The sequence below is a fragment of the Taudactylus pleione genome, unplaced genomic scaffold (genome assembly GCF_031769625.1).
Source record: "Taudactylus pleione unplaced genomic scaffold, aTauple2 ptg000886l, whole genome shotgun sequence".
NCBI lineage: Eukaryota > Metazoa > Chordata > Amphibia > Anura > Myobatrachidae > Taudactylus > Taudactylus pleione.
Window position 1 is genome coordinate 1,454,564 of NW_028285287.1, and position 144,179 is coordinate 1,598,742.

Consider the following 144,179-nt stretch of genomic DNA (forward strand, 5'->3'; position numbering starts at 1 on the left):
GAAAAGGAAGTCCAGGGGGGCTCTTGTGCAGGAGATGGGGGGTCTGATGGGCCTGGTGGAGTATAACACTTAGAACATAACCCATCTTGTATCAAATCCTCCTCACTGCCTGCAGCACATAATTTGCATGATAGCAGTATGGGTGCAGATGCTTGCTTGCTACTCTTGCTTTTGCTAGACATAGCTGTAGAGTAGTATAGGACACAATATGCAACTAATGCAACCACTGGGTATGTAGGATACAACTAGGAATGAAATATACTGATCCTGTCTTAGGCTTGGGCAAGCTGCAGGACCGCACAGCACAAATATGGCCCTGTGCAGTAACCAACTGTATGTGACAACCCTCACCAATACATTTATTGTAGAGATGTGAGTTACTGGGAAAAACCCTGAATACACCTGTATGTTAGGGCAAAGTCAGAAAAAGGGAAAGATATATACTGACAGTATAGAGAAATAAATAGACAGGCAGCACTAGCGTAAGTCCCATACAATGCAGAAATACAATATAACTGCAGAATGGCACTACAATCAACTACACAGATTCTGTGGTCAGTTACTCAACATCTGGTAGGCTATAGCGCTACATAACCTGACTCCAGGAAGTATGTAGGGGGACCGGACCGTACGTTTCCCTGAGAGAGCTGTGGCTGAGCCTGGAGAAAATGGCTGCTGGAGACATGAGGAGGCGTGGTCAGAGGAGAGCTGTTCAGGGAAGTGAGACCTCAGAGGAATGGCGCCCTGAGTTGAGGGGAGGGGCCGCTTTAATGCGGAAAGCTGACCTCCCCATGCTGATTTTTAACCACCGGGACGCTGGATTCCCACTCCATCTGTAACCTGGTGGTCTAGTGGATCATTTTGGACAAAGCCTGTGTTCACTCTCAGCGCCTCCGGTCTGTCCCCTGAGACCAGAGGTATGACTGCCATCCACGGGTCACCGCAAGCGATGACCCGCCTTACCTCTCCCCTTGCGTCCAGGCTGCAATCTGGGTCCTTCCGCGGGGCCGGCTAGCGAGGACTCCGGGATGCCCGCTGAAATCACCAGCCGAAGCTGGCATTGCGGCGCCCGGAGGGGTGATGGAGCAGCAGTGCAGACGTTGCTGCGTGCTCAGCAGGAAACAAAAAATATTAATAAATAAATAAAATCATAAAATAAAAGCTTTTTGGGCTGCCTAAGCAGCCCCCCTGCATAATGGTGACCCAAACTCCGCCCGGGCACAGACGTAACCGAGGCTCTGGCTCGGGGGTGGGGTATAGAGGGTTGGACCAGTGCATCCTGGGAGCTGAAAGCTTTAACTGTGTGGTGCCCTATCCTCAACCACCACCTACACCCCAAAGTCTCCCTGTGGAGCCCTATGGACCCTGAAGAAGAAAGATAACTTTCGCTTAGGCGCCTTAGTAACTATCGGTCTGCTTGCAACAGCTGACTGAGCCATACTCTGACTTGAGTGGGCATAAGCATCCATCCAGGATGGATGTATAGGAGGTGCAAACACAGCATGCTGTGGATACCCATACAAGTAGGCAGTATGGGAGTAACCATACAATCCACAAACTGCTTCATAACTTGAGACAAAGATGAAACCCAAGATGGCTCTTGTACAGGGACTGGTGAGGTGGTTCTTTATAACAAAATGCAACAAAAAGTCTTTGAGGTAGTCCACAAGCGCTGTCCTATTTAGGAGGCTAATCAATTCTCTCACTTCACACACTGTTCCGAAAGCAACTAACATAGGCCAAAGGAAGGACTGGTACTGGATGCATAATCGGAGTATATCGGATGTACTAGGAATTGGAGGAGAGGTGGATCCGGGTTTTCTAAGTTAAAAACGGACTTAAGCAATGTTATATTTATATACAGTATGTTTGGACCTTTTAGTATATACATGTTTTATTAGTAGGTTAAATATATGGATAATGTATTTAAGGTTAGGAGGATAGAAGACCCATGCATTATTTAGGATTTGAGATGAAGTATAAGAATTTATACCCTTACCCACAATCCCCAATTAAGGGAAAAAAAACATTTGAAAAAAGGGGTTGCTATTCAAATGAACCGTTCGCTCTTTGCGGTCTGTTCACACCTCTAGGTCTGAACGAGCGAACCAAACATGCGGTCGTTTTTTGGAAAACTACGCCCCCTGGCCGCTCGCATCCTACATCATGTCCGCTATTTATTAGATTAATCGAGTACATCGACCAGCGTATGAACTGCTCGCTATTCTTGTGGTTGGTTTTTCCTACCGCAATCTCGCGAGCAGTTCTGACTATAAAATAACCCAGTGACGTGGTCAATGACGCTGCTGTATTAATTATGCACACCCATAAAACGCCCGTTTTGACCTTTAAGCATGCCTGCGTTCGGATCTCCACTCCCCATTTTCAAGCACCTTCCCCTGTTACCACCCACATACGCCTCCTCCTGTCACTCATAATAGCAGGCATTTGCTATTTAGCGAACAAACGATTTTCGGCCGCACTGTTTCGCGCATGCGTATTACGATCCATACGCATGCACAGTTGTGCAAACATCGCTCGGCCCGAACGAGCGGCCGCTTACGAGCGGCTCTGAATCAGGTCCTAAGGATCTTGTTGCACTTGGAATAAAGAAACCTTTATGGGCACGAACCAAGAGGAGTATGTGGTGAGTACATGTCCACTTACCTGGTAGAAAAAGACTGGGAGAAATCTTCTGTGGCAGAACATAAGGATAGAGTTTAAAGAAACCTTTGAGGAAACCGTAGCTTCTGTTGCATGGTGAGTGCGAACCAGTCTGTATCTTACAGAGGGAGAATCAGGAGAAAAAGGATACTGACGGAAAAGTGTGCGGAGTGAAGGAATTGATTAGCCTCCTCAATAGGACAGCGCTTGTGGACTATCTCAAAGACTTTTTTGTTGCATTTGGTTAAAATATAGGAGTGGTGTTCCTAGAGGAACACCACTCCTATAGCCGCAGCCGGTGGCACAAGTCACAACCTAATATTTTTCTACTGTATCGTTCTTTATAACAGACAGCACACAAACGATCCTTTATAAATTCCTGAGAGGACAAGCCCGCCAAACAGGCTTTACATGAAACCAGCACAGTGGCCTCCCACTCTTGATTCCCTTTACTTTTTGACATATCATTTATAAAAATAACAATGCAATGTAATGTGACAGCCTTCACAAATAACAAATAAATGTGAAGTATAAAGAAAAACCCAACACACCTGCATACCTCCCAACATTTTGGATTCCTGGTCACGGACAGGCGCGCGCGTGCGTGCGTGGCAGAAAAAGGGGTGGGGCTTCTGTAAAAGGGAATGGAGCCTATGAAAAATGGGGCGGAGCCTCACGACTTTCCCTATGTACGTCACTTAGGGGGCGTGCCCAGCACTCTCCGAGATGCTGGTCACATAGGCAAATGTAGGGGGGGTTCTTCACAGTATCACAAATGAAATAATTAGCACCACCTGTGGATCTTTTAACATTATCAGTCAGTATTAAATAACCTGTGCACCAACTAGGAGATCTGGAAAACATGCACTGTTTGGGATGTGCTGCTATAGAGCCCACTCTGTACATACAGTATATGTGCAGGGCAGTGCTAAGTTATTCTGCTGCTCCCCCAGACTCCCGGACTTGCTCTAATACTCTGGAATGGTGCCCACATCTAAAATAAAACCAGCTCATGCAGGATGGCCATATTGCCGCATTGAATGGCTTACTTTGTATAACGCATATTAAAGCTGGTTAAGTCCTAATTCTACCCTCTTCATGGACTGGCACACTCACTCTAAAATCAAGAATTTGGAAACCCCCTTCTACAAATCCTGTGTTTACCACTGGGACAGCCCCCAGGCTCTCCGTACATAAGTGAACAGATGCCGTGCACATGCGCATGTGCATGGCATCTGTTCTCCTCCTGCACACCTGCGGCTCTGCTATGCAGAGCAGCGGTTTGTGCTCCCCCCAACTGGATGCTTGCACCTGCAACAGTGGGATGAGGAGAAAAAGTGTGTTTTTTATTTCTGACAGTCAAAAATAAAAGACAGTATTAACACAGCACGCTCAGCCAAGACCCACTGAAATCACCAGCCTTGTTACTGGTGTGAGGCCCGGTGGAGGTAGACTGTGTCACAGTACATGTGTCTTAATTCAGACGCTCATTACTACCAACCCAATAACATAGAAAATAAAATAAAACATAAAATAAAAGTGTCACGTCTGAAACTGGAGAAGAGGACGTGGTGGGCCTCAGTTGGGGAAAGAAACGGAGACGAGGGGCCTGGATGTACGTTCTCCTCATCCACAGGTCTTGAGTGTTGGCGAGACCTGGGCAAAGGTGCGGAGTCTAACCCACAGGATGGTGTTCGCCAGTGACCCCCCCAATTGGGATATCGGCTTAGCTGCACCCCGTGAGCAGGTCGCGGTCCTTTGACCAGGTACCCAAGCCCTGCAGGGATAGAGACACTACACCCGTGGCCCAGCGAAGATATGCCTGTTAGGCACAACACAGTCCCTGAAAATACTGTATAGACAACAACTTGACACGAGGATCAAAAACGTCAATAAGGCTTTCAAAGTGGGAAGCGACTCACGGTTACTTGAAACGTCACCAGAGGTAGAAGGCACACGGGTAGAGGTGGTAAATGTTGTAGCACGGATGTCCACGGAAGACGTGAGGCACACAGGTGGGGATGATCACACTGCTGCACGGGTATACACCAGAGACGTAAAGGCACACAGGTGAAGGTGGTAACACTGCTGCACGGGTATTTACCAGAGACGTAAAGGCACACAGGTAAAGGTAGTAACACTGCTGCACGGGTATTCAACAGAGATGTTAAGGCACACAGGTAAAGGTGGTATCACTGCTGCTGTATGATGAATAGGAACCTGGACCGGGAACTCACTAAGGCATCAGCTGGAAACGAGCCAATCAGGAGGAAGGATCCAGTCACATGGGCCGACTGTCATGGCGGCGCCCATGTCCGGATTTGAGATGCCGGACACCAGCCCTCCAGGAAGCCACAGCAAGCGGGGAGAATCCTCAGCTTCTCCCCCGCCGTCGCGCAGGCCGACCGACCACCCAGGAAGAAAGGGGAAGCCGGCGGTGCGGTAAGCGGGCGCCGATCCCCGGATGAGCCCTGACAGTACCCCCTCCTTTAAGGGTGGGCACTGAACACCCACCAGGCTTATCTGGGAATCGCCTATGAAAACTCTGGATTAGTCGCGGAGCGTGTACATCAGAGGCTCTGATCCAGGCCCTTTCCTCGGGGCCGTAGCCCTTCCAATCGATGAGATATTGAAGGGTGTGGAATCTGTGCCGGGAATCCAAGATCTTTTCCACCTCAAATTCAGTGCCTTGTAATGTCTTGACTTGAGGCAATTTAGGGGAACACTTCTGAAAACGATTGAGCACCAGGGGCCGTAAGAGAGAGATGTGAAAAATATTTGAAATCTTCATTTGAGGGGGAAGTTCCAATTTATAAGTTACTGGACTGATTATCTTAATGATACGATATGGACCGATAAAACGCAGAGCAAGTTTCATGGACGGGACTCTTAAGCGGATATTTTTGGAAGATAACCAGACCCTGTCCCCGATTCTCAACAGGGGAACCGCCAAACGTTTCCTGTCCGCAAATTTTTTTGTAATTCCTAGAAGATTGCTTTAGGGATAAGTGAATTTTATTCCATAGAACTGAGAAGGATTGAATCTCTTGATTCACAGCTGGAACATCTATAGATGGAAGCTTCTGGAAATCTGGAACTCGTGGATGTCTACCAAAAACCGTAAAAAAAGGAGTGGATTTAGAGGAAGAATGAAATTTAAAGTTATGAGAAAACTCTGCCCATGGCAGGAGGTCCACCCAATCATCCTGGGAAGACGACACAAAGAGCCTAATGAAGGTCTCCAGCTCTTGATTGACCCTTTTTGTTTGGCCATTCGACTGTGGGTGGTAGCCTGAGGAAAAGTTTAGTTTGATTCCACAGGTACTACACAGGGCTCTCCAGAATTTGGCTGTAAATTGAACACCTCGATCAGAGACTATTTCCCTGGGGAGACCGTGTAATCTGAAGATGTCTCGAATAAAAAATTTTGCCAATTGAGGAGCAGAAGGAAGGCCAACGAGCGGGATAAAATGTGCCATTTTAGAAAAGCGATCCACGACCACCCATACCGTGTTATGTCCCTTGCACCGAGGTAATTCGGAAATAAAATCCATTGAGATGTGGGTCCAAGGAGCAGCTGGGATAGACAAGGGACGAAGAGGACCAACCATCTGTCTACGCAGAGTTTTATGTTGGGCGCATTTGATACTGGAGCGGACAAACTCCGTGACATCCTTCTTCATGGTCGGCCACCAGTACGATCGAAGTAAAAACTGGTAGGTCTTGGTGATTCCAGTGTGACCTGCGAACAAGGATGCATGAGCCCAAACCAGCAATTTTTTCCGTAACTTAGGAGGTACAAAAATTTTCCCAGGTGGCAAGGACACTACTTGAGTAGAAGCAAATACAATTGGGTCAAAAATGGAACGAACTTGAGAACACTCCTCCTCCTCCAAATTAGTCATGAAGGAGCGAGATAATGCATCGGCCTTCTTGTTCAACACACCAGGACAAAACTGGAGTTTTAAATCAAACCTAGAAAAAAAAAAGTGACCATCGCGCCTGCCTGGCATTTAACCGGTGTGCAGTTTGTAGATAGATCAGATTCTTATGGTCTGTAATAATCGTGACAGGAAATTTGGCCCCTTCCAGAAGATACCGCCATTCCTCTAAGGCTAGGCGCATGGCTAGAAGTTCTTGGTCGCCAATAATATAATTTCTCTCAGCAGGGGAAAATTTACGGGAGAAAAATCCACAAGGATGCATCTTCCCATCTTCAGCAGACTGAGATAATACCGCGCCTACTCCAACGGAGGATGCGTCCACCTCCACAATGAATGGTTTGTCTATTTGAGGCCGACAGAGAATGGGAGCTCGAGAAAAGGCACCTTTTAGGTTTTGAAAGGCTTGTACTGCTGGAACAGACCATTTAGAAGGATTGGCTCCTTTCCTTGTGAGGGAGGTAATGGGTGCTACCAGTGGAGAATAGTGTGGAATAAACCTCCTGTAATAGTTTGCGAATCCTAGAAAACACTGAGTACCTTTTAATGACGTAGGCAGGGGCCATTCAGAGATTGCCTTTAGTTTATCAGGATCCATCTGGAGAGTCCCCCCGGAGATAATATGGCCTAAAAAAGGTACTGAAGTTTGGTGAAACATACATTTGGAAAGTTTCCCGAAGAGGTGATGAGTGCGAAGGCGGAACAATACCTCCCGTACATGAAGACGATGACTCTGTAAATCTCTGGAAAAGATTAAAATATCATTGAGATAAATCACAACAAATTTATGAAGAATATCCTGGAAGACCTCGTTGACGTAACCTTGAAAAATAGCTGGTGCATTACAAAGACCGAAGGGCATTACGAGGTACTCAAAGTGTCCGTCTCTGGTATTGAACGCGGTCTTCCACTCGTCCCCGGTCTTAATTCGAATCAGATTATATGCACCACGTAGATCCAGCTTCGTGAAAACCTGAGCCCCTTGAACCTTGTCAAACAGTTCTGAAATTAAAGGTAGCGGGTACCGATTTTTTATGGTGATTTGATTCAACCCTCGATAATCTATACAGGGCCGGAGTCCACCATCCTTCTTCCCTACAAAAAAGAAACCTGCCCCTGCAGGAGAAGAAGGAGGCCGAATGAATCCTTTAGCAAGGTTTTCCTTAATGTATTCCTCCATGGCCGCGGTCTCAGGTACGGACAAAGGGTAAACACGGCCACGTGGCGGACTTTTCCCAGCAAGCAAATCAATGGCACAATCCCAAGGTCGATGCGGAGGCAGTTTATCTGCGGCTTGTTCACAAAATACGTCAGCGAAGTCTTGATAAGCCTCGGGCAAGCCCGGCTGGGGGGGGTGTTTAGAAGACTCTGGTCGAAGGGACTTCTTAGCCGAGTTGGCAATCAACGCTTGGTTACATACTGGAACGACCTTGGTCAAACAATCTTGGAAACACTGTGAACCCCAGGATAGGATTTGCATAGCATCCCAGTTGAACCCAGGATTGTGTTTTCTCAACCAGGGCAGCCCTAATACCAGCTCATAGGAGGATTCGGGTAACACAAAAAATTCCAGCATTTCATGATGTAGGCACCCAATTTGGACAGACACCGGATGAGAGAGTGAAGAAATGGGTAACCCCACCAGAGTTTTACCATCTAGACCAGACAGTAACAATTTATTAGGTAGGGAAACGACTGGAATACCCAAGGTGTGAATCAGTCTCTCTGCAATAAAATTACCAGCAGCACCAGAATCAATTAAAGCGTGAACCTTTCTTGTCCTGGACTTATGGGAAAGCGACACTACTAAAAGACTTTCGGATAATTGGGATGGCTTGAGAATAACCCCCAACTGAATGCTCCCTACTTCAGTCAGGGTTTCGCATTTCCCGCAAGTAAAGGACAATTCCTCAGAATGTGGTCAGGTGCAGCGCAATAGATACACAATTTATTTTGGAAGCGTCTATTGCGCTCTGCCGGGGTGAGTTTGGCTCTGTTGACCTGCATTGGTTTGTCTTCACTAGCTAGGGTGGGTATAGGCGGACTAACAGCTGAAGAGCGGACTGGTAGACGTTCACCTCTCCCCCTACTAGCCCATCTTTCCCGATGGCGAAGGTCAATTTTGATACAGAGAGAGATAACGTCAGCGAAGGATTCTGGCAAATCTCTGGAGGCAAGCTCATCCTTCATCCTCTCAGAGAGTCCATGAAGGAAGGACGCTTTAAGAGCTTCCTCGTTCCATTTTAATTCAGATGCCAGGGTCTGAAATTGGACTACATACTGCCCCACGGACCGTGTGCCGTCGCACTCGGAGGAGGTCAGAGGATGCAGAAGCAGACCGGCCTGGCTCGTCAAAAATTCTCTTAAATGCGGAAACAAATTCCTCGTAGGTAGATACGATGGGGTCGGCCCGTTCCCATAAAGGGGAGACCCAGTCTAATGCTGCTCCTGTTAATAATGAAATCACATATGCTACTTTGGCCCGAGACGTGGGAAAGTTCTGGGGAAGGCATTCGAATTGGATTTCACATTGGTTGATGGGGTCGCCATCAAACCTTTCTGGAGTGGCAAGCTGTAGTCGGGGTTTGGGAGTAGGAACCACCGGTGGAGGACCTGATGGAGAAGGTACAGGAACCGCAGGCGGGGGAACCGGGAGAATAGAAGCCAACGTGGTTTGGATCGAAACCAGTTGCCTCGAGAGATCCTGTAAGTACTGAGCCACTTGTTGTTGTTGTTGCGCCTCCTGGTTGTCCATCCGAGAGATCAACTCTTGCAGAGACCCAGTACCTTGGGATCCTGCAGCCTCCATTGGGCCTGAACAAACTGTCACGTCTGAAACTGGAGAAGAGGACGTGGTGGGCCTCAGTTGGGGAAAGAAACTGAGACGAGGGGCCTGGATGTACGTTCTCCTCATCCACAGGTCTTGAGTGTTGGCGAGACCTGGGCAAAGGTGCGGAGTCTAACCCACAGGATGGTGTTCGCCAGTGACCCCCCCAATTGGGATATGGGCTTAGCTGCACCCCGTGAGCAGGTCGCGGTCCTTTGACCAGGTACCCAAGCCCTGCAGGGATAGAGACACTACACCCGTGGCCCAGCGAGGATATGCCTGTTAGGCACAACACAGTCCCTGAAAATACTGTATAGACAACAACTTGACACGAGGATCAAAAACGTCAATAAGGCTTTCAAAGTGGGAAGCGACTCATGGTTACTTGAGACGTCACCAGAGATAGAAGGCACACAGGTAGAGGTGGTAAATGTTGTAGCACGGATGTCCACGGAAGACGTGAGGCACACAGGTGGGGATGATCACACTGCTGCACGGGTGTACACCAGAGACGTAAAGGCACACAGGTGAAGGTGGTAACACTGCTGCACGGGTATTCACCAGAGACGTAAAGGCACACAGGTAAAGGTAGTACACTGCTGCACGGGTATTCACCAGAGATGTTAAGGCACACAGGTAAAGGTGGTATCACTGCTGCACGGGTATTCACCAGAGATGTAAAGGCACACAGGTAAAGGTAGTAACACTGCTGCACGGGTATTCAACAGAGATGTTAAGGCACACAGGTAAAGGTGGTATCACTGCTGCTGTACGATGAATAGGAACCTGGACCGGAAACTCACTAAGGCACGCTAGGAGACAACCGTTGTTCAGGCAATTTCCCATAACCTGTGGGACAGTTTTATACCCAGGGGAACCCTTAGACAGGTGCACAGCATCAGCTGGAAACGAGCCAATCAGGAGGAAGGATCCAGTCACATGGGCCGACTGTCATGGCGGCGCCCACGTGCGGATTTGAGATGCCGGACACCAGCCCTCCAGGAAGCCACAGCAAGCGGGGAGAATCCTCAGCTTCTCCCCCGCCGTCGCGCAGGCCGACCGACCACCCAGGAAGAAAGGGGAAGCCGGCGGTGCGGTAAGCGGGCGCCGATCCCCGGCTGAGCCCTGATAAAAAGCTTAGGACTGCCTGAGCAATCCCGTTACAAAGGTGCGTATGAATCCTGCCGCACCAAACAAACAACTGAAGGCCTATGGCTGGGGACGGGGAGGAAACAAGGCATCCTGGGAGCTGAAAGCTTTAACTGTTTGGTGCCTGGATCTCTCCAACCACATTACCCCCATGGTATCTCTGTGGACCCTGAAGAAGAAATAAATTCTACCGTCAGTGCGAATCATTTTGACTCACCCTCGTGTGTGTGTGTGTGTGTGTGTGTGTGTGTGTGTATGTATATATATATATATATATATATTTATTTATTTTTTCAACAAGAGGAGCACTCACCACATTCACCATATCAAAAAGACCCATCAGTGACGAGCGGTGAGGTCAATCGCTGGGGAGGTACACATGTACAAAAACAGTCTATATAAAAACTCTGGAGCGTGACAGGAGGTTTTGCCTACCCCGACTGCATGTCTCTGAGAAAAAAATAAATAAAATTATACATATATATATATATATTGCGAGAGAATAAGGCGCTAAGAATACAATTTTACTTATTTAACCTTTGATCTAAGGTCCTGTGCAAAAAAGCAAACAAAGCATACAATATGCAGAAAAAAAACACTACTCAGATCATGAGTGGCAGCTATCTACAGTAAAACGTGTATAGGTGAAACACATACCCATAGAATTCAGTAAATAAAGATAAAAGAGCACTCACTAGTGTAAAAACAATTATAAAGTGCCAATTAAAGTGCATGAGAATATAAGAGGATCCAGAGTCTTATCTTAAAAAAGGAATGATCTTCAGTCACCTGACCATTGAGTAAGCTCAGTACATATGTAAATATTTATATAAATGATGTATATAAAGTATTTTAATTGATACAAAAGTGAGTGTAGCTGTGAAAAGTGTCACTAACTACTCGTATCTAGGATGTGTCATATTAATAATAAATGTAGATCAAATAAATATTACTAAAAGTTAGTGTACTAAAGTGTCAGTGCAGTAGTGTAAAAAGGTTATTTAAAAAATAAATTTCTGTGCATGCACATAAGATGCATATTTTAGGATCAAACACAATCTAGATAATACTACCTTAATAGTATAATAGATCAGAAAGACAAATATTATATATACAAATATATACAAGTTTTATTGCTCTATTTTTAGGGCAGCACAGACGTTGTAATGGTTAGCATTACTGCCTCACAGCACTGAGGTCATGGATTCGATTCCCACCACGGCCCTACCCTGTGCTTGCATGGGTTTCCTCCCACACTACAAAAATATACTGGTAGGTTAATTGGCTCCAAACACAAATTAACCCTAGTGTGTATGTGTGTGCACATGTGATAGGGAATATAGATTGTAAGCTCCACTGGGGCAGGGACTAATGTGAATGGCCGAATATTCTCTGTAAAGCACTGCGGAATATGTGTGCGCTATATAAATCACTGGTAATATTCGCTAATGACAATGAATATTCTATAAATGTATAAAAAATTGTAAAATAGAGAGATTAAAACACATAAAACAAAGGATCTATATTTAAGAAAAGTATATCAGTTAATATCTCTATTGCAAGACGTAGAGAGCTAAGCACTTGGCACTTTGCCATTTATTTATCTCAGTTGTGTATCTTTAGGCAAGTTCAAGAAAGGCTGGTTCCTGGAGTACCCAACGCGTTTAGTCTGTCTCAGACTTCCTCAAGGGTAAATATAGATCCTGTGTATTATATGTGTGTTTATCTCTCTATTTTACAATGTTTTTTTATGCATTTATAGAATATTGTCATTAATAAAAATTTTGTATTATATATATATATATATATATATATATATATATATATATATACACACACATACAGAGACATTTTTCTTTTGTCTTTCTTATCCATTATACTATTAAGGTAGTATTATCTAGATTGTGTTTGAACCTAAAATACGCATCTTATGTGCATGCACAGAAATTGATGTTTTAAATAACCTCTTTGCACTACTGCACTGACACTATTTAACTTTTAGTAATATTTATTTCTTTGATCTACATTTATTATGACATGCTAGATACGAGTAGTTAGTGGCTCTTTTCACAGCTACACTCCTCACTTTTGTATCAATTAAAATACTTTATACACATCATTTATGGTTACATAAATTGCACTGACTTTTATTACACTACTTTATCTCCAAGGCCCCTTTTCCCATTTTTATTGATCTTATCATTTTCTATATTCCATTAGATGACTGCATACTTCTAGATTGATACCCATGATTGTATTATATTATTTCAATATTTTATTTACTTTCTACCTTATATATCTAAGCACTATTGTCACTGTACACAAAGTCCACTTTTAAAACTATTCCTGAGTATAACAGCAGACTACCACTGTTTTATTTTTCTTGAGATAGCGGACACCTATATCCAGATAGGAAAGTGCGATTATTATTATTATAGACATTATACATCATGTGTATTACTGTATAAAACAATATCCAGGTGGCACTTGTTTATCTTCCATCTCTCTCTCTCTCGTATTGCAGAAACAACATTTTTTATTGCTTACTTCTGTACATGCTTGTTTTCTACTTTCTTTTTCAGACTGTGTACTGACATATTTTGAGTTTTAGGTGCCTATTTATAAATTATTGGAAATTGATTCGGAAAATTGGAATTTCTTATGGTCACTTATGGCAAATTAAGAATCAACTAAATTTATTATTAATTACATCCAGGGACAGGGGCCTTGTTGAGTAAGTAAACTGCGATCACTTTACTCCCGGCTGCGCTACTGCGCGGTCATCAGACCACACGTATATAGTCTCATGCATATAAAATAAACAAAATGTTTTAGGATTAAATTAATATATTTCTTTATTTTTAGAAAATTCAGATACTTCACAATAAATGCACATGGAACCAAGAGTATTACCAAATAATATCAGTATAAAGAGGTGAATAAAAGGGATGCTGTGAAGTCAGATAATTTGTAGTGTATTTATACCAGTTATTCAGGTAACTTATTGTTGCTCCAACGGTCATCTCACGCTGAATTTTATAGTTACGTTTTTTTCTTCTGTTTCTTGTGTTTTAAAATACAGATATGTGGATACATCTTTCAAATGGTCTTAAAGAAAAATCTATACAAAGTATTATTTAAGACATGTTTTATAACAAATCTAACGCATTCTGTTTTTTGATGTTCTTTACTAATAGAAATTACTTTTAATTAACTTGTAATATGTGCAGTGTCTGCAGGTGAAATTAAAGCAGTAGAATATAAACCTAGGGGCCATTTAAGAGCCAAAACAAATTGATGTTGCCTGCATAGACTGCCACCTGCTGGTCAATGCCAAAGGCAAGCCACACAAGGTTGTTCACATAGCTAAAGAATATACCTGAAATACACTATGTAGACAAAAGTGATTGGACTCTGACAGCAAATAGATCAATGAGATTTTATTTACATCCAATCAGTACTATGTAGGTCCACCACGTACAGTGTTTACTGCAGACACCCTTCTTGGCAAACTGTCCACAAGTTCCCGGAAAACAGTAGGCAGTATATTTTGCTATTCTGCCTTAAGTACAGTGACGAACTGTGACACTGAAGGAGGTCGAGTCGGCTTAGAATGCACCAGACGCTCCAATTTTCTGTATACCAGTCCAGCATCGCCCTGGAAACATGACAGGTGACATTGTCGTCCTGATACAAACATTAATTGTTTCCGTAGAACTGCAAGTGCATGGGCCTCCCTACGAAGAGTTCCTGTTGAAACTGCCACAATAGTGGCCATTTAGAACTCGTGTGCAAATGGTATGCATTACGCTTGCGCAGGGGTGTCCAATCACTTGTCTACACAGTGTACATTGTGTTTCTACTACAGCTAAGGAAAGAAATAAGAGGCAGTACACATTTCTTAGGTGATCGGAGAATCCAAACCAATCATTTAGCTAACTGATGAAAATGCTCTGTATAATATTTAATGTTGTTGCATCAAAAACGGTCAAGTAATAAACTTCAGTAAAGATGAATTCGTTTCTAGCTGAAGCTCACAGATGGGTCAACTAAAATACAAAATCACAAAACATGCATTAAAACCCACCCGGAAAAGTCTAAAAGTATACATTGCAATCTTTACAAAATGAACAGATCTATTAAAGTCAAAAGGCAAAGTCACATAACCTAGTGTAATACACGCTTGATAAAGAAATTAGTTTTGATAGCCCTTTTGAACTTTAGTAGAGAGGTGGGGAGTCGGATAGAGAGAGAGGGAGAGAATTCCAGTAGTAGGGAGCAGCACGGCCAATACCTTGTAGGCGAGAGTGGGAGGAAGTAATCGGTTTTCCAGAGAGGCAATAGGCATTTGTGGAGTGAGGTGGGCATGCGGGAGTGTGTAAAGATAAGATCATAAATGTAAATAGTAGAGAATTGGGTGACGGCTTTGTAAGATTGTGAGAAACTTGAATTGAGTTCTGAATGAGAGCCAGTGTAGGGCTTGCAGGAGAGGGGAGGCAGATGCAGTGCATTGAGAGAGGAAGATGAGCCGGGCAGATGCATTGAGGACTGGAGAGGTGGGAGATAGAAAGGCCAGATAGGAGGAGAGTACAGTAGTCCAGTCTTGAGATGCCCCCAGTAGTTCCACCTTATACAGTTCCCCCTGTAGTGTCCAATATACAGTGCCCTATATACAGTGCCCCCAGTAGTAGTGCCTTTTACACATAAAACACGCAGACACACACAGACAAAATTATACTTACCAGAATATCCGTTCCTGCAGTTCGGCACTATGGTCTCTCCCTTCACCCAGTGCGGGAGCCAGAAGGCGGAGCTCATGAGAGCTCCAGCCCCGCTCCGGGTGCAGCAGCCAAATAGAGTCTGCTTGACTCTCATTGGCTGTTAAAAGAAACACACTGCCACCGGGTAGTACGAGTGTACTGCCTGGCACTGGTGGTGGTGTGTTTGTTTTATTGTATAGTGCGGACCGGACCCTGTGTGGTCCACACTAACCAATGACCTGGACGCCGGACAGAAGCGCCTCTCTCACCGCCGGTCCGACAGCGCCCTGGGCATATGCCCCCCCCTCCCCTTAGTTGCCCCACTGCTCCAGGGCCTTATCCTAGAAATATTTCTGAGACGGAAAAGGCAGTACTGCGAAAAGTACTAAAATGTGTGGTTTGAAGGAGATGGAAGGATTCAAGGATAACTCCAAGGACAGTGCAGTTGGGGGCTAGAGGAGATGGTTGTACTGCCAGTAGATAATGAAATTGTGGGAGGTGAAATTATGCAGGAGGGTGGGAAGATGATCAGCTGAGGCTTAAGCCACGTATCCACTAGACTATATATTGGACATTTTGAACGATAAGGATATAGTTATCGTTCATTGTCCACAATATCGTCCAGTGGATATGATGTCAACGACCAGCGATGCTTGCTCCCCTGGTCGTTGATTATGTTGCTCATCGCCCGTACCTGCTGTCCAACCTGACCATAGCGTCTGGTTGTGCAGATTTGGCGGATGAGGGAGGGTGCTGGCACTGAACGATATCGATATTACACCACCGCCGGGGACACACTAAATGATGTTGCTCATAGAGCGAATCGTTTAGTTGGTTACCCGCCTTTATACATGTTAAATTCAAGAAAGCGCTGGGACATCTATGAAGAAATCGCAGAGCAAATATTCTTAATCACGCTTCCTACAGTAATGGGGTAAAAAAAACTAGATGAAAATACCCACTTTCTCCACTCCATGGATTGTGGACTAGTCTTCAGTCTCTTGAAGTGTTAAATAAACTAATGAAGTGTTGAAGCATGTTTTTCAATGTATGTTAAAGTAGACCTGACATCTCCAACCAGTATTCAGGCCTCCACCATTTTTTTTGTTGTTAAGATAATCCAGGAACTGTTGTTGTTGCTAAACTAATCCAGGAACTGCTAGCACTCGATAGGACATACACTATCCACCCTAAATTATGGGGTCAAAGACAAGATAACACTAATAATCTAGCCCCCCCCCAGGGACATACACAGGAAACATACAATACCTCCCCCTGGCCCCAGTGACATAAATGCAATTGTTGGACGTCCTAAAAAAAAAAAAAAAACGATTTGGATATAGACTACATGACTTACTACAGTATCAAATCTTGATTTTTTAGGAAAGGTTATAGAGAAAGTGGTCACAACTCAAATATTATGGATTGAAAGATGGGTTTCAAGTTATGATCCATTCCAGTCATTATTCAGGAGACAACATAGCACTGAAATAGCCATGGTGTGTGCTTAAGGATTTTTGGAAGGTAACAGGTGTTTGTTCAATCTTAATTACTCTGACTCTCTGCAGCACTTAATACTGTGGATAATGGGCTTTCTAATTGAGCACCTGTGGGCTGGATAGAACAGTTCTTAGTGGTTTTATATAATTCCTCACCAGCAGGTTGCAGAGATCATCTTCAGGAGTATACTGTATATGGTGTTTCACAGGGTTCTCTCTCATCTCCCATGCTATTTGCAGTATACATGCTACCAATAGGTAAATAATCAGACCTCATTGCCTGGTGTATGACTGTTATGCAGATGATACTGAAATGTACTTGTCATTTGCATCAGTTACTGAGAACCCAATACCAAAGTAAAATGGCTGTCTAGCTGAGCTCCAGTTGACTGTCTAGCTTCAGCTTAAGTTGGCTGCGACTCAATCCTGATAAAAAAAGGTTCTTAGGATAGGATCTCACCGTCAAAGGACAATACTACAGCTTAGCCAACCAACTGGACTTACACTTGGGGGCACAGAGTTGGAATACATTGAGCATGTGCGGAATCTTGGTGTCGTCCTGGATTGTGGCTTGTCGCTTATACATCAGATGTCAGCCATGATCAAATCCTCATTCTTTCATCTAAGGAACATGGCCTGATTCAAGCACTTAATTCCCTCAGAATTTACTACTGTCAAACTGAATGGGAAATCATGACTACCGGGTTACTACATTGATGGGCCACCTTTTGCCCTTAATACGGTTTGAATTCTTCTTGGCAAAGATTCTACTGTCAGTATGTTTTGTGTGAAATATTAGCCCAAATGCAATGAACTGCATCTCCATAATGTTGCCTCCACCAACTTTTAGAGTTGTACCCAACCATTTGAACGGTGAATTGAGAAGGTGTTTTGTCAGACCACATGACCTGTTTCCAGTCATTTACTGTCCAAGTACTGTGTTCCTGAGCAAACTGGAGGAATTTCACCGTTTGCAGCAGATGGCAATTGCATACTTACAGCCCTTCTGCTTCTGTAGCCCATACAATGCAATATGTAGCATACTGTTCATGGCGAGGCCATCTGAATCGGTCCAGATTCAGATGATCTGTAATTTGATGCACAGTTTCCCGTCTGTGGGACTGAATAAGTGTGCCCACTCTCCATTCCGCTCAAGCATACAACCACAGGTCTTGTGCTCAGATCCAGTTTTTGTCTGCTGGTCCTCGCCCTGTGCACTTTAACAACTGCAGCCCTCAAACAATTCACCAGTGCAGCAGTTTTGCTAATGCTTGATTGGCTGCTGCCAGCGCCAATAATCATTTCTATGTTCAAAGTCCGTTAGATCTGATCATTTACCCATCATTTCACCAGTGATGCACTTCATTAGTCTCTGCATACCTTCACTTTTCTGTTATTATACAGATTTAGGCATCCTACGTCAGCATTACCTGTGCAATAGCTACTTTGCATAAAATCACCTGGTGGTCATAATGACCCAACTCACGCCTAATAGGATGGAGTGCGTAGTGTCTTAGAATTGTACTTAAATGATGCAGCTAAATAGAATATTTTTTTCCCCAAAAAGAAACAAACAATATCAGACTTTAAAGTAAGGCCAAGGCAAATACTTTCAGTTGCATGGGATTTTATTATATAGATATGAAATACCTGCAAAGTCACAACATGAACAATATAAAGTATCATGGTGTATGCTGTCTGCATACATTTCACATGCAGATAATGTGGATTCACATAACAGTCATTGAATATCAGCTTCCCTATTATACAAAGGGTAGTGTAGTTGACAGATCAGACTACCAAAAACCTTTCCCTGAGGTCACATGACAAATCTATCACTTCCTAGCCTGCAATCACATTTCTCCTTCAGCCTGAATATTACCCATATACTTATGTACATTGCCAAAGAGAATGGTGATGATAGTTGCAAGGACAGTACACCTTCCTGCAATGCTTGATTTTCCACCCAAAGAAATATACCATGGCACATTTATGAAAATTTATACAGAAATAAGTTTTACAAAATAAATGTAAAAAAAAAAAAAAAAAAGTGGTTTTATACTAAGCAACCAGTTTACTTGATTTCATTGTCTAAACTGCACTAGAAAGATTACAGAATTTGAAGCATTGTACTTTGCACCAATTTTCAGAAATGTCCCCCATTGTTAGGGTATGCAGAGATCTAAACATTATGGGATCATAAGCATTCAGACACATTTCACTGGCTCTAAATTGACAATGATTTGGCATAGTTTTATATATGGTTTTACCTTACTAAGGACTCACTGGCAGAGGACGTCTTGATCAAACTCCAGGTTATGTGATTCATAAATGAAGGGAATCCTACACATGGCTCACAGTTACAGAGTCATTACAAAACAAGATAACGGCTTGATGAGGCTAATAATTAGATCATTTAAACAGAGAACTGGACCAGAATAAGGAAATGCCAGGAGTTCAGGCACAAGCAACAAGTTTGGAATGAAAATGGGCCAGGTTACAAAAACAAACAATCTGATCTAAAATAAAAATCTATGCTTCAATAAAATCCAAAAGTATAATCTGTGTTAATTCCACACCAAGGATTGTAGTTAATTAAAAAAATAAACAATTAATTACATCTAGCCTTCTGTTCTGAAACACAATTTCTTTGCATGTAAACAAACCAGCATACTCTATGTTCTCACTGTTTACAGGAGAATATGGGGCATATGTATCAAAGCTTGATGTGAGATATACATCACCAACCAATCAGCTTCTAACTTACATTTTGCAGGCTGTGTTTAAGAAATGATAGATTGGAGCTGATTGGTTGGTGATATATATTTCACAATTTAACCCACATCAAGCTTTGATACATATGCCCCTAAGAATGCAAGCCTATGGAGTCACTCGAGACATCACTGAGACACGAGGCTGGAAGTGGAAGCAAACCTTTGTTTTTTCTGAACCAATATTTATAACTCCTTAACTAGTGAATGGATAACTTGCAACCTTCTGAAGTCTCCACTGGCTGTAGGCTATAGATACACTTGGGAGGATTGTTGTCAAAAATCATACATACAGTACAAATTTTATTAATTTGCACAAAGCATAGTAAGGGGTCAATCCTACTAGCCGCCATGATCTCGCCAGTGCGAGTCATCGCGGCAATGGCCGCACTTTACATCAGCCCGGATTCGCAGAAATTTGCTTGCAGCCCCACAGAGCTCCAAGCAAAATTCAGCAAATTTGGGCTCGGGGCGGGCTGCGAAGGATGTGAGGTGCCAGTACGTTGCCGGCGTTTTAACGCCGTTGCAACGGCAACTCGCACCCTTCGCACATAAAAGGATTGACCCCTACAAATTTATATAATAGTTCTTTAAATTTACATAATTCCAACAAAAATTATTTCAATAGCTCTACCATATTATTTGCATCTAATTAACATACGAATATATATTTGAATAGTGGGAAGAAACCGGGACACCTGGTATAAACTCAGAATCACAGGGAGAACATACAAACTCCTTACAGCTCGTCTGATTTAACCATATACAAAAGGCACAAGTATGTGAAACCTGTAACCCATCTTTCTTACCAAGTTCAACACATCTATTATCATTAGTAATTTAAAACAAAAAGTATACTATTTCCCCCCAGATATTTACAGATTTTGAAATGGATATTTTTATTAGGCACAAATTTTAGTGTAATTTATTAACAGAAATTTTTTTGGCATAAGGCTTCCAATTACCTGATATAATTAATCTAAATAAAACATTGTCAATGACTTTGAAGCATTGCTTAATTTCTAATATAACGTCTTTAGTGTGTATACAACTTGCACCTAAAAATACAGTTGACAAAAGAACTAGAAATCAGTGGCAGTGAGGCTATTTATTGTGTGTGCTGGACATCCATGAGAATGTAGCAAGGACTTCACTGTGCCAGCAAAGCATGAACCAAATGAATAATATCACAGATTTCTAATGAAATAATACTGCAAGTACAAAATGGCCACCACCACTGCGTACGTGCACTTTAATAATGCTTACTCCCTTTCCAGCAGGCTGGACATGGATGTTGTTCAAATAATGTTTTATGTGGAACATCTCTTATTTTCATAGTATTATATTTGTCAAATATTTAAAATTCACAGACAGCTGTACAGGTGCCCTATACATGAAAAATGACTATTATAACTTTGGGCTGGTCAAGGTCCGGTTCTACCCTAACAAAGCGCTTCACTGGGGGCAAGGACCAATGCAAATGAACAAATAACGTTACAGCGCTACTTAATATGTCACTATTAAGGGAAAATGATAAACCCCCACCTCATTTGCTACACTGTCCTTCTGTTGCCTCTGCCATCAACAGTAGATAATACAGTGTAAATCAAGGCAGCCTAACTACCATACTGAGGAACAGCTCTAGGCCATATGTATCCAGTCCTTTGAAGTATACAACATTCAAACAGAATATTTTCCATAATAAGTTACATTGTTACATTATTTATATATAATGTAACCAATCTTTTTTTTTTTCTTAAATGTTATAAGCCAATATGTGAAAACTTTTCTAAAAACAAGTGTGGTACATTTATTTTTAAATATTTCATGGTCTGTTTGGTAACAACCACTGCAAAATGTCAGTTGAAGTGTCATAGTTACTGTATAATGTGACAAAGTAACAAAGGTACTGTAGCTAAACGGTGCTTGCTGTGACGGCCATCAAGGTGTGAATATGAATAAATAAACACTTCTCTATGTATTGATAGATGTCAAATGCTCTTCTCCAAGAGATATATGTGGAAAGAAAATTGCGTAATACGCAAGAGAACCCAATATGTACAAAAGGCTTCCAACGATTTAAAACATGCATCAGATGCCTCCAAATCCACTTGTCACATTTAATAACACTACTATTAAAATAAAAGGATTTCCTCACCCGTCACTCCACTAATGTGGTATATTTGATAGAATGTGATTGCAGATGGTCATACATCGGAACGGGGATACGGTCATAATCTCGCCCGCAGGGATTCCAGAGCTGGAATCCTGACCACTGGAATCCCAAAGGTAAGTAGCAGGGTTTGGGGGAGGGGAAGATTAGGTTCAGGCACCGGAGAGGGAGGGTTAGGGTAGAGAGGTTAGGATACCGCCCGACAGGTGTCGGTATCCTAACCCTGTCGGGATTCTGACCGCCGGGATCCTGAGCGCTTGCATCCCCGTACCCACCCCATCGGAAGAACCACTAGGTCACTTAAAACCTGCATTGCTGAACATTTGTGAAATATAAAGAGAGGACTTCTTTCACATCACTTTAGGCTTCAACAAAAGAGCTGGTCAGAACACGAGGAGATGTGGGAATACAGAACATAAAAACAACAAGGACAGAAATATTGAAAAACATCTGGCCCATCCAGAGATTAAATGGATTATAAACGAAGAACTTTGTCAAAAGCAGGACTAAATCAGGATTTTAGAATTAAAACGGTTTGAAATTATCCTTAATTCAAAACCATTTACTCCCTTCCTTTCATGCCCCTCTTCATTTTATATATTGTGAAAGTTTATATTCGGATGGATCAATGCAAATACTGAAAAACCTTTTTTTGGATTGTAGATCTTTTGTTATGCCAATTTAAATTTTATGAACCCAATAATAAATAGTTATTATTGATATCAGTCTGTCAGCAGCAGAATATTTATGGATAAGTTTAAAAAAAACAAAAACAAAACAATCCGGTCGCCATTTGTAAATGCAGTTCTGTTCTCCTAGCAACCGCGGCTCTTCCAGATTAAAAAATAGATGTGACGTATCTGAAAGTTCAGGTCCAAGTGCGTGTAGTGAATAATTGGAGCTTACACAAACTAGAACAAAAAAAATACACCACCACTAAGATATTTCTTCTGAACTGGACTATCTACCTACAATCAAGCCATTAATAACGCCGGAATCACCACTTCCGGTTTTTGAGGGACCAGTACCGGAAGTCACGCACTGCAGCACTATTAAAGGTGGACCCTTTTCAGACCTCCTCCGTGCCTTGATAAAAGGAACCAGACGTCCTGTAATGCTTTGGCTAAGGAAAGATTATCCTGGCTTTGGCCTGATCAGTATTCAGTGCATGTGCAGGACTTGAGGTTACGGACACCTACCATTTATATCATCGCCTACAATTGCCATTTAATTATTAATCTAAATTTAGATAAGTACGGTTTTGAACATATTACACTATGCCCTCAATTTTCTTTCCACCCATCTCTCTTAGAGAAGAGCATTTTGACATCTATCAATATATAAAGAGAAGTGTTTTTATATCTTTGTAGCCATCCCAGGAAGCATCATTTAGCTACAATAACTTTGTTACTTGTTTTTGGTTTTATGGGATAATCCTAAATGTATCATTTAGCTTCCCCTGTTAGTTTGAAGTGCTTTTGTTTCCTCCCTATATCTTTACTGTATAATGTGATCACAAATGATAAATCTATAGAGCCAGAGTGATTAACCATATTGAGAGGAGGGAAAAAAAAAAAAAAGGAATTCAGGCTTATGGTACCATATTAAAAAGGCTGAAATAAAATTCGAACTGAATAAAAGATTAAGTTACATTTCAAAGCACATGGCAGAAAAGACAAGCAGAGATATAAACCCACCCGCATTCAGTATGAAAGACTGGCTGACGCATGGCCGGCAGTACGATTCCCGGCAGAGTCAGCCCGACAGCACTGGAAATCCCGATCGTCCCTAGGTAAGTACAAACTAGCCTCCCCCCGTGTCTAACCCTAATCCCCCCTCTAAGTGCCTAAACCTAACCCCCCCCCCATCCCCGCTGCCTAAAACTAAGTCCCCTGGGGGTGCCTCACCCTCCCTCTCCTAGCCTAGCCCTCCCGGTGGGGTGCCTAACCCTAAGTCCCCCCCGGGTGCCCTAAACCTAACCCTCCCCCCCCGCGGCTGTCCGCTCGGTGTCGGAAAAATGACAGGCGTCTAGATTTAGACGCCTGTAATTTAACCCTCGCCGGGATAAAGCAATCGGGAAGCCAGCTGTCGGGCTTACGTCAGCCGGCTTCCCGATTGAATCCCACCCACCCCCTCCCAACAATGGGGAAATGAAGACAAGTGGGAACCATCTGGGCTCGCTCATAGATGTGACAGGAAAATAGTTACAAATGTGGAACACTATGCATGTCTAAAGGTGCGTACACACTGGGCGATAAAGTGGACGACTGAACGATAACGATATCGTTATCGTTCAGTCGTCCACTTTATCGTCCATTTTTAAGCCCAAAAAGATGAACGATGACGACGACGCGCGTTCCCGCGGGTCGTTCGTCATCATCGTTCATCGGGCTGACATGCAGGCCAACCTGACGATCTCGTCTGGTTGCTGCATGTCAGGGAATGGGGGAGAGAGCCCGGCGCTGAACGATATCGTTAATGATATCGTTCAGCGGCTGTGCTCAATGTCATGAACGACATTGAGCACAGCCTGCCGGGGACACACTAGACGATATCGCTCAGGGAGCATATCGTCTAGTGTGTATGCACCTTAAGGTGTTCTCCCAATACGCTATATTGTACTGGGAGTGTGCGGTAAAGCATGGAAAACAGGCCGTTCTGCATTCTAAAATGTTAAACCTGGTGTTACAGTTGTGGCGGCCACATCATGACGGACTCTTGCTTATCCTATTGGTGCTAGTGAACCATCGAGGTCTGAGGCTCTGGGTATACCTAGAAAGCAGCCAACTAATTCACCATGGAATGGACAATCATGGAGGCGCCATAGGTTTAAGAGGAAATGGAGGCGTGTCTAGCAGCATGAATGAGAAGGTTGTGGAAACTGCAGGGAGAAATCACAACTTTAATATAAAAATTCACATATTTCCCAGAGAAAACTGGTTCAAAGGATATACTACACAAATAATATATATATATATATATATTCTCTCAATGTATGTATTTTTTTTTTTAACAATGAAATGGTGTTATGGACATTAAACTTGTGAACACATAAGCATTGAGTAGTTTAGCTCAAATAATATAAATACTTTCTCTGAGGAATATACACCCCTATCTGCCTTAATGAACCACATAACTAAACTGCCAATTGAAGTGGGATGGATCTTCCAGAAGCTGTGCGGCAATATTTGTTTGTACAGGGCCAAGAATAGTGCTTTGTTTGTACTGATAACCAAGAAGATTGTCCATTAAATCAACAGAAATTGCAGAAAAAAGCAAATCTGAAAATCAGAGTATGGACATAAAGCTATGTTACACACACCTACAGTCATTACAGAGACAGCCATTGTGGGTGCAGAATGACCATGAGATTACAGTCTATCAAGACTCACTAGGAATTCGTTATACCACCAAAACATTGAGCACCTTGGTAAAGTCACCAACAGAACTGATAAGACTGCAACTTCAGGTCATTGAGAGAACAAACCTCTGTGTATAGGTGTATATTTATAATACGTACTCCCTTTCTAACAGGAGCTGCTTGGATAATATTTACACAAGGTTTCATTTGGAATATATCTTGAGACTGCTCTACAGTTTTTTGTTTTTTTTAGCAACTAATCAACAACCCTTAAAAACAGCAAACCCTGGACATGGCTATGTACTATCCCAGCTGCTTCAAATGTAGATACCAAATTTCCTCAAACGTATTAATCAGCAATTGTTCCCCAGCAGTAAGCACTGTAACCAAATTGACTGTGCAGCTATGTATTTTCGCTACAGATATGGCATTATTTGTTTCCAGAATATAATACAAGATTACTGCTTTTAAATTTCTTTGCAGCTGCTATCGGCTACAGAAAGAAAGGTTTTCGGAGAAAATGATTAAGGCATCTTTGGGGAAATAAAACATAATCCCACAAAGGTAGATTAATATGTATATTAAATCTAGATAACAGTCTATGTTACCCTTATCTGACTAACAGCCCCCCCCCCGGGGTAGATGAAGAGTGTCGTCATCTATGTGGACTAAAATATATATATATATAATCATCGAGAAACTAGTGAATGGAACAGCTTCAGTAACATAAGTCATACATTAATCATGACTCACATGGCATATAAGTGTGTCCTTAGAAGCTACTAGTAATGTTCCCATGTTTTGACCAGTAGCTTCACCATGTTCCCACCTGTGTTTTCCCCAGCAGTTAGCAGGGGGCAGATAAAAGTCTCATTAAATGAAATGCCAAAAGCCCTATTCATGCACACTGGGCACAAAGTGCAGTCTTTGGAGAGGCCAAATAGGGAAAACTTTAGAAGATCAGTTTACATTGTGGGGTGCAATTCTTCTGCAGTTGGAGATTACTGAAAGCTAGCAATCAGGCCGTTTTCATGCAAGCATAGACTTGATAATAGCACAATTCATTAGAACATCACTGTCATAAGTTAATATTTTTGCTTATTAGATTTGGGAGAGGTTACTTTAAAGACTATATTGACATCTGATTAATAAGAGTAACGTCATACGGGATAACAACAGCCATTTAGTAAATATATTCTGTACCACACAATAGTGTAATAAAGTATAATTGGTATATAATTTTATAACCAGCGGGGACATATAATAAGACTAAATTGTAAAAGTAAATTCCAATGAACGTAATAAAAAAAAAAAAAAAAGTATGACATTAAAACTGTATAGGTAAAAGACATAACCAGGACTTTAAGGTTTTTGAGGCATGAGATCAGGCGGGTGCACCAGCAGTAAGCAGTGTGTGTGGACCTGTATTACAACAAAAGGACTGATATTCAGCAATCCAAGCTACTGACACGCACAAATGACATTAACTGCATAGTATTTCCGTGCGATGCTGAAGAATAGTAACCAAGGCCAGGTGTCATTAATGTGATTATACATGGGTCATTTTGTTACCAGAGCTAGCAGCTCTGCTGCACAACTATGCACATGGCGGATCAGTGCTACATACTACTTATATATAAAATAGGCTGGAGTCCTTGCATTAAAAATGAAAAGCAGCATTTTGACAGCACTGATAGTAAAACACCAGAGGGTGAGAAGCCTGAAGGCACCGAGGCAGCAACTCCAGCCAAATCAGAACTCTGCCTAGCAAACCGCTTGTATAATACAAACAAATTAAATCACCACATAACGAAAATGATTCTGCTAAAAAAAAAAAAAAAAAGTTTGACAACTAAAAAAAAATTAAAAATGATATGACAAACTGTGGTTCTGGTCCTGATATCTAAGGCACCAGAGATTTAAAAATGTAACTGAAATTGTCTTTTCTGTATAAAACAGAGTCCCAACGTATTTGAAGGCATTTCACTCAAGTGAAAGAAGGGCAGGCGGCTTATTCTCATCCTTATGTCATCATGCCAGTAGCTTTCTGGATCAGCGGGATCTGAGGACATACAATAACTATTTAGAATGACTGTTCAATCTCTAGAAATTAGTAAACACCATAAAGATCAATTTAATGATATATAGTTGACAATGTATAGGATATTGGAAGACATGTCATTTAAAAACAGTGGACTTATAAAACAGCATATCAATTGCTGTGACATCAGCAAGGCACTGCCTGACCAATATTAACGGCACCTGTCACATTCACGAGACACTGGTTCCTAGTGAATGGTTACATCCTACATCCTAATGAATACTACAAGTTCCGGCAGCAATCTGTGTGTAGTGATGTTAAGCAGCCAAAACAGATGTTTTATTTGAACAACATGCACTAGATTAAGTGTGTGCACAGAATATGAGAATATAGTAAAACATTGTAATCTGTGTAGCACTGCGTGCCAATAGTGGTTTACGTGGTGCCCCATAAAAATTTTAATAATTTAACTCCTTGTTTATTGAAATCAGACAAACACAAAGGTAAAGAGAAGACAATAGGCTTCCTTTACATATGGCACAGAAACACAGGTCAGCGTTCCAGCGGATTTCTGTCTGCTCATCTTCTTCAGATACCATTTTTCTTTCTAAATATCTTTCAATGTTATTAAATAAGCCAATAAAAGAGTCCCATTATCTTATTACAGCATCCTAACAGCAGGGATTCAAAACCGCAAACTAGGTAACCATGGAAAATCAGATCTGATTATATCACGAAGGTAAGAGACTGAGGGGGAGATCTATCAAGCCTTGGAGAGCGATAAGTGCCAACAAATCAGCTTCTAGTACAGCATGAAAAATGACATTGAGGAGCTGATTGGTTGGCTCGCTTTCCAAACTTTGATACATCTCCCCCTAAGGCCAAAATAGGATTTAAAGTTGCAATTTTTAAAGGCAAAAACAGGCTGGATTTGCCTAAAAACAAAATTGCCGCTTTCAATCTAGTAGCTACATCGCCACTGCCATCACATCAGCTCACAGGCCATTACATATGGGCATAAATGTTATTACCGCATCTTTCTGTACTAACCTTGGTCAGATCCACACCAGTGAGGGTGTGAACGGAAGCAGGAATTTCAGCCAGCAGACGGTTCATTTCACCAGTTATCTTACTGTCTCCACCCAGAATAAGAATTTCATCCACTTTGGCCAGGGGAGCAGACACTTTGGCAGCAATCTGGGGACAACAATAAGGTGCGTAGTTATCAGCATACTCCTTGAATAAGTTAAAAGGACATAAATGTATCAAAATACTATCCGTGTGTACAATAAACCGTGCCTCGCCATAACCTGGAGTAAGGATTACATTCCTATCCTACAAATCCACATTTCAAAGCATTCAGTAATCTATTAATATGAGCTGATTCTAAACGATTTTAAGAAGAGAAGGTTAATAGTCAATGGTCTAATAAAAGGCTAATGCTGCCCATCCACTAGGTGATTAAACTTAGTGGATGGGCAGTCTGAACGTTCAGTGTATGCACTTCACCCAGCGGGAGACGACAGTGTTATAATCGTGCCGTCGTCCCCGCATCATGTAATGGATGGGAAGCATTATAATCACACATTAGGCTTCATAAATACACGTGTGGAGTTTCCCTTTAAGAACAATGGGGGGGAATTCAATTCAGCGCAAAGCTAAAAAGCCCTATGAGAGAGCTCTTGGAGCTATTCAATTCAGCGCGCTGTTCGGTCCGACTAAAAGGATTTCTTCTCAAACCCTCCTGAGGGTGCGAGGAGAATCCGACTAAAGTACCGACTGCACAGCTGTTAGCCGGCTTGGCGCGGTGCTAATAGCTTCGCGACCGGCACTTTAGTCGGAGGATGCCGGTTCTCGTGACTGAACACCCAGGTTGAGTAGCGAGAACCAGCATTCTCCGACTTAACAGCTCCCCAACAAAGTAAACAGCGCGCCAAAATGAAGTGTCCCGGGAGCTCCCTCCCGGGACTATTCAGCATCACGCTGCATTGCATTCCCCCCATTGTGATGTACAATAAACGTGACAATTTCTCAGAATTTCCTGACTAAAATAAGGTAACTTTATTTGTTGCATTTATACAGAATATGGATTATGCTGATGCAAGACGCAAGCATTTAGTACTGGATTACCTCAGGCAGGCACTCCAAAACAAGAGCAATCTTTGCAGCTTCCCCATAATGTTGGTAGGCTCCTGCTTTCAGCCTCATTTTTTCAGCTTCTGCTTTTCCAATAGCTTCAATGACCAACGCTTCGGCTTCTCCCACTTTACGGATTTTCTCTGCCTCTGCTTGAGCAATCATCACTTGCTTCACCCTATATTTAAACAATAAAAAGTGGCTTAGATTTATAATACGCCACATAGCATCGACGTTTCGGTTCTACTTTAGAACCATTATCAAGTTGGGCATAATTAGGAAATATGCAAACTTGAAAAGAAAAGACAATGCATCTGAGGATACAAAACAAACAGTATCAGGACAAAGTCTAACAGGCTCCACTACAATTTAAGGACTTTCATGGGATATACAAAGAAACAATGAGCTAAAACTAGCGCACCACCAATATAACATATGTGAATCTATAAAAAATGCTGAGTAATACCATATGGAGTTGTAACCACTCATTGTACACACGTCATTATTTACCTGGACAACTCCATATAGTATTACTCAGCATTTTTTATAGATTCTAAGCCACTCGTAGCAAATTACTTATATGTGTTATCCTTAATAAAATATTGGTTGTATAAACCATTATTGGTGAGTGCTTCTTCCCACAAAGTGTGGATAAATTTATATTTATATATATATATATATATATATACATACATACACACAAATATATTCAGAAGTGACAAATGACATTTGTGCAGATCAGACAGATTGTCTTACTAGTAGTTATGGAACAGGCACCTTTATGGTGACACGGTAAAGAAAACAAATCTCAATGTGTAATGAAATAAGCATTGGTGTAGTGATTGTCCATATTCAGTTTTTTTTTTATGAGAAAATGCATATATTGGATTACTGGGAAGCCAGGACTCAAATAAAGGTCATTATACTGCAACGTTTTATAGGGCTGAAAAAACATAGGCCACTCAGGGCTCACCTCCTCGGGGCAGGCCTGCGGGGGGCATCACTGAGACCTGAGATACTGTCATTTAGGCATACAGATCCTAATTTTGAATTAGGAACAAATCCAGCCAAAGACAAACCATGTTATGATGTAGCGATGCAAATGCATGTTTCTAGCAGGGAAAATACAGCCTACATCTGCATGTAGTACACACATACAGGTCATATAATTTTTAAACTACAATGTAGAATTTCTCTGGGACACATCCTCCCTTCCAGATTAAGCTCAGACTACACATGCTAAATTTGCACACCTGCAGCACAACATGGTTTTACCAAGGTGAAAAACACCTACCTGTATTTACTTCTAGCTCTAAATGAGGCCCCATAAAGCGTGTCTGTTTAACAGGCCGCATCAAGCACTATGCACAACACTACATAAACACAGTCTCCATGACCTCATCTATATAGAGAGGCTGCACTTAGCAACTTCTAGTAAATTGACTCTACAGAAATGCACAGATCATAATTACTTTGTGCTCTGACATACAGAAACGTGGAGCTCTGTCAACTGAATGCAGCAATGTTCTGAGTAAATATAAACCCTGGCTGTTTATGGAAAGGAGTGCTTACTTCTCCCCTTCAGCAATCTGCTGCATCCGATACGCCTCAGCTTCAGCTGGCCTCCTGACTGTGGCAATCAGCTCCTTGTCCATGCGGACAATTTCTTTCTCCTCAACATCAATCTGCTTTTTACGTTGTACAACTTCAATCTCAATCTCTTCCATACGGATCTTTTGCTGTTCCTTAGCCGCTTGCAACTCATAAGCCAGCTGAGCCTCTGCTTTCTGCACAAGGAGAAATACACAGAGTATAAACACAATATGATATATTACAAACAGAATTGCCAAATGATGTTGCGTTATGCAAACATAGATCAATTCTGTACTCAAGTAAAGTTACTATGTAGAAATAGAATTTGGCAGAGCAACCGGTTAATCTAGTCTACAAAATTGTATTTTTATTTTATGTATGTCTTTAAAGTGCACTGGTCACTATGAATTTAATGAAAAATTAAGCATCCTTTGCAAGATAGCATATGATGATCAAATGTGGAAGGTACAAACAAGTCGCAGTTTCTGCCTATTTTGAAAAGATGATCATCAGAGAAAATATTCAAGTGTGTGCGCGCGCACGTGTATGTGTGTAATACATGTATGTACATATATATGCGTGTATATATCTACAGTATGTATGTGTGTATATATGTATGTCTGTGTGTATATATATATATATATATATATATGCATGTATGTATATATGTACAGTATGTATATATATATATATATATATGCGCGTGTATATATCTACAGTATGTATGTGTGTATATATGCATGTCTGTGTGTGTATATATATATATATATATATATATATATATATATATGCATGTATGTATGTATATATGTACAGTATGTATGTATGTATATATGTGTCTTTTCACCAACAGGACGGGAAAGGCTGAGAAAAAGCCTTGTCCACTATCAATCAACCACTCCATTCTATAGACTAGAGAATAAACAGAGTGTACTATATAGAATACTATATAAATAGTGCGGCTATACGCTCAAAGGTCAAGCAATTGAGAAACCAGCTAGTGTGATGATTATCCTTTAGAATTTGCTCTTGGGTGTATATATAAAAAGGAGTGGTGCATAAGCATATACAAGCCTCAATTAGCATTTATTCCTATTGCCCTTTTAAACTCATCAGTCAAAGCTGCTGATTCTGAATGGCTTTGACAAACCACTCCTTAGTAAATGAATGAAATGCTAGTGTAAATAATTGTGTTTATATCCAGGAAGTGTGAGCACAGCATTGTGACGTCTCCCAGCGCGGCACCAGGGGACAAAAAGAAGTAACCGAGCCAGTCCTACAAAATGCTAGGTTGTTTCAGATTTGGTAACTGTAGTCTGGCTGTAGTTTATTCATTAGCCCATATTTCAGAACAAGATAACCCGACTTCACCAAAGCATATTTGGAAGATATTACAATATTGTCAGTGTCATTAAAAGCACTAATGTCAGACCCTCTAATGAAAATGGGGTGGAAAACAGACAGCAGATGGGAAACCAGCTCACCTTAGTGTTTACTTCCTGGCTAAATGCAGCCTTCTGCAGCTCAAATGCACGTTTGGAATCCGCCATTTTGGTGTCGGCTAGGTACTTGATATCGAGCATTTCCCTCTTACAGAAGGCTTCCTGTGAGGGAGATTACACAAGGAATCATATGTAACCCATAGACTGTACAAAACCAGGAGTACTAGAATTCTTTCAATTCTCTGTGACTTACCCTAATGCCTGCATCACGTTCCGCTTCTGCCACGCCAATATCAGCATCTCTCTGAACGACAGCAGTTTGCGTCTTTCCCAGGGAGCTTAAATACTCAACCTTGTCATACACATCCTGCATGAAGAAGAACATACCAATGCATCGCTAGAATCAGGTATAGCTTTAATACAATTATAATTATTCTTTGTTTTGTGCATCACTCAATTACCATTTATTCTGAGACTCTCACCTTGATGGTAAAGCTTAGAATTTCAATACCCATTCGGCCAACATCAGGAGCAGCCACTTCCCGTACCAGCTTCGCAAACTGATCTCTGTCCTGATAAATCTGTTCCACTGTAAGCGTTCCTGAATGAACAAAAATACAATGCATTCAGGTAACCTAATAATTCCATTATGCCTGACTACACAGCACGGATACAGTGAGAGAAATCTACCTACTTCTACCATACATTTCACACGCCGTACAGTTACATGATGCATGTAACTGCACAACGTCGCTCATTGCATCGTCCCATCTGATGTGCAGCAACGACGGATTGGGCGTACACAGTATAGGATGTGTACAATATATCGTACCGAACTGTGTCAGGAGGATATATTGTACAATACATTGTAAAGTGTATCCAGCATAAGACATAAGCTCAGAAAGCAAACGAAACTGTGGCTGTTTGTATCACTACTACGAGGTTTTCAGTACGTTACATTTGGTTACACACTCGCCTTGGGACTCTCAGCATATGAAATACAAAAACCCAGAGAAAAACAAACAAACAAAACTTTCAAACAATAAAACAGTATTCTGAATGCTGTACCGAGAATAGAGCGCAAATGACCCTCCAGGGTTTGAAGAACAACATTCTTAATCTCGTGGGAGTTTTTTCCCAGAAACTGTTCACATGCCACAGCCAGGAGCTCCCTCTCAGTCATGATTTTCACCTGTCAATAAATGCAAATATCAGTCAGCACTAATAGAACATCCTCATATCATACTATGAGCAGCCAAGAGAACACGTTACAGGTCAACAAATATTTACATATCACAATGATTTGCGAAAACACAAACTATCAATTGATCAGGGACATCACAGACACAGAACACTGTAGCTCCCTCCAATGTATGTAGGAGATAGGTCCACTTTAAGGCCTCTGGTATCATTTATAAAGCGCAAATTCTTATTAATAGACAAATTATGTAAATGTGCAATTCTCAGGTCTGTGGCATTGGTTTCATATGGTTCTGATCTACAATGATTTCTGTATAAAATACCACTAGATGCCTGTAAGGCCTCCGGTACGGTTACTTTTTTCTAGCTATAGAGCAATTAAATGCTGCCTGCAGTTCTGATCATTTATAACCTACATTTCAAACCTAAACAGCGTCAGCGCTTTTTAAAAGAAACCAATAAGAAATGATAATAAATGTGCCAGGAATTAGCGGAACCTCCACCTACACACAGTGGAAGCAGATCCCACAATCACCCCCATCAGTTATACGAGAAGTAGCGACTTCACTGAGGCATGGGGCGATACCATTACTTCCCATTTAACTCACAGGCTTTAGTGGTACAGACAACAAAGTGACTGCAGTCCTGTATACATACAGCCATGTCATACGCAGGTAGCATTCTCTACCACCTGTTCAGTGAAACATTATACAGTTTCAGGAACGATCAGAAAACATAAAGGAGAAGGCAAATGTCATTACAATTAAGTCAGTTTACGTAACAAATAACTTTTTTTTTAATTATATTTGACTATAAAATACATGTCATGAATCCCATCACTAGATCTGTACTTCTGATGTGTAGGGCTCACTTCTCCTTTATGTACTTGTAGTTCATTGATCAGCAACCTCACTTATTAAAAACACAAAGGCCGCAAAGTCTGTACATTTTTTAAAAGGCTAATGATCACACACAGATTCAGGCTTCCCTTGTGATATGATATTAGGCCACATGGTCACTCAGAAGCTATACATTAGATTGTCTACCAAACACAACACATAAGCTGTACATGCATTGGGAAATGAATGAGCATGTAACATATGGCCTGAAGCACAAATCAAAGCCCAGTAAAAGATTCTTATTAAAAAGGGCTGCTAAACATAGAATATACATGGTTTTACATAAAGGGTCTACTCTCTTAAAAAATCTAGGTGTAACATTTCCAGCAGCTAGAAGGAAACACTTTTTCCTTAATTGCACCAGACTCCCTATTTATAAAGCTATCAGAGGATACTACAGCAAGCCCCCTCCTCCTCCCCCCATACAGTACTGGCCTATTCTCACCTATCCATATCAAAGCTCTTTTCAGCTGCTAGAGACTGAATAAAGCACTAAAATCAGCATTTGTTTAATAGATTTGCCTTCTAAAATCTGACAGCTAACATACTCTCATACATTAAAGCAAGCTACCAGTGTAGATTGTATTGCTAAATGTACAATGCATGAAACGAAACGCCCATGGAAAATGGACTCACTGAAATGTGTCAAAAGCCCCCAATGTCCCCATTCATCCTCTCCGTAATACGGATCAGTCGTCCTGTCCCCTTTGCAGAAAAGCATCCGCAAAGTATGATGTTTTCACTCCTATGCTTCACAGTGGGTATGGTGTTTTTGGGAAGCCGCTCATCATTCTCCCTCCAAACACGGCGTGTGGAGTTTATACCAAAAAGTTCTATTTTGGTCTCATCTGACCACATGACATTCTCCCAATCCTCCTCTGGATCATCCAGATGTGCTGACTTAAGCAGGGGGACCTTTCGGGCGCTGCAGGATTTGAATCCATGACGACGTAGTCTGTTACTAATGGCAACCTTTGTGACTGTGGTCCCAGCTCTCTTGAGGTCGTTGACCAGGACCCCCCGTGTAGTTCTGGGCTGATCCCTCACTGTTCTCAAGATCATTGATACCCCACGAAGTGAGATCTTGCATGGAGCCCCTGGTCGAAGGAGATAGTCAGTGACCTTGTATTTCTTCCACTTTTTAATAATTGCGCCAACAGTTGATCTCTTCTCACAAAGCTGCTTGCCTATTGTCGAGTAGCTCATCCCAGCCTTGTGCAGGTCTACAATTTTGTCCCTGGTGTCCTTAGACAGCTCTCTGGTCTTGGCCATGGTGGAGAGGTTGCAGTCTGACTGTTTGAGGGTGTGGGCAGGTGTCTTTTACACAGTTAACCAGTTCAAACAAACAGGTGCCATTAATAAACGAGTGGAGGATAGATGAGCTTCCTAAAGAAGAAGTAACAAGTCTGTGAAAGCCAGAATTCTTGCTGGTTGGTAGGTGTCCAAATATTTATTTTCCGCAAGAATATACAAATAAATTGTTTAAAAATCATACAATGTGATTTCCAGAATTTTTTGTTCAGATTCTGTCTCTCACAGTTAAAGTGTACCTATGATGAAAATTACAGAGCTCTCTCATCTCTTAAGGTGCAACAACTTGCACAATCGGTGGCTGTCCAAATACCTTTTTGCCCCAGTGTGTGTGAATGTGTGTAATATATATATATTTAAACAGCATTTTATTGGCTATCGCCTATCATGTGTTTTGGATAGCCAATATAATAAATCCGAATATGCGGTAAAGTGGCGATAAGAACCGAGTAAATCCGAACCCGCTCACCCCTAATTATTTATATACACACATACATACATACACACACACATATATATATATATACACATACACACACACGGGTTTGTGTGCACAAGCCTGCAAAGTCTGAGAGCAGAGGTCTATAGAATGTACATGAGAATTAAATGTCCATTGTCAACCTAAAAGGTCCATGACCTTTGCACGTATACTAGCTAATGTTCCAATGTGCATATTTATATTGGACCAATGTATATTTTAAATTTAGCAGCCTTTGAAAATATATACAATATTTTTAGCAATTAACAGAAAACAGAACTTCATGGAATACACATTTAAATAAGATGATCTGCAAATTAAGGTTAACTTTTCTGCTGCCTTCTGGCACAAACACAAGCATGGTTCAGTCTAGCCTATCTACTTGTGACTTGGATATTTGAGACATAAATTCAGTTTGAAAAAACTAGTCTGATTTCTGACAAACACCTTTTCCTATTCACTGCACCATAACTTGTCAGGCAACCATAACTAGCTTTTTTTTTTTTCTACTCTGTTAAAACAATGTTGCTACAGGGGTATTCAATTAGCAGCAAAGAGCATGAGGTGGTGGAACTGCGACCACCAACATCACGGTTGTTTCCTCGTAACCCATAAAGGTACACAGGAAACACTTATGTTGCTGTACCTTAATTACCAGAGATATGCGCAGCCGGACATCACGACCGCACATTTCCGATAATTGAATGCAGCTTTATGGCAGGGATCTAAAATCAAAATCAGCAGGATCATTACTGGGCATGTTCCTAGCCCTAACACCATCATCAGGCTCATCTTCTGACTGCTCTAAAAAGCCCAGAATGGTGCTGGAAGTGAACCTACGAGTGTTGCCCAATGATTCCAGGCTGCAGAGAAGTTCATCAGTAAACTGGCAGAACACATAACATTTGCATATCATATCAATTAGATAATGGGATTTGTTATCTTCACTAGCTATACAACATATCACTTCTATTCTCATTACTGTATATATAACTTAATTTTGTAGAACATAACATATAAACCGACATGGACATAAAATGTGCATACAGGAATCCTGCGGAGAAAAAAAACATACCATTATGAGGTGAGTATACAACATATGCCATGCATTAACTAATGGGCAATTTAAGATGTCAAGAAATAAAGAGCACCTTCAAATTGTACCTTTTGCAGACAGCTTTGGGCAGTGTAAGATATGTAGGCCTTAACGTAACATATATAAATATGACAATCTACATCTTCATAATGGCTGCATGCACTGGGTGAAGGCAATGCAGGTCCCAGATTGGAATAGAACATCTTAATTTAATTTTACATCTTCCAGCACTCATCCTGTTCAGAAAATGTAAAGGTAGTGTACGCCCTTAACATCTAGAATCATCCAGCAGTAAATAATAACACAAGGTGCGTAAAAGGTACGCCCTTTGTATTCCTTAACATCTAGAATCATCCAGCAGTAAATAATAACACAAGGTGCGTATGAGGTATAACACAGAAAATAGCTTTAGTAACAGATTACTTAACAGCACCTTTGAGTTTAGGTTAATGCACATCGAAGAACAATTAAAATACTATATACTTGGGAGTAAAAAAAAAATATATACAATAGTAAAACATGATCTACCTTAGGAGAATAATTAGTGGCAATGTTAACATTTGAAATTAATAGTTTCTTCAAATGGTTGTCAAAAATCTGGAAAGGTTCCTGAATTGTTTTGATAGGGACTACAGATGTGTCCTCGCACATCTTTGCTGCAGTCGTGCCAAAAAGCCTCTCCTGGCATGCCAGGTATTGTAATGCTGGGTACACTGACAGATACATTGGCCGATCAATTAATTGGCCAATGTATCTGCTGCCCGTCGGCCAGTGTGTAGCCGCGATACATCGGTGAACGTCGTTGTTCACAGACATATCGCATTGGCTATGCTGCACAGCCGATGGACAGATATGTCTGCAGACATATCTGTCCATCGGCAGGTGTGTACGGGAGGTCTGCAGACCGCGGCAGCCGCGAGGCCCCGACCCGAGGACACAAGCTGATGATGGCCGTTCAGTGTGTATGAACGACTATCATCTGCAGATACATCTGTCAGGTGTGTACCCACCTTAAGACTCTGCTATTTCCAGGCGACTTTTTTTCGCCGACAATGCATCTAAGTCACAATGCAATGTGACTAGGACGCACCAGGAGACTGTGCTGATGAATTTGAAATGCAACACTTGTATATCTGTGTGTGACAGAGTCTCTGAATCAGCATACGAAGTGCTACGATGCAATGGCCGCAGCTTTTTTCACACCAAGTTCTGTTAAATACTCAGTCGTTCACAGATATACAAGGCTCACATATCAGATTACTCAGCACGGTCTCCTGGTGCATCATAGTCACATCGCCACTTAGACACACTTTTGGCAAAAAAGATTCCCGACGAGTTGCACAGGACCTAGCTCATCAGGGGATCAGGTCAAAATACCGACAGTCAGGACGCAGACGCTGGAATCCCAACACCTGTCAGAATCCCGTCGGCGGCATCTCGACGGTAAGTACTGTAGTTAGGGGGAGAGTTAAGTTTAGGGTGCGGGGAGGTTAGGTGTAGGCACAAAGCAGGGGACGGTTAAGAGTGAGGGCAAAGGATACTGACCGACAAGTATCCTGTCAGGATGCCGGTGTCAGGATTCTAACTACTGGGATCCCGAGGGGTGGCATCCCGTACCCAGTCCTGTCATGCTGCATGGTGTATTAAAGATAGATGTAGGAGGACACATCTCTATGCTTTCCAGACCGATGTGGGTCTCAGATTTAAAAAAAAAATTAAAAAAATTTGTGGGCAGTCATCCGGCTACACTAACAAGTGCCAGTGATGCCAGAGGTCAGCTACTTAACTTAATTACAGAATGGCTGGTTTTAGTCCAATTTGCCCATTTACAGTGACTGTCTGTTGCTCAGACTCAGGCTCTTGGAACAGATGTCAGAATCACAAGGTGTGTGCCATCCTAGGTAAACACTGCCTACAGCCCATACTCAATATTACTGCAGATCTTTCAGTGATTAAAGTCCATGCTGGTTAGAGGTTGTAAGGTGGTTGTTCGGTACTATTTCAAAAGTCTATAAAGTGGGTGCGGCTAGCTAAGGAGCTACAAGGATGCTGCATCACAAGAAGATTCAGGCTTCCATCTGCATTTACAGCAAAAGTTAAATTATTTGCTATGGTAAGTTGTAGAAAGCAGGAGAAACTACACGCCACCATTGAAAAAAGGTTGAGATAAAGGTGGTGCTGACTAATGGACACACATACGAAAAAACAAAACAAAAAAAAAAAACCTAGGCGCAACAACAGCGCAGCTGCAAAGCAGCACAACACACGAGGTGACAGGACAGGACAGAGTGCTGAAGTGCATTGCACATGAATATCATCAGTCCTTGGTTTTAACACTCATTGACCTTCGTTGCAACACTTACTACTGAGTCCCAGCTGCACATACAAGCAATGTCAGCACAAGAACTGATCATCTTCAGCTTCATGTATTGGGTTTCCATGGACAAGTAGCCACACAACACTCCGGAGTGACAAACCACACTGCAACAGCTGGCAGTGAGACTGATGAATCTAATGCCAGCACAAATGTGTACTTTCAACTAATAATAGTATGGGCATGTTTTCATGGTTTTAGCCTGGGTCCCTTAGATCCAGTGAAGGTAAATCTTAATGCTACAGCACAGACTGATATTCTAGAGAATGGTGTGGTTTCAACTATGTAGCAACATTTCAGGAAGGCCCTTTCAATTTTCAGGCTGACAATTCCCCTGTGCACAAAGCAAGATCCAACAAGAAATGGTTTTAGTAGGTTGGTGTAAAAGAATTTAATTGGCCTGCACAGATCCCTGACCTCAGCCTCATCGATCACCTTTGGGTGTTCAACTATGAGCTAGGCCTTATTGCCCAACCATGCATTTGTAGTTGAATGGATGCGAATAGGCATAGATACGTTTTCCAAAATCTAGTATAAAGCCTTCCCAGAAAAACGGAGACTTAAGACCGCAAAAGGCAGACCAATTCCATATTGATGCCCATGGTTTTGGAAGGAAACGTGCTAGGTTTGGGTATCCATGCACTTTTGGCCATGTAGAATACTCACTCAGAAATATATCAGCTCTGACCCCTCCAAGAACTGTTGAGAGCAGAGGAAGCAACATGAAGAGGACAACACACATTCTCAACTTTACTTCTAAAGGTTGGCAAGTAATTCATGGTACTCAGATTTGCGAACTCTCTTCAGCAAGGTAGAGATTGACTCTTATTATACGAGGATAGAATAAGTCCAAGATCCCTGACCCTCCCCCAGCAGCTGAGTGGTGTAAACTGTTGAGCCCACAATAAGAGTCTGAGGCACAACTTCATCCATGTTGTAACTGCAATGCTCCCAGGGGGTTTTCCTGTACTCTCGTCCCATCATACAGACATCCAGGAGAGCCAACAGAACAATGGGGAGGACTTCCACTTGGCCATCAAAATATTACTTAAGAAATGAGCTTCCATTCAGCCTGACACAGTGTACATCTATTTCCGCTACGGGAACTGATCTGGTGGCTTAATACTACCCTACTCCAGTTGTCCAGCCATTGCTGCTTCAAACTTTTGACAATTACTTCACAAAGAACAAGGTCCCAGACAATTTTCACTACAATGACGTACACAGCAAGTGCATACTAATACAGCTACTTGCAAATACGCAGCAGAGCTCATTGAAGCCAAGGAAAAGTGGTTGTCTGCTACTGGAGGTGCGCTGGGCTCTGATATAATGTCAAGCAACATTACTAGAATGAGGCTAATAGTAAAGGCATTTGTTAATATGATGATAAAAAGCTATATGGGTTTTAGGACAGACAAGATTGTAAAATCCAGTGTCTTCAACTTGCCCACATAAAATTTGATATGGTTTGGACGTTGCAGCCAATACAGATGATAGCGCAGTCGAGATCTAAGTAAAACATTGTGGAAGCGCGCCTCCCATGTCTCACGCAGGGCACTATTGGCTCGATTGATGAGTCACTTGTGGCGCAGATAAACTCCATTGCCTTTTTGCAAATGCCTACAATTAAAAGGTCAGCTCCACAAAGCTTCTGTTTTCTATATTACAGGCTTTGGAAGAACGCGGTGATGCCTACTTTCGTAGTGCCTTTAGCTTGTTTCCAGACATCTCTTATCATTCAACGTACCTATTCCAGCAATTCTGAAAGTAGGCAGAATATTAGCTTACCAGTTACTTACAGTCACTTCAATATGTGGATCTAAAGGTTTTAAAATGTGGGTCAAGTGACTCAGGGTTTGTGTATTTATCTTTCAAATTACTTTTTGTTTGAACAAGCAGAAGATCGGCACAAACTTCTGCAGGAACGGTCTCCAGATTAAACACACAATAAGTGTGAACAACAGATTTACATTCTAGATAAAACTTTATCCTGCGTGACCTGCAATTGCTTGTAATAAATAAAAATTATAAAATAGGTTCTTCAGAAAAGGCGGATGGCAGAAGCACCACCTCTTGGAGAGTGAACGTAGTACCATTTTCTGGTGTCCAGCACGCCACACTGTACATTCAGTGACATATACACTCCCTGAGTGTAAGAAATCTATAGATTGCGGCATTATCACTACCTCTCTTGCCCTAAGATGGGTTAGAGGTCTCTGTCGAAAGTTTTCACATAAGCAGTAGCTCTCCACTTTGATGAATATTTCACACCGCTCATGGCATAATGCGTCATATCTGGTTGTAATATGAGTGTACCCAAATTGGCGAAAAGTTATCGCCACTAAAGGGCATATTCAATTAGGTGCGAAGTGTCAAAACTTTTCGCAGTCATTGCTGGTTTTCCATACAGAATAGTATCGCGAGGGTTCCCACTTATCCCCGTATTCAATTAGAAATCGTCGAAAACAGCACCCGGCGAAATCGGAGCTAGCGAAAAGTACTGTCAAAAAAATGGGGAAAACAGTCTGTACCCCCTGAAAAACTGCACTAACATAGGGGATCACTATACGGATGTTCTAGTACCCCTAATAAAGCTAATCTGGGTACTTAAGTTTTCTCAATTGCTTGCTATTAGCGTCTTTGCATAAGTGGTGAAGAATGGCATTAAGCAATATTTTTTCATCAAAAATATGAGATATGGTAAGAACTTACCTTTGTTATCTCTATTTCTACGAAGTCCATAGGGTTCCACAGGATACCCTGGGGTATAGGTGATAACATCAGGCATCGGGCACCATAGAGTTAAGTTTTCAGCCTCCTAGGATGCACTAGGGTCCCCCTCCTATACCCCGCCCCCGAGCCAGTTACATACCAAGCCATAGACCGGAGGAGGAGAAGGAAGAGAGAAAAAAGATCTGGACACACACAAGAATCACATTCTCACCAGAGGGAGATGGAAAAACCGGTGACCAGAGTAAAGCCCATTTGCAGCACAGGTGCGACAGGGCGGGAGTCCTGTGGAACCCTATGGACTTCGTAGAAATAGAGATAACAAAGGTAAGTTCTTACCATATCTCATATTTTCTACATCAGGGTCCATAGGGTATCCACAGGATACCTTGGGGATGTCCCAAAGCAGTATCCTTCAAGGGTGGGGACGCTCCTTTGCAGAAAGGAGAATCTGCCGCCCGAAGGAAGCATCCTGAGAAGCAAGTGTGTCAAAAGCATAATGCCTGACAAAGGTATAGACAGAGGACCACGTGACCGCCTTGCAAAGCTGAACAGCCAAGGCGAGCTGCCCACGAAGGACCCACAGACATCGTAGAATGAGCCTTCACAGAGGGTGGCACTGGAAGACCCTCATGAGTGTAAGCCTCAGAGATCACCATGCAAATCCACCTTGCCAAAGTCTGCTTATTGGCAGGCCAACCCCTCATGTGAAGTCCACACAGGACACAGTATCCTTCAAGGGTGGGGACGCTCCGGTGCTGAAAGGAGAATCCGCCGCCCGAAGGAAGCATCCTGAGAGGCAAAGGTGTCAAACGCATAATACCCTCACAAAGGTATGGACAGAGGACCACGTGGCAGCCTTACAGATCTGGACTGCAGAGGCACCACGTCGATCTGCCCACGAAAGACCCACAGACCTGGAAGGCCTTCATGAAAATAAGCTTCCGAAATTGCCATACGAATCCATCCTGCTAAAGTCTGCTTTGAAGCAGGCCAACCCTTTTTACGGAAGCCATAGAGGACAAACAAGGCGTCCGATTTCCGAAATGAAGAGGTGCGGTCAACAAATTCTTAAAGCCCGCACAACATCCAGGGTGGTCTCACCCGCTGAAAGATCTGGGGAATTAAAGGCCGGCACAACGATTTCTGATGTGGAAACTTGATACCACTTTAGGAAGGAATGCAGGACAAGTGCGAAGCACCGCCCTGTTCCTATGAAAAATTAGAAAAGGGGGTCGACACTTTTGGCCGAGGCAATGGCCAGAAGGAAAAGTTGTTTTAGCTGTAAGCCATTTGAGGGCCACTGAGCAGAGGGGTTCAAACGGCGGTCCCTGAAGAGCCACCGGTGGAATAAAAGCTTCTGAAATTGCCATACGAATCCAACCTGCCAAAGTTTGCTTTGAAGCAGGCCAACCCTTTTTACGGAAGCCATAGAGGACAAACAAGGCGTCCGACTTCCGAAACGAAGAAGTGCGGTCAACATAAATCCTTAAGGCCTGCACAACGTCTAAAGTAGCCTCACCCACTGAAAGATCAGGTGAGTTAAAGGCCGGCACAACGATTTCCTCGTTGATATGGAAACGTGAAACAACTTTGGGAAGAAATTCAGGACGAGTGCGCAGCACTGCCCTGTTCCCATGAAAAATCAGGAAAGGGGGTCTACAGGAGAGAGCCCCTAAGACAGAAACACGTCTGGCCGAAGCGATCGCAAGAAGGAAAATTGTTTTAGTTGTCAGCCATTTAAGGTCCACTGAGCCAAGTGGTTCAAACGGCGGTCCCTGGAGAGCCCTCAGGACCACAGCTAAATCCCAAGGCACCACCAGTGGAACAAATGGCGGCTGAATTCGAAGAACACCTTGCATAAAGGTGCGCACATCAGGGATTGTAGCAATCCTACAATGGAACCAGACGGACAGGGCAGATACCTGCACCTTCAGAGAAGCAAGGCAAAGCCCATGGTCTAGTCCTGCCTGTAGGAAAGCCAACACTCTAGACAGACGGAACTCCCGAGGGGCATAACCTCTCGGTCGACACCTCTGGAAGAACGTATGGCACACAAGATGGTATATCCTTGCAGAAGATGGTTTCCGAGCTCTTAGCATAGTTCGTACTACAGAGCTGGAAAACCCCCTGGACCTTAACATGGCCGTCTCAACGGCCACGCCGTCAAAGACAGCCGAGTCAGGTCCGGGTGAAGACAAGGACCCTGTGACAGTTGGTCTGGTTGCAGCGGCAACCGCAGAGGACTGTCCACGGACAGACCGTGAAGGTCTGAGAACCAGTGCCGCCTGGGCCACGAGGGAGCTATCAACAAGAGCGTCCCTCCTTCCTGTTTGAATTTCCGGATTACCCGTGGAAGGGAAAACGGAGGAAAGAGATATGCAAACCGGAACGTCCACTGGACGGACAGAGCATCCACCAGAGACGCCTTTTCGTCTCTTGTTCAAGACCCGTACACCGGCAACTTGTTGTTGTGCCGTGACGCCATGAGGTCGATCTCTGGAAGATCCCACCTGTTCACCAGAAGTTGAAAGACGTCTGGGTGCAGAGACCACTCCCCTGGATGAACGTCCTGGCGACTGAGAAAGTCCGCCTCCCAGTTGAGTACTCCCGGGATGAATACGGCCGATATGGCCGGGAGATTGCGCTCTGCCCAGACCAGGATGCGGGACACCTCTACAAGTGCCGCCCGACTTCGGGTTCCTCCTTGCCGATTTATGTAGTCCACGGTGGTGGCGTTGTCCGACAGGACCTGCACGGGGTGACCGTGGAGAACCCGATGTGCCTGCTGGAGAGCGTTGAAAACCGAGCGGAGTTCCAAGATGTTTATTGGAAGCTCCTTCTCCGCTTGAGTACATCTGCCCTGGAACAAGTGTGGACCAGTGACCGCTCCCCAGCCCGGAAGGCTGGCGTCCGTTGTCAACTGGACCCAGTTCGCCACCCAAAATGGACGACCCTTGTTGAGATGGGTCGTTTGCAACCACCAGGCTAGGGAGAGGCAAACCTCCGGAGTGAGCACCATCGTCTGGGACTTCAGACTCTGAGGCAGTCCATTCCATTTGGACAGGATCAATTGCTGCAGAGGTCTGGAGTGAAACTGGGCATATTCCACCATGTCGAATACTGACACCATGGAGCCCAGTAACCTCATCGCCGAGTGCAGGGACACACGGCGACTCTGCAGACAACTGCGCACCCTCAACTGCTACCAACAATAGGTCGTCCAGGTACGGCAACATGCGGATTCCCTGCAGCCGCAGGAAAGCCGCCATGACCGCCATAACCTTGGTGAACACTCGTTTTGATGTCGCCAGGCCAAAAGGTAACGCCCGGAACTGGATGTGATCGTTGCGGATTCCAAACCTGAGGAACTGTTGATGGCGTAAAAAGAATAGGGACATGCAGGTAAGCGTCCTGTATGTCCAACGACACTATGCAATCGCCAGAATGATGGACCGTAGGGTCTCCATCCGAAACCTCGGCACCCGCAAAGACTTGTTGAGGGCTTTGAGGTTGAGAATCGGACGGTACAACCCATTGGGTTTCTGCACCAAAAATAGATTGGAATAGAAACCCTGGCCCCTCTGGGAGAAGGGAACAGGCACTATAACTCCAGCCTGGAGCATAGTGTGCACAACTTTCCGCAGTTCCATGGCTTTGTTCCGGTCTAAGGGAAGACCCGTGGTGAAGAAACAGGATGGGGGTCTGTGCCGAAAGGAGAGGGCATACCCGTGAGAAACCACCTGTGAACCCAATTGTCCGTCGTAGTTACCGACCAACTCTGGGAGAACTGCAGCAGGCGGCCTCCCACTTTGGGATCCCCCAAAGGGAGGCCCGGACCGTCAGACCGCAGGTTTGTCATCAGACTTAGGGGCCGGACGTCTGGTACTCCAGGCCTGTTTCCTGGGCTTGGCCGATTTCTTGGGGCCAGCCTGTCGGGGAAAAGACTGTGCTTTAGGCCTACCCTGGGCCCTGTAAGGCCGAAAGGACGACGTACCCGAACTGGAAGGGACCACAGCAGACGGGAGACATGCTGATTTGGCTGCCGCCAGCATGGCCACAATTTTGTCCAGATCCGGACCAAATAGGACTTCTCCATTAAAGGGTAAAGCTTCCAAGTCCTTTTTGGAATCAGCGTCCGCCTTCTAGGATCGCAACCATAAGGAGCGACGAGCAGCAATAGCTGCCGAAGAAATCAGAGATGTGAGGGTACTGATATCCAAGGCTTCATGGTTGTAAGTGTCCGAATCCCGGAGATTTGCCTACCAACTCGGCCTGTTCAGCTGAACAGTCGGAATCCAAAGACGCCTCCAAACTATCAGCCTAGCGCTCCATAGCTCTAGCTACCCAACATACATCCATAACCGGTCTGGATGCCCCCCTCCCCGCGAGGGAATAAATGGACTTTAGGCAGATCTCCTTCTTCCGGTCCGTAGCATCCTTCAAGGAGGACATGGGCAAGGTGGCACTTCGGACTAAGCGTGTCACATGAGAATCCACCTGTGGAGGGGATTATCCTCTTAGAAAAATAACTGTCCGCAAACGAGTAAGCCACCGCAAGACATCTTTGAGGCTGATACCGTTTGCCAGGGTGTTTCCACGCCTCCTCTAAATGGTCTACTAACTGACCCGAAAGAGGAAACACTGTGGCGTCACCCTTAATATCCTTAAAAAAGGCATATTTGGACCTGGACACCGAAGGATCTTCATCCTCAATAACTAAAGCTGTGCGGACTGCCCGAATAAGACCAGGAATATAAACCTTGGACTTAGCGTCCAACTCTTTAGTACGGAGAGGTTCTTGGTCAGATAGATCCAGAATCTCTCCATCATCGGTCGTCACATCGTCATCCTCATAAGGAGCGGACAGAGACGCCACCGGCCGCTTATGTGGCCGCAACACAGACTCCCCTTGTAACACGTCCGACAAATGCTGTACAGAACTTGTCAGTGTATTAACCCACGCAGGTTCTTGAGAGACCTGGGGAGGGGAAATCGGAAGACTGTGGGGTACCATCAGTTGTCTCGGGAAACCCTGCATGGGTGACGACACCACTGACTGCTGGGACAATCCCATCTGTGAAAACGCAGGTGGCGGAGCTAACTGGCCCACTAGGGTTGTAAGCGCTTTGGCGTAACAAGCCCAGGGCGGTTCCTGTACCGGAGCCGTGACAGTAATTGGCCGTGCCAATAAATAACACTGCCGACACAGCCCCTCCGCGTTACCCTCCCCCTCCGCTATAGGTACTTTGCACGTAGTACACAGAAGCTGGAGAGGAAATTCACTCTCAGACATGATGGTAAGAATGTGACCCCTCTCACTAATACTCGTTAGTATAGTGTGAGAACCACCCTGCAATCACCGCACCGAAAGGGCTTTAGCAGAAGAAGAGCAGGGACAGTGAAATGGCTGAAAGTAAAAAGTGAAAGTACAGGCAGCAGACGCTAGCAGAAGTCACATACCATGCAAAGAAATTAATCCCTGCACTATCAGCGCTGTTCCTCAACTACGCAGACACAGAGCCTGGTAGGACACAGCGCTGCATACAGAGACCTGTTTCAATGGAGGAGAGGTATGCCGGGGGACCCAGAACACGATGCCACCGATCTACAGCTTCCAGCAGCGTTCACCATGCTTTAGGAAAGATAGCCACCGAGGAGCAGAGAGGAGGCCGGCCTGGGGGAGGAGCGCTGCCACAGGGCCAATCGGCAGATGCAGAGAGGGCTGTGTGCAGCGGGGGAGGCACCGGCTGTGTACAGGGAAGGCGCGCTTACCAGCATCCCCGGATCAGTACCGGCGTTCTGGTACCGGCGTGGTGTAGGGAAGAACGCATGGACGTCAGAAGTGACTGTCCATGCTGTACTTCCAGATGTGCAGCCACAGCTGCCGCGAAGAAAACTTCAGGGGCTATCCTTAGCCCCCCTCTAAACAGGTGCTCCGACTCCGAGCCGGGCACCAACGAAATTGAGATGCCTTGGCTCGGGGGCGGGGTATAGGAGGGGGACCCTAGTGCATCCTGGGAGGCTGAAAACTTAACTCTATGGTTCCCGATGCCTGACGTCATCACCTATACCCCAAGGTATCCTGTGGATACCCTATGGACCCTGATGTAGAAATAACTAGTTCCAGCAAATTTGGGGTGCTAGCATATTTTAAAGTTGCTAAAGTGAAGTTTAAAATAAACCCCAAAGAAACAAAAACAAAAACCACCTGCCGCAAGCACCTGCAATCTTAAAGACACCTGGCGCATACCTGGGGACCCCCTGAAGTCTATTTCGCTAGCTTTTAAGTTTGTCCCCCAACTTTGGTCTTTTTCGCCCCAAATTGAAAGTACTTTTTTTGTGGTGTTAAGGATTTTTAAAAAAAATTTTTGGACACAGTTTAGCTTTAGGGGACTGTCCCAAGGGTGCAGGGGTGTTCCCGCAAGTTTGCACCCCTAAACCCCAATTCTGCACTTTTTTCCGCCTGCTTTCATAGGCGAATCTTTTTTGGTGATTCCAAAGCATTGACTTTCCGCACCGGCGAAAAGTCTTTGGAATTGAATACGTGGATAAGTATGGCGATAAGTACGGGGATAAGCCTGGCGAAATGACGTCACCGGCGAAACTTTTTCGCACCTAATTGAATATGCCCCCAAGTCTCAGGTGATGTCATTCCACGTCACAGACCACAGTCTGCCTGCTCTTGCACCACAAATAATTAAAAATTGGGACCTACAAGGGTCAAAAAGGCAAATTGAAAGTACTAAAAAAAAACAAAAAACAAAAAAAACACAACAGCTCTAAAAAAAACCAGGAGGTGTTACTCAAGCACATGTGAGATGGGTCTAGGGCGGTTTTATTGCCACCATATGGAAACAGTCATTCCCAGGCATAAACTTGGGTAAAAGTTACATTAAATAATGCAGGTGGATTACATCACTATGTAAAGTAACTCTTATTTACTGCAACTATTTTCTCATGGCTTGGATTCCAAAAAGATATAATATATTAGCACCAGTTCTGTGACCTAAATCCCCACCCCCCATAGTCCCTCCCCAGTGCCAGTCTTCTTATTGCTCTCATTTTATCTAGAATGTTATGTGCTATTCTTGTACATGTCATTTTCTTATGGGTGTTTTTGACATATATATGTACATCAGTTTCTGATTAACTAAAGAGCTCATTTGTGAATTACATAAGGGGGTGAATTTAAAAAAAAAAAAAATATATCACAAATTTTAATCAGCATTTATAGAATATTCTAAACCATGGGCATTAATATTATTTGCATGAACTGTAGAAGACTTTATAAAAGAGTAAAAAAAAAAAAAAAAAACCTGGGTTAAGGATGCACTTTATGTGAAATTATATATATTTTTAAAGAAAAAATAATGATGTGCTAGCAAGACACCTGGCGTAGAGTATTACAGTCTGTGCCTAATACTGAAAGCCAGTATTTTTTTTCTTCTTCGTTATGCAGGGTAAGATTCTTAGTCAGCTTCATACCCAGTGGCATTTTACTTGCATCTTTAAACATGGAAACACATTTCATGTGGTTCATGCAAAAAATGATACAAGTGGCATTCCAAAAAAAAAATGCAACATGAATACAAGTAAAACCGCCAATGAATAAAGTAACACTAGAAACCAGGGTTTCAAGCACCAATTTGGTTTATATGAATTTTACATGTGCTACAAAAACACACATGTAAAATGCATTCGGAATGGAGCAACTTTAATTACATTTGAGAAGTAAAGATTTCCAATGAAGCACCTTATCCAATGAATTTGGAGTAATAACAGTTCCATTCTGAATGAGTTAAACAACTTGTCATTTAAGTATGAATGTTCTTGAAGAGTCTGTTAACACAGGCCTGACGCGCCAATTTGTCATGGCATCAGTTGGTATCCATTCCTGAAGACATGCATTGCCAAAATGATGTGCTGTGAGTTACAGTACCTGGGCCACACCTGTGACAGTTAAAGCTACCCCCTCAGCCGTCTCTACGTCCTCGCACCTGGGCTGTAGCGTCATTATCTCTAGGGAAATCCTGTCAAAAAAGGTAAAACATTTGCATATTTTCCAGTTTGTCAACATCAACTTTACACTTCCTATATATCTCCTCCCCCCTTCTAGCCCATAGTCACATCGTACGCAATGCTCAGCTCACATGGTCTGCATCACTGCTCAAAGAACAACCTGTTTCCTCATTCCAGAATGACATACGCCAGCAACAAACCGGATAAAATGGTACAATTTACCTTTATTGCATGTTTTGCTACAGATTTGTGCTCAACAATAGCAGACATTTCAAAGTAGCACCAATGAAGCTAGACACATTATAATTGTAATACACTAGAGCAGTAGTTCTCAAACTCGGTCCTCAGGACCCCACACAGGTCACTCAGCAGGAGCACAGGTGTAATCATTACTCACTGACACATTTTAAAAGATCCACAGGTGGAGCTAATTATTTCACTTGTGATTCTGAGGAGACCTGGAAAATATGCACTGTTTGGGGTCCTGAGGACCGAGTTTGAGAACCTGTGCACTAGAGTAAGTAGAACCTATTCATATTTGAGGTATGTATGCCTCAGTATATGTTACTTATGTTGTTGAAACATGGTTGTAAATAATTAAAATGGATAATCAATCCTTAACAAGGTTATCTTACAACAATCTTAAGGGGCCTATCCAATACCCGACTTTGTGAACAATCTAACCAAAACCAGGTGGTTTTGGTCGCATTGTTCACAAAGTCGGGTAATGGATAGCCGGCAAGGACCAGCGATGCGCGTGCACGCTGGTTCCTTGCCGCCCCCGACTGTCTACTGAACATGCCCGTCAACCAGACGACGAGCGTCAGGTTCGGCATGTTCAGGGATAGGAGGTTGGGCTCCTTCACTGAATGATGTTCAGTGCGGGCACCGCACCTCGGCGACCTGAAGGTCTGAACGCTAGACGTTCAGACTTTCAGGTCGCCTAATGGATAGGCACCTTTATCATGCAAACTGAATAATCCCACTGCTGGTTATCAGAAAATGCAAATCCTTGCTGTCTACAATAGAGGTAAATAATGGGATATAAATTAAGTGTATTGAACATGCTACAGGCTGGAAGGCCCAGACTGGACTGAGCAGAACTAGCGGCTGTGGTGGCTGATGACAGATGGGAGGTAACAGTCCATCAAACTTCAACAAAACTAAAGTGGAAAGTCAGCATATGACAGAACAAGGCGTCTTACCTTCATTCTTCATATATATGCATTTCTGATTTTAGATGTCCTTTAATTGAAAGGCATGCCCAATGTACGGAAACATTTTAGGTTGTTGCCATCTTTAGGTCAATGGTTTTAGGATTTAATAAAGCTTTAAAACATTTTTAAAATCGCTAGAGCTTCACATTACGTCCAAATGTGACTGCTGGCTGTACAGGAAAAGGGGGGAGAGAACAGAGGAAGGAAAGCTGAAAGCTTAAAACTGGGAGAAACAGTAGAGATGGTCATAAGCGTTGTTAGTGGAGAGTCCTCTTGCTGCCGCTGCTGCTGTTTACAACAAAACAAAGAAAGAAACTGAGGAGCAGAGTTAGGAAGCTGGAAGTTTATTACCTGTGCAACCCCCGTTACGTACAGAGGGACCCCCTCCGATGTCTCAATATTCTCGCAGCGACATAGGATGGTCATAACCTCCAATGACAGTCTGAGCAGCATTAAATGAGGGCAGGAGGACAGCAAATATACAGAGCAGTTACCAGAGAGCAACACACAAACCAATTTCACCAAAAGGAAAAAGAGGGGTGTAGTGTAGTTAGTCTGATTCTGCTGCTGTAGGAGCAGGCATGCACGGTGTCCGACTGTAGCTGGAAAGTGTGTTATCACAAACATCGGGTGTAATCAGCAATCTTCATTTCTTTATTACACTTTGGCACCACCACACACCTGTACCCTGCTTCTACGGTCATATGATTAGAAACAGCCTGTGCTATATGTGTAATGATTAAAAAGGGGAAACAGATTAAGGCGTTAAAAGAAAAAAAAAAAAAAGCATTCTTAGCATGCCGATGCCACACACCAGATCCATTGGGGCCTTCATTGCAGCACCTAGTGCCACGTCACTCTGCTACAGGCATATTGCTTGGTCTGTCTCAGATGGGGACTGACACCCATTTGGCCTGCTACTGCCAGAGAGGTGTGTGGCATGTGCCTGATGCAGCAAACAGCTCCTCCAAGGCAAGAATGCTTTTTTATTATTATTTAATTACATCTTCAATCAAAACTACAGTCCTTGATATGGTTTCTGGCCTGTACCATTGCTGGAAGCCACTGGTAAGGCAGCAGAAAGGGGAGACAAGTGAAATATACAGTAAATCATATCTATGTGAAACCACAAAATGTCACTTCCCTAATTCATTTGTCTACACCTTATGAGGCTCAACGTGTTGGGGTTCATTATACATGGTAACAACAGAAGCTGCGGGCGGACTCGTTACAAATGTTACTTAGATCTCCTTCACCTATAACTTAAAACTTATTTCAGCTTCCATTCTACCAGCAAAAACCTCACAGCTGCAGTGTCCAAACAATTTTGACATTCACCTCACAGGCTCTTGTTGGTAATTACCTACTGTGTTTTTGTGTGGAGATTGGAATGCTTAATATAAATAGGTATTAAGCCCCTTCTCTGTGTCTTCACCAAGACAGTGGGATGCTACCATCTGAGGGGGAATTCAATCAGCCGTGATAAGCTGCTATTTCGAAAAAACAAAACAAAACGGCTTATCGTGCACATATGTTCTTATCGCACTATCCGATTAGCAGCAATTTTTGTCGCGGGAGCGAACACTCCATACCATTTGTGACAAAAAGTTTTCACCACTTCCTGAGTAGTTGCAAAGTTGGTGCAAAACCCCTATTTTTGTGTGAAAATGTGCAAAGTGCAGGAAAATGGGCTAATTGATGTGGGACAGGTATATGGGGGTGCTGTATGAATGGGGCAGGTGTTTAAGATCGCAGGTGGGTGTTACAGGCATATATTATGAAGTTTTTTTTTAAAGTATCTTTAAATGAGACAAATATATATTTATAGGCATTTTTATGCACCCCCAATTTAAATAGAATATTTAGCAAAAAAAAACCACTTTTCAATATTTCACTGCCTTAGAAAAATGCTTATAACAGTCATTTGACACAATTTAAAGGATCCCAAATACTTTTAATAGGGTCACTAAAACACTTCTATATTCTTATCCTATATCACTTTGCCTTTTTTTTTTTTTTGGAGTGCAGGAAGATTTCCCCATTCTCATCTATACTTTTAACTCTCTCCAACCCCTAACCCACCTTTAGTGGTGCCTAACCCTAACCTCCCCCCTTAGTGCCTAAACCTAACCCCCCTTCCATGCACCCTAAACCTAACCCCCCCCCCCTTCCTCTAGCCTAACCCTAAGTCACCCCGGGGTGTCCCTAAACCCTCCATCCCCGGCTACGTGGATACTTGCCCCCGGCGATGGACAATCGGTCGGCGTGGGGATTAACATAGACGTTGGTATTTCGACGCCTATGTTAGATTCCTTGCCGGGATTACACTGTCGGTATGGAGACCGGCTCATAACTACATACCAGATTTATTTATTTATCTCTCTTTATATCTCTTTACATTTTTACCCAAGGATTAGTACATCTTTACAGGTCACCTAGAATGTGCCTAATATTTTCTCAAGAAATGGGTTTTGTTTTCTTAGTGCGATAAACACCTTTAGTGTTTATGTGAATCTCAGCAGCTGTCTTTCACCTGTAATGATACAGCACTGAGCTGAGCGCTCGCAACCGGGTTGATGGTTAGGCCCTGCGGTCGCACTGCGAGTGCGCAAGCCACGGAGCAAGAGAGAGATTCTCTTGCTCCGGAGCACACTAAAAAAGGGCCAGCTGTCTATGTTGATCGACAGCTCGGCCCATTTTCACTAACTGATGCATTCCTTAAGGAACGCCTGCCGTTTTGTGGGCGGCCGCACTGACATCACAGTGATGTCAGTGGGGAGCTTCCTGCTCGACCAGAGCAGGAAGCTCCCTGGGGCTTGTAGTTTGCCAGACCCAACCTTAGGGTCTCGTCACAAGCCCCGATGGTCGCTTAGATAGCGACCAGGAGGCCGCACTTAAATATACAAGCGGCCGCCCTCATTCAGAATGAGCGCTTGCTTCTTGCGAGCGCCTCTGAATGAGGGCCTGTGGTGGTGAACTACAGCTCCTGCCATCTGTTGCATGCATTCTTTAGCAGCTCTAAACCATACAGGACTTTTCTTGGTAACATCTCCACCTTGTTGCCTGCTTCATGGTTGAACAGCCATTGGATCCAGCTGAATAAAGTTAAAATATGCAAATAAGGTGCATAATGAAGTTTGAAGTAGCAAGGGGCAGGACAGGCGTCCTATGGCTGTACAGTAACATCTGTTGCCCTAAGCAACTAAACTAAAACACCACTACTCCAAAGCTGGCATGCACCATGTTGTATTAGAGAATATGTAAGTTTGAGCCTGAAAGATATACTGTTAGCCATGCCATCATATCCTCTACATAGTGTAAGAATAAAGGGGGCAATTCAATTAAATGTGATGTTGAACAGTGCCGGGAATGAGTGCCTGGAGCTATTCAATTGGCCACGCTGTTAACTCGCAACTAGAGTATTTCTGTTCGCACCCTCCTGAGGTGCAAGCAGAAATCGAACTAAACTAGTGCCACAATGCTGGTTTTGGGCGTAAGCGCTAACAGCATCGTGGCCGACACTTAAGATGGAGAATGCAGGTTACCGCGACTAAACCCCTGGCATTAGGCACTGTAATCTGCCTCTCCCGGCTCTAGTGCAGGGCGCGAGGGGGACAATTGAATAGCTCTGGGAACTCATACCCAGCGCTATGCAACATCACATTTAATTGAATTGCCCCCAAAGAGCCAGTAAATACTACAGAAACTGAGCATTGGACAGAGATTTTGTCAGATATTTATTTGAGCAGAAAAATATGGCACTCTAGTAGAATTGATTAAACTCTGGAACCGGTGTTTTTGAGCATATAAGCAACATTTCAGGCAGATCATTGCACTTTCGCAAGCAGACCTGTTGAAACAAAGATCATAAGCTTTAAAAAGGTCAAAATGGAGCTAAAAAAAAAAAGCAGCTCCAATGACAAATGTCATTACTAAGCAGCAACAAAGGGTACAAAAAAAGAAAATGGCAGAAAAAAAAACAGAGAAGACAAAGATCCACGTCCTCTCATTGAAGGAGCTAGGTGAATCTAATACTGGTTGCTGCCTTTTTAAGGAAAGGAGAAGGTTCCAGAACGTCTCACAGTGACTTTGGAATAGGGAATTTCTTTTTTTTTAGCACATGTTCTACCATTAGAAAGGGTCAATACCAATTCTTTAAACCAACTGCAATAAATGTAAAAAATTTTAACACCTCACAGATGGCAGGAAAACATTGTCTTGTATAAGGCATATGGGAGAATAGAATAAGCTGGTTACATATTTCATGGTTCTTCAGACTTGTTTATGGCCGGGTACACACGAAGAGGATATCGGGATGATTTGCTGTATTGGAACGATAAATGGTTTACATCGTCTAATGTGTACCCACAATTGCGATCAAGTCACCAGATTGGAGAAATACAGCATGTTAAAATTCCCTGACTCGTCGATCCAGACCATTTTTTGGTTGGAACCTGCCAGTCTGGGAAAACCAAACATGTTGAATTTCTCTGATGCCCTGAGTCAGCCATCGGCAGAAAGGAGAATTACGACAGTCAGTCGCATATGTATGGGCCCTTTAATCACAAGTCAAAAAACTGTCTGAAGAAGAGGACAATGAACAGCATAAACTGGTTACGTGAAAAGCGTAACCAGTTGATGCTATTCTTCTATTAGCTTTATGCAAAAGGTTGTTTTCCCTGCATGGGGTCTGTGGCACACCCAAACCGTACCATCAGCCCGAAACAACTGGAATCGTGAATCATCAGACCACGCCATATATTGCCAGTCCTCCAGGGTCCAATTAGCAACATCACAAGGCGAACTAAGGCGCTGTGTCCGGTGTCGTAGTATATTAACAGGGGCTACTAGATGACGCTATACGGTGAACAGGGTGTATATTAACAGGGGCTACTAGATGACGCTATACGGTGAACAGGGTGTATATTAACAGGGGCTACTAGATGACGCTATACGGTGAACAGGGTGTATATTAACAGGGGCTACTAGATGACACTATACGGTGAACAGGGTGTATATTAACAGGGGCTACTAGATGACACTATACGGTGAACAGGGTGTATATTAACAGGGGCTACTAGATGACACTATACGGTGAACAGGGTGTATATTAACAGGGGCTACTAGATGACACTATACGGTGAACAGGGTGTATATTACGAGTCAAAAACTACTGTATTCTGCTACTTAGCAACAAACCGTACGAAAAAAAATGCTGCCAGAGCGCTTTGCAGTAGTGTTCTGTGGGCATGCCTATAGGGCGTAAATACGAAATCTTTAGGCGTGGGTTGGCCGACTAAGATATCAGATTTTGAAAAACTAAAAACGGCAATCATCTTCTTGAGTGGTCCCACTATTTTTTTTTCGACCCTACAATGGATACGGAAACTTTTTTTTTCTCCATACCACCTTAATGAGCAGCCTAGCCGGTGTTAATAACGGACTCATGAGATGTCAAACTACCACTGACACAGGTCTGGGCATTTACAAGACATCACAGTATGGTGACACCAACTACCATTACTTTAATATCCTGCTATCCCATGACTTTTGGCACTTCAGTGTAAATAAAACTGGTACTGCTTTCATAATCACAAACATTCTATTAAATACCTGTTCTATTGACAACACCATCAGTTTAAGAACCCTAAATGAAGTGTTGAGTGACAGAATTAATATCAATTTAACCTACCGTATTTTAATAATTTTGGCGCCATTTTGAAAAGATTTTAAAAGCGTGTGATTTGTTTCAACATGTCTGTTTAGCAACATTACAGGCAGAAAGTTGCCAATCTACTAAATAAACACTGGAGTGTTTAAGTAATCCTGGAATGCCATAATTCTATGCTGTATTATATAATCTACCTCCGGCACCCCGAAAATAAGCATTTAAGGCTTGTAGTGCCCACCTTTAAGATTGCTCTTCTACAGTGATCGCAAAATACGCGCTTCAGGCACTGAGCGGGTTCCGCAGGATGCGCTTCTGCCGTCAGTCAATAATAGTTCTCAAAGTTTCCCCAGCCAATCACAGCCGACCGTTTTCTCTTCCAATCGCTGCCCGAGCCCTGCCGACCACCTCCCTCTGCCTCCAACCCTTCCCCCGCCGGCTGTTAAGAGGTTATTGCAGGCTGCCGCTGGTGACTGCTGGCTCTCTCCTCTACGGTAACTCTGGGAGGGTACTGCCTGTATGATACGCGGCGGCATTATAATCAGCCCTGCGTTGTCTGGTCACGCAGGACCGGATCGAGGGCTGTTCCAGTGTGGCCGCATCTGGGCATTTAATTTGTGATAACCCCCCCCAGCCGCCGGCAACAGCCCCGAGTCCAGGGCAGGTGACAGTGTCAGTATGCCACTGGCCAGCCTACTCTGCCCAACCCCCTCCCACCCTGGCGGCCACTAGGATATTATTGCAGGCTGCCCCTTGAGATTATTGGTACTGCTGCCTCTCTCCAGTAAGCCGGTTCCCTGAGAGGACTACCTTCATTGATCAGCGGCTGCATTATAAATCGGCCCGGCATTGTCAGGTCACACAGGGCAGCCGACACTGAGACCTTGACTTGTGCTGAACCCCAGCACGGGGGTCCAGGGCAGGTGACACTGTCCGTGCGCCACTGCCCAGCCCACTCTGCCTCCATCTGCCCTGCAGCTCTGTCTGGCTGCCGGCAATTGCGACCCTACTCCCATTATGTGAGGACTCCCAGGCTACAGACTTTTCAGCATGACGGCCTCTCCCCACAGTCCATGGGACACCACTCAAAAGTAAGTAGCTAACCCCCATTGCTCCCCCAGCTGCTGTCTATGCTTACCCCCTCCCTACCCCGAGTACTGCCTGCCCTTTACCCCCTCTTGCCCCCCAGTACTGCCCCAACTGCTATCTACCCCCCCCCTTCCTAACCGCTTTACTGCCTGACCTTAACCACCCCCTTGCCCCCCCAGTACTGCCTTTCATCTCCCTTAATAAGCGATGGGACCCAGAAACCATGGAATAGGACCCCAATTTCTTAAAGTGATTGATCCCTGGGACACACACATTTTTGCGCTCAGCACAATCACTGCCCTCTAGAAGGCTTGCGCTGAACAGTTGGCCCCTGTTTTCACAAGGATCTTTAAATCGAAAATGCCATCTCGGGTTTGAATGACTACAGACCAATCGCTTTGACGTCTGTGGTCATGAAAACTTTTGAGCGCTTAGTACTGAGCCATCTGAAAGCGACAGCAGGCCCTCACTTGGACTCTTTGCAATTTGCCTGTCAGGCGAATAGGTCAGTAGAGGATGCGGTCAATATGGGACTGCACTATGTTCTACAACATCTTGACCTGCCTGGTACCTATGCGAGGGACCTGTTAGTCGACTTCAGTTCGGCTTTCAATACGATTGTTCCAAAGATATTGTACTCCAAACTGTTGCATTTGTCGGTTCCGGTAGCTACTTGTGAATGGATTGTAGATTTTCTGACAGATAGGGAATAGTATGTGAAAGCAGGGGAGGTTATTTCAAGCATACGAAAAGTCAGCACAGGGGCTCCCCAGGGGTGTGTCCTTTCCCCCATGCATTTCTATTTGTACATTAATGACTGCCATGCTAGTGAGCAATCCGTGAAGTTTTTGAAATATGCGGACAACACCACAGTCATTGGCTTGATTAAGGACGGGGACGAGACTGCATACAAGAAAGAGGTGGAACAGTGATGCCGCAGAAATAACCTGGAGTTAAATCCGCTTAAAAACGTAAAAATGGTTGTGGATTTTAGGAAAAATTCTGTTCCCGTGTCCCCCACTTATGATAGAGGGCAATGTTGTATCTATTGTGGACCCTTATGTTTCTGGGGTCTACAATTTCATGCAACCTTATGTGGGGGCCTAATATTAATGTTATTGTCAAAAAATCTCAAAGATTATTTTTTCTATGGCAGCTTAAAAAGTTCAATCTCCCCCGAGAGCTGCTGACTCTTTTTTACTCTAATATAATGGAGTCGGTGCTAGATAGGCTAAGGCAGCGGTTCCGAAGCTGTGCGCCATGGCACCCCAAGGTGCCTCGGGACACTCAAAGGGTGCCCCAGGTTGGTGGTCCAGCACCAAATCAAATTCTTTATGATCAATGTAATGTAAATATGCGGACAAACAGAAGCTCAAACCGGAGCTAAATTCCTGGTATACAGCGGTATACTTGGCCAATAAAGGGACGTATTCAATTTGAAGCAAAAAGTCAGTTTCTGCTTGTTTTTGGCGGAAATTTTTCGCAGATGACGTCATTTTCGCCTGTTTGACTTTTACCCCGTATTCAATTTGAAAGACTTTCCGCCTAGTCAATGCAATGTAATAGGCGGAAAAGTTTTGCCTATGAATGGGAGGCGGACAAAAGTGCAGAATTGGGGTTTTGGGGTGCAGCCTTCAGACAGTCCCCCAAAAGGTAATCTGTGTAAAAAAAAAACCAAAAAACCACACACTTAAACACCCCAAAAAATGACTTTGAAAAAGGGTGCAAAAAAAAAAAAAGTTGGTGTACAAACTTAAAAACTAGCGAATTTGACTCCGGGGGGGGGGGCTGGTCTCAAGTATGCCCCAAGTGTTTTTTTGATTGCAGGTGTTTGCGACACTTGGATTTTTCACGATTTTCTCAACTTCACTTTAGCAACTTTTAAATATGTTGACCCCCATTTTCAAGTACCCCAAATTTGCTGGGAAGTTATTTTCTGCAAAAAAACCTCCTAAATACCATTCTGCACCACTTCTATAAAAACGCTATTTAGCAGCTATTGAGCCCGTTTAAAAACACCAAATACCTTCAGCAAGCCAAATCGGGGGGTACCATAGCGAACCTTCAAGTCAGAGCATCATTTGGGGGGGTCTCAGGCTGATTTCCCCAAAACTGACAGTACTTTCCACCTGTTTCAGTTTCGCCGGGTCCCGTTTTACTTCCATATTGAATACGGGGTAAAGCAGGGACGGCCGCGATACTTTTCCGCCTGTAAAACAGGCGAAGTAGGCGGAAAGTCCGGGCCGCAAAAAAGTATCGCGGCTCGGCTCATATTGAATACGGTTCAAAGATGATTCTGATATATGGGCATGTACTCTGTCTCCCTCTGAGGCTGGAAGCTCTGAACAGCTGAAGGGTACATGATGTCACAAAATCCCAGAGTTTAATTGTTCTATCCAAGTAACCCTGAGACTACAGCAATCACACCACAGAGTGTAAGCACTAAACATAGGTAAACTCCTTCAATCCACATCCAACCCCCTTCTGAGATACCCAATACCAGGGGACATAATAAGAAGTTAAATGTATAGGAGTATAGCTAAACATTGTGGGAATTGAGAAGTGAATAGAAGGATGGGAGGTGGTTGGGTGCTCAGTACTATGCATCATCTTCTGGGTGCGGAGTTTAGGCTCCTACCCAGAAGATAATGCAGAGTAGTGTTTTGTCTCCTGCCAGCTGGATGGTAAATGGATTCTACAGTGGGAAGTCGTCCAGGCCTTGCAGATCAGTGCATCTGAGAGTGTCTGTGAATGGGCATATTGTAGGTAAATGTGGTGACAGACAACAGTCAGGACTTGGGGTGTAGAGTGCTGCGTAATATTTGAACTAGGAGACTGGTGATTAACCTGGTGATTGTATAAGTTCCATTTAGAGCCATGTATTGTATTTCTACCTTAAAATATAATAAAGATACCGATGTATATTCCCTATAGTTTTGCCAGTGTGATCCATGAACTGTAATAATATGCTGGATTATCTAGTGAGCCAAGTTTCCAGACCCAAGTATTTCCCACTACTAGGATATCAGTTATTGTGTGATTGAGTAGCATTATAATGATACGTCTAACACACAGGTGCTGATTAAATTAAAACATGGGGCCTACGATGTGCAGTCAGACAGGCGTGGAAACACTGATAATGGTGGCACATCGCAGGCCCAACATCACACTCCCTAGGATATAAATTGCTATTAGTCCCTCCATGACATTAATATGGTTTCACAACTGGGACCCATTTACAGTTCCACTGATCTCTGAATTAGAGCGAGGGTTCAATGTACATGATGGAAAGAGGGGGATGGGCAGATATTATGCTAAGAAGAGGGTAATGCCAAAACCTTGCTGCTTACTACATAAATCATGTGACTGTAGCCACTATTGTAATTATGTGACCCAAATTACAACCTGCACATTAGTAATAGCAGTTTGTATATCTTTTTTTCTCTTCTACAAACACATCCAGTTCCTCAATAGGCTTCTTCAGTAAATAAAATGTGAATCAGAATATATGTTCTTAACATGTCAAGTTTATAGAAGACAAAAATAGGATTTTGGTACTTACCAATAAATCCCTCTCTATAGAGGACACTGGAGCATATACAGTGGCTACAGACGGGTGAGAGAGTGGAGTTTGGCACTTTAAATTTCCTTAAAAGTTTAGCTGGCTTCCACCCCTCTATACCCCGCCCAAACTCAGTTAAGATTAGTCAAGCCCGAGCAGACATGGAGAGCATACACAACAAGGAAGGAGAGATAAGAAGGAAAAAACAACCATTAAAAGGTCCAAGACCGAGAATAACCAACAAAAGAGCGACAGCCAAATGACACACTGCAGACAATGAGGATGCAGATAAAACTTGTCCAAACGGCAGCAAAGAACAGGCTTCCAGTGTCCCCTATGGAATCTGAGAAATGGATTTATTGGTAAGTACCAAAATCCTATTTTCTCCTTCATCCACTAGGGCAGAGGTTCCCAAACGCGGTCCTCTAGGCTCCCCAACAGTTCATGTTTTAGAGATATCCATGATTCAGCACAGGTGGTTAAATCAAATTGACTGAGGTACTAATTAAGCCACCTGTGCTCAACCATGGAGATCTCTAAAAAATGAACTGTTGGGGAGCCCTGAGGACCGCGTTTGGGAACCTCTGCCCTAGGGGACACTGGAGAATATACAGTGGGGACGTCACAAAGCCGACCTCCTGGGTGGGAAGGCGCTGAAAAAATGCAGAACTCCACAACCAACATGAAATAGGGGTCGCCAGAGAACAAATGGAAGAACCAAACCATGCATAACCCGTGGACAGAACAGGCTCAAGAGAACCACAACCACCTTTAGAGACTGTGCAGAAGAAGCTGCAGCCAACCAAGGAAGAACCACCAGGATTGTCGAACAACATGGAAAACTGATACCACTATCTCATGCTAAGCACATTCCGGATGCAAGAAAAAATAAGGAGAGGAATTGGACAGAGCCATAAGCTGTGATCCTAACAAGTACTGACCCTAAGAAGCGAAGGCTAGAGCCACCCACTGAACAAACGTCCAGGAACCTACTAGGGGGCCACTTAGTCAATGAGCCCAAATCAAGAAGTAGGAAACCGTAGGGCTAGAAATAGAAATCACCAGCAGAGAGAGAGATTCCATAGAACAGGAGGAAGCACCAATGTGAGTGGACTCAAGAAGACCCTGCAGAAGTTGTGTAGACAGGAGGCAGCTAACTGCTGCTGAAAAACAGGTAGAAAAAACAGAAATCTGCACTCTAAGCAAGCCCCCCGGGGAAGACCCGCATCTACTCCTGTCTGAAGGACCCGACTAGCCAGAACACAGAAGCTGGGAAAATCACAGAGTGTACCCAAGCAACAGAAGACCTCCAAAATGATGGAAGGAGACAGTTGACACCAGTTTCCTGTCCTAGCTAAGTGGGAAACAATAGACTTCAGGATCCCCTAGAAGCCACAGTACCAAGTTTAAAGCAGCCAAAATTGGGAACGAAGATGCAGAGGTAAAGACCACGGTTCGCCAGCGAAAAACCTTCGAAGACCCAAATTATCACCCTTGGAGAAGCTAAACACAAGACACCAGGAGAACTTTTGTGGAGTAGCGCTAGATAGGTCAGAGTCTGAGCCACGAACATCGGAGGGAAGACATGGACTAAATGGCATATAACTACTAGGAGTATATGCACCAAAACAAAGGATTAACAACACCTGTCCCCGATGGAAACTAAGAAGAGACTAAGGAACCCCTCAATGCCAACCACAACAAGGGCAGGTAGCAAAAAGACATGCTCCAGGGGTGACATGTAGAGTATGCAGAGCAGGCCCGACTGCAGCAGGAAACCATAGGGATCAGAAATACTGTGCACATGACACCAACCAAAGGGCAACTGAAACACGGAAGGAGGACATGACGTATTCAGGACCTCTCTGGGAGAACGGAACAACCCCTTGTGTAACAATACCATGGATAGCGACCTCAGAGAGGTAAGCTAGTATATTAACCCCCAACCTCCGCCTATTACATCTGAATAGACAGGAAAGGATTAGCCATGAAAGACTAACCAGCAGTCACACAGAAGCAGCAATGCAAGCTTACTTTGCACTGAAAAGTACTGCTCTGCCACATGGATGATTGGTCTGACAGTCTCAACACAGGTCTGATACCAGACACCCAAGACAACCAATGCGTATGCTTTCAAAACCAAAAAAGGATTAATTCTGTGGTAGGATTACAGACATAGATATACTTCCGACATATAAAAAAACCTTTTCAGAGAATGACCCCGGAAAAGGGGCCTCTTTTATAGATAAATATAGCATCGGATTATATTGAATACAATACCTATACTACTAAAGAATCTGTAGCCTAAAAGCATTAGTATTTTAAAACCTATCACTCCAGTAGGAAGAGATAGACCACTTACTACCCAGGCCTGACCTTGCTTAGCTTCTGAGAACAGGCAGGTTCAGGGAGATGTGGCCATAGGCTGTGAAGCCGGGCTATTTAGAAGCACTTACATCAGATGAGCACGCCCTAACAGATACAGTCGTATAAGCAGTACGTTGGAAACCGGAGCACACGGATGAAAACAGGGAGAACATCCAAACTCCACCCAGTTAAGGCTGTAGTGGGAATTTAGAGTTGTGAGGTAGTAATGCTGACTATTACATAGTCTGTACTGTTCCCATCATGGAATCCTAAAAGAACTTACGCAAGCACAGGGAGGTGAGCTAAACCCTTTCCTAGCTAAAGAAAATAAATTAATAATTCCACTGCACTGTAATAGGGGCTATACTACAGCGTGGACCCCACAGTATACTAGGATTGGGAATAACGCAAACCACAAATGGGTAGATATTAAGCAATAAATGCCAATGCTGTAGGCTAACTTGACACTTGTAGTATGGAAGCGCAGCAAAAAAAAAAAAACAGAGGCTGCAGCTGGCCACCCTAATGAAAGATTACCCCCCCTTGGGCTATCAGTCAGGCTGATAATCCTTAGAAGCCCCTGTGTAAAAGGACAGCTCCCAGCACAGCTCCTGAGCGAGGTCAACCCAGCTGAGAGAGCCCCTGCTAAGCCTCGCCTCCCAGAGTTCACAGAACCGCACGGTAGCATATATATTAACACTGTCAGCGCCTTAAGGAGCATACACACTAGACGATATTGCTCCCTGAGCGATATAGTCTAGTGCGTTCCCGGCAGGGTGTGCTCAATGTCGTTCATGACATTGCGCACACCCGCTGAACGATATCATTAACGATATCGTTGAGCGCCGGGCTCTCTCCCCCATCCCTACAACAGGCAGCAACCTGACAATATCGTCAGGTTGGCCTGCATGCTTACCCGATGAGCGATAATGACGAACGACCCGCGGGAACGCGTATAGTCATCGTTCATCGTTTTGGTGTTAAAAATGGACGATAAAGTGGACGACTGAATGATAACGATATCGTTCAGTCGTCCACTTTAATCGCCCAGTATGTACGCACCATTAATGTTCTGTGCAGCTCATCAGCATGGACCCTGGCACTGCATAAAATGTGCTGTGGTGACCGCAACTCGTCCCGGAGGTCTCTGTGCGGCGCTGTGTGAAGGAGTCCAATTAACAATCTATATCCTACACTGCGGTCCCCAGACTAGAAGACCCTGATGTGCTCTGCACACACAAGCACAGCTGAGTTTCCTTGCAAAGAGCACCAACGCTAGCCCATCTGTGCTGCCTTGCTGCATCTATCCCACCAGGGAAGACTGGAAGGCAAGAGCCAGACTTCCTGTACTCCGGCTGAGGCGTCCATGCTAGATCACCCATCCTACTTGCTAAGCAGGAGGATGGGGTATACTTACAGTTCATGCCGCCGGAGCGTGGGTGGGGACCTGGACACGAGCGCTGTGGCGGGTCCCCCTCTGAATGTTGCCATGAAGTCCTGGACCCAGACACTAGCCATAGGGGGCTGTGGTTGGTCTACAGAAGGTGAACAGTGACCCAGACCTGAGCGCTTGTACTGTGGCAGGTTTTTCAGACGTTGATGATCTGGGACCCGGACACGAGTGTGTGCGCTGTGGCAGGTCATCAGAGTCCGGTGGCTTCCCATGTTGCAAGCAGACTGTGTTCATACAGTCTGCCTGTAGAAAGGATAATTAAAAATACAATAATAAATAAACGGGAAAAAGAAAAAAGGGCTGGAGACAGCTCTCTGTGCACCTGCTCCTCTCGGGCACAAATCGAAACGGAGTTCGAGCGAGGTATAGAGGGGAGGAGTCAGCTACGCTTTTAAGGGATTTTAAAGTGCCAAGCTTCACTCTCACCCGTCTATACCCACTGTATATGCTCCAGTGTCCCCTAGTGGATAAAAAATAAATAAATAATAAAAATCCAAAAATAGCAAAATGTCTATGTGTAGGTGTTGTTCTACAACTGAATGATTGGGTCTTCAGTTGCAAACACAAGAGTTGATCCATCAAACCACAATATTGTTCTATATACTCTTCTTTATGTCTAAGCACCTCATGTTAATCTTAATGTCAGTTTGATGTAATGCATAACCATGTCATCCTCAGTAAAGTCACAGGCTCCTAGTAACTTGATAGATGGCATTCACATGAAGTCAACCTACAAAATGGCTACCTCCACTACAGTAAGACACAACTGAGCAGATTAACAGGTACACACATTGGAAATACAGATAGAAGCTAGATAACAGAGGCTCAGGGTGAAGCAGAATAATTGACAACATGCAGGATTGTAAAACAGGAAAATACAGGATCACTCCAACATCAGCAAATCTCATCTCTATGAAAATGAATATAACAACCGCATTCATTATTTACTGCAGTTTTTTTTCCCTATAAATAAATGACATAAAATTTGCCTTCAGATAATTAGCTCGGTTGCAATAATTTTGCCCAATTACTAAAAGATTGACATTAATAAAATCAGTCTCAAAAGGAAAAAGATGATTTTAATTACGGATTGCTTGCTATGGATTATAGCAGCAAATTTCTGTGAGCAAGTTTTCCTAATTGTGCCCCAATGTGTTGTGTTATCTAAATAACTACATTCAAAGTACCAAAGACGATGTGGCACAAATTTAGTGCGAGTGTCTGTCGTGTAAGGTGGTAGATCAGTGCTAGGATTCAATGCGGTGGGAAGTTGGTCCCAGAGCTATTTAATTCAGCGCGCTGTTTAGCCCGACTATTACATGTTAAGTCGGAGATTGCCGGTTCTCACGACTAAAGTGCTGGCTACGAGGCTGTTAGCGCCGCGCTAAGCCGGAATACAGCCTCGCGGCCAGCACTTCAGTCGGACTTCTCCTCAGAAGAAATCTGTAAGTTGCCTTAATAGCGCACTGAATTGAATAGCTCCGGAAGCCCATTCCCAGCGCCATCAAAAGCGCTCTGAATTTAATCTGCCCCTTAGTTAGAAACATCAGCAATCAAAATATTTTGAACAAAGATGTTCTTTTATCAATGATAATTTATCAAACCGCAGTGGTAAACCATGTTGCTCTCTTCTCAATGTAGCATGAAATGTCTCATATTTCCTATAGGGTTGGGTATGAAATCCCGGGGTCTTAATAGTCGTCGGGTGAAATACCGACAGTGGAAGCCCGATGGCACATGTAAGTCACCTAACCATACTCTAACCCTCCCTTGAGGGGGTCTAATCCTAAAACTCCCGGCATGGTGCCTAACCCTAAGTCCCCCCGGGGGTGCCTAAACCTAACCCTTCCTCCCCGCACCCTAAACCTAACCCTACACACCTGGCCGACCCATCTAATGAATGGTAAGTACATATACACTTACCAATCGTCCCGGCAATATATATTCCAGAACTGCTATTTGAATATGAACGCCCACTGGTGACATCATATTCAATGACTTCTGCTGCAGATATATCGGGTGGGTTGGCCATACAGACAGCCAGATGAGATAGATAGACAGATAATCTGCTAAATATATGGTAATTGGCTGTGCTGCAGAGCCAATCTGATGTCTGAACGATGTAATTCACAGGCATATTGGGCAGTGTTCTCCCCAGGCTGTTCTCTGCAGGCGCATCGCCCGGCACAAACAGCCTACCGCCCGACACTTCCCGCCCCAATGCACCTTCCCGCCCCAATGCACCGCATTCCCGGTCACCCTCAATGTGTCCTTGTTGCCACGGATGCCATGTCGAGCTGCGGTGATGTCACGTTCTTCACATTGGAGAGTCCGTGTCCGCCGGCAATAAGGACATGTTAGTGAAGGTTCCAGGTGACGGGACACGGTGCATTGAGGCGGGGGAAGGTGACGGGCAGGGGACGCGGCATTGGATCAGGGGGTAGTTGTCCATCACAGTGCAGGGACGATGTCAGGCTGGAGGGCAAAGATCCCTCCTCCTGTATAAAAGTTCAGACGGGAACAGTCACCTGAACTGAATAGAGAGAGCCTGGAAGTGGGGCCAGTATCTGTAGAGCTGTATAAAAAATATAATCTGTGTAGCCTGCAAGTGGGGACAGCATGTGGGCCTCAAAGAAGAAGAGAATGAATATATAAAATTGTTATTTCGAGTTTACATCATTATAAAGGTCAGGATTTAAAACATTTTATTATTGCGAAGGCCCCCCACCCGGCTACTTCTTGATGCCACCCGCTGGAAAAAATTTCTGGTGAGAACACTGTCGGGTGTACAGACCCTCTAATGCACTACAGATATAGTGCCCATTCAATGGAACGGGCAAAGTATCAGTCAGTGTGTACCCAGCTAAAGTTAACCCCTACATGGAAAACTCAATAAAATTACTTGTTACAATTAAAGGATACAAATATTTCTATAAGAGCTATACCACTAATTACCAGTGATCACAGACAGCAAAATAAGCATTTCATGCTACATTTTAAAGACTGCACAATGCACAATGAGGACACTCATACTAAATAACGCAGGAATTCAATTAAGGCTCATACACACTAGACGATGTGCGTGATGAGCGATATTGGACGTGCAGACATCGGTAAGTGTATACACACTTGCCGATGTCTGGCAAGACGAACGACAGTGAGGTGGGGGGGCTAGCAGGGCCATGCTGCATTCAGCAGCATGGCATAGTTAACAATATCCCCAGATTGATCTGCATGTTCAGCCGACTGGGGATATCGTTAACAACCCGCGGGAGCGCGCATCGTTGATCGTTCACTGCATACACACTGGACAATATGAACGATATAGTTATAGTCTATAAATATCGTCTAGTGTGCACGCGGCTTTACAGTGGAGTTTAGCCAAGCGCCCAGGAGCTATTCAATTAATTACTGTAACCAGTTTACGGGCTGGACGCACCCGACACTTAACATACAGTAGGAGAAGTTGCTTAACGCAGTTAATCCCGTGCACCCTCTCGCAAAATAGTGGCCGACACGGGAATTAATTGAATAGCTACTGGGAGCTAAATTGCCTTCTAACATCACTCCCTTAGACACTGCTATACATCATCTTTAGCATTTTAGATATTTTATACAGTGAAGTTAAGAAACAAATTTGAAGAAAAAACTGTACACCAGATATAGATTCATCTCAATGGTGCCATCAGAATTTAGGATCAGGGCCATAGGAGTGGTGAGTGAGCAGTGGCATCGTGCAGGGCCCTAAGGAAGGCATAGTCGCTGCATCTGGGCAGCAGCGCTGTTCGTATACCCAAAGGATGCTCCAGGCACGCACACTGCAGAGCGTCCGGGCAACTCTGCACCCTCTCCTTCTGGCTTCCCCACCCCCTCACGTGAAGTCATGTGTTTGGCAGCGGAGCAAGCACAGTGCGCGGTTCAGGATTCTTCCACCCTTAAATCTGGGCAATGGCAATTTAGTTTTGCAAACATGATGTATAGTTTTCACAGGAAAGCAGTCCACCACTGATTTATTCCTTAATAAGGATTAAGAAAACAGCACATATCACTTATTGTGCAGGGACCACTTTGAAAACAATTTTTGCTTGGCCCTTTTTCTTTAGTAATATAGACAGACTGACCGAATAGGCAAATGAGAGGCATAAAATGCGTTACTATTCAAGGCCAGATTTTATAGATCTTATTAGATGAGCTGTCTATTGGAGTGTATCCTGCCAGTTTCCACTGAAGAGCACTAGGTCACAGCTAGGCATATGTTGACATTTAAGGGTCGATTCAATTTGGAGCAAGTATGGCGAAGTGCTGTTGCAACAGAATGGAAATGCCGGCAGCGGCATCTCCTATTGCAGATTTTTGTATACAGTCATATGGGGCTACTGTAAGTGCACTAACATTGCCAACAGTCTCACACCTAATTAAATCAACCCCTTAAACTGCTTATGATCAACATCTCCCATGATGCTCTACCAGCGATGTTCTTCAGTAACAGAAAGATGAGCCAATGTTATCTCTCTCTATCCTAGTTTAAACTATTTTTGAAACTCAATTAAAACAAGAAACCTGTTACACTGACAAGGAATTCCAAATGTAATAATAATAAAACTTGCTACATTAGCATATATCGCCTTAAAGTCTTTATGCAACTCTATTGGGTGTCGTACAATGTGGGCTTTCATTTTAAGTATTTAATGAGTCTCCTTAAAGCCTACAGAGCCTTTTCTGATATAAACTAAGGGACTCTCAAGACTTCGCTACATGTCCATTTTAATTGATTGTAAGTGTTCACAGCACAAACGCAAGGTGAGATGCACTGAATTTATGAAGTCACGCTTAGCACAAGTACATAGTGTTGCGGAGAAGCTGTGAGACACGTTGGAGAACTCATTCAATTCTTGGTTAGTGAATATTATAAAAAAAAAAAAAAAGGTTTTGGCTAAGCTTTTAATTAGTGTTTAATGCCCAACTGTACGATGCCTTAAAAGCAATAGGCTAAGCTTTTACAGATGTGTCCTAATATACCCAGCGTTCATACGACGCAAGACCCCTGGCGCGACTGAGCCGCACCAAGCAGTGTAGCATGCAGTCTTTTTCTTTCTTATTTGTATCGCAGAGGCAGCAAAACACCACTCACAGTGCACTAGAGACTCTGGGCTGCGACTTTAACCACACACGATGGTAAACATGTACCGAATCGCTGCATTGGAGCACTTCATATATAGATTCAGACTCAGTCGCAGACAGATGTGCAAATGTCACACATTAAATTAATCAGTGCAATCTAGCAAAGTCGTTTTATTTCTGCAAATAAGTTGTATATTCAGGCGATTCAATTGTTTTTTGCACTCCCGATTTCACCTTACCACCGCCTAAACAATATACAATTGTTTTTTTTTCCAGGCATGTTGCGACCAAATAGATCAAGTTTAGCTGCATAAACCAGCTAAAACGCATCTTAAGCCCTGGTTAGCGTGCCCAAAATCAGGACTTTCCACACATTTCTGCTCGCCAGCTCAAGAGGATGGGAGCAGAAATGTGTTCACCATCGGCATTCGTGCCACGCATGGAGATACAAGTACTTGCTGCGTCGGGCGCCCATTAATTATTGCGGTGCAGAAAACAGTTGAACCACCCCCTTTTGAGCGAGAAAAAGGTTTGGCGCGCCCGAGCAGCCCGGGACCTGGTATGTCTTGAGAGGGGCTGTTTGGAGTGACTGAAGCCAGTGTATGAGGACACATCTGTATTTACAAAATGACACATACAGCAACATATTCCATATTGTGAGGGAATAGAACACAGCATGCAGTGACATTTGGGAAAATCAATTTAAAGGTACAACAAAACTGAATTTGAGTGGTTTCATAAAACTTTTACATTTTTTTTTTGTGTGAAGAGACTAAAGAGTTATATATATATATATATATATATATTATAAGAATTCAGTCTCAGGGCCGTATTCAATTAGAAGCGAAAAGCTGTTTTCCGTATTCAATTCCAGACTGTTTTCGCCTATGCAGAAAGTCAATACAATGTACTAGGCGAAAGAGATTTGCCTCCGATTAGCAGGTGAAAAGAAGAGCAACATTTTTAATTTGGGGTGCAAAGGTGGGGAAGCCTCTCAGAACCCTTGGGACAGCCCCCAAAGGACAACTGTGTGAAAAAAATCCAGGGAAATAACACCCCAAAAGTACTTTCATTTTGGGGGCGAACATGCTCAAAGTGGGACGACAAGTATAAAAACTAGTGAAAGAGACTTCTTGGGGGTCTGCAAGGATGGGTCAGTGTTTTTAGGATTGCAGGTGCATGTAACAGGTGTGTTTTTCATGTTTTTTAAAACTTCACTTTAGAGAAATATGCTAGCACCCATTTTCATGTACCCCAAATTTGACAGGACTACATCTTTGCACCAAAAAAAATACTGCTTAATGCCATTCTTCACCACTTGTGCAAAGACGCTAATAAGAAGCTATTGAAACAACTTCAGTACCTCACACAGTGTTATTAGGGCTATTCGGACACATCTACATTGATCCCCAATGTTAGTGCATCTTTTTGGGGGGTTCAGGCTCATTTTCCCAATTCTGACTGCACTTTCCGCCTAGTCTGAATTCGCCGCTTGCCGTTTTCGCGTGGTTTGGAAATGAATACGGCGAATAGTGGGAACGTGCACGATAACTTTCCGCATCAAAAACACGCAATGTCGGCGGAGAGTCCAGCAGGCAAAACTTTTCTGCAAGTGCGAAACCAACTGAATACGGCCCTCAGCTGGGTAAACACTGGAGCGACCAGTCAATTGGTTCGATGCTCAGGGAGATTTGCCTTCACCCTGGACATCGCATGATTGCCGGTACACATTACCTAGTGTTCCCTCTAGCTCCGGCAGCAGGCAGGGCGCCGGAGCTAGAGAGGGCATTCTTGTGTGCGCGCCCGAAAAGGGGGCGTGGTTATGAAAAGCGGGCGTGTCTATAAGAGGCGTCCCCTTTTCGTCATACTTGGGGGCGTGCCCGGCACTTACGGACATGCCGGGCAGCCCCCAAGCGCAGCAGAAAGGGAGAATAGATGCTGGGCGCATGCGCCCGGCGTCTATTCTCCGGCGGTGACCGGGTCACCGCATGTTTGTCCACCCGCGGGACACTGAGTCCCGCGGGTGAGAACGGCTCCCGCAGGCTGTTAGGGCAGGGCACTTTTTGCCCTCCTCCTGGAGGGCAGGGTGCTTTTTGCCCTCCAGAAGGAGGGCAGGGCGCCGCGCCCCGCTAAAACAGCCTAGCGGGAACGCTATTACCCGATTTAATGACCGATCACTCGTTCTGTCCTTCATTAATATGTATGGCACCACATGTGATATCATGTGATTGGACGTGCAGCATGGGTAACCACACAATATCTCATGCGACCGCAGGAGCACGCAAATTGGGCATACACACTGCACGACAAGCCAGATTTGCCTTTCCGATTTGGTCAAATCAGGCCGATATCACTCCAGTGTATAGCCAGCTTTAATTTTGTACAGTACTCTCTGGTAGCATCATGGACACATTGCACCTTTAGAGTGATTAACAATGACAGTTATACAATCTGGAATTCTGCGTATTTCCCTATTCTTCATATTTGATAACGTTTGCTACAGTGAAATAGAGGTCACTTACCGTTTAGTGTCAGAAATACACCACCACGCCCAGGCCCATCCGCCGTACACATACTGTTTAGAATCGGATCCACAGCACCCACCTACAAAATGGAACAAGTGAATCAGAAAAAGCAACATCCAAAAAAGGAGAAGAAACCAACAAAAAAAAAAAAAAAAAAAAAGTACTCACTAGCATTACTACTACTTTAATATTACAACGAATGCAAATAGGTCTGAAAAAAAATTAAAAATAAAAGAATGCAGTGTTTCTAATGGTACCATGCTCACTTAAACGTGTGCTAGCTTTCTGGTGCTTTATCTTTTTCAGATGGTATCTAAAGGGGCCTATCCATTAGACGACTTTTTCAACGATCTGACCAAAGCCTAGCGTTCAGAAAGTCGTCTAATGGATAGCCGGCAAGGACCAGCGATGCAAGTGTACGCTGGGTCCTTGCCGACGCATTCGGTATGAAATATCGCCTGACGAATGGCTGGCAGTTCGATTCTCGGCAGCGTCAGCTCGACAGATGAAGAGATCCCGGCAGCGGCAGCCCGACAGCGCTGGAAATCCCAATCGTCCCTATGTAAGTACAAACTAACCTAACCCCCCTAACCCTCCTTAGGGGTGCCTAACCCTAATCCCCCCTCTAAGTGTCTAAACCTAAGTCCCCCGAGGGGGTGCCTAACCCTAAGCTCCCCCCCGGGGTTGCCTAACCCTAACCCCCCCTTCCCCTAGCCTAACCCTCCCGGGGGGTGCCTAACCCTAAGTCCCCCCCCCGGTGCCTAAACCTAAGCCTCCCCCCCCCCCCCGCGGCTGTCCGCTCGCGGCGCCCGGCAACCCTTCGATCGGGATGCCGGGCGTCGGTCTCCCGGTGTCGGAAAAATCTAGACGCCTGTCATTTAACCCTCGCCGGGATAAAGCAATCGGGAAGCCGGCTGTCGGGCTTACGTCAGCCGGTTTCCCGATTGAATCCCACGGCGACTATCTGTGGAACATACTCGTCAGCCGAGCGTCAGGTTCCACATGTTCGCAGATAGGATGTCGGTCTCCTGCACTAAATGACATACAGTGAATGCCGTTCAGTGCGGGCACCGCACTTAGGCAACCTGAAGGACTCAACGCTAGTCGTTCAGTTTTGCAGGACGCCTAATGGATAGGCCCCTTTACTCTATCCACAGGTAAATGCATGATGAAAACAACAGCAACCACAAATCACTTAAAATTCCCAGTAGGAAAAACGGTTGCCAAAATGTACATGACCTAAAGTTACTGTATAAAACTTAAGATAAATCCAAAATGTGCGAAGAAGCACCCAAATGTCAAGTCACAATACCATTGGCAAAAATCTGCCCGATACTGCTACCTGTATCCATTAAGGGCTATGCCACATTGGGCATTATTCTTCACGCTTAATATACTGCGCTCACAGCAGTCAAGGGCAGTGACGTGCCCAGGTACTGGAAGGGGACATGCCCAAATGAAAGGAGGGGCGGCTACAAAAAAAAATAAAATAAATTGGGCGATGTGTACCCCTATGCTCCTATAACAACCAACATATTACCATTTTTACTGTCTCACCTCTTACCTGGATTTATATTTGTGAAGATAATATTTTGAATGGGCTAGAAATGTGTGCTACAGGAGGGTTTCCATAGCCTAAGCTCTTGGTCAGTATAGCACTATGGAGTTCCTTTCATCATCGCTTTTTGAACTCTTCCATTTACAACTTCACGTTGTGTTACATAATACAGGGCTCGACAAATCCCGGGAGCCAGGTCGCCATGGCTACCAGATTTTACTAACTGGCTACCAGATTTTGCAGGGTGAGAGAAAGCAGATCCTCGTCCACCCCAGCAGAGATTCGTCCCTGTATCATTATCATCATTTATTTAGTATTGCGGTGTTCATTTCATGCAGAGGACTGCATGTGCTTAGTGTCGCTTGTGGTGACTGCTGTGCCGGTGTCCATCTTGGCCTTCGACTGCGCTGACTTCTCTCCATCCCGGCCTGTGCTGACCTCTGCTGTCTGCCACAGTCTGCGCTGATACTCCTGTACGTTTGCTGTCGCCTAACTCTGGCTGCATAGAGCTTTCCAGTAAGAGGGTCTATGCGCGGCCAGGGATTGTGGAGCAGCTTCAGAGGGATAGTGGTGTGACCACGATTGGGTTAAGTGGAATGGCTGCGAAGGGGTCGTTTTCTGCCCAGTACCACCTTCGTTGTGTGGCCATTGTGGTTGGTTGCTGGGGGGGGGGGGGGGAACGACACCCTGGGGTGAGGTTGGTAGCTGCTCATTAGTGTGGCCGTGGGTGGGGATGTTGGTGTTTGCCCGGGGGTAGCTGCACAGCAATGTGGCTGCAGAGGGGTGGTTTGCCTGGGGGTACTCTTAGTAGTGTGGCCATGGGGGTTGGTTGCTTGGGGCGGGGGTTAGGTGGTCAGGAATGTGGCCCCGGGGAGGATGGGGGTTTGTAGTACATTCTGGCACCAATGGGTTATGTGTAAATGTGGTCAGTTATTACTGGATATTACTGGGTGGGGGGTGGAGCAGGGGAGCTGTGCAGAGCAGTGATGGGGCCTCCTTTTTACTATATCCATTCAACTGCAGCCATTTTGTGGACTAGTATAGTTTGTATAACAGTAGCATAACACACAGAGCTGTGGCTCCTACACTTTCATCCTGGCTCCTAGATTTTAAACAAATTGGTGAAGCCCTGACATAATAGCTGTGTAGTGTTCATTCTAGCATCCTGCTCATGTCATATTCCGTGTTGTTACTCTTTTCTGCCTGGGGTGTCGCTCTCTGTCAAGATACAAAACAAATGTGGTACCAGAGCAAAGGTGTTTAGGACCGAAAACTTGATGTGTTAAGCTATGGCTTCTATGTTAATAAACCCTGCTGATTTATTTCAAGCCTGGTGAGTGCCCCTGCTGTTGTATGTATGTTAAATACGCCTCAGTAGCATTGAGCATCTTTTTCCCTTCAAATGCGTCTTATTCGCACAGCATGTGAAAGGCTACATTAGAGTGTCGCAGCCACTGACAGTGTAACATAGCATTTTGCACGCAGATACACCAGCAGTAGTACACAGATCATATTATTTTAATCAGCAGAAGCTGCATGTGCATCCTATTCACATGGTTGTGCGAATAAGACGCATTTGAAAGGAAAAAAAACACACAAAAAGCCGCTCAGCGCTACAGAGTCATGCAGTGCTGGATCTAGAAAGGGGCACTTCTGTTCACGCCCGAAAAGACGCCGCCAAGAGGGGCAGGGCGCATTCTGCCCTTTAGAGATTGGGCAGTGCACGGAACCCCGCTAAGAGAGCCTAGCGGGAACACTATACACACGTTATGTGTAACGCGACTTGTAGCACACGGATAGAAGTATGTGGACACATCTGTATCTAAACTGTATTGCACGTAACCAATATGCTTACTGCTGTATACATAATGGACTCTACGAACGGAATTTATACAGCAAGAGAAAATGAGAGCTAAAGAATGGATAAAAGGCATAGCCCATCAGAAAGACTACGGCATTCCTCTTAAGTTTAGATAGGGAATTTAGAAAAACAAGCAATCTGTTTAACAGCACATAATAGCCCACATAACATTTTATTTGTAACAATGGAAAAGGAAAATGGAAAAACTGGGTAAATGATTACACTACGACGTGTCTGTAAATCAAATATATATTTTGTTTATTGTAACAATGCAGCATGTGGGAGCGCTGGACTAACAGCTATGCAAGCTAGGGTCATACGCAGGGTGCAGCTACACAGATCAACTGCACCAACCTGATGGACTATAGGGGAGGTGTATCCAACCTTCTAAAATAACTAGTTGTTCATAGCAACCAATGTACTAGCTATCACTTATCAAGTATAGTCTATAAAATGATCGGTAGTAGCCTATTGGATGTTATGGGCAACTTCTCCACCTGTCCTCAGTTTGCTACATCGCCCCCAAAGTTACCTTGACAGATGTTACTGCTTTACTGATGGAAGGAGTATAAAAGGTACTATGGGGGCAATTCAATAGTTTTGCATGGTCGCAGCACCAGTCTTAAATGACAGTGAGCTATTTAATTGCTGTTGAGCGCATTGATATAGCCTATTAGGATGGTGGTCACAATAGGTGTCAGGCAGAATGCGGCTGTTAGGCCACACAGAGTCCTTAACCAGGATGTTGGGTTTATTGATATCAACAGGGCAACAGCGGTAACACAACGTCATCAGCGCCAAGCAGAATAGCAGTATTGTGGGGGGTTTAACAGCGGTATTTAGGTGTCTCATCAGGAGCCAAGTACTGTGTATGGACATTCAACACAGTAAAGATGGCACCAACTGCACATGAGCAATAGCTCAGCGGTGAAGTCATCAGGTCGAGGGTCGTGTCTCCCTCCGACTCTGGGTCCTAGTACCCAACATGTATAGTAGAGAGGAGACAGAGCAGTGCACGCACTCTGGACAGTAACAAGGCACCCATCACTATCATGGATCTTGTGCTCAAAAAGCAGGTGATTAGCCGCGTAAAAAACGGCTTCTTCTGTCCAAAGCGACAGTTAAGGCGCCAAAAAGTCAGACGCGATGCGGTTTAATAGCCTAAAAGTCTGACTTTGGGCAGATTTCTGCTCGCACCTCAGGAGGCTGCAAGCAGAAATCCGCGATAAGTAATGTATAACAATTGAACAATTTCCGGTCACTTTACACGTGAGCTGCAGCCGCAATAAATAAATTGATTTCTTCCCCCATATGCAACATCTCAGTTGTGTCTAGGAAACTGCATTTTCTTTTGAACAATGGAAAAATTGTGTGTGGGTTGGCCAATGTGTACAGACTATATGTCTGTGAAAGATGTTGTTCAGACATATCGTGTTGGCTGTGCAGCACAGCTGATGGCAGATATATCTGCACATCGTGCTGTGTGTACGGACGGTCAGGCGACCGTTCATACACTTGCTGCATAGGCCGCTGGTGAGGGGGCGCGCAATGCGATCCCCGGCCAGATGGCGGTGGAGTATTGGTGACAGTCCACTAATGACAGCCCTGCGAACGACTTGTAGACCACTTTCCAGCCAGCAACTTTTTGATAGTTGTGAAACTGCCACACATTATGCGGGAGATTTACTCCAAATCGCAGTATTTACAATCGGTTTGAAAGGGTGAAACGTCAAACAGTCAGTAATTTAAGGTGGTTTGAAAAATTCCAAAACTGCATGCGGTTTAAGCAAAACCATAAGGAAAACCAGGCATTTTTATTAAGACATCTGGTCATCTAGATCTGGGGCAATACACTTATTCAGTGAAAAGTTACGAGTTGATACAGCATTTATAGTAGCTTCCATTTTATTTTATTGTTTTCTGAAATTATTTGATTTATTACCGCCAGAAAAAAAAAGCAATGTACTTATTATAATCATTATTTAGTGACCAAAATAATAGAGACAAAAATAATTTCCTAGTTTTAATTCTAGGGTGGCCGGGACGGCTCTCACTGAAGGGCACAGCACCGAAGGCGCGCGCCCGAAAAAGTAGCGTGGTCACTAGAAAAAAAAAAAAAAAAAAGTGTCCGAGACACACCCCTTTTTCATCACTGTAGGGGGCGTGTCCAGCACTCGAAGATGCTGGGCTGCCCCCAAGCTCTCCCTACAGTGTAAATAGATGCCATGTGCATCTATTCAATCGCAGGACACTGTGGCCCCGCGGGTGGGGACGGCTGTTTTAGAGTGGCGCAGCCATAAAGGGCAGGGCGCATTTCAGAGACTTCAAATTGGGCAGAGCTCAGCACCTCACTGAAACACCTAGCAGGAGCACTAAAGTTCCTACCTTATGGGTGCAAAATTATTTTAAGAATATATTAGGCAGCAAAATAAATATAAGATTATATAAAGAGGACAAACTAATTGTTAACGGGGCAATAAAAATGGATGACGGGAAAAATTATTATTTTATCATGGTGTAGCATTCCTGCTAGGCATGGTGTAGCATTCCGGCCCCGCTGAAACAGCCTGTGGGGTTCTGTGCCCTCCCGCAGGCCGCAGTGACCCGTAGGTGGGGAAAAACGGCGGTGAATGCCATTCCAGTGAACGCAGCGCCCCGAAGAGTGACGAAAAGGGAACAAGTCATAAAGACAGGAGCCCTTTTCCTTGGCCACGCCCACTTTTTGGGGCACACGCAGAAGTGCCCTTTCTCTAGGTCCAGCGCCGGACCTAGAGTGAACACTAATGGTGCCAATATGCACATGGGCTAATAGTGATAGCTGATAACATATGGTGTGGTAATGATATAATTCAATCATTTACAACACTTCCTTACCTCATAACGGTCTTACAATGTTAATGGTTTATTGAGCAACTTGGTGATCCATTAGTAACCCATTGAAGTAAACATGACTAACTGTAGAATTATTTCCAAATAAACGACACTAAAATGAATATACCAAATATCGTGTGAGCAAACCTTTTACACAGTACATTTTCTGTGCTCAAAGTAGCAGCTATATCAGTTTAGACCTGTAAATGGAATGCAAACAAAATAATAGGGGGGAATTCAATTGAACGTGATGTTGACTAGTGTCGGCAATGAGTTCCCGGAGCTATTCAATTGTCCCAATCACGACTTAGATTTAAGTCGAGAAATGCAGGTTACAGAGCCTAATGTCGGGTGTTTAGTGACGGTAAATAGCATTCTCAAGGCCCCCACACGGGGTACGATATTATGCACGATCTGGCCGTTTGACGCATCGGAATGACAGATCGTGCATAATATGTACACATCGTGAGGATACACGCGCATCGTTCATCGTCCCGTCAAATATTTCCTGTTGCAGGCAATATCTGTCGGTATCGTCCATGATCTGGCGGCATATCATTCAGTGTGCATGTACCGAATGATATGTCGTTCGGATCTGCATGATGCTGCATACAAGGGATCAGGTAGATCAGTCATGCATGCATGCATGCATGCATGCATCAAGGCACTGATGCCCGCACGGATCAGTGTTAGCCGTGCGGCAAGCATCTGTGACAAAAGACACAGATGCACGGACGGATCAATGAGATCCATATGTGCTTCTGTGCTAAAAACATGTTAAACAATGAAATAAGCAAAATAAATGGCGTGCCCCTCCCCCCTCTCCCACCCAAAGCACAACCTGCCCCAGGCTACTGAGACCCAGCACTGGTTGTGCTAAATAGAGCGGACAAACGACGTACGGGTCCCCTGTATTTAGCGTAACCAGCACTATGCTCTGATCCGGTCCTGGTTCTGGAGATACAGGGTACAAAAAGCGTAGGAGTCCCCTGTAATTTCCATAACCAGCACCAAACAATTTCTAGTGGGGGCAGGTCCCCATGCCAGATCATTACCCTTGATTGTTAGTCAGCCCAGGGATCCCTGGAGAGCTGGGGGGGAGCTTGCAGTTTCTCAAGTACCAGCATGCGGGGGAGGCTTGCAGGACCTGTAGTTCCACTGCAAAAGAATATTTTTAACTCTTTCAAATGCACTATCAACACGGCACCAGAATCAGTATGATTTATGCCGGTATGGCCGGCGGTTCAAATCCCGACAGCGGCTGGCCGACACAGAAGGAAATCCCGATCGTCCCTAAGGTAAGTACTAACTAACCTAATTCCCCCCCCCTAACCCTTCCTTAGGGGTGCCTAACCCTAACTCCCCCTTACCCGCTGCCTAAACCTAAGTCCGCCTGGGGGGCCTAAGACATCAGCGGCGCAGCACTTGTGCCCCTCTGCCCAGCGTTATCGCTCCCCCCCTTGCATAAGAGACTCTCCGGCTGCTGCTTTAGCAGCCTTGGACAGTCTCCCAGTGCAGCCCGGCACACAGCAGCGTGTGCTGTGCTGCTGTGACCTAAGAGGAATGAGGAACGGTGCCGGACCCGGGTAATTAGTACCCGCTCGTGGCTCCCCCCCCTCTCTGCGCCCCTGCGTACGAGCTATCAGCTGATAGCCCGTACACACTTGCCGATGGATATCTGTTCATTGACTGTGCAGCACAGCATGCGATATGTTTGTGAACGACCTCATTCACAGACATATCGTCTGTACACTGGCCAACGTGGGCACGATATATTGGCCGATCAATTGATCGGCCAATATATCGGCCAGTGTGTACCAAGCACTAGGACGCAGCATTCAGATCTGCAATGCTGTCAGGAGGCGTCTTTTCTCCTCAGACGCCTCCTGCAGCATTAACATTTTAATATCGCTGCTGCGGGTGAACTGCATCCATCTCTGGATCAGTCCCTTACTCAGTGGCTGATTTGGCCTAGTGGCACCAGTACGTGTGGTCAGTAACAGCAACTACCAGTGATAACCAAAACAATCTGTATAGTCCCCTACAAGGTGACAAAGAGATGGACGCTAATGCAATCGAGCTGCGATTTTGCACGGAACGCAGCTGCGAAAATATGCCAATGATTCAAAAGCTTACCCGAACATAAGGACGCCCACCGCTGCTTTCTTATATCCGAATGGCGCACTCCTGCGTAAACATCGGTAACATTGTTGCACAACATGTACGGCAAATATGATCTGCCGCAAACACTGCAGCTCCCCCGATACGCAGAAAAGTTTCATGGTGCGAAAGCGATCACAATGGCTAATTTATGTACGCCCATGAAACAGAGTTTAACCGGTCACACACGCCTGCATTTGCATAACCACCACCCGTTACCTCCCACAAATGCTGACTACCTGACACTCACTTTGCGAGTGGATCCTCTACGTGAACGTAATCGTAAACAATCGCAACGCGTGCATAGTGCGCCTTATACGCAATGGCAAACAAATAGCTCAATCTGCATAAATATCGCCATTGCGTCCGTATCAGGCTATACAACAATAAAATGAATGCCTCTTTTATTAGTGACAGGGGAAAGGAAATATTTGAGTTTTGTTGGTCCCATAAAACTTAGCATATCTGTTATGGTACCAAGATATGAAGTAATTTTAATATCATATAAATTCAGTTGAATAAACATCTCTAAAGTAACTAAGTCACACGTGTCTCTATAACTGCCAGAACTTACACAACCATGGTCAGGAGATGGCCTTTCCTGACATATGTGACCTATGATGACAGATTTCAGGAACAACACTACAGTGGGAAAAAAAAAACTTCCACAGAATATGCATTTTATACTTCCGCAAATCTGAAGGAAATTGTCAAGAACCCAATAATGAACTATTGCAAAACTGCAAAAACTTTTACAAATTCCTCAATCAACCACAAGCAGACCGGTCAGACCCTCAGACGGAATGTAGTCAGTAGCCCGGCGTGCGGGATGGCAACGGTCTAAATAACGATGCCGGGTCCTGACAGGTAAGTATCGTTTAGGGTGCAGGGAAAGGGAGGTTAGGTTTAGGCACCAGGGAGGGAGGGTTAGGGGTAAGGGTTAGGGAGCTTACCTTATAGTGTCAGGATTCTGACTGTCGGGATGCAGCTGTCTGTATTCTGACCGGCGGCAACCCGACCGCAGGATCCCATACCCAACCCCCTCAGAAAAAGACGAGACCAACACATTCACCTCCGGAAATACCATGTGCTAAAGTTAACTTTCTATTGGATTTATTTATTAAGCAGCGATTTTTCAATATTGCCAATTTTCATCGAGTTTTGCTTTTGGATTCTAGGAGTGTTTTATAAAAAGCAAAATTATGAGATATGGTAAGAACTTACCTTTGTTATCTTTATTTCTACGAAGTTCATAGGGTTCCACAGGATAGCTTGGGGTATAGGTGATTACCGTCAAGCATCGGGCACCATAGAGTTAAGTTTTCAGCCACCCAGGATGCACCAGGGTCCCTCTCCTATACCCCGCCCCCGAGCCAAGACATCTCAGTTACGTAACATGCCATTGGCCGTAGGAGGAGAAGAAAGAGAAGATCTGGAAACGCACAAGAATCACATTCTCACCAGAAGGAGACGGAAAAACCAGTGACCAGAAGAAAGCCCATCTGCAGTACAGGAGCGACAGGGCGGGTGTCCTGTGGAACCCTATGGACTTCGTAGAAATAGAGATAACAAAGGTAAGTTCTTACCATATCTCATATTTTCTACATCAGGGTCCATAGGGTATCCACAGGGATACCTTGGGGATGTCCCAAAGCAGTATCCTTTAAGGGTGGGGACACTCCTGTGCTGAAAGGAGAATCCGCCGCCCGAAGGAAGCATCCTGAGAGGCAAAGGTGTCAAAAGCGTAATACCTCACAAAGGTATGGACAGACGACCACATGGCCTTGCAAATTTGGACAGCAGAGGTACCACGTCGAGCTGCCCACGAAGGACCTACAGACCTAGTGGAATGAGCCCTCTCAGAGGATGGAACTGGAAGGCCTTCATGAAGATTAGCTTCCGAAGTTGCCATACGAATCCATCCTGCTTTGAAGCAGGCCAACCCTTTTTACGGAAGCCATAGGACAAACGAGGCTTCCGATTTCCGAAAAATGAAGAGGTGCGGTCAACATAAATCCTTAAAGCCCGCAGAACATCCAGGGTGGCCTCACCCGCTGAAAGATCAGGGGAATTAAAGGCCGGCACAACGATGTCTTCATTGATGTGGAAACTTGATACCACTTTAGGAAGGAATGCAGAACGAGTGCGAAGCACCGCCCTGTTCCTATGAAAAATTAGAAAAGGGGTCGACATGAGAGAGCCCCTAAATCCAAGACACTTCTGGCCGAGGCAATGGCCAGAAGGAAAATAGTTTTAGCTGTAAGCCATTTGAGGTCCACTGAGCCCAGTGGTTCAAACGGCGGTCCCTGAAGAGCTCACAGGACCACAGCCAAATCCCAAGGAGCCACCGGCTGAATGCGAAGAACTCCCTGCAGAAAGGTGCGGACATCAGGGAGCGCAGCAATCATACGATGAAACCAGACTGACAGGGCAGACACCTGCACCTTCAGTGAATCAAGGCGAAGACCGTGATCTAAGCCAGCTTGTAGGAAAGCCAACACCCTAGATAGGCAAAACACCCGAGGAGCATAACCTCTAGGGCGACACCACTGAAAGAAGGTACACACAATGGTAAATTCTTGCAGAGGAAGGCTTCCGAGCTCTTAACATGGTTTGCACCACAGAGCCGGAAAACTCTCTTCTGGACCTTAACAGGGCCGTCTCAACAGCCATGCCGTCAAAGACAGCAGAGTCAGGTACGGGTGAAGACAAGGACCCTGTGACAGCAGGTCCGGACACAGCGGTAACCGCAGAGGAACGTCTACTGATAGACTTTTTAGGTCCGAGAACCAGTGCCGTCTGGGCCACTCGGGAGCTATCAACAGGAGTGTGCCTCCTTCCTGCTTGAACTTGCGGATTACCCTCGGAAGAAGGGAAAACGGAGGGAAGAGATAGGCGAACTGGAACATCCACTGGACAGACAGTGCATCTACCAGAGACGCCTCTTCGTCTCTTGTTCGAGACCCGTACACCGGCAACTTGTTGTTATGACGGGAAGCCATGAGGTCTATCTCCGGAAGACCCCACCTGTCCACCAGAAGTTGAAAGACTTCCTGGTGCAGAGACCATTCTCCCGGATGCACGTCCTGCCGGCTGAGAAAATCCACTTCCCAGTTGAGGACTCCCAGGATGAATACCGCTGATATGGCCGGGAGATTGTGCTCCGCCCAAACCAGGAAGCGGGACACTTCTGCTAGTGCTGCCCGACTTCTGGTTCCTCCTTGGCAGTTTATGTAGGCCACGGCGGTGGCGTTGTCTGACTGGACCTGCACCGGTTGTCCTTTGAGAACTTGACGTGCCTGCTGGAGAGCACTGAACACTGCGTGGAGTTCCAAGATGTTTATTGGAAGCCCTGCTTACTGCTGAGTCCACCTGCCTTGAAAGAAGTGTGGACCCGTGATAGCACCCCAGCCCCGGAGACTGGCATCCGTTGTCAAAAGGACCCAGTTCGCCACCCAAAATGGGTGACCCTTGTTGGGATGGGTCATCTGCAACCACCAGGTTAGAGACAGGCGAACCTCCGGAGTGACTACCATTATCTGAGACCTTATGCTCTGGAGGCAACCCATTCCATTTGGACAGGATCAATTGTTTCAGAGGTCTGGAGTGAAACTGGGCATATTCCACCGTGTCGAATACTGACACCATGGAGCCCAGTAGCCTCATTGCCGAGTGCACAGACACTCAGCGACCCTGTAGACAACTGCGCACCCTCAACTGTAAGGCAGAGATCTTTTCCTCCGTCACAAAGATCCGCTGCTGCTGAGAGTCCAACAAGGCCCCGAGGTGTAGAATCCTCTGAGATGGGATCAGGGTGGACTTTGTCCAGTTTATCAACCAGCCGTGATTCTGCAGGACCGAAATTGTCAGTTCCAGATGGCGTAGGAGGATCTCTGGGGACTCGGCCAACAACAGTAGGTCATCCAGATACGGCAACAATCGGACTCCCTACGTTCGCAGGTGAGCCGCCATGACCTTGGTGAAAACATGTTATGCTGTCGCCAGGCCAAAAGGCAGCGCCCGGAACTGAAAATGGTAATTGCGGATTGCAAACCTGAGGAATTGCTGATGACGCAAAAAGAATAGGGACATGCAGGTAAGCATCCTGGATGTCCAACACCACCATGTAATCCCCAGGTTCCAGTGCTAGAATAATGGACCGAGGGGTCTCCATCCGAAACCGAGGCACCCTCAAAGACTTGTTGAGGGCCTTGAGATTGAGAATTGGATGATAAGATCCATTGGGTTTCAGTATCAAAAAGATTGGAATAGAAACCCTGGCCCCTCTGGGATAACGGAACAGGTACTATAACTCCAGCCTGGAGCATAGTATGCAATACCTTCCGCAGCGCCAACGCCTTGTGCTGGTCTAATGGAAGGCCGGTGGTGAAAAACCGGGAGGGAGGCCTGAGCCGGAAGGAGAGGGCATACCCCTGAGAAACCACCACGTGAACCCAAGTGTCCCGTGTTGTTGTCAACCAACACTGGGCGAACTGAAGCAGGCGGCCTCCCACACTGGGATCCCCCAAAGGGAGGCCCGGACCGTCAGGCCGCAGGCGTGTCATCCGACTTGGGAGCCGGACGTCTGGTACTCCAGGCATATTTCCTGGGCTTGGCAGATTTCTTGGGGCCAGCCTGTCGTGAAAAAGACTGTGCTTTGGGCCTACCCTGGGCCATGTAAGGCCGAAAGGACGACGTACCAGAACCTGAAGGGACCGTTGCAGACGGGAGACATGCAGATTTGGCTGCTACCAGCGTAGCTACTATCTTGTCCAGATCAGGACCGAAGAAGACTTCCCCATTAAAAGGCAAACATTCTAAGCCCTTTTTGGAATCTGCGTCCGCTTTCCAGGAACGCAACCATAAGGTACGACGAGCGGCAACAGCTGCAGAGGAAATTCTGGAGGTGAGGAGACTGATATCCTGGGCCACCTCATTAATATAAGTGGCTGAGTCCCTGAGATTGCCCACTAACTCAGTCTGTTCCGCCAAACAGTCCGAGTCTAAGGACGCCTCCAGGCCATCAGCCCAGCGCTCCATTGCTCTGGCTACCCAACACACAGCCATATAGCCAGTCTGGATGCCCCTACAGCAAGGGAATAAATGTACTTAAAGCACATCTCAAACTCGCGATCCGTAGCATCCTTGAGGCGGAACATGGAGGGCATGGGCAAAGTAGCACTTCTGACAAGACGTGTCACATGAGAATCCACCTGTGGAGGATAAATAATTATCTGCAAACGGATAAGCCACCGCCAATCGCCTCTGAGGCTGATACAGTTTACCAGGATTTTTCCACGCCTCCTCTAAATGATCCACCAGTTGAATCAGAAAGAGGAAACACTGTGGCATCGCCCTTAATATCCTTGAAAAAGGCATATTTGGATTTGGCCACCGGAGGATCGTCATCCTCAATGATTAAAGCCATACGGACTGCCCGAATAAGGCCAGGAATATATACCTTAGACTTAGCGTCCGACTCTTTAGTACGGAGAGGCTCTTGATCATATAGGTCAAGAATCTCCCCTTCATCGGTCGTCACGTCATCATCATCATAATGAGCAGACCGAGACGCCAAAGGCCACAACACAGACTCTCCTTGTAAAACATCCGACAATTGCTGTACCGTATTTGTCAATGAATTAACCCACGCAGGCTCTTATGTAGCCTGGGGAGGGGAAATAGGGAGACTGTGGGGTACCATCAGCTGTCTCGGGAACCCTTGCATGGGTGACGACACCACTGACTGCTGGGATAATCCCATTTGAGTGAATGCAGGAGGCGGAGCTAGCTGGCCCACCAGGATTGTAAGCGCCTTAGCGAAACAAGCCCAGGGAGGTTCCTGCACCGAAGCAGTGACAGTAATTGGGCGCGCCAATAAGTAACACTGCCGACATAACCCCTCTGCGTTACCATCTCCCTCCGCTATTGGTACACTGCATGTAGTACACAGAAGCTGGCGAGGAAAGTCACTCTCAGACATGATGGTAAAGTATGTGACCCTCTCACTGATACTTATTAATATAGTGGGAGAACACCCTGTAATACCGCACCGCAAGGGTTTTAGCAGAGTAAGAGCAGGGACAGTAAAATGGCTGACAGTAGAAAGTGAAAGTACAGGTAGCAGCGCTAGCAGTAAGTCACATACAATGCAGAAGAATCAATTCCATGCACCATCAGCGCTGATTTCAACTGCACAGACAGAGTCTGGTAGGACACAGCGCTGCATACACTGACCTTATCGGAGGAAAGGTATGCAGGGGGACCCAGACCACAATGCTGCAGACACTCAGTCAGCTTCCAGCAGTGTTCACCACACTTTCAAGAAGATGGCCACCAAGGAGCAGAGAGGAGGCCGGCCTGGGGGAGGAGCGCTACCACAGGACCAACCGGCAGGTGCAGAGAGGACTGTGTGCAACAGGGGAGGCGCCGGCTGTAAACAGGAAAAGGCGCGCTCCCCTGGCATGCAATTAACCCCCAGGACTGCCGTAGCGCTTGCCGCTCAGCCGCGGCCCGCTGTCCCTGGGGTATAGTGGAAGCACAGATTATTTGCCTGGCTCCACGCTGCAGCCAGTCCCCAGGGAGCCCCCTGCCTGGGGACTCTGGACCATGTGTTCAGCGGGGACCCACCACGGGACCCTGCCGCTTACCTGTCCCCCTTGGATCCGGCCACGGTCCGAAGCATCTGGGGTCACCGCTAGCCGTGACCCCAGATACTTACCAGCATCCCCGGATCAGTACCAGCGTTCTGGTACCGGCGGGGTGAAGGGGAGACCGCATGGAAGTCAGTACTGACTGTCCATGCTGTACTCCCAGATGTGCAGCCACAGCTGCCGATTGTAGAAAACTTCAGGGGCTAAACATGTGCTCCGACTCAGAGCCGGGCACCAACGAAATTGGGATGCCTTGGATCAGGGGCGGGGTATAGGAGAGGGACCCTGGTGCATCCTGGGAGGCTGAAAACTTAACTCTATGGTGCCTGATTCCTGACGTCATCACCTATACCCCAAGATATCCTGTGGATACCCAAGAGAAATTCAAAGCGTACCAAACAGAGGGCCTGATTCAAACCCGCTCGCTAAAGGTGCGTTCGGTTGACCTGAGCGATTTTCCCCCATCTGCGCATGCGTATAATTCACAGTGCGTGTGCGCAAGCCATTCGTTGTGATCCGCTTTTGGTAGCTCGTAAGCCACTATCAGGTCGCTGCTTGAAGTGACAAATAGTGCCGTTTGTGGGTGGTAACAGTGGAAGGTGCATGTGAACGGGGGAGTGGTGTTGCAAACGCAGGTGTGTCTGCCCGCCAATACGGCATTTAAAGGGTGTGCATAATTAGCAAAGTAGTGTCATTGTACACGTCACCTGCATGTATTTCAGTCCGCACTGATTGCAGTGCTTGCCACAGGTTAAGGCAACCCCAAGGACTGCGAGCAGCTCCGATGCCTGACGATGGTCCCGATTAAGCAAACATTTCCCGGAGATGACATGTGTTGCGAATGGCAAGGGGGCGTCTTCAGACACTTGCGAGCGCACTTTGCCGTTGCTCGCTAACACGCAGTGGGCGTCCTTACGCGACGTAGTGCGAGAGCTTAATTTAAATATCCGGCCCCTTTCTGCAAGTGAGCGATTGCATCTTGCGAGTGGTTCTGAATCAGGCCCAGAGTGTGATGCAAGTATATGGCAAGCAAGAAAGAAAAATGACAAGACATAATGAAACAAACATCAAAGGATCACTTACTGGCATTATAAGCCTGCAGAATACTTGCGTCACATTCCATGTGGTTGTGTCCAAACAACGTAAGCTAGCCCCAAAGCAAGCCTAATGAATCATTTTTCATCACATTACCAAGAAGTTTGGTAAATGCAGCCAGATGAAGACTACTATTGACCCGTCTATGCGCTCACCACCTAACCAGACTAATAGGCCTAGTGATACAGGAAGCAGGCAGAACCCAGAAAGGATGGATCTACAAGCACAAACGAAGCGGACACTGGGCCTGATTCAGAGACGGACGCTCGCTCTGAATCAGGGCGTTTTTTGTTTTTTTTGTGCGGCCTCCTAGCCGCTCGCATAGCTGTGGGTGACAACCCACAGCTATTGCGAGCGGCCAGGTTGATGGTCGTGATGGTCAAGACCATCGCGACAATCAGGCTTGCGACGAGACCCTTGTGGTAGGGTCTCGTGGCCGCAAGCCCCAGAGAGCTTCTGGCTCTAATAGAGCCGGAAGCTCTCCCACTGACATCACTAGTGATGTCAGTGGGGCCGCCCCAAGACGGCAGGCGTTCCTTCGGGAACGCCTCCGTTTGGCCAAACACCCCCCTGCCCGCCTACCAAACGGGGCGAGCTGTCAATCACCATCGACAGCTCGCCTCCTTTGGTGCGAGACCCGGAGCGACAGATCACCCGTCGCTAGCCGGGTCTCGCGCATGCTCACGACGGAACCGGCTCCGTCGTGCGCATGCCCAGTGGGCAAACATCGACCCGGTTGCGAGCGCTCATGATCATGTCTGAATCAGGCCCACTGAACTCTATAGCTCAACTCCTGTATTGGAGACTGATGTAAAATTGTGATAAAGTTTGGGAGCCCTTTAGAACGGTCTCAATTACTGCATACAATTGACCTTAAATATGTTCAGATTCTCTCTAAAGTAATTGAAAAAAAAAAAAAAAAAAAAAATTATAAAAAAAAAAAAAGGACCCAATTAAACACATTAGGATATACATTTTAGTCATTTACTGATAAAAATGATCCTACATTAAATTTGTCAGAAAAAGAATTTGAACCTCTAGGAATCAACCCTTAAGCAGCTATGACTTGTACCAAATATTCACGTAATTGTTTATCAGTCCCACACATCTGGTGGGATCGGTATGAATGACTGCCGGACCTATGTCCGGCGGTTCAAATCCCGACGCCGGAAGACCGGCAGCAGTGAAGATCCCGACAGGCAAGTAAACTAACTAACCTAACCCTCTCCCCACCCTTAGAGGTGCCTAACCCTAACCTCCCCCCTAGTCCCTAACCCCCCCGTAAGTGCCTAAACCTAAACCCCCCCCGCCCCCACAACCTCCACCCGGGGGTGCCTAACCCTAACCCCCCTTCCCCTAGCCTAACCCTAAGTCTCCCCTAACCTAAAATCCTCCCCCCCCCCCCCCAGCAGCTGTCCTCGCCCGCCTTACCTTCGTTCGGAATGCCGGTCTATTGATAGGTGTTGGGATTTCGACACCTATCACTAGTCCCCTGTCAGGATTGCAAAGTCGGGAAGCCGGCGGTCGGCAATTCGACCATCGGCTTCTGGACTGCATACCCAAGTGGTTCTTCTCTACCGTCAAATTCTATGGGCTTGATTCAATTTAATGCGAATTGCATAGCGCCAGGAGGGAGCTCCCGGAGCTATTCAATTCAGCACGCTGTTTTGTCAGAAAATGCCGGTTCTTGCGCCTTAAACATGGTGTATAGTCGCGAACTGGCATTCTCAGACTAAACTGCCCAGTGCGATGCCGTTTCCATGGTGCTAAGGCCAGAAAACAGCATTGCGCCAGGAGTTTTGCAGGATTTCTGCTTGCACCCCACGAGGGGAGCGAAAAGAAATCCTTAGTTGGGGTTAATTGTGTGCTGAATTGAATAGCACCGGGAGCTCCTCCCGGCGCTACTCAATTCGCGTTGATTTGAAACAGAGCCCCATGTTTCTATCTGTAATCAACGTTTTGAGACATCAATAATAATAATAATAATAATGGTGTTTTTTTTTTTTTTTTTTTTTTTTTTAAAAAGGGATTACTAAGTTTGAAATAGATGTTATTGACCTAATTCAATTATTAAAAACAAAACGACAAATTGTGGGCTTTTTTTTTTTTTTTTTTACAGAAATGGTCCTCTCCTTGACATCCTCCCACGCACTCTACTCTTGTTCAGTGTCTTGCCTTATTGTGGACTCAATGCTGACATTAGCCAGTACACCAGAGGCCTGCAGATCCTTTGACGTGACCCTAGGTCTCTCATCTGTTCTTCTATGGTTGTTTTGTTAGACAACCACCTCTGGGGAGAGTAATAGTAGTGTTGAATTTTTGCCATTTGCACCCTGACAGTGAATTGGTGAAAGCCAATGTCTTTGCTAAACATTTTAGAACCTTTTCCAGCATGTTAAGCATCAGTAACTCTTTATATCTTTTGATTGAGACATGTAATGAAGTAGAGTAACAAAATTCAATTGTTTCTACTTCAGAGTCCATAGGGGGTCCACAGGGTTGACCTTGGGGTATAGCTGGATCTGGATCCACGGGCACCACGCAGTTAAAGCTTTCACTTCTCTCAGCATGCACTTGGGTCTGTCCTCCTCTATACCCCGCCCCCGAGCCACAGGCACCTCAGTTTTAGTTTGTGCCCGGCCGGAGTCGGGTCACCCTGTTGCAGTGGGGCTGCAGGAGCAGCCCCTAAGCTTTATTTTTAAAGAGAAAAGTTTTTTTTACACCATCAGAGTGGCAACATCAGACTGTCCTTTAGGACGTCCACGCTGCCGCTCCTATTGCCCGCTGGTGCCGCGACGCCAGTACAGATCTGGGGATCGCGGCGGGACCCCAGAGTCTGTACTAGCCGGGCTCTGGGGACTCCCTTGGCTGCTGCCGAATCGCCGGGGATCAGGTAAGCCGCGGGTGGCTGCGTGCGGCGGCCCGCGGATACTTTACATGCAGTCAGAAGCCTCCTGTCCCTGGGGACAGGCCGGAGGCGGCGGGCTCCCCCTCTCTGAGGAACACCCCGCTCGACCGCTAGACCACCAGGGTAGTAGGCTGGAAGCGGGACCAGCAACCCGGGGGTTCATTGCTAGCCAGGGGCGGCAGCCTTCCCTGTCTAGCGGCTCCTCCCCTCAGCTCAGCGCGCCTTTCAGCACGCAGTCTGGCGTCGCTGAGCTGCTCTCATCTCTCGGCCACTCCTCCTCTGAGGTCTCCAGCAGCCATCTTTACTGGCAGGCATCGCAGAACTCCCAGGCGGTATCAAGTGGACCGGTCCCCCTGTGTACCTCTCTCCTGCTGAAGGACAGTGTACACAGCACTATAGTCCTCCCAGACACTTAATTTGCGCGGTTGATTGTAGCGAAAGGTGCAGTGAGTACTAACTTTTCTGCATTGTATGTGACTATTGCTAGTGCTGCCTGTCTGTGACTTATTCTCCTTACTGTCAGCTTATACCTATCCCTTTCCTTCTCCTACGGCCTGGCAGGTGTGTGGGGGAAGGGCGTTTTTCTGGTAACCTCACTTATATAAATCACGTATTTGTGAGGTCAGTCACATACTGTTGTGTGCTACACAGTACCATATCTGGGCTGTTTGTGTTGCATACTAGTGAGTGCGCGGGTGTTAACACCGTAATTCCTCTGGTGATACATATCCATTAAGTATTTACTGTATCATGTCTGATGAGGAGACTGAGCGCTCCAGGGCTCCTGTGTTGTTTTCCTGCAGACGCTGTTCTGCGAGAGTGGATAGGGAAGATTTATCTCCGGATGGTCTGTGCCAGCTGGTATCTGGTCCCTCTAAACCCCCTATATATCGCAGGACCCTCCTTGGGCGATATTTTCCCAGGTGCTGGCGTCTATTGCGGACAGTTTATCGGTCCCAACAACTCTCCCTTCTCAGGCGTTGCCCCAGCCGAACATCCCCCATTCCCCGGGTATTCTGCAGTTTTTGCAGTCTCCCCCCGGATCCCGGACTGTGGGTCCCTATACGGGGCTGCTTGTGTATGTCCAGTCTCCCCCTGTGACACAGCAGTCTGTGGTGCCTGTCCAGAGTTTTCCTCAGTCGGCTCCTCCACCCTGGGTAGATGTTCTCTCCAGCTCGGTACTGAGTCTGGCGGCCTCATCTTCAGCGTCTCAGTCGATGTTGCAAAGTGATGTGCCACCAAGGGCGTCTAAGCGTCCTTTTGTGGGTTCACTGACGGCGCATTTGTCGGACTCGGACGTGTCGTCAGATGATGGAGAGATTCATGAGGACTCTGACTGATGCCGTGGGCCAGGAGGTAGAGACCAAGTCCTCCATTAATGTGCCGGCATTGGTTAGGGCGGTGCGGGCTATCCTCCATATAGAGGATGATGCGCCGGCTCCTAGGTCGAAGTTTCCTAATTTTAAAAAGGCTAAGGTAACTTCGAATGTTTTTCCCCTGTCTGACCAATTGACGGATCATATGGCGGTGGCCTGGCAGTTGCCCAGTAAGAGATTCCAACCGCAGAAAAGGTTGGAGTCTAATTATCCTTTTTCCTGAAGCATATTGCAGGAAATGGGAAACCCCACCGGCGGTGGATTCCCATGTCACCAGCTTAATTAAGAGCGATACGTTGCCATTGCCGTCTATCTCTTCTCTGAAGGATCCCACGGACAGGAAAGTGGAGACTTGTTTAAAGTCTATCTATTCCCTCTCTGAAGCTGTGGCCCGTCCGTCCATGGCTAAGGCCATTGAGAGCTGGGCCAACGCGTTGGAAGATACCTTTACGGACGATGCTCCGAATATCCATATATTGAGGAAGCGTCGTTAAATGCTAGCCTGCTGACCTCTAGGGTGTCGGCTGCAGCTGTGTCGGCTCGTTAGTCCTTGTGGCTGCGGTCCTGGAGGGCGAACGCGGATTCTAAAAAGGGCCTGAAGGCATTACCTTTTAATGGGGAGTTGCTTTTCGGTCCGGACTTGGACAAAATAGTGGATACTCTGGCTAAATCCAAGTCTGCCTTCCTCCCTTCGGCTTTAGCACCTACTAAGGTGAGGAGCTCTGCTTTTCGGTCCTTTCGGGTTCAGGGAAAGGCCAAAGGTCAGTCCTTTCTGAGGCAGTCGGCAACGTCCGCCTCTAAACCCAAGAAGCAGGCCTGAAGTGCCAGGCGCCCTGCTTCCAAACAGGAAGATAAACCTTCTGCCTGATGGGACGGGCCTCCCTCTGGGGGACCCCAGAGTAGGAGGCCGACTTCTTCAATTTGCCCAGTGCTGGCACAAAACCACCACGGATGCCTGGGTTTGAGAAGTGGTCTCCCAGAGGTACGCACTGTCTTTTTGGCACAGGCCGCCCCACCAGTTTTTCTGCAAGAGTCCTTCTCAGGACAAAACCAAGGCTTTACAGATTCAGGAGGCTATAGAGTCCTTGCTGAAAGCAGGGGTCATTGTTTCCGTTCCTCAATCACAACGAGGGACGGGGTACTACTCTACTCTGTTTCTGGTGCAGAAACCCATTGGTTCTCATCACCCTATCCTCAATTTGAAGTCTCTGAACAAATTCCTCAGAGTTCCCAAATTCAGGATGGAAACGTTATGTTCTATCATTCTGGGGATGGAACCTGGGGATTATATGGTGTCCCTGGATATCCAGGACGCCTACCTCCATGTTCCGATAGCACATTCGCACCAGCGATATCTGAGGTTCGCTATCCTTCAGCATCACTATCAGTTCCGGGCGCTACCCTTTGGCCTCTCCACGGCACCAAGGGTATTCACCAAGGTGATGGCAATCTTGGCCGCACATCTTCGGAACCAGAACGTACGGCTGCTGCCGTACCTGGACAGCCTCCTTTTGCTGGCAAGCTCTCCGGAGGTCCTGCTTCAACATCTCCACCTGACGATCGCTTGTCTGCAAGCGCACGAGTGGTTGATAAATTGGAGAAAGTCTTCCCTGATTCCATCACAGCGGATGGTTCATTTGGGAGCCCTACTAGATTCTCATCAGCAAAGGATCTTCCTGACTCCGGAAAAGGTCGCCTCCCTACAGCTGCGGATACACAGTTGCCTGAGCAGTTGCCGCCTGTCGGTCCATTCGGCAGTGAGAGTTCTGGGGTCCATGGTGTCGGCATTCGACATGGTGGAATTTGCCCAGTTCCATTCACGGCCCCTGCAGGGGCTGATTCTATCAGAATGGAACGGGTTACCTCACCGGATCCGCTCTCAGATGCTGGAGTTGTCTCCGGGAGGTTCGGCAGTCTTTGGCCTGGTGGCTTCAGACAGCTCATCTGGTCGAGGTGCGCCCCTTTTGGATCCCAGACTGGGTCCTGCTCACAACAGATGCCAGTTTCCAGGGTTGGGGGGCAGTGACAGGCTCGTTGTCACTTCAGGCACGTTGGACGGCGGAGGAAGCACTTCTTCCCATCAACATCCTGGAACTGCGGGCTGTGTACAGGGCCCTGCAGTCATCCGGCACCGCTCTTCAAAGAAGGGCGGTTCAAGTTCAGTCCGACAACGCCACCACGGTGGCGTACATCAACCACCAGGGAGGAACTCGCAGTCGGGCTGCGATGTTGGAGGGGTCCTTGCTTGGGCGGAGTGCCACATGCCAGCGATCTCGGCGGTCTTCATCCCCAGTGTCCTCAATTGGGAGGCGGACTTGCTCAGCCGTCACGACGTGCATCCCGGGGAATGGTCGCTTCACCCAGAGGTGTTTCAGCTACTCGTGGACAGATGGGGGCTGCCAGAGCTGGACTTGATGGCCTCCCGTCACAATCAGAAGTTGCCCGTGTACGGGTCAAGGACAAGAGACGCAGGCGCATGTCTGGTAGACGCGCTGTCGGTGAAATGGACATTTCACCTGGTGTATCCTTTCACTCCAATATCCCTGCTACCTCGGGTCCTGCGGAAATTCAAGTAGGACGGCGCACGCTCGTGCTGGTGACTCCAGCGTGGCCCAGACGTCCTTGGTACTCCGATCTGAGGAGCCTCTCCATCGACGCTCCGTACCTTCTTCCTCAGAATCAGGACCTACTGTCTCAAGGGCCCTGTCTTTACCCAGATCTGGGTCGGCTTTCTTTGACGGCGTGGCTCTTGAGACAGCCATCTTAAGGTCTCGGGGCTTCTCGGGTTCGGTTATTAGTACCATGCTCAGGGCCCGCAAACCTGCTTCCGCACAGATTTACCACAGGTTGTGGCGCACCAGTGGTGCGAGTCCAGAAACTATGATCCTCAGGTGTTCCGAGTTTCTAGGATCTTGGAATTTCTTCAATCAGGTTTGGACCTAGGCTTACGCCTTGCCTCCCTGAAGGTGCATGTGTCCGCGCTGCCCGTGTGGTTCCAGCTAAGGATCGCTACACTGCCAGATGTTCACACTTTTTTCCAAGGTGTTCTCCGAATCCAGCCTCCCTTCGTGCCTCCTGTGGCTCCTTTGGACTTGGCGGTGGTTCTTCGGGTCCTGCAGGGCCCTCCTTTTGAGCCCCTTGAGTCGGTTGACCTCAAGTGGTTAACACTTAAGACTGTTTTTCTCCTGGCGATTGCTTCAGCCAGGAGGGTGTCAGAGTTGGGGGAGCTCTCCTGTCGTTCCCCCCTTCTTGATTTTTCACTAGGACAGAGCGGTGCTTCGCACTCATCCTGAGTTTTTGCCTAAGGTGGTCTCTAAGTTCTACATCAATCAGGAACTTGTGGTGCCAGCTTTTCAGTCTCCTGATCTTACAGCTGGTGAGGCTTCGTTGGACGTTGTCCGTGCTCTCAGACTTTATGTTGACAGGACTGCTTCTGTTAGAAGGTCCGATTCTTTGTTTGTCCTCTTTGGTTTTCATAAGAGGGGTTGGCCTACCAACAAACAAACTGTTGCCCGTTGGCTTTGTTCTGTTATTCGTGAGGCTTATATACAGGAAGGTTTACCTGTTCCGGCCTCTGTTAAGGCTCATTCCACTCGGTCTGTGGGTCCTTCTTGGGCTGCTAGACGTGGTGCCTCCGCTGTTCAGCTGTGCAAGGCAGCCACTTGGTCTTCAATTCAGACGTTTGAGGTTTTATGCGTTTGACACCTTTGCCTCTCAGGATGCATCCTTTGGGCGCAAGATTCTCCTTTCTGCACAGGAGCGTCCCCGCACTTAGTTGAACTGCTTTGGGACATCCCCAAGGTCAACCCTGTGGACCCCCTATGGACCCTGAAGTAGAAAACAAGAGATATGGTAAGAACTTACCTTTGTTATCTCTGTTTCTACGAAGTCCATAGGGTCCACAGGGCGTCCGCCCTGATGCACCTGGCTTCGTATGGGCTGTGTGGCTGGACACCGATTTTTCCGTCTCCCATTTCTGTGAGTATGGTTTCTTGTGTGTTCCAGTCTTCCTTCTCTCTGTTTAGTCTCCTCCTCCAGCCTTGGCTGCTTACCAACTGAGGTGCCTGTGGCTCGGGGGCGAGGTATAGAGGCGGACGAACCCAAGTGCATCCTGGGAGCAGTGAAAGCTTTAACTGCGTGGTGCCCATGGATCCAGATCCAGCTATACCCCAAAGGTCAACCGTGTGGACCCTATGGACTTCGTAGAAACAGAGATAACAAAGGTAAGTTCTTACCATCTCTCTTGTTTTTTGTGCACCCGAATTGTTTCCACCGACGGGCGCAGATGCATATCTGCTCGCACGCTCCTGATGTGGTGAGTAGTAATAGTCGAAAAGTCCATCTTTTGGGTGCGCTTAGCAGGACTTTAGACAGCAGCTTTACATGTTTAAACCGAAATGGGTGTGAAGTCCCAGCGGCTGAATAGTCACTGGTTCACATCCCGACAGGGCAGGCAAGTACCCTATCCCTACCCCCCCACCCCAACCCTAACTTAGTGGTGCCTAACCCTTAACCCTAACTTCTGCTCCTAGAACCTAAACTCCCCCCGGAGGTGCCTAATCTTAACCCACCCTTACAGCACCCTAAACCCAACCCCACTATGCTCCATAAACCTAACACTCCCCCCCCCCCCCCTTTCCCTCAGCAATGTTTACCTGCATTCTGATATCTTATTGTAAGAACAAAGAAATTTATTTTACTCAACAAAAATGAAGAATTGCGACATTCCAATCAGTATTTCAGTCCTGAAAGACAGTGGTTGAAACTTCAAACAATGAACAAGGAAGTACTGAAAATAAACGGAGAACCTTTTTTATGTTCACTAAACCAACTGTTTACAGGTAAAACAAACCATGTAAGAGTCTTTAAATAGGAAGTGGATTCAGAAAAAAATACTACAGCGCATGATTCGTTTTCCTGTAAATAAATGCAAGATCACACGTCACACATCCTGCATTATCTCACACTATTAAAGAGATGTATCAAACCTTGGAGACAAAGTACCAATCAGCTCCTAACTGACATTTTTCAAACACAGCCTGTAAGATGACAGTTAGGAGCTGATTGATTGGTACTTAATCTCTCCCCACTTTATCGCTCGACAAGGGGGCAATTCAATTGTGGCGCGTACGCCCTCCCGCTGGCCGTCTACAGTAATGGGCATCTAGCAGAGCAATTCAATTGTTCTCTGACACACATTAGACACGGCAGTCACGTTATTTTCTCACAGCCTCTGGAGGTGTGAGCAAAAATGCGTCTAAAACGCCATTTTTTGGGCACCTCGACGGTGGTTTGGGCGCCCTAACCACCTATTTAAGCAGGTTTAGTCGCTTTGCGCGCTAAACCCAGTGCTTGTGGGTGCGGTTAATGCTAATGGGCGCCTGAACTGAGAAACAACTGAATTGCTCCATTGGGCACCTATTCGCATAGACACCCAGCAGGGGGCGCATGCTGTAAGGCTCAGTACATCTCCCCCATACTGAGCTACGGATTGCAAGCTACCGAACAGAGTAGCCTTACCTCTCTGTCTTATTACCCAGTCTTGATTAATCATTGTCTTTGTTCTCAACTGAAAAGTGCAATGGAATATGCTGGCGTTATATAAATGTTCACAATAATCTTTTTATCATAGTTGTTTTCATAAACATGCCATCACAAAGCCACAAAGGTGCTACATAAAAATTTGTAGAAAACAACCTTCAGCTGTACAATATTAGTCAGACACGTAGCTGTAATTGGTGCCAGCTTGTCCATTGCTCCCCTCTATGGCTGACTTCTCGCTGCTTGATAAATAGACCCCTGTAAAACAAGTGAAGACAAGTGTGGAGAAATGGACCGGTGGAGAAGTTGCCCATAGCAGTCAAGTATATTATAGACTGTACTTGATAAATGCTACTTCAAAGCTGATTGGTTGCTATGGGCAACTTCTCCACTGCTTGATAAATAGACCCCACAGACGGATACTATCCATTCAGAAGTGAACCTGTTAAGACAAGAGGTTAGCATGGCCACATTGAGCACACTGGAGGTGCTGCTTTACAATTCCTTCATATCCAGGTCAGATTTATAGGTCACTGATGTGGAAAATGAGAACCAAAGCAACAATATTCATATCCTGATGAGCTGAAAGATACGATCCAATGTACTTTTGCTGTGGCGTTGGCTCATTGTCCATCTGAATTATCCCATTGTATCATGATGCAGCACATACACAGAATTCCTATAATTTCCCTGTAGCACCATTTAATATTCAGTGTTTCATATATCACCAGGAAAAAAAAAAAATGTTGTTGGGGGCGTGGCCTAACTGGCAGAGTGGACAGACGTGGCTTTATACAGCTCCTGCCTTACCTGTCCTTTATAGAGAAGAGCCTGCGTCTTACCCACTTGACACATCGCTGCTCAGACACCTGTGGGAGCCCACACCACCCTGGCTCCATAGCCCGGACTATTGGAGCGATTTGAGCCCCCTGCTCGATTGAGGCCTACTTCTCCCCCTGAAGCCGCGGCCTCGAGTTTGGAGCCTCCGTGGTCCGCGGGTTGTGCCTCCGCTAACGTTGCCGCTCCTGACCCCAGCTATCTTCCGGGGTGTGCCGCTACCTTCCTCCGTGGGGATCCTCCGGTGAGTGCCTCTCCCACTCCGTCTTATAAGCCCCCTGGACACCGCTTTAAGGAGCGCTGTTTTAATCGCGGCTGCCGCCGCCGCTGGCTCCTGCTGGGCCCCGTGAGGTGACACATCAGCCCACAGCTCTTTCCCCTTTGAAGAGGCTTTAACACTGGGCTCTGCCCCACCGCCCTCCTTGGTGACCATTTAAGGGGGTCTTGCAAAGCCCTGCAGGCCGCACGGATGTGTCCCCCTGGCTACATGTACACAGCCTCCAGCCCCAACTGAAACCTATAACACCCCTCCCAGTCCATACTCACTATAAGTGTGGGTTGTTGTCTCCAGGGAGTCGTCTGCCTTAAGGAACATTCTGAAGAGATGACTGGGCCTTCTTTCTCTGTATAACCCTCTGTGGTGTCCGTTATCCTGTTTAACTTGTGCTGGACTCAGTAATTATTCTCCATTACAGTGTTCTCTGATCCAGTGATACTGGTGCTCCCCCCGGTGGTCATAGCTTTTATTGCATGCCATAACAGCACTTGGCAGTAGATTCACCTTTGTCGACAACACTTTTGAGCGATATTTATGTAAAAAAGGCTCTTAACCACAATGACTGTCTCTAACATACTACCATGAAACAAGGCGTTATACATCCATAATGGCTATATAATAATCCCCTGGCCTCTGGGGGTTGGTGATCGACTGCCTCAACTTTTCATATGACATCGTAACATTTAAACGAACGTTTACTGCCTATCATTAACCTACATTTTCAGCTACCTATATGCCATGGGCAAAACCGGGAAATCTGCTCACAAGAAAGAGACTCCTCATCCTAGAACAGAACCATCTCAATCTGACCTACGTCCATTTCTCTTGCCAACTCCTGCTAAACAAGACTCTATCTCTGACTCAATAGCATCTTCACCAGATCCATCAAATCCTCCTAGCCCTATGTCAATGGAGACCCCAGCAATGCAATCCTCTGCGAAGTCCAACAATGACATACAAGAACTTCTGACATACGTCAAGACATTACCGACAAAGTCAGACATCCAAAATACTCTTCGTCAGGAATTGGCGTCTGTTAAGCAAGATCTTTCTTTACTGTCGGACCGCCTTACGTCCCTAGAAGATAGTCAAGAACACACAGATTCCTCTTTGTCTAAGTTGACAACAATAGTTGCCCAACAATCAAGGGAACTACTCTCGCTTAAAACCAGAATGGAAGACTTGGACAATCGTGGCCGAAGAAACAACATACGCGTCAGGGGCTTGCCTGAGGATGTCCTCCCCTCAAACTTAATCGATGCTTTAACAAAGATTTTCAATGAAATTCTCGGCAATAACCCAAACGACAAGCTACAATTTGACCGAGTACATCGAGCTTTGCGGCCGCGTGGCTCCTCATCCGACCGCCCGAGAGATGTAATCTGCCGATTACACTACTTTGCCCAAAAAGAGGAAATAATGCGGAAAGTCAGGCAACTAGATGGTGTGGATTTTAATGGCGATGTTATTCACATCTTTCAGGACTTATCGTGGCACACTCTGCAACAGCGCCGAGCTCTACGCCCACTGACTGATGAGTTGCGCAAACGCCAATTAAAGTACAGATGGGGATTCCCCTTCCACCTGCAGGTGACTCTCTCGGGCAAATCGCACACTCTCTATAACCCCTCTGACCTATTATCCTTTTGTTCTGCTCTGGGCCTTCCGAAAATTGAAACTCCTGATTGGAAAGAACCATTAGCTCAATGGGACTTGCCCTCAACTGAATCACGGCCTTCCTCTTGGCAGACGGTCAGGAATCCTCAACGTCGAAACAGGTTTTCCCCAGATCATTCCGCAGCAGAAGTTACCTGATTGTGTATTTCCATTTCCCTTTTCTAGGATAGTGTTCACTATAGAGAGCTAATTTATATTTAATATTGACAGTGTTATATTTTCCCATAATGTAATGTTCACTAAACTTTAATATGTCTTGATGTTTATATCTAGAGTTTTATACCTTGCTAACCTTTTGAGGTTGAAGTTGACACCAATCCCCTGTGCCCCCTCACCCGCTTAATGTATATTACTACTGAGACTTCGGACCATAATTGTTGTTCCGTGGTTTCAGTCGCGGGTTTTTCAGTATTGTTTATCTTGCATATCTTGTTAATGTCTGTTTTTCAATGTTGTTTTCTTTTTTTTTTCTTTATTTGTTTTTTCTTTTTTTTCCCTTGGGTCTTTGAATGCCATTATTTTTTTGCCATCCATAATGTCCCTGCCTACTAAAATTTTAATCTCCTCCGTCAATGCCCGAGGATTAAATTCTCCAGAAAAGCGTTCTCAAATGTTGCGCGCTCTATGGGCAAATAGAGTTGATGTAGCACTGGTTCAGGAAACACATTTTAAAATTGCAGCGCGCCCTCAGTCTTTGTGTGATAGACATTATTCTGCTGCCTATTATAATAATAACCCAGAGGGGAAGTCGAAAGGCGTCGCAATTATTTTCTCACGCAAACTCCCCATTTCTGATGTAAACATACATAGATTGATTCCGGGTAGACTCCTCTTACTTACATGCCACATATATAATCAGGTCTTCACTTTCATCAATATTTATGCCCCCAACAAGGGCCAATATGATTTTCTCCGGTCTGCAATGGATATGGTTGACCCCCTACTTCAGGGTATTGTTCTTTTGGGAGGAGATCTTAACTGGTCCTTAGACCCCTCACTAGATATATCTAAGGATGCGCCTAGGTATCCCCTTGCTAAGTACAAAAAAGTCAAGACTTTGTTTCATAATTACCAACTGGCAGACTCCTGGAGGACATTATATCCCACGGGCCGTAACTACTCCTTTTATTCCCATCCTCACAACACATACTCTCGCCTGGACTATCTATTCCTCAGCCATAGACACCTCCACATGCTCGCTGAAGCTGACATTGGGCCAATAACATGGTCAGATCACGCTCCGGTCTCATTGACGTTGATCCTTCCACATTTTTCCTCTAAACAATGGACGTGGCGATTAAATGAATCCCTCTTACAGGACACATACTGTAAAGCCGAAATCGATACTGCGCTATCTGACTATATTACCCACAACGACTTACCAGAAACTTCCCCAATCTCAATATGGGAAGCGCACAAGTGCGTTATCCGTGGTAAGCTTATACAATTGGGCTCCTATATTAAAAAACAAAAATCCGCACAGATTTCGACCCTTTTACAACAAATTAAATTACTAGAGGCGTCGCATAAACAAACCATGTCTAAAGAGGACTATCATAAGCTTATGGAATCTCGTAATATTCTTAGCAAATTACTTTCGAACAACATACAGTTGTCCGTTAAAAAGTGTAGAAGTCGCTTTTATCACTGGGGTAATAAGCCGGGACGTCTTTTGGCTAGAGCGCTGAGAGCCCAGCGAGCATGTGGATTCATACACACACTTAAGGATAGTGGGGGAAGGCCTCAAGTTGAAACCTCTAAACTTGCAGAATGCTTCCAACAATATTATTCTTCTCTTTATAACCTACCTAATACTAATCCTGTATCCTCTAATCCTCTTACTTCACAAAACGTTCTTGATTATTTGGCTTCCATTTCCTTTCCTACTATCTCACCTCTAGATAAGCTGGCGTTGGAGGTTCCATTCTCTGTGCGTGAGCTAGAGTTAGCATTAGCCTCTTCACCTACGGGAAAGTGCCCTGGCCCTGACGGCTTAACCATAGGTTATTACAAGAGTTTCCAGAATAAACTAATCCCTATGATGTTGAAGGCTTTCAACCATATCTCAGTGGAATCGCAATTTTCTAAACAATTCCTAGAGGCACACATCTCAGTCATCCCCAAAGCTGGTAAGGACCCCTCCCTGTGTTCGAGCTACAGACCCATTTCATTATTAAATATGGACCTTAAATTATATGCCAAGCTAATAGCTAATAGGCTAAACCCCCTCATTCCTCAGCTGATACATACTGACCAAGTCGGATTTGTTAAGGGACGGGAGGCACGTGATAATACCACAAAAGTCCTCAATTTGGTACACTTTGCTACTACTCAATCAAAGATCCCTATTATCCTACTCTCCACCGACGCTGAAAAAGCGTTTGATAGAATTAATTGGTCTTTTATGAGGTCTGTGCTGGTGCACATGGGATTGGGTCCCGTGACACTGCATAGAATTCTGGCCCTTTATTCCTGTCCTTCGGCGAGGGTGAGGGTCAATGGTGAGCTGTCTGGATCTTTCTCCATACACAATGGCACGCGACAAGGCTGCCCTCTGTCGCCATTGATTTTCATCCTTTGCATGGAGGCTCTGGCCGGATCTATACGCGCCAATCCACTTATTTCTGGGATTATGGTAGGTGAACAGGAACACAAACTGGCTCTTTTTGCGGATGACCTATTGGCTACTGTTTCCCACCCGGTGACGTCTCTGCCTCACTTGATGCATGAGTTTGACCGTTTTGGAAAGTTGTCCAACTTTAAAATTAACTTCACAAAATCTTGGGCCTTAAATCTGTCTGCGCATGCTTCTGTAGTTTCGGGTTTGCAGTCGGCTTTCCCATTCCCTTGGCACCCTTCTCATATTACCTATCTAGGGGTTAAAATTCCTAAAAACATGTCGCATCTCTTTAATATTAATTTTTCTCCCATCCTCTCCTCCATTCGAATGGACTATTCCCATTGGCATTTGAAACAACTTTCTTGGCTGGGTAGAATAAGCGTGGTGAAGATGAATACGCTTCCTAAATTGCTTTACCTCTTTCAGTCTTTGCCCATTCAGATTCCAGATTCCTGGTTCCGTTCGCTAAATGTCTTAATTCAGCAATTTATTTGGTCTAGGAAACAACCTAGGATTAAACGTACTCTTCTAACTCGACCAAAACAACTGGGTGGTCTCCAACTCCCAGATATCAAAGCATACTATCACACTATCCACCTTAATAGAATTCTTGAGTGGACTAGATATAGAGAGGTGAAGCAATGGGTTGCCCTTGAAGGTCGCTTCATGAAATTTCCCCCTGAAATAACACCTTGGCTTCCTTCCATTCCTAAACTAGATTTCCATCATCCAACAATTTCTCCTTCCCTTTCGGTGTGGAATTCTTTAAGAAATCTCCCTTATATTTCTTCACGCTTTGGACCTCTTACTTCTTTTTTGGCTAACCCGGATTTTCCCCCTGGTATTGATTTTAATCAATTCCCTAACTGGGTGCGGGAAGGCCTTTTTCGGACTGGCCAGCTGGTGACTAAGTCAGGTATCAAAGCATTTCTTGATATCCAGGAAAGGTGGTCAATACCTCATTCAGATTTTTGGAAATACCTGCAAGTTCGCCATTACCTGTCCTCTGCGGGTAGAATGAATGTTTCTAGTCGAGATCTCACTGCTTTCGAAAAACTTTGCATTTCACCAACCGATCCATCCCACACAATTTCTGCTATCTACCAGATACTCCTTAACAACCCTTCCTGTATCATACCTCCTTGGGCTAAAAAATGGGAATTAGATTTAGGCATTACCCTCACAGAGCAAGAATGGCAAACAATATTTCTCAAGGCACACTGCAGCTCAACTTGCTCAATTATCAAGGAAACGCAATACAAAATTTTGATGAGATGGTATAGACACCCTACACTATTACATGCCATGTTCCCAACAAAATCCAACTGTTGCTGGAGATGTCTTAGGGCTCCAGGGTCATTACTACATATATGGTGGGACTGTCCACAGCTATCTAAATATTGGTTGGAGGTCATTTCCGTTTCACAACAAATTTTAGGCGCGCCTGTCCCCACTGATCCAGCATTTTGGTTAATAAATTATTCTGAGTCCTCACTGGGATACTACAAAAAGTCCTTGCTGCGCCATTTGAGTAATGCCGCAAGAGCTGTCATTCCAATTCTTTGGAACTCTTGTAACCCGCCCACACGTAGGGACTGGTTCCAAAGACTCGATTACTACATGTCAATGGAAGACTCTTCAACCCTCTCCATCAATAGCCCTTTTATTCTCACTAATACTTGGCTTCCATGGTTGGAATACAAAAACTCTATGGAATATAGAAATTATATGTTTCCAGCCGTAATTACCCCGTAATATAGACTGCAGCTTCTTTATATTGGCTAACCACTTACTTTTAAAACATGAAGACCCTTCCCTGTTCCCCCATTTTTTGTTACTTAGTATATAGTTTTTCTTTTTACTTTACCTTCTTTATACTGTGTGATGTGTTTATTGAAATGTAAAAAAGTGGTTTCTAATTTGCGTACATTTGGACACGTACACGTTGATAATGTTTTGCTTCTGTATGATGTACGTTCTTTGTTTGAAACCTCTAATAAAAACAGAATGCAAAAAAAAAAAAAAAATGTTGTTTATAAAACAGGAAGAGAAGACACAAACCTGCTCCCAGGGATGATTTTCTTTGGTCCATTACCTGGTCAGGTTTTCCAAATTAATTTTAATGTAGAAGTCTGTAGAATGTTGGTACTTCTAGATTTGGGCTAAGCGGTGATAAGAAGATGGGGTGATCTTCAACATGTCCCTGTTCTTAGAGGACACCAAATGCTTACAGATGTGGAAAGTGGACATTCCGGAGTTGTCAGGAGTTGTGCCAAGAGGCTCTGTAGCTTCTCTCATTACTTGAGAACTTTGCTCTAGATTTTACTATGTTTAGATAGAATAACTCACTCCTGCCTTGATGCAGATCTTGGCATCTCACAGAGGTTTAAAGGTCATGTTTTGGAAGGTTCTTCGTCCATTTCTTTGGAATTGCCTGGTTATTTTCCATGTTTCTGACTTTTGTTGTGTGTCTACACTCAAGCTGGCCACACATCTAAAGATTATCTGTCCAATCAGCCAACTAGTTGATTGATTGGAATGAAAATCTGGTAAGGTATAAAAGCAAATGACAATCAGCAATTTGCTCCCAAACGCCGGAAAATGGACAAAAACTGTCGTTTGAACAAATTGTTTAGATCAAACATTCAACAAACTTGTCTGAATGACCATTTTCATCTGTTTTCTGGCATTTAGGAGCAAATTGCTGATCATCAGTTGCTCCCATACGTTACCAGATTTTCATTCCAACCAATCAACTAGTTGGCTGGTTGGACAGATAATCTGTAGATGTGTGGCCAGCTTCAGGGTCCCGATCATGCTGGGTCATTTAGGGTTAACGTTGGAGAGACACTGTAGTAATTGGCAACATGCCATATGACACATCATGTGTGGCTGCAGCACCTGTTAGCAGACATGTTAGAAAAGGCGACCAGAGGATTATTTCCATCAGTCTGCACTAACAGGCCCCAGCAATATATCACACTGGTAAAAGCAGACCGTGTGGCGAGCTGTAATATTATTACAAAGATTCTTTTTTTTTTTTAATCGATCTTAAATGCAAAACGGGAGAAAGTACCAGTTTGGAAAAGATTGGACCCACAAATGATCTGCAAGTGGATCACGCACATAAATTAATCCTTCAATTCAACAATGCTATATTATTCCAGTTGGTATCACCATAAATTAAGATTTCTTGGGGTGCATGTCCTGCAACAGCATGCATCCATTACATCCTCACATGAAAACAATGTTTTGCAGGTGTTGAACCAGGAAAATATTTAGTGAAGAGATTCAATTAAATAGGAAGTAGTGGCAATGGAACAGTATGTATGGGTTATTTGCACGCACACATTGCTCATACCAGAAATGCAATTTAATTGAACATCGCATTTAATTGAATTTCCCCCTAAGTGTACATTTGTGTTCATAAAAAAAATGAAATCCACCACTACACAAAAAAAAATACATAAACGAGGATACATCACAGGACGAGTCCAGGACAACGATGAGGACAGTGGATCTGGAATTTGCTTGTAAAACATGCATTTCAGAAAATTACCATGGTATACAATTAGCTTACAAATGCCAATTACAATGGACATTATGGTTCATTGAACTTGGAAGAAACTGATAGAATGGAGCACATGCCAAAATGTTTGTCAAAAGGTGATATAAGTAACAAAAAATAAAGAGATTGTGGTCATTAACCCTTGTGACTGGGTATACACATTACAAAGGTTTATAGACCGCTTTTTATAATGCTATAAGGAAGAAAAACTTGACTGTTTACACTGCAATATATACGGTTGTTATACATAGTGACTTTAAAATTACACAATTCAGTAACAATTTCAGGCAACAAAATCTTGCATAAAACGTCCACTTGTTCACCATAGGCTGCCCATCCACTAGACGATTAAACTTAGCGATTGAGCGATAACAACCGTCGTTATCGTTCAATAGCTTGGAAATCGTCCGCAAATCTTGCAGCAAAATGCCCTAAACGATCAGCGATGCGCGATCCCGCCGGTCGTTTGCGTCGTCCTGTTATGCCCGTCAATTAGTTGTTATCCGTCAATTAGTTGTTATTGGACATCGTTAATGCATCGGTGCACGTTTTCAAAGCTGGAACGATCAACATATATAGATTTACATAAATATTTCATCCCACCTTTTATTAACAACTGCTTTGAAAATCGTTGGTCTATGGTCTTTGGTCGTTTCGTGCAATTGTTCATGCACATGAACGATAACGATCATCAGGAATTGATGAACGATTTGTGAAGATCTTTTGATCTTTCAGGGACAAGTCTGCTAGTGGATGGGCAGAATTACCCAATCAGCCTACTACACAATTTAATATAAATTAATTCAGCCAGAAATCCTGCAGTTGGAAAGTAAGTGGGAAAAACAGAAACAGACAATTGTGCAACAGGTGAAATGGATAATTTCGGAAAGTCTGCAACTGTATATTAAAAGAACATAAGGGGCGATTCAATTGTTTATAGCTCCTGTCTCAACTGCAGGGAGCTATTCAATTGTTTGCTTAACCAGCCACTTGCTGGCCATGACGTACGCATACTCGTAGGTTTAGCCGCCTCAAGCAACTTCTCCCATGTGTACTGCAGTTAAGGCATGCCCATAGCCCGACTTCACATGGATTTCTGCAATAAGTGCGGCCCCCGAGCCTGGTTACCCAGAACAACTGAATAGCTCTGGTCACTTTAGACGGTAGCTACACTACCCAGAAACAATTGAATTGCCCCCATATGATGATAAATAAGTTTTATGTGGACATTCATTTTATCCATCACAAAAAAAACACTTTTTTTTTTTTTTTAAATTACAAAAGCCATCAATATACCCATGGAGTCATGTACATTTCTGAATATTTTTCACTTGTGAGTCCCCACTCATGATCACGATGCGCGTCCCCGCTGGTCGCACATCGCATCGTCAGATCTGTCGTGCAGTAGGGCAGATCTGACAATCTAGGAGGCGATGCACTGTGAAAGTCTGGATGCAGGAGAGATCTATGAAGATTGGACACCAAATTGTGTGCTGAGCTGCCGGGGAGAGTTTCAAAGGAGATCGTACACATCGGCTGATCGTGTGCAGATCGCCATGTGTGTGGCCAGCTTTAGACACACCCCAAGTCAAATCCCAACATCTAGATGTCACAATTCATTACGAAGAAAGTCCCCTATCCATTACTAGCCTATAATTGAACATACAGTACCCCACACTCTTACTTTGTTACACCGGAAAACAATGTTTTACTAATTCTCCGATTGTGGATAACAGAATAGATTAAAGCTGGGTACACCTGACAGATATATCTGTCCAATCTGTCTGGTGGAAAGGAAAATCTGGTCTGTCTTCCAGGGTTTTGGAGCTCCCATACATTACCAGATTTTCCTTCCCACCAGACATATTGGACAGATATAGCTGTCAGTGTGTACCCAGCTTAACTCTCCTACATCACTGTGTCTCGTATCTATTAACATGTATCTACACAAGATAATAAATAGCCCCTGTACGATTAGAATACATACCTCATGTTTGCAAATGTATACCAAACCACTCAGTATGAATTTAATAGTTATAAATACAACCCCTCATATTACTTCTCGATTGTATTCTTTACCAACACATTTCATGTTATTGTGGGTAATATTTGACAGATGAAAGCACCGCTAGAATGTATTTGATGTACCCCTGCCTGGGAAACTGTGTTCTGCCAACATACAATAGGATACTCCATAGAACTTTACATTGGTTACAAATACAGATAGAAAGATATTAGTGCATCTCCATCTCTTCCAATTGTTTTCACCCCGGCAACGCCTTTGTCATCAGCCAACCCCTATTTAACCCAAATTAGAGCTAGCTGCAACAGAAACTTGTGGCAGAGCAGACCCACCCCATGGCAGAGCAGACCCACCCCAGCACTGATAGGGTCAATTCCTTGGACTGACTGGGGAATTATATGTTGATTACTCTGCAATGAACCAGTCCCAGGCACTGCCACTCCCTGCAAACGCGCTCTATAGCTGCCTGTATACATACACAGCGCCACATGATGGATCCCTATGGGGATTTAAACCCACAATAATACACATCGACATCACATGATGCTGCAGGCAATGCAAGGAGATCCCAGGATGCTGGATAGTGGTATAGCAGTCTCAGAGGAGCCATTACACACCATGTAGGGATACATCCCTCCCCCACCACAGGTTTCCACTACTGCTGCAACAGCTAGAGCCACACACAACACGGAGGATGAGGGGGTATCCTATGGCCAAGTACATACACAAGATGTACAGTCAAGTGATCTTAGTGGATGAGAATACATCATGGCTTAGACCCACCCTGTATAGGTAATCACATATACACTCAGTACCACCCACAGCATCTTCTACACACCGAGAGACAGCACAGGACTAGACTCTCAGCAGCACGGTGTGGAGCCATCATGCTCTGTACATGTCACTGCCTAGGATGATAACAGGGAGCAATTTAGATATAGCAACTTGCCCATCCGGGCACTTACCAGACACCACCAGCGCTTCGTTGGGTCCCACCGTGTGACAATTCCCCATGGCTGTAGTACTAGTAGGAATAGATCGGTTGCTGCTTCCTTCTTGCTCTCTCCCTTCCCCCAGTCAGGACAGCCAGGCGTGCGGCGCAGCCAGCAGCAGGGAGGGGCGGGGACAGGATGGCGGTGAATGAGCAGCGTTCCCCGACTACAGGCTGCGGGCGCTAAGAGGGTGGAGCCAGCGACTGGTGAATGGCTGCCAGCGAAGTGTGTGGAGAGCTGACGGGAGGGCGCCGAGGGGCGTGTGTCCCTGGTTAGTTAGCGACTGGCCAATCAGAGAGGCCGACTCTCCAAGCTGTCTGAGCATAATACCGTTATCATACAGCGCGCGGCCCCTCGGCGCCCCTTTGCTGGGCCGCCAGTCACTTTCCCCGGCCTGGGTCTCTCATACTCATAGACCACACAGGGTCCCCCAGCCAGCTCCCACCCCTGGGCGCCATATTGTTTGAAATCATAGGGTTTCTTCTGCTTTTTTTCTTGATCATTTATTATATCAGTTGATAACCCAGTGGGCATAGGTACTCCTCATGCTGGTGAAATAACAGACCCTCCAACATGACCCATTCCATCAGGTACAAAATGCTCTGCTCCTGTACTCCCCTCTTAATTTATGATTGCCGTCACCTGTGCTGAACTAAATCATAAGAAAGGTGTTTCACCACAGGTGACGGCAATCATAAATTATGATTGAAGTCCAGGAACAGATCATTATCTGTCTGATGGAATTGGGTCATGTTGGAGGGTCTGTAATACAGGTTGAGTCTCCCATATCCAAAATGCTTGGGACCAGGGGCATTTTGGATAATGGAATATTCCGTATTTTGGAATAATTGCATATCATAATAAAATATCTTGTGAATGAGACCCCAATATACACACAGAATGCATTTATGTGTTATATACACCGTATACACACAGCCTGCATGTCATTTTATACAATATTTTCAATAATTTTGTGGCTCAAGCAAGGTTTGTGTACATACATGAAATTCATTTATGTTTCATATATACCTTATACACACAACCTGAAGGTGATTTTATACAATATTTGTAATAATTTGTGCCTTAGACAAAGTTTGTGTACATTGAACCATCAAAAATCAAAGGTTTCATTATCTCAGTCATGCCAAAATTATTCCGTATTTCGGAATATTTGGATATGGGAGACTCAACCTGTAACACTACACCACCAATATACACTACCGTTGAAAAGTTTGGGAGTCACCCAGACAATTTCCTGTTTTACATGAAAACTGACTTATTTATCAAATGAGTTGCAAAATGAATAGAACATATAGTCAAGACATTGGCAAGGTTAGTAATAATGATTTTAAAGATTTTTATTTGAAATAATAATTTTGTTCTTCAAGCTTTGCTTTCGTCAAAGAATGCTCCTTTTGCAGCAATCACAGCATTGCAGACCTTTGGCATTCTAGCTGTTAATTTGTTGAGGTAATCTGAAGAAATTTCATCCCACGCTTCCTGAAACACCTCCCACAAGTTGAATTGGCTTGATGGGCACTTCTTGTGTACCATACGGTCAAGCTGCTCCCACAACAGCTCAATGGGGTTGAGATCTGGTGACTGCGCTGGCCACTCCATTACAGACAGAGGGCCTGATTCAGACCCGGTTGCGAGCGCTGAGCCCTCGCAACCGGGTCGATGGTGGCCCAGAGCGCATGCGCACGACGGAGCCGGCTCCGTCATGCGCATACGCGAGACCCGGATAGCGACGGGCAAACCGTCGCTCTGGGTCTCGTACCAAATGGGGCGTGCTGTCGATGTTGAGTGACAGCACGCCCCCTTTGGTGGGCGGGCCGGGGGAGTGGCTGCCCAAATGGAGGCATTCCCATGTGAACGCCTCCTTTTGGGGCCGGCCCCACTGACATCACGAGTGATGTCAGTGGGAGAGATTTCTGCTCTGTTATAGCCGAAATCTCTCTGGGGCTTGCGGCAACGAGACCCTACCACAAGGGTCTCGTCGCAAGCCCGATGGTCTTGACCATCTTCCTGGCCGCTCGCTATAGCTGTGGGTGGTCACCCACAGCTATGCGAGTGGTCAGGAGGCCGTTCTAAAAAAAAAAAAAAGACCGGCCCTGAATCAGGGCCAGAATACCAGCTGCCTGCTTCTTCCCTAAATAGTTCTTGCAGAATTTGGAGGTGTGCTTTGGGTCATTGTCCTGTTGGAGGTGGAAATTGGCTCCAATCAAGCGCTGTCCACAGGGTATGGCATGGCGTTGCAAAATGGAGTGATAGCCTTCCTTATTCAAAATCCCTTTCACCTTGTACAAATCTCCCACTTTACCATCACCAAAGCAGCCCCAGACCATTACATTACCTCCACCATGCTTAACAGATGGCGCCAGGCACTCTTCCAACAACTTTTCACTTGTTCTGCGTCTCACAAATGTTCTGTGTGATCCAAACACCTCAAACTTCGATTTGTCTGTCCATAACACTTTTTTTCCAATCTTCCTCTGTCCAATGTCTGTATTCTTTTACCCATATTAATCTTTTCCTTTTATTGGCCAGTCTCAGATATGGCTTTTTCTTTGCCACTCTGCCTAGAAGGCCAGCGTCCCGGAGTCTCCTCTTTACTGTAGACCAGGGGTTCCCAACCACAGTCCTTAAGGTACACTAACATTCCAGGTTTTAGGGATAGCCATACTTGAGCACAAGTGACTTATACCCCTTTTACACCGGAGCTAAAACCCGGGTTATTGCAGGGTTAACCTGGGCAGCTCCCTGGTGTAAAAGGGGAGAGGGTTGGATCGCCGGGTCGAGTGACCCAGCAATCCAACCCAGGTAAATAGCAGGGTTTAACACAGGCGTATCCCGTGACACCCTGCTGTGAGAACAGCGCACTCCGGGTCACGATGACCTGGAGTGCGCTGCTAGCCGGCTGATTGGAGCGGCTTCAGTGGCGCTTGGAGATGACGTCATCTCCAAGCGTCCACTTTCACGCCGGGAAAGCCGGGTCTATGCAAACCCGACTCCGGTGTGAGCGCCGCCAACTCGGGAATATCCCGAGTCGGCGCCGGCTAAATTCTGGGTCTGATCCGGATAGGAACTCTGTTCCAACTCCGGGTCAGACCCGGAATTTTGGTGGAAAAGGGGTATTAATTAGTACCTCAGTTATTTTGATTTAACCATCTGTGCACAATCATGGATATCACTAAAACCAGGACTGTTAGTGTGCCTTGAGGACCGAGGTTGGGAATCACTGCTGTAGACGTTGACAGTGGAGTTTTGCGGGTACCATTTAATGAAGCTGCCAGTTGAGGACTTGTGAGGCGTCTATTTCTCAAACTAGAGACTCTAATGTACTTATCTTCTTGCACAGTTGTGCACCAGGGCCTCCCACTTCTCTTACTACTTTGGTTAGAGCCTGTTTGTGCTGTTACTCTGAAGGGAGTAGTACACACCGTTGTAGGAAATGTTCAGTTTCTTGGCAATTTATCGCATGGAATAGCCTTCATTTCTAAGAACAAGAATAGACTGTCGAGTTTCACATGAAAGTTCTCTTTTTCTGGCCATTTGGAAAGTATAATCGAACCCACAAATGTGATGCTCCATATACTCAACTAGCTCAAAGGAAGGCCAGTTTTATAGCTTCTCCAACGAGCAAAGCTGTTTTCAGTTGTGCTAACATAATTGCGCAAGGGTTTTCTAATCATCCATTAGTCTTCTAACGCGCTTAGCAAACACAATGTACCATTAAAACACTGGAGTGATGGTTGCTGGAAATGGGCCTCTATACACCTATGTAGATATTCCTTTAAAAACCAGACGTTTGTAGCTAGTATAGTCATTTACCACATTAACAATGTATAGAGTGTATTTCTGATTAATTTAATGTTATCTTCATTGAAAAAAATTGTACTTTTCTTTAAAAAATAAGGACATTTTTAAGTGACTGCAAACTTTTGAATGGTAGTGAATAAGGGCATAATTACCACAAGCTGCATTTTCAATGTGGTTGTGATGTAATATTTTCACCCCAAATCGCAATGTGAAAATTATTTTCACTTGGATTTACCATTGTTGTGGCGCCGGACAGAGCTTCTGAGAAAGCCCCATCTTGTGAAGGGTTAGAAGCATAGTGATAACCAGGACTGTAACTAGGGGTGTGTGAGTGGCCCTTGCTTCAGGCTAGGGATGGACATCGTAAGCCCAACTTCGAATGGTTCCCGGGCTTCCGCATTCAAATCCAGTGATGTGATGGCAACTTGCCATTGCATCACAACCATTTAATAGTATAACCATCGCGATGGTTATACTCGCGGGGCACAAAGGGGTTGGACCTATGTGGAAGGGGTGGAGCCTAGCGGGCATGTGGGGCGTGTCCAGCACTCAGATGCTGGGCTGCCCCCAGGCTCTTCCTACAATGTGAATAGATGTCATACGGGATCTATTCTTCTGCTGCACACCCACTGCTCTGCTATGCAGAGCAGCGGTGTGTACTCCCCCCACAGCCAGTCATTGGATGGGCATTAGAAAGCTGCAGCCGATGGCTGGCAACCATCAAATTCCCGGTATTCAACGGAAAAGTACTTCCATCAAATCGGAAACATCGATGGTTGCTAACCATCGACTTCCGATGTCCATTCCTACTTCTGGCTAGCAGGATGCCTGGAATGGCACACTGCATCCAGGATTGCTGCTGCCAGGGCTGGCTCTAGGCATGTTCCACCTGAGCAACCGCACAAGAGCGCCACCTACAGAGGGTGCGCCGATTTTCTGAAGCCATTTTTCCTGTCTGTGATACACTGTGATGCAAACGAAAATTCCACTGGTATTTAGTAATACTTACTAACGCTGCCAGCGATGGGGCTCCAGTGTTATGCGCATGCACGACGGTCTGTCTGCGCATGTGCATGACAGGGAGACCCGACAGTACCTGGAAGGCTTCGCTGAAGCCAGAAAGGCACCATCGGGTCTCCATTGCTGGCAATGGGGCCCACATCGCTCTCACCATCTAAAGGATGGCGAGAGCGATGCTGTAAACACAGCGGTAATTTAAGATTACCGCTGTTTACTAAATACAGAAAGGTGGCATAACCCCTTCAGTGAGCGCTAAAAGGGTTATGTTTCGTTAGTAAATGGGGCCCTAAGTATGAGCTGAAGAGCAGTGGAGTGTGTGTGATTGTGTGTATTGTAAGGTGAAATATAGATGTGATCCACCAAACCAGGTCACATCTATCATTCAGATTAGAATATGCTTCATGATCAGTAAAGAATACATACATTTGAATTTAGAGGACTATGGACCTCATTCAGACCCGGTCGCAAGCGCTGAGCGCTCGCAACCGGGTCGATGTTTAGGCCCTGCGCACGCGCAGCAGCCACACTGCGCTTGCGCAAGCCCCGGAGCGAGAGAGAAATTCTCTTGCTCCGGAGATCACTACAAAAGGGGCGGCTGTCGATGTTGATCGACAGCTCGCCCCGTTTTGTAGGCACGGCGGGGGGGTGGTTTCACAAACGGAGGCGTTCCTTAAGGAACGCCTGCCGTTTTGTGGGCGGCCGCACTGATATCAGCAGTGATGTCAGTGGAGAGCTTCCTGCTTGCGGTTGCCGAGACCCAACCTTAGGGTCTTGTCGCAAGCCAAGATGGTCGCGATGGTCTTGACCATCGACACCATCAACCTGGTCATTCGCTAAAGTTGTGGGTGGTAACCCAAAGCTTAGCTAGCAACCAGGAGGTCGCACTAGAAAAGAGAAGCGGCCGCCCTCATTCAGAGCGAGTGCTCGCTTCTTGCGACCGCCTTTGAATGAGGGCCTATGTGTGTTTATTTTTATGCATCAATGTTTTTTTTCCCTGTGGATTAATTACTCATTGCAGAGAAAACCCAATAAATGTTTTAAATGGTACTTGTGTACTTTACGTACACAAGTACTGAAAGTTGTCCCCTCGCGGGCTCGCTGCGCTCGCCACGCTTCTGGCTCGGTGACTCGCTACGCTCGCCACAAGGTTATATTCCCCCTCTATGCCCACTTGAAGATGGGAATGACGCTGGACACTGGGAATGACGCTGGACACTGGCTGATGATGTCAAGGTCCTCTCCGTGAAGGGTATTTAGACATTACCATTATGGATAATAATAATGAGTGTAGGACATTTGGGTTCTCTCTGCAATGAGTCCGTAAAGTACACAAGTACCATTTATTTTATTAAAACATAGGAAATATAGTCATTTTGTTCATTTACCAAAAGTATTGGTGGTGGTGGTGGGGGGTGGCACTCAAACATTTCTCGCACAGGGTGCCAGTAGACCTGGAGCCGGCCCTGTCTGCTGCAGTGCTGCCTAGAGTGTCTTTTGGATGCTCCAGGCTTTACAGGACACTGCGGGCACTGCTGCACTTCCCAATGCTGTCGGCCCCGCCCCCTCTGTTCAACCTGCACTCGGGGCGGGGCTAGCACAGGACGCATTGCAGCCCTGTTATGCCACTGGTTGACAGCTACTGCTATAATTTTGCTTCTGGGTACAGACCTGGCAAGCGTAGTGTGCATGTGAGGCCATCAGTGCTGTGCATTTGCCTCCTCAAAAAAAAAAAATAGCCCATAAGCTTCCTGTTCCGAATCTTTGCTATTTAGCAGACCTCATAGAAACCTATGGGGGCTACTATTGTAATTGCAAAATGAAGGGACTGTAGCAGATATTTCCTGTGGTTGCCCTTTCATGCATCCTAGGGATGCTTCATTTTTGCAGGTATCCCCACAAAACTACTGTATTTATGGGATTTCCTGAAAAAATATCAGGCATAGGAGACTTCTGTGGCTGCTGCTCAGCAGCCACGAGCAGTCTCCCACTGCAGGTCAGCACACGCTGTGTGCTTGGCTGTTGTGAGAAAGGGGGCGGCGGCGTTGGACCCGGGCCCCCGCCGGGCCCCGCAGGAAGCCCGGGCCCCGGGAAATCTGTACCCGCTCCCCCCCCCTCTCGGCGCCCCTGTTCAGGGATGATACTTTGCTGTTGGGTAGGTGCATCTTACCACACCACATATCAGTCCTAGTAGAGCTCAGTGCCCAAATTCCAAGTAGTCTTGCGTTTACTAAAAACATTTACAGAGGTGGACACATTTGTTGGTACCTTTCCATGAAAAAAGAACCCATATTTTTATCTGAAATAACTTGAAACTGACAAAAGTATTTGGGATCGATCATTGGACCTCATTCAGAGCTGCTCGCAAACAGCGAGCGCTCACTCTGAATGAGGGCGGACGCTTTTTTTTTTAAAAGCCGGCCTCCTGGCCGCTCGCTGAGCTGTGGGTGACCACCCACAGCTTTTACGAGCGGCCAGGTGATGGTCGCGACCATTGGGCTTGCGACGAGACCCTTGTGGTAGGGTCTTGTCTGCCGCAAGCCCCAGTGAGCTTCCGGCTCTAATAGAGCTGGAAGCTCACTACTGACATCACTGGTGATGTCAGTAGGGCCTCCCACAAATGGCAGGCGTTCCTTCAGGAATGCCTCCGTTTGTCCAGCCACCCCCCCACCCCGCCTACAAAACGGAGCGAGCTGTCGATCAACATCGACAGCCGCTCCGTTTGTAGGGAGCCCCGGAGTGAGTGAATTTCTCACTCGCTACGGGGCTTGCGCACGCCACGTGTGCGCAATGCACAACCATCGACCCACTTGCGAGCGTGTCTGAATGAGACCCATTGTTTATTCCATATTTAATAGAAATTAGACTTTGCATTTGATTAAACAGAATCATTTAAATAATAAAATAAATGAAAATTGCATGGACAAAAATAATGGGACCCTTAACCTAATATTTTGTTGCACTTCAGAGGCAATCACTGCAATATATTAATTTCTGTATCTCTCTGTCAGGCTAGGTAGTTTGGCCCAACTTGGCGAACTGCTCCAGCGCTGTCATGTTTGATGGGTGTTGTTAAATTTTTGAAAGTGTAGCCTACAGGCTACAATGTCTTATGCTATCTGAAGATGGCATTAGCTACAGGGGTCTATCTCTGGAACGCTTCGCATTCTGGAGCATGGTAACTTTAGCATTTTAGCATCCCCATAGACACCTAAGGGAGCTACTTTTGAATCCGGTAAATACTTTTTGATACATATGCCCCATAAAGTGGTGGTTTACACTGGGGCTTTCAGAAAAATTTCCAGGGACACATGGAGCCGTATTCAATTCGGAGCGAAAAGCAGTTTTCGCCCATTGTTTGGAGATAATTTCGCCTGAAAATTTATCTCAGTATTCAATTCCAGTCCACCTTTTTCGCCTAAGCGAAAAGTCAATACACTGAAATAGGCGAAACTTTTTCTCCACAGAATAACAGGAGAAAAAAAGTGCAAAATCTATATTTTGGGGTGCAGATGTTGGGAATCCACCTAGAACCCTTGGTAGACCCCCCCTCCCCAAAAGGACAATTCACCCAAAATAAGGAGAAAAAAATCCTGGAACACCCCAAAAAAAGCCTTAGGAATTTGGGGCGAAAATGAAAAAAAAGTGGGGGGACAACTTCAAAAACTAGCGAAATAAGCTTCTGGGGGTGCTCTAAGAAGGGGCCAAGTGTTTTTGGGATTGCAGGTCTTGTATGACGGAGGAATTTCATTTTTTTAAAACTTCACATTAGACACATAAAAATATGCTAGTACCCATTTTCAAGCACCCCAAATTTGATGGGACTACTTATTTGCTCCAAAAAACACTGCTTTATGCCATTCTTCAACACTTTTACCTAGACAGTAATCGCAAGCAATTACCACCACTTAAGTACCCTAACTAGTTCAATTAAGGCTAATACTAAACTAACAATGATTTCCGAAGTCAGACCATCATTTTCTGGGGTACAGAGTGATTCCCCCAATTCTTCCTGCACTTTTCGCCTGGTTCACATTCGCCGGGTACCGTTTTCGCCTGTTTGGGAATTGAATACGGAGTAAATCGGGAGCGCGCACGAAAAGTTTACACCTCCAAAACAGGCGTAGCCTGCAAAAAGTCGGGTAGGCTGGACTTTTTCGCCGAGGCGAAACTAATTGAATACGGCCCTTAATTTCACAATCCTCCCCTGTGTATCGATCACTAGAATGGTGCCTGTATTTTATTTGTTTTGTTTTTTCAATTCTCCTTGTGCTGCATATCAGTAACTTGAAACTTTCTATATTGTATCGAGTTCAAGTAATGCTCTGTTTTTAATTGTGGCCACTACAATAGTCTCTGCTTTGTCAGATGAGAATTGTAGGCGTTATGTTTGTTTATAGCTTTTTGATATAACATTTTACCTCTGAGCCTGATTCAGCAGCGTACGCAATTGCAATCGCAACTGTGATTTTGTACGGATCGCAGCTGCTAATATATGCTAATGCTTGCCAAAGCACATCCGGCATAGGGACCCCACTGCTGCTTTCTCATATCCATCCAACCTCGCTTTTTTGCGTAAACATCGGTAGCAATGGCGTACATCGGTCCGTCACACAGAATTTACAGCAGGTCTGACCAGCCACAGAAACTGCAATCCTTGTCGCACGCAGTAAGTACTCAAGCTGCGTATGCAATTGCAGTGGCTATTTTATGCAATCCCATGAAATGGTGTTTCACTGTATAGGCACGTCTGCATTTTTCTGACCATCCCAGACCAGCTGTCAATATCAACTTTAGATAGATAGATAGCAATGGCAAAATCCATAAGGAGGGTATTTTCTAATTGACTAAGAGTTGTGTTAGTAAACTAATAGAAGTGATGGAAACATCAGAGCTCATTTGTAAAAGAAAAATAGACCTGGCTGTGAATTACGTGTTAGCCCAAAGCATTGCACAGATCAGTATGATCTGTGCGGTTTTTGGGGCGGATTCAGATATGGATGTTATTTAGATGTTAACGCAGTTGAGCAATTATTGGTGGACTGCGTATGCTTCTTAGCTGCAGTGCGCACTCACAGTAATTGAATTGCAATCAAATTTGAGAAGTTGTAGTGAGGATTTATTTGCAAGTGATTGACAGACGGGCCATTTTGTGGGAGATAAGAGGATGTGGCAGGAGTGTCGTGACCATTTTCGGGGTGCGCATCTGCCTACATCTGCGATTTTATATGCAGAATATGGCACCAGCATCTCAGTTCCCACAGCCATAGGGTTACGCCGATGGTCGAAATTTGTACACAGTTGTTTGGATCTGCGAGACCACCGCTGGGCATCTCATTACATTTCCTGGCGGCTGTAGCATTAGCATATTTTCATACGGCAGCTGCATATTAAAATTGCAGCTGCGAATTAATTAGCATCCACATCTGAATTGGGCACTTTGGCCCTCATTCAGAGCCACTCGCTAGCGGCAGTACGCTCGTTCCGAGCGATGTTCGCACATCTGCGCATGCGTACGGATCGTTATACGCATGCGCGAACCAGTCAGTGCGGCCGAAATTCATGTGCTCGCAAAATAGCGAATGCCTGCTAATTTGAGTGACAGGATGAGGCGTATGTGGGTGGTAACAGGGGAAGGTGCTTGAAAACGGGGAGTGGAAATCAGAACGCAGGCGTGCTTAAAGGTCAAAACGGGCGTTTTATGGGTGTGCATATTTAAAACAGCAGCGTCATTGACCACGTCACTGGGTTTTTTTTAAGCCAGAACTGTTCGCAAAATTGTGGTAGCAAAAACCAACCACAAGAATAGCAAGCAGTTCATACGCTGGTCGATGTACTCGATTAATCTAATAAATAGCGGACATGACGTATGGTGCGAGCGGCCAGGGGGCGTTTTTAACAAATAAACGAGCGTATGTTTTGCTCGCTCGTTCAGACTTAGAGGTGTGAACAGACTGCAATTTGCGAACGGATCATTTGAATAGCCACCCCTTGTTTTTGAACGAACGACCGCAAATAGCGAACGGCTCTGAATCAGGCCCTTTGTTGTGTAACAGTGAATAAAAGAGGATTTATGGTCTTACATTTTTAAATCCTTCTACTCCATAGGGGCCACAGGGAGGACGCTGGGTATAGCCTGTAGAGGAGAGTGTGGGCACCAAACAATTAATTTTAATTACCCAGCAGCCCAGAGCTGCTTTTCCCCATACCCCGCCCCCAGCCAATGGCCAGCCAGTTAAGTTAGTAAGCCCACGGCAAGAAGCGAGGCAAAAGAGAGGGAGAAGAAAGACCAGCACACATAGAAACACAAACAGAGGCAAGGTGTATAGGAAACCAAGCCAGGTGCATCAGGGTGGGCGCCCTGTGCCCCCTATCAAGTCGAAGAAAAGGCTTTAACAAGGTAAGACCATAAAACCTCTTTTCTTCTTCCTCCACTAGGGTTCACAGAGAGGATTATTGGATGTTCTAAAGCTGTCCCATAATGGGAGGGGACTCTCCTGAGCTGCGTTAAGAACCTGTCGCCCAAAGGCTGCATCAGCAGAATTAAAGGTATAAAAGGCATAGAAATGGATGAAAGTATGGGCATAGGACCATGTGGCAGCCTTACAAAACTGCTCTGCAGAAGCAACGTTGAGCTGCCCATGAGGTTGCCACTGAGCGAGTGGAATGAGCAGTTACCACAGCAGGGGCAGGAAGAGCCACCGCAGAGTAGGCGTGGCAGATAATCAAGTGAAGCCACTTGTCTAAAGTCTGTTTAGAAGCCAGTCAGCCCCGCTTGTGAAAATGATACAGGACAAACAGAGAATCAGGTCTGCGGAGATCTCTGGTCCTGTCTACATAAATCCGGAGAACCCTCACTATATCCAATGAGGCCTCCTTCGGCAAAGAACCAGGAACACTGAAAGCTGGTACCACAATCTCCTGGTTAATGTAACAGAGATATAACCTTGGGTAGGTAACCGAAGCAAGTTCTCAAGACAGCCCAATCCATATGGAAGATCAGAAAGGGGGAGCAATAAGACAAGGTGCTCAAGTCAGACACTCACTGGGCCGAAGCAGTGGCAAGTAAGAAGACAGTCTTCCCTGTACGTCGAGTGTCCGCCATATCCATGGGCTCAAAAGAAGAGCCCGAAGAACCAAGGAGAAATTCAGTGGAGCCACAGGAGGAACAAGCGGCGGCTGCACATGGAGGACACCCTGCAAAAATGTCTGTAAGTCCGGTAAGAGGACAATCTGCCGCTGAAAGAGTACAGACAGAGCAGACCTGTACTCTCAAATAGGAGAGCTGGGGGCCCAAATCCAGACCTGCCTGCAGAAAAGAGAGGACTCTTGAGAGCCGGAAGGACTGAGGATTGAAAGCATAGTACAGATGACTCTCCCGGAAAACCCCTTTGCTCTCAGGATAGATGTCTCAAAAGCCGATCTGTAAAAGCAAGGCGGGCCAGATCTGGATGGAAGCACGGACCCTGGGACAGAAGATTCAGTAGCAGACACAGAGGAGCACTGGATCATCAAGATTGGAGGAAAGACATAGATGAGAGGGAACGTCCACAGCGCTGCCAGACCGTCCACCAGGAGTGCTCTAGGATCCCTGATGCGCAAACAGTATCTCGGCAGCTGGTGGCTGTGCCAAGATGCCAATATCTATGCCTGGAAGGTTCCAATGGTTGACCAGTAACTGGAAGACGTCTGGATGTGGGCATACTCCACCATGTCGAATGTGGAGACCAATGAACCCAGGATCTGCATGCATGAGTGGATCGACACCCGACTATGACTGAGAAATGTGCAAATCTTGGATTGCAAGGCCTAAATCTTATCTGCCGGAAGGAACACATGCTGAACCCTGAAATCCAGCAAAGCTCTCAAATGCAGCATCTCATGAGAAGGCGTCAAGGTCGGCTTTTGCCAATTGATCATCCACCCCTGTGGCTCTGGAAGATCCACCGTTAGACGAATATGGTCCCTCATGACATCCAGGGACTGGGCCAAAAAAAGAAGGTCATCCAGGTAAGGCAAGATTCTGACACCCCTTCGACGGTGCACTGCCTTGAATGCCATGACCTTCATGAAAACATGAGGAACTGTGGACTGTCAAAAAGATAATGCCTGAAATGGGTAATGTTCTTACCACACCGCAAATCTGAGAAAGTGCTGGTGGGTGACTTGGATGGGGATGTGTAAATAGGCATCCTGGATGTCCAAAGAAGCCATAAAATCCCCCAGTTCTATAGCCAGAATGATGGAGCATAAAGACTCAATGCGGAATCTAGGAATCCGCAGATACCTGTTCAGCACCTTCAATGGGCCAAAATTAGTCGTTCATCTTCTGGACCAAGAAAATGGTTGGCATAGAAACCCATACCATCTTTGAGATGGGGGGGATCGGTATGTTGACTCTGAAAGCCAGAAGGGAGTTCTTGCTTTTCCTGGATCTGCAGGAAATTCTGTGGAAAAAAACGGTGCCGGGGCAAACTTCTGAAAATTCAGTGCTTATACCCGAGAGACTACAACCCTAACCGAAGCGTCTGTCATGGTTCCCATCTAAACTTTGATGAAAAACATAAGCTGACCTCCCACTCTGGGGTTCCCCAGTTGGAGGCCTCTCCTATCATGCGGCAGGCTTGTCAGTTGGCTTGGGAGCTGGTTGCCCGAACGACCATGACTGCTTACCACATGGCTTAGATCTCTTGGAGGAGGAACTCTGGAATCTAGATGACGCCTGACCTCTGGCCTTTCCCTGTGGATGGTAGAAATGAAAGGTAGATGTTCAGGCCTTTGCTGGTGTCGCTGAAGGCAAGAAGACTGTCCTGGATGCCACCACTGTAGCAACAATCTGTTACGATTCCCACACAATGATGAGATCGCAGGACTGCTGACCAAGGACAATACAGGGTAGAGGAGTGTGCTAGCTGGAGTGTGCTGCAGGTAAATGGTGCTAGAACGGATGTACAAGACACTGTATTCTAGCAGCGACAGATTATTATGATCTCAGATATAGAATGTCTAGGGACTGTGATGCAGCTGGGTCGTCAGGCAGGAAATGGCTAGACAAGTAACCCAAGCTGCGGAGCAGGAGGGACCTGAACTTCTATATTGCAGGATATCACGACAAGACAGGACAGGCAAAGCACAGACAAAGACTAGACGGACAAGGTAAGTGTCAGGATTCTGCCTGGGATCAGCTGTTACTTACCGCAGCGCCAGCTTCCCCTCACTAGCGAGAGCAGAGAGACGTCAGGTGCACCGGTAGGTGACTTGCTGAGTATTCTCCCCCGGGTCCAGATGACTGCCATGCAATTCTCCATATCGGAGTTCCTGCGGCGGTGGTCATGGGTGCAGCCATCTTGGCTGAATCACCTGATAGATCCTTATCCAGTGGTAGCTGTGTCAGTTCTCAGCTGACTTGCTCATCCAATGGGCAGCTACCTGGGGGTATAAACAGGACTCCAGGTAACAGGAAGTTGCCTGATCAACTTTGCTATTTCCTAGATGGTTGCTGTTTGCTTCGTTCCAGGCTTCACACGCAATCTTCCAGAGACTCTTCCCAGCGTTATTTCCAGTGTATACTCAGTACATCACCTACGTACTGAGCCCTAGAGATTATCTACAGTGTTCACCCTGCACTTGGATTCCAGTCTGCTCTCTGTACATCTCCCAGTACAGATTCTCGGAGCACTCCTCTGTTGCTTTCCTGCGACAAGAACCCCAGAGTGTACTCAGTACATAACCTAAAGTACTGAGCCCTAGTGGCTAGTTACAGCACTCACGTTGCACTTGGATTCCAGTCTATTCTCTGAACATCTGCCAGTACAGATTCCCGGAGCACCACTCCGGTGCTTGCTCTGCGACAAGAACCTCAGAGTATACTCAGCATATAACCTAAGTATTGAGCCCTAGTGGCTAGTTACAGTGTTTACCCTGCATTTGGATCTTCAGTCTGTTCTTGGAACATAGGGCCTGATTCAGAGCCGCTCGCTTCCAGCGTATCCAAATCCAGCGCATGCCCAGCAAGGCAGGCGATTGCACGGCAAGGCATTAGCACGCCCACTATGTCTTGGCGAGCGATCACTTTGTGTATGCAGACGCCCACCAGCCATTCATAAGACGCCCACTTGCGCACATCATCTCCTGGAAGTGCAACATTGGTAAATCGAGCACCATCGGATGTGCTCACAGCGCTTGAGGTTGACTATACCTGACCGCTAGCACTGCGATCACTTCAGTGCGAAATACAACCAGGTGACGTGTGACGCTGCCTGTTAAGTATGCATGCCTATTAAACGGCGTTGAAACACACAGGCACGTCTGTGTTCGTACCTCCACCCCCCCGTTCCTAGTGGCCTGCCCCTGTTACCACCCACAAACGGCCCCTTCTGTCACTCATTCAACTGGGCTGTCTATGCTTGGCGAGCGAGCGCTGTCGCAGTGGTTTGCCCATGCACATTGTGAAGCATACGCATGCGCAAAATGCAAATATCAGCCAGCTACGAGCGACCGCATCCTAGCGAGCAGGTCTGAATCAGGTCCATAGTCTCTACTGGTGCATACATACTGTGTATTTTGTACGCACTATTGTGTACAAACACTGAACCACTATCCGGTGTGTTTGGATTCGCACGCTGTGTATTTTGTACGCATGATTGTGTACAAACACTGATCCACTCTCCGGTGTGTCTGGATTTGCACGCTGTGTACTCGGTTCGAACAGTAGTATACAAGTACGTATCCTCATTCTTCTTCAGTATCAGCAGCATTTCCTCATTCTCCTCATGTCAGCAGCATATCCTCACTTTCCTCCAGTGTTAGTTGCACAACCTATTCCTCAGTGGATTCCCTTTCTCTGGTCTCCCACAGTACCACTTCAGAAAGCATTTCCATTGTGCTTACTCTGTACTATTGGTACAGAGATTATACTACCATTGGGCCATAGTGGTGTGTCTTTCTTCCTTCCCACTCGCATCGGATCCCTGACCAAGGGACCGCGTCCAGCCTGCTGGGTGCAGCTGAAACCCATATCCCGCTTGGAGGGGTCACTGGTGAACACCTCCCGGCAGGTTAGACTCCACACCCATGGTCAGGTCTTGTCAACATCCGATGCTTGTGGACGGGGAGAACAAACATCCAGGCCTCTTGCGCCTGATTCCTTCCTTAACCCGGGACCACAACTTTCAGCCCCTCAGTAGGGGATTCCATGATGCCGTGACAATAAGAAACATAGACCAGACAGACACAACAAAGGAGGACAGGATACTGGATGTGGCCTAGAGGGCCAAGGTGCAGCTTTGAGAGCTGAGGTGTTCTTGGAAATGAGGCGGCCTTATGGCTGAGGTACAGCTTTGAGAGCTGAATTAATCTCGGCTAGGACGTGGCCTTATGGTCAGGTGCAGTTTTGAAAGCTGAAGTATACTTGGCTAAAATGCGGCCATGATGCAGCTTTGAGAGCTTATGAAACTTGACTGGAATGCGGCCTAGTGGCCGAAGTACAGCTTTGAGAGCTGGGATGATCTTGGCAAGATGGCCTAGGGGCCAGGGTGCAGTTTTGAGAGCTGAGGTGATCTTGGCAAGATGCGGCCTAGGGCCGAGGTGCGGCTGAGTCAGCCGAGATGGACTTGGTAAAGATGCAACCTATGGGCCGTGATGCAACTTAGACAGCTTGGATGCGGCTACTGTGTTGTGATGGTACAGACAAAGTTTGATGCGACCTTGCAAGCCGTGATGCGGCTTAGACAGCTGAGGTGTGGCTACTGAGTTGTGATGGTACAAACAGAGGGCCTGATTCAGACCCGGTCGCAAGCGCTGAGCGCTCGTAACCGGGTCGATGGTGGCCCAGAGCGCATGCGCATGACGGAGATGGCTCCGTCGTGTGTATGCGTGAGACCCGGATAGCGACGGGCAAGCCGTCCCTCCGGGTCTCGTACCAAAGGGGGCATGCTGTCGATGTTGAGGGACAGCATGCCCCCTTTGGTGGGCGGGCCGGGGGAGTGGCTGCCCAAATGGAGGCGTTCCCATGTGATCGCCTTCGTTTGGGGCCGGCCCCACTTACACGAGTGATGTCAGTGGTAGAGATTTCGGCTCTGTTAGAGCCGAAATCTCTCTGGGGTTTGCGGCAACAAGACCCTACCACAAGGGTCTCGTCGCAAGCCCGATGGTCGCGATGGTCTTGACCATCGCAACCATCTTCCTGGCCGCTCGCTATAGCTGTGGGTGGTCACCCACAGCTATGCGAGCGGCCTGGAGGCCGCTCTAAAAAAAATATAGCCCGGCCCTGATTTAGAGCGAGTGCTCTGTCAGAGCGTCCGACTCTGAATCAGGGCCAGAGTTCGATGCGGCCTTGCAGGCCGAGGTGCAGGAACTAGATGGTAGACAGGCGCACTCAGACGCGGCAGGAACACAGGCTAGAGGCAGCGAGGTAGAAAAGCTGGAACAAAACGGACAAGGCTTGACAGGCTGTGGTATGGAAATGCAGCAGGGCTGCATACTGACAGATTCAGGATACAAAACTGTAGAACTAGGAGACCGGCTAGGACTCAGACATCTGAGGACAGACCAACTAGCATGTCAGACAGTATAACCGGCACTGAGTGCAGGGCTGCCTGTAACTTAAAAGATGCAGGGTCAATCAGAGCCATTTCGTGCAGAGAGCTTTTCCTAATCACAGGCTAGTGTGCACCCGAGCTCTGCACAGAGACAGTTGATTAATTAGTGAGCACCTGAGACCACAGACAGGCATGAATGACAGACTATGAGCTGTACACAGACAAGACAGGATTTCCAGCTGCCTACAACAGACAGAACAAGGACAGGTCATGATGCAGTGTCCCAGTTGCAACTATGGCTGGTACCTGCCATCAAGATGATCCACTACCCGCGGATCCTAACACAATCCTGTCCAACTCCTGACGAAAGAGGATGTCACCAGAATATGTGAGCACCTCTACCACTTTCTTAAAATCAGTATCAGTGTGTCAGGAATGTAGCCAGAGGGCTCTCCTGGCTGCATCAGTAGATGCTGACACCTTAGAGGTCAATACCTCTGTATCAATAGCCATCTCACCCAGGTAAGAACCTACCTCCTTAATGTGCCCCACAAGAGTGAATAATTCCTTTCTGATAATACCAGAGCTGAGGCTGGCCTCTAATGCCTCTGCTCAGCTGACAACAGCCATGGCCACCCAAGTCGAAGCTAGGGCTGGGCATGCAATAGCCCCTGCATTGGTATAGGCTTTCTTAAGAAAAGTCTCCAACTTCCTATGTAGGTTCCCTAAGGGAAGCCGTATTAGGAATAGGAAGAATGGAAGATCTAACTAGGCGAGCGATGTGAGCATCAACTGGAGGAGGAGACTCCCACTTATCCGACTCTGCAACTGGTAGTTGGTAGAAGGATACAATGTGCTTTGACAACTGGAAGTGCCTATTAGGATGAGACCATGGGGTATAAGTGAGAGTTTTTAGAAGTGGAGATGTTGCCCATAGCAACCAATTGGATTCTACTTAACTATTACCTAGCAACTTCTAGAAGAAAATAGCTAGAATCTCCACTTCTAAAAACTCTCACTTTAGCAGCAAGGAGATCCTCCAACTGCCCCAAAGAACAAAACTCTGAATTGCCTTCATATAAGGGCGTATAACTTCCCTTTTCAGAAGGCTTGCACTTGGATGAACTATCCCTGTGTAGAATCTGCTGGAAAGATGCAGACACCTGTGCCGACCCCTGTATCGACTGTACAAATGACTGCATCCACGGAGGTTCTATAGTAGACAGCTGAGCAGTGTGGGCAGGCAAAATGCTTGTACCCAGGACATGGGGAGAAAGTATGTTAACACAGGTCCGACAGGTGCATGGCACAGGGGCATCCACTTTTCTTGGGAGCTTTCTTTCTGAAAGCCATTATAAAAGCAATCCAGGGGTCTCCCCACACACAAAAACTTAAGCAGTGGTGTGTATATATAAGGGTGTACAATGAGTGGTAAGCAGCTCCAATATATAATAAATGGGCTGCATAAATAAGAGAAAAAGCACTGGCCTTTGGGAGTCTCAGTGCACAGTGGGCCTGATTCAGACCCGCTCGCAGGCGAGTCGAAGGTGGGCTCTGCGCACGCGCAGCGGCCGCACTGCGCATGCGCAAGACCTGGAGCCAGAGAGAAATTCTCTCGCTCCGTGGCTCACTACAAAAGGGGCGGCTGTCGATGTTCATCGACAGCTCGCCCATTTTGTAGGCATGGCGAACGACTGCTGTTTGTGGGCGGTCTCACTGACATCACCAGTGATGTCAGTGGGAGAGCTTCCAGCTCTATTGGAGCCGGAAGCTCTCTGGGGCTTGAGGCCACGAGACCCTACCACAAGGGTCTCGTCACAAGCCCTGATGGTCGCGATGGTCAAGACCATCGCGACCATCATCCTGGCCGCTCGCAATAGCTGTGGGTGGTCACACACAGCTAAGCAAGCGGCCAGGAGGCCGCACAAAAAAAAAAACGCCCTGATTCAGAGCGAGCGCTATTTCAGAGCGTCCGTCTCTGAATCAGGCCCTTTGCACACACAAGCCCAAAGCACTCTCACAAGCACACAGAACCACTCAATGCAATAGAATAGTGGCCAAATACTGCATAACAATACAGGAATATCAGGAAGAAGCTTAACAATATAACCAGGCTGCTTGGGAGGAAAGTATTAGTGGAGACAGGAGTCCAAGCATCTCTACCAGCATGTGCTGAGGCAGGCAAGGAAGGTGAGTGCAATCCTCTCTGGAGCCCGTGGCGTAAGTTACCAACCTAGTTGCCGGTGCTGCCACCCTGCTGCACTGGAATTGCTAGCGCGGCAGTGAGGGCATCCATAAGACGCCTTTCACTGCCCATTCTGTAAACAAAAAATAACAAAGTAATGATAACGGGGGACCACTTAAAAGCTGACCCCCATGAAAATGGTGCCCGCTCCTGCTGGCACCAAACTGAAAACTGGCTGGCCATGGGCGGGGTAGGGTAGAGAGATCCCTGGACTGCTGGGTAATTAAAATAAATTTTTGGTGCCCAGACTCTCTTCTGCAGATTATACCCATCATCCTCCCTGTTCCCCCTAGTGGAGGAAGAAATGGTTAATGTTAAAAAGAAAAAGGGAGGTCCCTTTTCAAAACCATAGTCTGCCCCAGACCTCTCAGCCTGGTCTGATATCGTGAAATTTATAGAAAAAACAGTGGGGTCCCCTCGATTCTCCAATAATGATTCAATGCGACTCTAATGTGCACTGCAAATGAGTCCAGATGGCTACCACTAGGAGAAAGATAAATTTAAACTGCATGCAAATTTGATGGGTGGTAACTGGTGTGTGGGGGGGGGGGGGCAGCAGTCATACGCAAGTTGGTGTCAGTGACTGTGTCTAAAAATGCAGTTCTAATGTCACCGGTGACCATGTTCCCTGGGACATTCTGTGTCTGCCATGGGCAGGTGCAATGTTCTATAGTGCGTCTATGTACGCACATCTGCAAATGTACACCACAGCTAGTAAGCATCTCAACAGGATACCCATTGGTCGTGGCATTAACATAAAAAGGCAGTAGCGGCTGCACCAAACTGAAAATACGTCTACCTCTGAATCGCAGCCACTACTGAAAATGCGTCTACCTCTGAATCGCCCCCAATATAATCATACACAGAATCAAGGATGACTAAGACTAATACAACAGACAAGAGGGACTTGAGAGAGTATAATGTTTGGCCTGATTCACAGTTATATGCTGTTAGCATCATTGCTGCATCCTTGGATGCAGCAGCGATGCCAACATATGCTAATGCAGCAGAAGGCCTCTGATGTGAATGGATGCCTCCTGCATGCTTGTGTGATCCACTGCTGCATCTGAGGATGCAGCCATCGGATCACTTGCGAGACCATCGGCTATCTGAGTATCCCTCAGGTTACTCAGATGACCATTTTAGAACCGTAGCCAAGGCCAGGAAATTTTCATTGGAAAACACAGACGCTGGTCTCGGCACTCCCAGAAAAATGGGAATGATGCCCCATTTTGGGAATGCTGGCCAGCCCCACCCATTCCCCACCTACAGATGGCTGCAGCCTGTCAATCAGGCTGTGGCTTAGGGGGCATTGCGAGCAATCTTGTAGGACCCATTCTGCACATGCGCAGTCACCCTGTCATTGGGCTTGTACACAAACCATCAAATTCATCCAAAAATCACAATGTAAAATATAGAGAATAAGCTATTCCACCTATGAGTAATATTGTTTGCTAAAAGTTTACTATGAATTTGTTACAAGTCGCGGTCACGACTTGACACTTTCTGACAGTATGCCCAGACAGGACGGGGTTACTCCAGTTCTTCCTGTTGCTAGGAGATCGGCACGCCTCAGGAAGTGATGTGTATTCCACAAGTGCAAACCTGATTGGGACTTCAGCCTATTTATACTCACTGATCTATTGCACCTGTGCCGACTATAGAGTGTCTGTGAGTTCCCTCGGCCTGGCTGCAGAGTCAGGTTGTTCCTGTTCTCCCGTTCACTGAACTCCCACACGGCTTCCTAACCGCATCCAGCAGCCCCCGTGCTGCCGTCTGCTCAGCTATGTTCCAACGGCTTCCTAGCCGCTTAAGTAGCTTCCGTGCTACCACCAATCTCCAAACTGCTTCCTAGCTGCATCCAACAGCCTCTGTGCTGCCAACATTCACCATACGGCTTCCTAGCCACTCCTAGTAGCTCCTGTGCTACCACCATTCCTCATTTGGCTTCTTAGCCGCTCCAAGCAGTTCCATCGCTGCAACATCGGCACACTTGCCGCACCATTGTCTCTCACAGCCATTATCAAACCATAGACTGTCAATCTACGGCAATTACCCCAACATCGGCACCATCGCTGCAACATCGGCACAGTTGCCGAACCATCGGCTCTCAGAGCCATTTGCTAACCCTACACTGTTTATCTACGGCTATTGCCGCACCATCGGCATCATTGCTGCACCATCGGCACCATTGCCACAGCATCTGCATCATTTCCGCACCTTCGGCACCATTGCTGCACCATCGGCACAGCTGCCACACCATCGGCTCCCAAACTATTGTCCAAATAACCAAACTGTACTCTCACAACATCTGTACCATCAATATCCTTGTCATCATCAACTGTGTCAGTTCTAACTGTACATTCTTTACCTATTGAATTCTCCTGTATCTCCATGTGAGCCGCCACTACCTCGAGCATAAGTCCAGGCAGCCGCCTAAGTACCGGTGAACATATCCTAGTTCTAAGGGAACAACGGGCGGTTGTTATTGGAGGAAGATCTCGCTATCTGGGTTCTTGTGGTGTCACATGGAGTAGGCATCGGACTTCGTAACAGAATTGCAACATAATAGTAAAATAAAAATAAAAGGTGCCCTATAGAGGCTTTAGAAAAAAATGGACGCAGTCACAATTCCAATGTGTACTTTGGTATGAATGAAAGTTGTTACCGTCATCAGAGGATAGTGATCTGCTGTGAAAGTTGTAGGTATCTCGGTAGTTTTTCTTATTGACCAGAAAAATCCTGGGCCGTGAGTGTCAAGACAGATCCACGGGTCAGTCTGGATATGCCACCCTGCTGATGTAACTGCTGGTGTTAATGAGAATTGCTACTGCTCCGGAGCTCCGTTACTAACGTCTGTAGACGGTGTCTGCACGTCTCACGTCTCTGTCTCGGAAGTGAACTGTCCATATGAAGAGGATTTATGCAGTTTGCACAGTATGTCCTGTCGTGCTACATTATATGGACTGTGTGCTGAGACTGCCGGTATATGCCGGGGATGACCGCAGTGAATGTTAAGCGGTCTAGATAGAAGCAGTAGTAGCTGTTTCTCTCTGCTTATTTACAGACGGCAGCCACTAACTGCTAAATAGCAGTTAGCCACACTCTGGACCTCATTCAGAGTCGGTCGTAAGCGGACGCTCGGTTGTACGCATCCGATGTTTCCAAACCACGCATGCGCACGGTTAGTTGTGCGCATGTGCGTACGAGGCTTTGCGATCCAAAATGCTGTAGATCGTACGGCTTACGAGCAGGAAGTGGCTTCCGAGAGTTGATTGACATGAAAGGCCGTTCGTGGATGTTGACGGGGGTGGTGGTCTGAAAACGCAGGCGTGCCTCAGCGTTTTGAGGGCGTTTTAGGGGCGTACATAATTTACCTGCTACGACTGACATAGAAGGCCGGAAGTAGTAAAACGTCACTCTGCGAGCAGGTTCTAGGCCTGGCTGATCGTACAGCTTGAGGTTGGGTACGTGCTCTCGCAAGCCCCAGAGTACAATCGATACTATCGAATGTTATTGATGTTAAGATTGATGTTTCTATTTTGAGCCACACAATGCAAGCAGTTAATAATCATTTGTTGAAGCTAATAACACTGCTAATTCGCTTGTAACTAATTTGTTTGCAGTAGCGAATAATAAGAATAAATAAATTTCATGAGGATGGCTTATTCTATGCATTTAACAACAACAACACAACATTATTATTCCAAAATCCGGGTTTAAAATCTTTTTTATTTACAAACGCACTACCAGTAAAACATCAGCATGAACTAAATGACATTTGAACAATACAACACAAGCGGCCGCAACCATGAGAAGAAAATTAACATACAGCGACTGACAACGATTGACTCGATCGCTAGCTGCTATCACTCGCTAGCTAGAGGAGGTGCATTGTTCACGTATGGCCATCACTTTGGTTGCGACCGACTGGCCGTGCGATTGCTTCCTTTTTCAGTTTCTCGGTCGTTAGGCATACGACCGAGAGGCCGCTTACGACCGACTCTGAATGAGGGCCACTGTGTGCAGTGAGTATATCAAGATATTGGCAATGACATACTCACTCTCAATAGGGCTCGCATAGAGACAAGTTGCAGTGTATCCTCTGGAAGTTGTGTACACAGATTCTGGTGTGACCGGTAAGGTGGAATAATCCAAGCAAGCTCAACGCGTTTCTGTGCTGTTTAGCACCTTCGTCAGGAGCATAATGTTCCATTTCAAAAGAGGTGGTTTTCAAAGGAGGTTTGCTAATGTCAACAGATGTATCCCTCCATGTAATTACGGGGAGATTTGAACCTCACAGTTTTAATTAACCCTTCCATTAAAGGAACTGATTATTGCAGTTCTACATAGACTTACAAATACAATACCCAAGTTGCCAGAGATGAGGCTGAGTAGCTGAGTGCAGCAGGCTGTGGATCACGGCTGTTGGAAGGGCTAGGAAGCCGGGAGAGCAGACTGTAGAAGAACGGCTGCTGGAGTCCATATAATGGAGCACGACAGGACATAGGTCCTCATTCAGACCCGGTTGCAAGCACTGAGCGCTCGCAACCGGGTCGATGTTTATGGCATGCGCAGCGGCCGCACTGCGCGTGTGCAAGCCCCGGAGCGAGAGATAATTTCTCTCGCTCCGGAGCTCACTACAAAAGGGGCGGCTGTCGATGTTGATCGACAACTCAACCCGTTTTGTAGGCGTAGCGGGGGGGTGGTTTCACAAACGGAGGTGTTCCTTAAGGAACGCCTGCCGTTTTGTGGGTGGCCCAACCTCAGGGTCTCGTTGCAAGCCCCGATGGTCTTGACCATCGTGACCATCAATCTGGTCGGTCTCTAAAGCTGTGGGTGGTAACCCACAGCTTAGCTATCAACCAGGAAGCCGCACTTAAAAAACAAACGGCCGCCCTCATTCAGAGCGAGCGCTTGCTTCTTGCGACTGCCTCTGAATGAGAGTCATACTGTGCAAACTGCATAAATACTCTTCATACGGACAGTTCGCTTAGTGCAGACACCGCCTACAGACATTAGTAACGGAGCTTCGGAGCAGTAGCAATTCTCATTAACACAAGCAATTACATCAGCAGGGCGGCATATCCAAACTGACATGTGGATCTGTCTTGACACTCACGGCCCAGGATTTTTCTGGTCATTAAGAAAAACTACCGACGATACCTACAGCTTTCACAGCAGATCACTATCCTCTGATGATGGTAACAACTTTCATTCATATCAAAGTACACATTGGAATTGTGACTGTTTCCATTTTTTTCTAAAGCCTCTATAGGGCACCTTTTAGTTTTAGTTTTATTTTACTATTATGTTGCAATTCATAGTAAACATTTAGCAACAGTACTACTCATAGATGGGATAGCTTATTCTATATATTTTACATTGTGATTTTTGGATGAATTTTATGAATCACATGCTGTATAGCATATGCTAATGTTAATATGTGGCTAATTGTTGTAATAAACATATAATTAAAATACAACCACGCGACTTCTGGTGGGCGGGGCATCTAGCATGGCCGCTTTTTAGACACCCTCCTGCAAGAGGCTAACAGAATCAACTCAAATCCTCCTAATTTGGGGTCCCTAAGATCTCATCTTCCACCCTATCTTGTTCCCCGAGTTGAGAGGAGAGAAAAGAGCTATATATTGCCTCTGTGGACTTTACTAAACACCGGAATCTGGCCGTGTATATAATTGGCCTGTATGACCGCCTGCAAATTGGCGCGAAAACATTGGCGTGAGATGTGAGGGCTCCTGCTTAGGGCTGTCTCTCTCTTGCTGTCTTATATCACCCTGCCCTTCCTAAACAACATCCTCTGGACCTGACACTGAACAACTTCCAGCGGTATTCAAGGTCGGTAGACTGCCCCGGTTCTTAGACCTGGAGTGAACTCCGTGATTGGAGCCTTCTGACAGCTGGGTCCTCCGGGGAGAGCTCTGTACTGGTTTCCACTACCTTGCCGCTGCACTCCGGATTGGAGACTGGTCTGTCTGCCGGACTTGTTCTGGGGACCCCGTTGGCACTGCCTTAGCAAGTTGTGCAGCGCACTCCTGTTCACGGTGGAGGCATCCTAGACTACTGCCCCCGGGTTCTGCTGGAGCTGTCGTGTCCTTTACTGGCTCCTGACACCCGCACATCACCGCATCACCGGCTCCTGCCGCCCGCCCATCACCGGCTCCTGCCGCCCGCTCATCTCCGGCTCCTGCCGCCCGCTCATCTCCGGCTCCTGCTGCCCGCCCATCTCTGGCTCCTGCAGCCCGCCCATCACCAGCTCCAGACGCCCGCACCTTCTAAGGAGGATCGGGGCTGCTACCGAGTGGGACTCTCCGGCGCGCTCTTCTGTCGTGTGCCTGGGTGTGGTCTCCTCCTCCGGCGGTCCTGAACCGCGCCGTCTCCCGCTGTGCTTCCTTGACCGGTTGCCTTCCGGTTTGCCGTCTTGCCTGGCTGCGTCCTGCGCTGCAGTGTCTCCAGCGTCTGTCACTGTGGCTGTGTGCGGCTGGAGTGGAGGGATTCCCCCAATGCCTGGCCTGTACGCGGCCCTCCTCTCCCTCAGCGACCTCTGGCTGCACGGATCCGGCGGTGGGTACATCTGAGGGGCTCCGGCTGCAGTCGGACCGCATGCTAAACAGAGATCTGGCTTCAGCCCACTGGCCTGCTGAACTGCTCCTTATTCTGTGATCCCAGTTTGATTACCGGTTCGGAGGAGAGCTCTGATATTGCAGATAGCGGTGGCTGCTGGACTTCCTTCTCTTACCCATACAAGAGTGGACATTGTGGTGGTGAGAAAGTGCTATCCCATGTCTAACCTTATTGATACACCTGTTCAATATCACCTTGAATCCCAATTTTTTTATTGATTTCTCTTTATGCTCTTTTCCACACAATATTGCATTTTGTCGCTTTGTGGGTTCTACATATCCAAGTTTATAGGTGGTTTGGGTTGTTGGAATATAACGCCATCTACTGGCGAATATCTATAATTGCAATCTGTTCCCCAAATATTGGAGCAATCTGTATTTTACAATATTTGTGCCTACATAGGTGATTGCAGCAAATAGTGTCACCACTGCAGGTTGATATTTATTTATTTTTTAATCTCAAATACAGTGTATGGATAGATTTGTATATAAATCTTTGCCCCCATTACCACCAAGATCTTCCTCCCGCAATATGGGTAAACCAAACAAAACCCCTGCAAAATCAGGCACGTCACCACCCTCGCCCACTATTGCCCATTCTGCTGAAAATCTGGAATCAGGGAAAGGTGACCCTGGGTCTACTAGCCCAGATATGGCGACTATGCTCCTAAATGTGATTATGCCTAAGATTGATGAAAAATTTGAAGCACTTATGCCTATGATTGACGAAAAATTTCACCAATTCTTGCCAAAAATGGAAGACAAGTTTGACCAACTTGTCCCTAGGCTTGATAAAAGATTAGATAAAATACAATCCTCTCTGGATACGACTCTTTCTAGATTAACTGAACATACTAATAGATTAGATGCCGTAGAACAGAGGACTAGTGATATAGAAGACAACTTACATACTTTACAAACATCACATAATTCCTATACAGTATCTCACAAGTCGCTGCTTGAGAAAGTGGATGATTTGGAGAACCACCACAGACGCAATAATTTGCGCTTTATAGGCATCCCAGAGCAGGTCAAAGGGTCAGCATTATTTGATTATCTAGACAAAACTTTGATCTCTGCCCTTGAGTTGCAAAATTATATAGGAGTACCACAAATCGAAAGAGCTCACAGACTGGGTCCGGAGAGGGAGGGATCTAATGGTAGACCATGCCCGGTCATAGCTAAATTCTTAGATTACCGTGCCAAAGAGAAAATTCTGTCAACCTTCAAACGCCAAAGAAATCTGGTGATAGACGAACACCGGATTCTTATTTTCCAAGATTTCTCTGTAGCAGTAGCACAGAAACGTAAAGAGTTCTCCCCAGTTTGTAAATTTATGGTAGATAGCAATAAAAGATTTGCTCTATTGTATCCAGCCAAATTGAGGGTTACTGAGAATGGTCAAACATGTCTTTGACGATCCAGAGATGGCACGTAATCATTTTATCACAGGCAACTCTCCTAGAGGCTCACCTCAGCACTCACGTTTAAGCCCTTCACCTAGGACCTAAATTATATCGGCTAGAAACATTTAACAAATCAAATTTTCTATTTGCAATGGTTTACTGTTTAGTATTGTTTCGCTGTAGAGACAGAGTATGTCACTTTATTTCCTTGGTTTTACTGTTTTTTTTTTTTATTCACTGATATTTGAGTATATGACTCCACCAATTTCTGGGAAATATACCCAGACTTGGTATGATATTATTTTGGATGGGAAAATATTTGAAAAATTATTGAAGCATATTTTGTTAATGGTATGTTATGTAAGCACATTGATGTTATGTAGTGTGAGCCCGGGTCGTCCTGCACTAGATTTCTTTAGGACTCTCCCTGAAGGCTGGGACGGGGGGAGCCTTATTATTTATAGATATTATGTTTTTACAACATCTTTGTTCAAAACGATGAGATGACAACACCTGTGCCAACTCCAGGCCACTCTAATGTCCAAATGTCCCAAACTATTAACATCACCTCCTGGAATGTTGGAGGTTTAAACACTCCAATTAAACGTAAAAGAGTTCTAACTTCCCTTAAAAAATTAAAACCAGATATAATCTATATACAAGAGACACATTGGAAAGCCGGGGAAGATTCCACTTTACGTGACTGTTGGCTTGGAGACTGTTTTTCGGCTTCCTACCATTCCAAATCTCGCGGTGTCGCCATTGTTTTTGCTAGACATCTACCTTATACCATTTTAAACTTGGATAGAGAGGGTCGCTATATTTTATTAGATGTCCAAATTTATGAAGCTAAATACACGTTACTCAATCTATATGCACCTAATACTGACCTATATGCTTTCTATCAATCTATAACCCAGCTCTTGCATAGTAGGACTAATTATAATCTGATACTAGGTGGTGATTTAAACACGGTCGCAGACCCTTATATAGATAAGTGTCCAATACCAGCTAACCCATCAGCTTCCCAATGGACCCATATACCACAACTATTGACCGAACATTCCTTAACAGACCCCTGGAGATTTCTCAACACCACTGATAGGTCATACACATTTCACTTGGTTCATGGGTCCTTCTCGCTTATAGATTACATCCTTCTCTCCACAACACTTCTCTCGGAAATTGTATCAACCTCGCTAGGAGACATTTTAGTATCCGACCACGCTCCGGTATCAGTGACCCTTCAATCCCAATCGACCCACAAACGCCCCTCTTTTTGGCGTTTCCCAACTTATCTTTATCATTCTGAACAGTTTAAAAACATTTTTATGCTGAAATGGTCAGAATTTATGGACGACAATTTAGAACATTGGGATAACCCTGTCTTGTTCTGGGAAACCTCTAAAGTAGTTATGCGGGGACACATTCTCTCATATGTTGCTAAAAGAAATAAGCAGATTCGGACTCAATACACTGATCTACAACACACCATTCAATCCAACTTGGCGGACTATGGGCCTGATTCAGAGCTGAACGCTCTGACCAGAGCGCTCGCTCTGAATCAGGGCCCTCTTCCATGAAAATGGAGCGGCCTCCTGGCCGCTCGCATAGCTGTTGGTGACCACCCACAGCTATAGCGAGCGGCCAAAAAGATGGTCGCGACGGAGACCCTGCGGTAGGGTCTCCCTGCCACAAGCCCACTAGTGATGTCAGTGGGGCCGGCCCCAGACGGTAGGCGTTCCCATGGGAACGCCTCCGTCTGGCAGGCACGCCCCCGGAACACCCACCAAAGGGGGCGTGCTGTCAATCAACATCGACAGTACGCCCCCTTTGGTGCGAGACCCGGAGCGATGGTGAGCCCGTCGCTCGCCGGGTCTCGCGCATGTGCACGACGGAGCTCCCTCCGTTGTGCGCATGCGCAGTGGGGAACATCGACCCGCTTGCGAGCATCCTGACGCTCACGAGCGGGTCTGAATGACCCCCTATATTCGAAACCCCACTGTAGAAAACCATGTCATATATATGGACTAAAAGAAAATGCTAGACAGTTTCTTATTAGCCCAAGCCCAGCTGAAGCTGGATTACACTAAACAAAAATATTTTCGCTGGGGTAACAAAATTGGTACCTTACTCGCAAATATGACAAAAAGTTTCAAGAAACTACACCACATAACTGCACTACAGGATCCTCACACACAAACTTTGCTCACTAAAACCTCAGATATAGCTCAGAAACTTCAGGAATATTTTATGCAAATCTATACGGCCTCTCAAGGCGACCCCACTCTAATGTCCAAAATACTGGATGAGGCAGCACTTCCATGTCTCACTCCTTTACAACGGGAGATGCTGGAAGACAATATTACTGAAGAAGAAATCACCAGAGCTATATCTTCTATGCACATTAATAAATCCCCAGGCCCTGATGGCTATTCAATCGAATACTATAAAATTTTACAACATGACATGATACCGACACTTTGTGCTCTATACGGCAAAATACAAAGAGATACCCCCCACTACCCTAGCTTTAATCAAGCACTCACCTCCCTAATCCCAAAACCAAATAAGGATTTGTCTCTACCTTCATCGTATCGTCCTATTACTCTACTTAATATCGACTTTAAAATACTGGCCAAAATATTAGCAGATCCTTTACAGACATTCTCCACCTCCTTGTTTACAACTCACCAACTGGGTTTCACTAAAGGCAGACATTCAGTAAAAGGGTATTCGCTCAGCTATTGCAGCTGTAATGGCGGCTAATCTCCATCCTGACTCCTCAACCATGCTTTTAAGCCTAGACGCCACCAAGGCGTTCGATATGGTCTCATGGGCCTATCTTTATGAGATACTGGATAGGCGAGGATTTGGATTGACTTTCCAATCTCTAATAAAATTCTTTTATACCCTCCCGACTACCTCATTATTGGTAAATGGGTCTGTGGGAGAGGGCCTTACAATAACTAGGGGAACAAGGCAGGGTTGCCCACTCTCCCCTCTGCTTTTTAATTTAACATTAGACCCTATGCTTAGGATCTTACAAAATTGGTCACAGTTTGAGGGAATCGGGATTGGTGCAGAAACTGTGAAAATATCTGCTTTTGCAGACGATGTTCTTTTGTTCATATCGCACCCGAGGAGGACTCTTGGACCGTTGATGACACGTATAAAAGAAATAGGATCAGTTTCGGGGTTTGAAGTTAATTTTGAGAAATCCACAGCATTATATTTGAAAAAAGGATTTGCGCGCCCAGCCTGGTTTAGGGAGATCCCCATTGAATGGACGACTAAATCAATCTCATATCTAGGAATACAACTGCCCAAATACCTTGATAATCTATACAAGATTAATATAAGGTGCATTCTACGCAGTATTAGGGAGGACACTGAGAAATGGCGACACCTTAATATTTCATATTTAGGCCGAGCAAACTTGGTTAAAATGATTCTGTTCCCTAGACTTTTATACCCTCTTCAGTCACTCCCTATTTTATTAACTAAAAAAGACACAATGGAGATTGAGAGGATAATGCGCACATTTATTTGGAATGGTAGGAGAGCAAGAATTGGACTGGTAAAACTTCAACAACTCCGGTCTAATGGTGGCATTAATCTACCCAATATTAGTGCATATAGTCATGCCGCTCATCTAAGCTAATCCCTTACTGATGTCCACTAGAAAAACGTGGCACATATTACGCCACAAACATTCACTAAACTCATATTTATCCCTACATCTCCCACTCACACGCAACCCGAATTTTCAAAATGGGGTTGCAGCATACTTGCCAACTCTCCCTCATTGTCAGGGAGACTCCCTGAAATAGTAGCAATCTCCCTGTCTCCCTGAAGAGTCTAGCAATCTCCCTCATTTCATCCTTACCCCCATTATGAAGCTGTTATATTAAAAAACAGAGATATATACATTCAAATGGGATCATTAGTGTCATTTCCTTGCATTGGTTATTATAAGGCACAATGATCCCTATGAATTTCTGCAAAGTATTAGTGTGTTTTCATCAACAAACAGATCTTACAAACTGCTTTTGGGCTGGTTTACATTTGGATGTAAGTCAGGTTTAGGACACGCCTCTCAGATTTATCAGTACACGCCCACTGTAACACGCGCTCATAGGTGCTGCTTTCACAATATCCCTGAAATGCTTTTCAAAAGTAGGCAAGTATGGGTTGCAGGACAACCTTTTACTGTATGGCACAGACAGGGACTCACTTCAGTTCGACAATTTATAGACTGCAATTCAAAAAAAATGCTGACATTTGTACAAGCGGTAGAAAAATATCCAATACTCGGATCTTCACCTCTGGCATACTTACAAGCCCAACACTATGTAGCCAGTCTTTCTAGGAAACTCTCTTCAGATGATCATAGTAATCGACTAGACGATTTGTTAATGGGAGAAAACCCCCAATATAAAGCCATTTCAGTGCATTATTCATTCTTACACACCCCCATACAATACGATACCCAGAAAGTTGGTCTGGCGCAATGGAGGGAGTACTTTCCTTCTCTAACTACAGAAACACTATTACGATCCTTTGAAATATCCATCAAATTGGTGCCAGCAACATCATATACAGAACTTTTCATGAACATACTACATAGAACATATTTATCTCCCCATCGCAGACATTCTGCGTGTCTTCGTTGTGGAGCGCAGAGGGCTGAGGTGATGCATTGTCTATGGGAATGCCCAATAATACGAAGGTTTTGGACGCTGATAGGCAATTATATTACCAGACACTTAGGGCCTGATTCAGACCCACTCGCGAGCGGCTGTCCGCTCGCAAGTGGGTCGATGTTATGCACTGAGCATGCGCACGACGGAGGGAGCTCCGTCGTGCGCATGCACCAGACGCGACGAGCGAAGGAAAGTCCTTCGCTCGTTGTGTCCGATCAAAGGGGGCGTGCTGTCAATGTTGATTGACAGCACGCCCCCTTTGGTGGGCGTGCCGGGGGCGTGCCTCCCTGACGGGGGCGTTCCCACGGGAACGC

The 144,179-nt window shown here is 45.6% G+C and overlaps 1 protein-coding gene across 2 annotated transcripts; it reads right to left on the minus strand.

Annotated features, from left to right (window-relative positions):
• Positions 1-26,355: 26,355 nt before the first annotated feature.
• Positions 26,356-111,609, minus strand: FLOT2 (flotillin 2). 2 transcript variants are annotated; one of them, XM_088459017.1, is made up of 11 exons: positions 111,460-111,609; positions 73,467-73,548; positions 50,388-50,478; positions 33,426-33,549; positions 32,840-32,958; positions 32,611-32,724; positions 32,400-32,519; positions 30,895-31,109; positions 29,317-29,500; positions 28,237-28,383; positions 26,356-27,207 (listed from the first exon to the last, which is right to left on the minus strand). In XM_088459017.1, the coding sequence occupies exons 1-11, from the start codon at positions 111,506-111,508 to the stop codon at positions 27,169-27,171; spliced, it is 1,284 nt and encodes a 427-aa protein (XP_088315143.1). In that variant the 5' UTR covers positions 111,509-111,609; the 3' UTR covers positions 26,356-27,168. The 2 variants fall into 2 exon arrangements, with proteins under 2 accessions (XP_088315143.1, XP_088315144.1); XM_088459018.1 differs by lacking the exon at positions 50,388-50,478 and adding an exon at positions 52,036-52,126.
• Positions 111,610-144,179: the final 32,570 nt, after the last annotated feature.

What these genes read in the sequence shown, in the direction of transcription:
- FLOT2 (XM_088459017.1), bottom strand. Translation starts at nt 111,508, where the DNA reads ATGGGGAATTGTCACACGGTGGGACCCAACGAAGCGCTGGTGGTGTCT. An exon ending in CGAAGCGCTGGTGGTGTCTG is followed by an intron (nt 73,549 to 111,459) that starts GTAAGTGCCCGG and finishes TCCATTTTGTAG; the next exon opens with GTGGGTGCTGTGGATCCGAT. An exon ending in GCCAGGAAGTAAACACTAAG is followed by an intron (nt 31,110 to 32,399) that starts GTGAGCTGGTTT and finishes CTCCTTGTGCAG; the next exon opens with AAAGCAGAGGCTCAGCTGGC.